The following is a 144179-nucleotide window of genomic DNA, read 5'->3' as shown; positions in this document are numbered from 1 at the left end:
TCCTTTAAGTCTCTGTGAGAGGCTATCCATTTGTATGATATCCAGTACTTTTATAGTCCATTCTTCCAGGGTTGGGATCTCTTTCCGTTTCCAGACTTTAGCGAGAAGCATTCTTGCGGCTGTACTGAGGAGGAAGCTCATCTTTTCTTGATTCTTATCTAATTTTATATTTGTGATACCTAATAAATATGTTTCTGGTGTTTGAGGAAATTTAATTTTCATGAATTTTTGGGTTGCTTTGTGTATCTCCTTCCAATATTTTTTTTAACTAGATTACAGGACCACCACTGGTGGAAAAAAGTTCCCTTTTCTTTCCCGCACTTCCAACACATGCTTGAACCGTTTTTGTTAAATTTTGCTAGTTTTACAGGGGTAAAATACCATCGAAAGAACATCTTATACCAGTTTTCGCGCAGATCGCTGGCTTCTGTGTATTTTAATTTAGTCATCCAAATTTCTTCCCATTGCTTTATTAAAACGTTGTGTCCTAAGTCTTTTGCCCATTTCACCTGGCACTCTTTTATTTGTTCTTCCTCAGTATTCCACGTGAGTAATTGTTGGTAGAGGATTTTTATATGCTTGTTTTTCTTCTTCATTACCAGTTCCCAAATCCCTTGGTCCTGACTAAAACCTAGTTTACTATCTTCCTTAAATTCTTGATGAATTTGATGATAATTAAGCCATGAGATCTTTTCATTTATCTGTTTTATTTCCTCTAGAGATTTTAACGTCAAATTTGATCATCCTCTTTTAACCTTAATGTTTCCTGTCAGTTTATCGTTTATTGCGATGTCCCAGATCTCCCCCCGAGACCACTCTTCCAATTGGCACTCCCCTCCTTCTTTCCATTTTTTAGCTATTAATAATCTTGCTGCTATTACCAGATTGGCAATTAATTCTTTCAGTTCTTTTGGTATTTTAACATTGTCAATAAATGACAGCAGTGCTATCTCCGGTGTTCCTGTTATCTCTATTTGGGTGATTCTTCTTATTTCTTGAAATACATTTTCCCCAAATTTTTGAACATATTTGCAAGACCACCACATGTGTCCATATGTGCCAGTTTCTTGACAGCCCCTCCAGCACTGCTTAGAATGTCTCTTGTCAATTTGATTTAATCTGATTGGTGTGAGGTACGATCTCCACACCACTTTGTAATAGTTCCCTTTTATTCTTATTGCCATGTTTTTTAATATACGCATATTCCACATTCCTTTCCAGTTTTGTGGGTCTATTACTTTATTACAATCTAACTCCCACATTCTTTTCAGGTGGTCCTCCTCCTGCTCTCCTTCCAGCAGCATTTTGTAGATATCCCTTGTTATACCTTTTGTTCTTTCTTTTCCTTCCTTACTCCCCCTTTGGCTAATCATTTCTTCAAATTTGGTAAATTCTCTCTCTCCTTTATATTTCTTTTTTACGTCCCTTAACCATCTTTCAAGTTGTAAAACTTTATACCATCCAAATTGGGAAGGATAGCCAATACTCCAGAGGACAGGAGCAGGATTCAAAACGATCTTGACAGATTAGAGAGATGATGGGCCAAAACTAACAAAATGAAGTTCAACAGGGACAAATGCAAGAGACTCCACTTTGGCAGAAAAAATGAAATGCAAAGATACAGAATGGGGGACAATGCCTGGCTCGAGAGCAGTACGTGTGAAAAAGATCTTGGAGTCCTCGTGGGGAGGAAGTTAAACATGAGCCAACAATGTGATGTGGCAGCAAAAAAAGCAAATGGGATTTTGGCATGCATCAAGAGGAGCATAGTGTCTAGATCTAAGGAACTAATGCTACCCCTCTATTCCGCTTTGGTTAGACCACATCTGGAATATTGTGTCCAATTCTGGGCACCACAATTCAAGAGAGATATTGACAAGCTGGAATGTGTCCAGAGGAGGGCGACTAAAATGATCAAGGGTCTGGAGAACAAGCCCTGTGAGGAGCGGCTTAAGGAGCTGGGCATGTTTAGCCTGAAGAAGAGAAGGCTGAGAGGAGACATGATGAGAGCCATGTATCAATATGCGAGAGGAAGCCACAGGGAGGAGGTGGGAGCAAGCTTGTGTTCTGCTTCCCTGGAGACTAGGACGCAATGGAACAATGGCTTCAAACTACAGGAAAGGAGATTCCACCTGAACACGAGGAAGAACTTCCTGACTGTGAGAGCCGTTCAGCAGTGGAACTCTCTGCCCCGGAGGGAGTGTGGTGGAGGCTCCTTCTTTGGAGGCTTTTAAGCAGAGGCTGGGTGGCCATCTGTCAGGGGTGATTTGAATGCAATATTCCTGCTTCTTGGCAGAATGGGGTTGGACTGGATGGCCCATGAGGTCTCTTCCAACTCTTTGATTCTATGATTCTATGAATGTTCCCTCCTGATAACTGGACCTTTATCTCATCTATATTTTTCATCTTTGATTCCCAATCTTTTAATTTCGTTATTCCTTTTTCCTTGAATTCACTTTCCAACTCCTTTTTGAGATTTATGGGGAAATTATTTGTAATCAACACCGGTGTTAATGGGGATATCGGTGGTATTAATTTTTCTTCATATTTACAATATATTCCCAATATGTTTTTTAGAAAAGGGTTCTCTATTTTGTTATACCATTTCTTGTCTAGATTCCTAGTTTTCCCTATAAAGAAAATATATTCTAGTTTCATATCTATGCCTTCACTCTCTTCTTCTAACCATTCTAAATCCTTTTGACCCATAATCCCTTCAACAATATACCTTAACTTGTTTGCTATATAGTATAGTTTTAAGTTTGGTATTCCCAGACCTCCCTTCTTTTGTAGTTTATACTATTTTGCTTTGTTAATTCTAACTCTTTTGTTCTCGTTGCAGAAGGTGTTTGTCATCTTCTGCCACTTTGTAATTTCTCCGGCTGAGATTTTAATAGGTAGCATCCTAAACAAAAAGTTTATTTTAGGTAAAATTTTCATCTTTATTAGAGCTATTCTACCAAACCATGACAATTTGAGCTTGGCAAATTTAGCCAGAGTATCCTTCACATTTTTCCTTAATTTGATTAGATTCTCCTCTTCTAGTTTATCAATTTCTTTAGAAATATTAATTCCTAGATACTTTATTGAGAGAGAGGGTTATTTTGAGCCCAACAGCATTTGATTCCCAACATGTTCATATTAATGTGCATAATGGGAATGGGGATGATGTTCCTGATGATGGGCCTGGGGCTGTGGGTTTTCCCGGGATGGAACTAGGTTCAGAAGAGAGTCCTGAGCAAGGTCACATTCCTGGGAAAGACCTTTCACCACTTTTCTCAGAGCAATTGCCTGAAAATGATGTCGAGATTGATTTGCCAGGTTGAGAGGGAGAGAAGAGTGTAACCTTGGACAGAAAGCAGTGTTTTAGTAAACAGAGGCAGAATCTCAGGCGCACCGCTTGTTTACAACCAAAGAAAGATAACAAACTGTTATCTAATGGGGAAGTGAGAAAGTTTCGGCCTTTGGAAAAGGTTTATAATGATTCATTGGAGTCTAGTGCCTCAGTCGAGTCAACATTGTTAATTCATGCTGGTTTCATTTTCAAGTGCTCTATGTTTCAAGTGCCTCAGTTGAGTCAACATTGTTAATTCATGCTGGTTTCATTTTCAAGTGCTCTATGTTTCAAGTGCCTCAGTTGAGTCAACTTTGTTAATTCATACTGGTTTCATTTTCAAGTGCTCTATGTTTCATGGAGTCTAGTCCCTCAGTCGAGTCAACATTGTTAATTCATGCTGGTTTCATTTTCAAGTGCTTTATGTTTCAAGTGCCTCAGTCGAGTCAACTTTGTTAATTCATACTGGTTTCATTTTCAAGTGCTCTGTGTTTCATGGAGTCCAGTGCCTCAATTGAGTCAACATTGTTAATTCATGCTGGTTTCATTTTCAAGTGCTTTATGTTTCAAGTGCCTCAGTTGAGTCAACTTTGTTAATTCATGCTGGTTTCATTTTCAAGTGCTCAATGTTTCATGGAGTCTAGTGCCTCAGTCGAGTCAACATTGTTAATTCATGCTGGTTTCATTTTCAAGTGCTCTATGTTTCATGGAGTCTAGTGCCTCAGTCGAGTCAACATTGTTAATTCATGCTGGTTTCATTTTCAAGTGCTCTATGTTTCAAGTGCCTCAGTCGAGTCAACATTGTTAATTTGTGCTGGTTTCATTTTCAAGTGCTCAATGTTTCAAGTGCCTCAGTCGAGTCAACATTGTTAATTCATGCTGGTTTCATTTTCAAGTGTTTCATGTATCAAGTCCTTGCCAAATTTAAGTTTTTGCCTAAGAGTTCTTGCTGTTTTGCTTCACAGTTTCAAGTGCCTTGCTTCATGGATTTCTATGTACTAATGGACCTGGTTTACTTTTCAAGTTTATGGATTATCTTGGATTTTGGACTTTTACTGTTTTAGTATTTTTTTTACTGCTTTGCCGACATATATTCTACAATAAACTGCTTGCTGATTTTACCAAGCTGGTGTGGTGTTTCAAGTCAGAGGTGCTTGTGCTCTGGAGTACAACAACACAGATAAGGTAGAGGCCTTCCCCCTTTTCCATTTCCAGCTTCCAGAGGTCATGCTCAGTTTCTGGCCACGGGAAGGTGCTGTTCTTCTATTTTTCATGCCTAAGGAGCCTGCTATCCATAGACAAGTCATGCCAGACTAATCTGGTCTCTTTTTTTGATAGAGTTACAAGCTGGGTAGATGCGGGGAATGCCGTGGATGTAGTGTGTCTGGATTTCAGGAAGGCCTTCTTTGACAAGGTCCCCCATTACCTTCTGGCAAGGAAATGAGTCCAATATGGGCGAGGCAAAACTACGGTGAGGTGGATCTGGAATTGGTTAAATGGACAAACCCAGAGGATGATTCTCCCCAAGGCTTCCTCCTCTTCATCCCGGAAAGAAGTGACAAGTGGAGTGCTATCCGCAGGGTTCCGTCCTGGGCCCGGTCCTGTTCAACATCTTTATTAATGACTTAGATGAAGGGCGAGAAGGCATGATCATCAAGTTTGCAGACGACACATTCTGCCTCCCCCGCACAACCTCAATGGTTCCCCCCAACCAGAACCCCCCCCCTCCCCCTGGGCAATAGAATTATTAAGACTGGCATCCTGGGGGTCTAATCAACTCTCCAATGAAGGGGAGCTACATTGCAATCTATTTTGGCTGGCAGTTAGAGGAGTTTCCAATGACAATGAAAAAAAGGAATCGTCAAGAGCGTTGGGAGGACTGAACAGGGGGAGCGTCCTTGGGCGAGAAAGGGTAGCAGATTGAACAGGGGCTGCAGACATGGATGGAGTCTCAAATTGGAACACTAGGAGTGGAGAAACCCTAACAGGAGAGCTGTCTATGGATTTACTGCTGGGACTCGATGGAAAAATGGGATAAGAATCTGGACCAGTAAAAAGAGGGCGGATTTGAGGATCCACTAACTCATTTCTAATGGTAATGCCCGACCTTCCAGCCAGGGCTGAAGTGCTAATAACTCTCCAAGCAGTGTGTTGTCTTCAGATGTAATGCGAAGACTTGTAGAGCGATCATATGATTGATAGTCTCTATGATGCTAAGTTATGCTCTTCACTCTGACTTCCTGCAGGCTCTTAGATAATAACATTTGAGCCAGGGATCTTTGGACTGCTCTCTTTGAGGTCCATCTGCCTCTGTTCATCATTGAATCAGCAATTTCAAGTGCCAAATTGTTCGTTTGTAAAAAGTGTTGAGAACAACAAGAGGCATCCAAGGAATGAACAACAGGAATTGGTGCCACATTTGTGGTTATCCTCTGTGCCTCCAGTGCCAACTCCCCCAACCCCACTCCCTCCCAATTCAGGCAATGGCACAAAAGCCCGCCCTCCCCGTCAGTGGTCTCAACTGTTGCTGCTGTGTTTGATTTATTGGGAAATTTCAAAGTGTGTGTTTTTAAAGCTGTGATCATGTGTTTGTAAAAGCTGCCTAGCATGTGTAGAGTTAACAGACCACAGAGGTTTGAATTTTTCCTAGAAGGATAAATTCTAGACCGACCACTTGCTCCCTCGATCCGTGTCCCTCTTGGTTGGTGAAATCCTGCTTGGAGGGATTACGCGACTGTGAGGAAGTCGTTATTAAACTGCTGCCACCAATTGTAAAGAAGACTGTATTAATGCCACCGAATGCCACCAAATGTGAAGGCGCACATGGTAAAACACCCACTGCCACCTAATCTATGAGGGAAGCTGGGCAACGATCAATATCAGCCTAGGAACTACTTTACAAAGGAACTGTTAATTACAGAAGGCTTTGTTTCAGTGATAGCGTAGCGTTTACTTTCCTGGCCTGACTTTATTATTCCAGGCTGTTCAGCTTATAAGGAACTGTATCAGGCAAGGCTTGAGGAAAAAGTAACAAGTTTATTTTAACAGGAGTATAACAATGTATAACTGTTCTTCAAAAGAGGTACAAATCTTGATGGATACATTGGAAAGGTTTCATGAGTAAACTCAGGCAAACACTTCATAAGGTTTCACAGCTGGCACAACAGGCTTAAACCCAGCCAAACCTTGATTCTTAATTCAGAATCAACAACCCCCTGTACCGGGTCCTTCTCTGCAACCACATTGGTCACCAATTGATTCCCTGAATCTCCAAGAGATTCAGTTTTTCCCTATAGCACACTGGCTACAGACACATTCCCTGAATCTCCACCAAAAGATTCAGTGTCCTCTCAGTAGCTCTCCGGCCACTGACTCATTCCATGAATCTCCACCAAAAGATTCAGTGTCCTCTCAGTAGCTCTCCGGCCACTGACTCATTCCATGAATCTCCACCAAAAGATTCAGTGTCCTCTCAGTAGCTCTCCGGCCACTGACTCATTCCATGAATCTCCACCAAAAGATTCAGTGTCCTCTCAGTAGCTCTCCGGCCACTGACTCATTCTCTGAATCTCCACCAAAAGATTCAGTGTCCTCTCAGTAGCTCTCCGGCCACTGACTCATTCCATGAATCTCCACCAAAAGATTCAGTGTCCTCTCAGTAGCTCTCCGGCCACTGACTCATTCCATGAATCTCCACCAAAAGATTCAGTGTCCTCTCAGTAGCTCTCCGGCCACTGACTCATTCCATGAATCTCCACCAAAAGATTCAGTGTCCTCTCAGTAGCTCTCCGGCCACTGACTCATTCTCTGAATCTCCACCAAAAGATTCAGTGTCCTCTCAGTAGCTCTCCGGCCACTGACTCATTCCATGAATCTCCACCAAAAGATTCAGTGTCCTCTCAGTAGCTCTCCGGCCACTGACTCATTCCATGAATCTCCACCAAAAGATTCAGTGTCCTCTCAGTAGCTCTCCGGCCACTGACTCATTCCATGAATCTCCACCAAAAGATTCAGTGTCCTCTCAGTAGCTCTCCGGCCACTGACTCATTCTCTGAATCTCCACCAAAAGATTCAGTGTCCTCTCAGTAGCTCTCCGGCCACTGACTCATTCCATGAATCTCCACCAAAAGATTCAGTGTCCTCTCAGTAGCTCTCCGGCCACTGACTCATTCCATGAATCTCCACCAAAAGATTCAGTGTCCTCTCAGCAGCTCTCCGGCCACTGACTGACTTTTTAAAACACAGCTGCCTCTGAAGAGGCGGTTGGCTCCGCCCCTGTTGCTATGGCAACTTAGCTAACATCAAGCCACTCTCTCCAACAAAACATAATCTCCCATACTTACCATCCCTAAACCATTGTCCAAACTACACATAACCAAAGGAATAAAACTTACACATCGTCACAGCGACCCTCTGTTGAAGATTATAAACAGCTCCCTTGAGCAAGGAGTTTTTCCAGAGGGTTTAAAAGAGGCGATGGTCTCTCCCCTGCTGAAGAAACCAGATTTAGATCCCTCGGTTCCCTCCAGTTACCGCCCAGTTTTGAATCTCTCGTTCCTGGGCAAGGTGATGGAGAGGGCAGCAGCGGAGCCGTTGCAGCAATTCCTAGACGACACAGCCGGACGAGATCCCTTCCAGTCCGGCTTCCGTGCGGGGCACGGGACAGAGACTGTGCTGGTCTCCATCACGGATCACCTTCGATGCCAGCTTGACCAGGGTGGGTCAGCGCTGCTTGTGTTATTGGATCTCACAGCAGCATTTCACACAGTCGACCACAACCTTTTGACCCACCGCCTCGCTGTTGCGGAGTCAGGGGGACTCTCCAAATACAAGTCAACAAGCCTTCTCTTTGACTGTCAAAGCCAAAGTACCCTGAAGCACTTGCCCTCTATTATTCCCTCCCAGTCTAATTCTAACTGACTCAGAAACTCTCTTCTCCTTGCCTGAAAATCCTAATCCTATCTCTTTTAGATCAAATCCCTCTTCTCCCTTTTAGATCAAAACCATCTCTCTCTAAGATCAAATCATTCTTCTCCCCCTCTGACAGGAAGTACAGCCTTTTTACACACTCCTTCAACTCCTCCCCTAAGGGTCTGAGCCAATCAGGAGTTAGCTGGCTCCCCCCCTTGCCTCTCTGCCTTTACCAACATGGAGGCCGACTCACTGACTCCCAGGCTGCGGCCTAGCAAGCAAACCGGCACACTGGCACAATTCAAGGTGCTGGTTTTGACCTATAAAACCCTATACGGTTCCGGCCCAGCGTATCTGTCCGAACGGATCTCCCTCTACGTCCCACCCCGGAGCCTAAGATCTTCTGGGGAGGTCCTGCTCTCGACCCCGCCTCTATCACAGGTGAGATTGGCGGGGACGAGGAGCAGGGCCTTCTCGGTGGTGGCCCCCCGCCTGTGGAATTCACTCCCCGGGGAAATCAGATCTGCAACTTCGCTCCTTTCTTTCAGGAGAAAACTAAAAACATGGATCTGGGACCAGGCATTTGGAATGCCGTGGATGTAGCGTACCTGGATTTCAGGAAGGCCTTCTTTGACAAGGTCCCCCATGACCTTCTGGCAAGGAAACTAGTCCAATGTGGGCTAGGCAAAACTACGGTGAGGTGGATCTGTAATTGGTTAAGTGGACGAACACAGAGAGTGCTCACCAATGCTTCCTCTTCATCTTGGAAAGAAGTGACGAGCGGAGTGCCACAAGCAGGGTTCCGTCCTGGGCCCGGTCCTGATCAGGATCTTTATTAATGACTTAGATGAAGGGCTAGAAGGCAGGATCATCAAGTTTGCAGACGACACCAAATTGGGAGGGATAGCCAATAGTCCAGAGGACAGGAGCAGGATTCAAAACGATCTTGACAGATTAGAGAGATGATGGGCCAAAACTAACAAAATGAAGTTCAACAGTGACAAATGCAAGATACTCCACTTTGGCAGAAAAAATGAAATGCAAAGATACAGAATGGGGGACAATGCCTGGCTCGAGAGCAGTACGTGTGAAAAAGATCTTGGAGTCCTCGTGGACAACAAGTTGAACATGAGCCAGGAATGTGATGTGGCGGCAAAAAAAGCCAATGGGATTTTGACCTGCATCAATAGGAGCATAGTGTCTAGATCTAAGGAAGTGATGCTACCCCTCTATTCCGCTTTGGTTAGTCCACACCTGGAATATTGTGTCCAATTCTGGGCACCACAATTCAAGAGAGATATTGACTCTAAGCTGGAATACTGTGTCCAGAGGAGGGCGACTAAAATGATCAAGGGTCTGGAGAACAAGCCCTATGAGGAGCGGCTTAGGGAACTGGGCATGTTTAGCCTGAAGAAGAGAAGGCTGAGAGGAGATATGATAGCCATGTATAAATATGTGAGAGGAAGCCACAGGGAGGAGGAGGGAGCAAGCTTCCCTTCTGCTTCCCTGGAGACTAGGACGCAATGGAACAATGGCTTCAAACTACAAGAGAGGAGATTCCATCTGAACATGAGGAAGAACTTCCTGACTGTGAGAGCCGTTCAGCAGTGGAACTCTCTGCCCCGGAGTGTGGTGGAGGCTCCTTCTTTGGAAGCTTTGAAACAGAGGCTGGATGGCCATCTGTCAGGGGTGCTTTGAATGCAATATTCCTGCTTCTTGGCAGAATGGGGTTGGACTGGATGATGGCCCATGAGGTCTCTTCCAACTCTAGGATTCTATGATTCTATGATTCTATGATTTTATGAAGTGGGCAAATAAAGAAAGAACTCCATTGATGGCTAGGAAATGACTAACGGATTGGACATGTGGAACTCTGGAAACGAAACGCTGATTATAAGAATGACTTTTATTTGATGTTTTTATATGATGTTTTATATAATGTCTTATGTACCGGTTGCTGATGTTTTAATTGTGATAATCGTTTTAATTACATTTTTGTATATTTGTTCTTTTGTATATTTTTGTATATTATGTGTAAATTTGTATAGGCATCGAATTCTGCCTTTTTTGTAAGCCGCCCTGAGTCCCCCTCCGGGGGTTGAGAAGGGCGGGGCAAAAGTACCAGAAATAAATAAATAAATAAATAAATAAAAGGTATGAGTTCATTACACACACACTCCAATCATTGAACCCCTTTCCTATGAATCCTGTCTCCACCAGATAGACAAGTCAATAACACACACACTTTCCTCCATATACCCACACAAGGAAGAAAAAAACCCACCACCCCCCACAAAAATAAAATAAAATAAACACGCACACTCATTCTCTCATATACCCACACAAAATAATAATAATAATAATGATAATAATAATAATAATAATAATTTTGGAAAGGGTGGCCATCTTGAATGTTGAGAGAGAATCCCCATGTGGTGGACCTGCCCTGCCTCAGCTAATAATAATAATAATGATAATAATAATAATAATAATAATAATTTTGGAAAGGGTGGCCATCTTGAATGTTGAGAGAGAATCCACATGTGGTGGACCTGCCCTGCCTCAGCTAATAATAATAATAATGATAATAATAATAATAATAATAATAATTTTGGAAAGGGTGGCCATCTTGAATGTTGAGAGAGAATCCACATGTGGTGGACCTGCCCTGCCTCAGCTAATAATAATAATAATGATAATAATAATAATAATAATTTTGGAAAGGGTGGCCATCTTGAATGTTGAGAGAGAATCCCCATGTGGTGGACCTGCCCTGCCTCAGCTAATAATAATAATAATGATAATAATAATAATAATAATTTTGGAAAGGGTGGCCATCTTGAATGTTGAGAGAGAATCCACATGTGGTGGACCTGCCCTGCCTCAGCTAATAATAATAATAATGATAATAATAATAATAATAATAATAATTTTGGAAAGGGTGGCCATCTTGAATGTTGAGAGAGAATCCACATGTGGTGGACCTGCCCTGCCTCAGCTAATAATAATAATAATGATAATAATAATAATAATAATTTTGGAAAGGGTGGCCATCTTGAATGTTGAGAGAGAATCCCCATGTGGTGGACCTGCCCTGCCTCAGCTAATAATAATAATAATGATAATAATAATAATAATAATTTTGGAAAGGGTGGCCATCTTGAATGTTGAGAGAGAATCCACATGTGGTGGACCTGCCCTGCCTCAGCTAATAATAATAATAATGATAATAATAATAATAATAATTTTGGAAAGGGTGGCCATCTTGAATGTTGAGAGAGAATCCACATGTGGTGGACCTGCCCTGCCTCAGCTAATAATAATAATAATGATAATAATAATAATAATAATTTTGGAAAGGGTGGCCATCTTGAATGTTGAGAGAGAATCCACATGTGGTGGACCTGCCCTGCCTCAGCTAATAATAATAATAATGATAATAATAATAATAATAATTTTGGAAAGGGTGGCCATCTTGAATGTTGAGAGAGAATCCACATGTGGTGGACCTGCCCTGCCTCAGCTAATAATAATAATAATGATAATAATAATAATAATAATTTTGGAAAGGGTGGCCATCTTGAATGTTGAGAGAGAATCCACATGTGGTGGACCTGCCCTGCCTCAGCTAATAATAATAATAATGATAATAATAATAATAATAATTTTGGAAAGGGTGGCCATCTTGAATGTTGAGAGAGAATCCACATGTGGTGGACCTGCCCTGCCTCAGCTATATTTTGGAAAGAGATAAAAGAAGAAACTCAAAAAATCTTAAAGAAAAAGGTCCCCCTTAAGCCAGAAATTTTCCTGCTAGGATTAACAGAAGAAGATCTACACCCGGAGTTTCGGAGTGCGATGTCATCTGTACGCGGATGATGTCCAACTCTGTCACTCCTTCCCACCTGCTACTAAGGAGGCTGTCGAGGTCCTGAACCGGTGCTTGGTCGCTGTGACGGTCTGGATGGGGGCGAACAAATTGAAATTGAATCCAGACAAGACAGAGGTCCTCCTGGTCAGTCGCAAGGCCGAACAGGGCATAGGGTCACAGCCCGTGTTAGACGGGGTCACACTCCCCCTGAAGACGCAGGTTCGCAGTTTGCGTGTGATCCTGGACTCATCGCTGAGCCTGGAACCCCAGGTTTCAGCGGTGACCAGGGGAGCATTCGCACAGTTAAAACTCGTGCGCCAACTGCGCCCGTACCTTGGGAAGTCTGACTTGGCCACGGTAGTCCACGCTCTGGTTACATCCCGTTTAGACTACTGCAACGCTCTCTACGTGGGGTTGCCTTTGAAGACAGCTCGGAAGCTCCAACTAGTCCAACGCTCGGCAGCCATGATTCTAACAGGAGCGGAGCGCAGGGAGCATACAACCCCCCTGTTGCGCCAACTCCACTGGCTACAGATCTGCTACCGGGCTCAATTCAAAGTGCTGGCGTTGGCCTTTAAAGCCCTAAACGGTTCTGGCCCAAGCTACCTATCCGAACGTATCTCTGCCTATCAGCCCACCAGTGTTATGAACCCAAAGAGGTTCCTGTTCTTTTGTGCAGAGTGTATAAGGAATGGTAAGGTAGCTTAGATCAATGAGACACCTTGGAGACCAAATTTGGTTTTGCCACTATTCATGTAACATTTATTGAAGTACCAGCATTACATAATCACATCAGAATCACATCAAGGAGAGCTCTCTTGCACACACACACTCGTTCATACTCACGCACACACAGGCCTCTTCCGGCGAAGGTGATCAGTCTTTCCGAAGAGGAATGGACGGTCCCGGTGCCGCGGATCAGGAGACGTGCAGATCGTTAGAAGCCCCCTACATTTATAGGCCAAAATCCATTTTTCTTCATCTCAAAAGTCAAGTTGTCCCGTTCTCCTTCAAGTCCTCTCAAATCTTTGTTCTGTCCAAAGTTCGGGACATTAAGACTCCTGGCCTCATGATTTATGGGGTACCTCCTGTATGATCATGGTCTCCTTACATGCTCGGTCGCACACCTTATTGTCCATTGTCCTCCAGTTATGCCTTGCTGCGTCCTCGCTTCAGCTGCCAAAGCCGTCCCACATAATGCTTTGCGGGGACTCCATGTTGGTCAGGCCTGCTTCTTCTGCTCTTCTACATACATACAGACATTCATTCCTTACACCAGGACCCTAAGATCTTCTGGGGAGGCCTTGCTCTCTATCCCACCTGCTTCACAGGTGCGGCTGGCGGGGACGAGAGACAGGGCCTTTTCTGTGGTGGCCCCTCGGCTTTGGAACGCCCTTCCCATGGAGGTAAGATCAGCCCCCTCGCTGATGGTGTTTCGAAAAAGATTGAAGACCTGGATGTTCGAACAGGCATTCGGTTAATTCGGTACAATGAAGTGATGACTAAAGGATTGGTAATACGGACGATGAAATTGGATTATGATTTTAGTTAAGAGATGCATTGGATTATTATTGACGGGCCAATATTGTGTATTGTGTATGTTGTTTTTTATGGTTTTAAACTGAATATTGTTGTTTGTTGTACTGTTGTAAACCGCGTTGAGTCGCCAATTTAGGCTGAGAAACGGCGGTATACAAGCACAGTAATAAATAAATAAATAAATAAACTGGAGAGAAATGGGGATATCATAATTACATACATAACCACGGCGGCGAGAATCACGTTTGCAAAATTTTGGAAAGAGGACCAGACGCCCACAATCGAGCAATGGCTCGATAAGCTGATAGACATTAAGGACATGGACAAGCTTACGTTTTACTTGAGGGAACCCAATGAGACAAACAGATTGGAAACTGGTGGAGGAATATGTGGAAAGGAGTGTGGAAGAAAGAACTGCTTAAGGATGTTAATGGAGAAGACTAAAAGAAACGGTATTAAAGTCAAAGGTCAAAAGGTCGTTATGACCCCAACCTCAAACAAAGAGTTGATGGGTTATAACGATAAAGAACAAGTAATATATCCGACAGGATGCAAAATGGAAGTCCTTTTTAACTTGTAGGATGTTAGGTGTATAGTATGTATCGGTGGTACTTTCTATGTCAATTACTGTGGTGTCTTAGCATGTCTGCATATTTGTGTCTTTTAACTATTTGAAAAACAATAAAGATTAATTTTTAAAAAAGAGAAAGAAAAAGGGATCGATTAATACAGTTCCTCATGTTGTGGTGACCCCCAACCATAACATTATTTTCGTTGCTACTTCATAACTCTTATTTTGCTACTGTTATGAATTGTCAAGTAAATATCTGATATGCGAGCGGAGTGCCGCAAGGTTCCGTCCTGGGCCCGGTCCTGTTCAACATCTTTATTAATGACTTAGATGAAGGGCTAGAAGGCATGATCATCAAGTTTGCAGACGACACTAAATTGGGAGGGATAGCCAATAGTCCAGAGGACAGGAGCAGGATTCAAAACGATCTTGACAGATTAGAGAGATGATGGGCCAAAAATAACAAAATGAAGTTCAACAGGGACAAATGCAAGAGACTCCACTTTGGCAGAAAAAATGAAATGCAAAGATACAGAATGGGGGACGATAATGCCTGGCTCGAGAGCAGTACGTGTGAAAAAGATCTTGGAGTCCTCGTGGGGAGGAAGGTGAACATGAGCCAGGAATGTGATGTGGCAGCAAAAAAAGCCAATGGGATTTTGGCCTGCATCAAGAGGAGCCTAGTGTCTAGATCTAAGGAAGTCATGCTCCCCATGCTCTATTCTGCTTTGGTTAGACCACATCTGGAATATTGTGTCCAATTCTGGGCACCACAATTCAAGAGAGATATTGACAAGCTGGAATGTGTCCAGAGGAGGGCGACTAAAATGATCAAGGGTCTGGAGAACAAGCCCTATGAGGAGCGGCTTAGGGAACTGGGCATGTTTAGCCTGAAGAAGAGAAGGCTGAGAGGAGATATGATAGCCATGTATAAATATGTGAGAGGAAGCCACAGGGAGGAGGAGGGAGCAAGCTTCCTTTCTGCTTCCCTGGAGACTAGGACGCGGAACAATGGCTTCAAACTACAAGAGAGGAGATTCCATCTGAACATTAGGAAGAACTTCCTGACTGTGAGAGCCATTCAGCAGTGGAACTCTCTGCCCCGGAGTGTGGTGGAGGCTCCTTCTTTGGAAGCTTTTAAGCAGAGGCTGGATGGCCATTTGTCAGGGGTGATTTGAATGCAATATTCCTGCTTCTTGGCAGAATGGGGTTGGACTGGATGGCCCAGGAGGTCTCCTCCAAGTCTTTGATTTTATGATTCTATGATTCTACTGAATAGGAAGGAGATTCTATCTGAACATGAGGAAGAACTTCCTGACTGTGAGAGCTGTTCAGCAGTGGAACTCTCTGCCCTGGAGTGTGGTGGAGGCTCCTTCTTTGGAAGCTTTTAAGCAGAGGCTGGATGGCCATTTGTCAGGAGTGATTTGAATGCAATATTCCTGCTTCTTGGCAGAATGGGGTTGGACTGGATGATGGCCCATGAGGTCTCTTCCAACTCTTTGATTCTATGATTCTATGCAGGATGTGTTTTCATTCACTGGACCAAAATTGGCACAAATACCCAATATGCCCAAATTTGAATACTGGTGAGGTTGGGAGGAAATTGATTTTGTCATTTGGGAGTTATAGTAGATGAGATTTATAGTTAACCTACAATCAAAGAGCATTCTGAACCCCACCAATGATGGAATTGAACCAAACTTGGTACACAATAGTCCCATGACCAACAGAAAATACTAGAAGGGTGTGGTGAGCATTGACCTTGAGTTTTGGAGTTGTAGTTCACCTTCATCCAGAGAGCACTGTGGATTCAAGCGATGATAGATTTGGACTCAGATGGAATCTCCAGTCCTCAAATACTTTGGAGTATTCCACCTGAACATGAGGAAGAACTTCCTGACTGTGAGAGCCGTTCAGCAGTGGAACTCTCTGCCCCGGAGTGTGGTGGAGGCTCCTTCTTTGGAAGCTTTTAAACAGAGGCTGGATGGCCATCTGTCAGGGGTGATTTGGATGCAATATTCCTGCTTCTTGGCAGAATGGGGTTGGACTGGATGATGGCCCAGGAGGCCTCTTCCAATTCTAGGATTCTAGGATTCTATGATTCTATGATAATTAGTCTGTTTTTCTTCTCATTTGTCTGACAGGTTACCTCTGTGAGAGCTTTGCCCTACCGATGCCTTAGGACTGAAATGAAGGCTCACTGCACTGGCACAAACAAGGAATAAGTAGAAGAAAAACCTATTTCAAGTGACATTTTTGTTGGAAAGGGAGGATTGTGCTGTTAAAAGAAAGGCACCAGAAGGCTACAGCAGTACAAAGATCGAGGAGAGGAACTCCTGTGATGTTTGGGAGTTCATATCTGTGAATTTCTGGAATAAAATTTAATCGTAAATTTAAAACAATGGAAAATCTTCATGCCGGTTTCACATCACATACGAGGGAAAAGCTACATAAGTGTATGGACTGTGGGGAATGTTTCATGGAGAGAAGTAGTCTTACTAAACATCAACAAACTCACACAAGAAAAAAGCCATATACATGTATGGAATGTGGAAAGAGCTTCAGTCAGAATGGAAATCTGCGTTCCCATCAAAGGACCCACACAGGAGAGAAGCCACATCAATGCATGGAATGTGGAAAGAGCTTCAGCCAGAGTGGAGCTCTGCATTCCCATCAAAGGACCCACTCAGGAGAGAAGCCATTCCAATGCATGGAATGTGGAAAGAGCTTCAGTCATCGTGGAACTTTGCATCACCATCAGAGGACCCACACAGGGGAGAAGCCACATCAATGCATAGAATGTGGAAAGAGCTTCAGTCGGAGTGAACATCTGCATTCCCATCAAAGGACTCACACAGACGAGAAGCCACATCAGTGCATGGAATGCGGAAAGAGCTTCAGTCAGAGTGGACAACTGCGTTCCCATCAAAGGACCCACACAGGAGAGAAGGCATATAAATGCATGGAATGTGGGAAGAGCTTTAGCCAGAGTGGAACTCTGCATTCTCATCAAAGGACCCACATGGGGGAGAAGCCACATCAATGCGTAGAATGTGAAAAGAGTTTCAGTCGGATTCGAGCTCTGCATTCCCATCAAAGGACTCACATAGACCAGAAGCCACATCAATGCATGGAATGTGGAAAGAGCTTCAGTCAGCATGGACAACTGTGTTCCCATCAAAAGACCCACACAGGGGAGAAGCCACATCAATGCATGGAATGTGGAAAAAGTTTCAGTCGGAGTGAACATCTGCGTTTCCATCAAAGGACCCACACAGGGGAGAAGCCATATAAATGCATGACATGTGAAAAGAGCTTCAGTCATAGTGGAGCTCTGCGTTCCCATCAAAGGACCCACACAGGAGAGAAGCCGTATAAATGCATGTTATGTGGAAAGAGCTTCAGTATGAGTGGACATCTGCATTCCCATCAGAGGACCCACACAGGGGAGAAGCCTTATAAATGCATGGAATGTGGAAAGAGCTTTAGTCTGAATGGGCATTTGCATACCCATCAAAGGATCCACACAGGAGAGAAGCCATATAAATGCATGGACTGTGGAAAAAGCTTCAGACATAGTGGAGCTCTGTGTTCCCATCAAAAGACCCACACAGGAGAGAAGCCATATAAATGTATGGAATGTGGAAAGAGCTTCAGTCTGAGTGGACATCTGCATTCCCATCAGAGGACCCACACAGGGGAGAAGCCTTATAAATGCATAGAATGTGGAAAGAGCTTCTGCCAGATTGGACAACTGCGTACCCATCAAAGGACCCACACAGGGAGAAGCCACATCAGTGCTTGGAATGTGGAAAGAGCTTCAGTCTGAGTGATCATCTGCATTCCCATCAGAGGACCCACACAGGAGAAAAGCCATATAAATGCATGGAATGTGGCAACAGCTTCAGTCAGAGTGGACATCTGCGTTCCCATGAAAGAATCCACACAGGAGAAAAGCTACATCAATGCATTGAATGTGGAAAGAGCTTCAGTCAGAGTGGAGCTCTGCTTTCCCATCAAAGGACCAAAACAGAAGAGAAGCCATATCTATGCATGAAATGTGGAAAGAGCTTCAGTCTGAATGGACTTCTGCATTTCCATCAAAGGATCCACACAGGAGAGAAGCATATAAATGCATGGAATGTGGAAAGAGCTTCATTCGGAGTGGAGATCTGCGTTCCCATCAAAGGACCCACACAGGAGAGAAGCCACACCAATGCATAGAATGTGGAAAGAGCTTCAGCCAGAGTGGACAACTGCGTTCCCATCAAAGGACCCACACAGGAGAGAAGCCACACCAATGCATAAAATGTGAAAAGAGCTTCACTCAGAGTGGACATCTGCATTCCCATCAAAGGACCCACACACGGCAAGAGGAAGATTCCTGCCTTTGAGTTTCCTAGTTCTGCGAAAGAAAATCCCCCAGACAAGGGTCACATCCCTCCGCAGGCAGGCAAATAATGGGATAATTGAAGCAAAGAGGAGGGCCACCACCTTGGGTTTTTGTGTGTGTGTTTTGCTCATTTTTTAATTATAATTTGTATTCTGAAGGAAAAAAATCTGTAGTGATACAATAAAAGAGGGGGGACATTTTGTGAGTATAGAAAAGTGGGAAATAAAGTGAGAAATAAAGAAATAAAACTAATTTCTAAAAGTAGAAAAAAGAAAAGAAAAAAATTCCTAAAATAGAGCAAGTGTGGAACAGAAATTTGGTATTTCCCTATTTTCGCCTCGAAGAATTAATATCTAAGGTAAAGGTTTAAAACAACAAAGCCTGGAGAAGACAATTATGCTGGGGAAAGTAGAAGGCAAAAGGAAGAGGGGCCGACCAAGGGCAAGATGGATGGATGGCATCCTTGAAGCGACTGGACTGACCTAGAAGGAGCTGGGGGTGGTGACGGCCGACAGGGAGCTCTGGCGTGGACTGGTCCATGAGGTCACGAAGAGTCGGAGATGACTGAACGAATGAACAACAACAAAGGTTTAAAAGAGTTATTTATATAGTGCTAGTCCTTTTAAAGTTTGAATTCAATCATTCAGTGTATTTCATATAATAGCTTCTTCATTATTTCCAGATTTTCATTTTTCAAAAAACATTTCAGGGGTGTCCAGACTGTTTTCTTTTTGGGATTTGGGGAGTGACATGAGATTCGTTATGTCAATATGTCCATATTCATTATATCTAATAGTCTTTGTACCCATAGTGTTCTGGTTGGAGTGATTTCTTGTTTCCATAGTCTTGCATACGTTAATCTTGCTGTATCATCATGTAGGTCAAAAGATTGTCTTGGTTTTGATCTAAAACAATGTCAAACACACCTAATAAAAAGTATTCTGATTTATACTTAAATCTTATTTTCAAAACTTGTTGTATTGTTTTATGAGTCTCCTTCCAGAAATCTCTAGCTTTTACACAGTTCCACCACATATGTAGAAAGGAACCAGTGTGTGCTTTGCATTTCCAGCATCTGCTGTCACTGTTTTTTGGAATTTATGCCATTTTTGTGGGGTTAAATTCCACTGGTAAAACATGTTTATCAGTTTTAGCTGCTTTTGTAATAAGCAGCGGTAAAGCCATCTGGTCCTGGTGCCTTTCCGGTTTTTAATTTCTTAATTGCTAGTTTTATGTCATTTTTCTGATGACATCAATTACCTGGACCAGTCACAGTCTGGCTTCAGGCCTGGCCACGGCACAGAGACGGCTTTGGTCGCCTTGGTGGATGACCTCTGCAGGGAGCTGGATAGGGGGATTGTGACCCAGTTGGTTCTATTGGACATCTCAACGGCTTTCGATACCATCGATCATGGTATCCTTCTGGGATGACCCTCTGGGATGGGCCTTGGAGGCACGGCCTTGTTGTGGCTCCAGTCCTTCCTGGAGGGTCAATCCCAGATGGTGAAGCTGGGAGACACCTGCTCGGACCCCTGGCCTTTGACCTGTGGGGTCCCGCAAGGTTCCAATCTGTCTCCCATGCTTTTCAACATCTACATGAAACCGCTGGGAGAGGTCATCCGGAGTTTTGGAGTTGGGTGCCATCTCTACGCAGATGACACACAACTCTACTACTCTTTTCCACCTAACTCCAAGGAAGCCCCTCGGGTGCTGGACGAGTGCCTGGCCGCTGTGGCTGCCTGGATGAGGACGAACAAGCTGAAGATCAATCCCGACAAGACAGAGGTCCTCCTGGGACCCTCCTACCTGTGTGACCACATTTCTATGTACGAACCCACACGATCCCTTCGATCATCTGGGGAGGCCCTGCTCACACTCCCACCTCTATTGGTCGCCTTAGTGGATGATCTGCGTCGGGAGCTCAACAGGGGGAGTGTGTCCCTGTTGGTGCTGCTCGACCTCTCAGCGGCCTTCGATACCGTCGACCACGGTATCCTTCTGGGACGCCTCACGGGGATGGGTCTCGGAGGGACTGTTCTGCAGTGGCTCCGCTCATTCCTCAAGGGTCGGTCTCAGAAGGTGTTATTGGGAGACTCCTGCTCAACCCCACAGCCTTTGTTTTGTGGGGTTCCTCAGGGTTCAATATTGTCTCCCATGTTGTTCAACATCTACATGAAGCCGCTGGGCGAGATCATCCGGAGTTTCGGGGTGCGGTGTCATCTGTACGCAGATGATGTCCAGCTCTGTCACTCCTTCCCACCTTCTTCTAAGGAGGCTGTCCAGGTCCTGAACCGGTGCCTGGCCGCTGTGACGGTCTGGATGAGGGCGAACAAATTGAAACTGAATCCAGACAAGACAGAGGTCCTCCTGGTCAGTCGCAAGGCCGAGCAGGGTATAGGGTTACAGCCTGTGTTAGACGGGGTCGCACTCCCCCTGAAGACGCAGGTTCGCAGTTTGGGTGTGACCCTGGACTCATCGCTGAGCCTGGAACCCCAGGTTTCAGCGGTGACCAGGGGAGCATTCGCACAGTTAAAACTCGTGCGCCAACTGCGACCGTACCTTGGGAAGTCTGACTTGGCCACGGTAGTCCACGCTCTGGTTACATCCCGTCTTGACTACTGCAACGCTCTCTACGTGGGGTTGCCTTTGAAGACGGCTCGGAAGCTCCAATTAGTCCAACGGGCGGCAGCCATGTTACTAACAGGAGCGGGGTGCAGGGAGCATACAACTCCTCTGCTGCACCAGCTCCACTGGCTGCCGATCTGCTACCGGGCCCAATTCAAAGTGCTGGCGTTGGCCTTTAAAGCCCTAAACGGTTCTGGCCCAACTTATCTATCCGAACGTATCTCGGCCTATCAGCCCACCAGGACCCTAAGATCTTCTGGGGAGGCCCTGCTCTCTATCCCTCCTGCTTCACAGGTGCGGCTGGGGGGACGAGAGACAGGGCCTTTTCCGTGGTGGCCCCTCGGCTTTGGAACGCCCTCCCCATAGAGGTAAGATCAGCCCCCTCGCTGATGGTGTTTCGAAAAAGACTGAAGACATGGATGTTCGAACAAGCCTTCGGTTAACTCGGTGCAATGAATCTGATGATCAAGGACTGGTAATCACAGACGATGAAATTGGACTGCGTTTTTAGTTAAGAGATGCACTGGTTCGATATTGGTGGCCCAATATTGTATATTATGTATGTGTTTTTATGCTTTTTATATTGAATATTGTTGATTATTGTAGTGTTGTAAACCGCGTTGAGTCGCCAATGTAGGCTGAGAAACAGCGGTATACAAGCGCAGTAATAAACAAATAAATAAATAAATAAATATTGCAGGCGTGATTGGTTTGGACGAGGGAGAGGGTTTTCTTGGTGGTGGCCCCTTGACTCTGGAACTCACTCCTCAAGGACATCAGGCATGCCCCAACCCTGGCAGTCATAGAATCATAGAATCATAGAATCAAAGAGTTGGAAGAGACCTCCTGGGCCATCCAGTCCACCCCCATTCTGCCAAGAAGCAGGAATATTGCATTCAAATAACCCCTGACAAATGGCCATCCAGCTTCTGCTTAAAAGCTTCCAAAGAAGGAGCCTCCACCACACTCCCTCCGGGGCAGAGAGTTCCACTGCTGAACGGCTCTCACAGTCAGGAAGTCTTTAGGAGGAGCCTGAAAATGTGGTTGTTCCAGTGTGCCTTCCCAGAATAAGGAATCTCCCAGCAATATGTCCTCTAAATGCACTTTATTATTGATCTAGGAATGTCTGCACGCCCCACCCCTCTCTGAAAACTCTATCCTAGTCATATTTCACCTGTTCATGCTCAGCATTATTATTCAATTTTAATTATTACATTTGGCCCAGCCATAGGTTTTTAATTGTCGTTGCGTTATTGTTAATGTTAATTGCTTATTTTTTGTTATGAGTTTTATTTTATTGCTTGTATTATTGTTGTTATTGTTTGTATTACTGATGTATTGTGGGCTCGGCCTCATGTAAGCCGCACCGAGTCCCTTGGAGAGATGGTAGCGGGGTATAAATAAAGTTTCCCTGCGTGGTCACTGCAATTTACACATATATGGTAATATCCGGCGCTCGCGCCGGCAGCAACGGAAAGTTCACGAGACTAAAATATCAGTTGGAGCAGCCCCTCCCGCCCCCCTCTCCTCTATAAATAGCCCTCCTGAGAGGCTGCGGTCAGTTCTTTAAATCCGCGCTAAAAAGGCAGCATCAAGGAAAGCGAGGAGACTTTCATAATGACTACAACCTCTTTCAAAAAGTGTGTTTCATGTCCGAATAAATATCCTGACAATGATGCACACACACAGTGTCTTGTCTGCTTGGGAGAGGAACATCTCTCCCAAGCTTGTGATGTTTGCAGAGCCTTTACGCCACAAACAAGGAAAAATAGAGAATTGCGTTTAAAGGCGGCGCTTTATGAGCAGGCTCTGCTCCCTCCGATGGAGGATACAACGGATAAGGCAGATCCTATCCTTAAGAAAAAGAAAGTAATAAAATTACATAAGATTAAAGCCAGCAAGCCCTCCGAAAGAGGTGAAGTGGCTCAAAATTCTCAAACAAAGAAGCCTCAAAACCCCTCTAAGGAGGGAGAGATGGCCATGCTTAACCAACAGCCGAATAAAATGGCGACTGTGCCGCACAGTGAAGAGAAAAATGAAGGGGCGACCCTTCAATTACCTTCCGAAGCATGTCCAAAGCTCCTGACGCCTTCGGGTGCTTCGGCATCGGCACCAGCTTTAGCCCAAGGCCCCAGCGATACCGTGGCTTCGGTATCGGAAGCCCTCTCTTCACCAGCCAGAAGGCTGCAGACACCTCCTCGACGCGCTCGGGACCGAGCGCCATCGCGCAGTGTAGCGAAAAGCGGAGGACGCCAGCGTCGAAGCCACTCGGCGCCGAGAGAAGCAAGCTCCTCCTCTGACTCCTCCTCTGGCTCCTCCCCTTTAAGGAAGCAAAGCAAGAGAGGGAGGACTCAGGAAGGCCCAGGAAGTAACTCCCATTCATCCAGATGGGTGGATGGGTATTGTCAGCCTTCGTCCTCTGCTGTAAACCAAGGCAGCCAAGGCTGGAAGGATAGTATTAATAATAGCCAATGCCAGCCAATACCTCCATTTATGCCTTATGGAGGTTTTAACCAAGGGGGTCAATCACAGCCTCTTCTTCCCTTTATGAGTCAAGGAGGCATGATTCAGGGAAATCAGTGCCAGCCCTCCCAAATGTTTATACAAGGAGGGCAGTTTCAACCCCCACCTCCCTTTATGAATCAAGGAGGTTTTTGGCAGATGGCGCCTAATGGACAAATGTTTTATTGTGGGGCACCTATGCTCACGCAATGGCCCTCATCAAATACCAATGTGACTACTGTGTCCTCTATTGATCAGACTCAAAAGAGAAAGACACATTCTACTAGGGCTAAGAAGACTCATGCTTTAGCCTCTGAACCAGTAGTTCTGCAGGACCATATGTCACCTCTTGCACATGTTCAGGAACCACAAGTGGATGAATGTCCTTCCTCTGAGGAAGATGTTACCATTCAAGATAATTATGGTGAAATAGAGCAGGATGTTCCCAATGAAGAATTCACGAAATTCACTTCATTAATAAATAGAATGGTCCGTGCACTCGATCTTCCAACTCCAAAACAACCGGAGTCAGTGGAAGACCCAATGTTCCCTGCTGAGCAACAGGAGTCTGTGACTACGACCGCTCTTCCAGCACTACCTTATTTATTGAAACTTACTAAAACAACTGAAGGTTCTCCTTCATTGACCCCTGCAATCCCAAGGAAGGTGGACAACCTTTATAGGATTGATTTACCCTCATCAAGTTGGATAGCTAGACCGCCTATCCCTAATACGGTTATAGCCGAGGTAGTGAATGGTCAAAAGGGCAAGAAGTTAAATCCTACCCCTTCTGATAAGGAAGGAAGAAAGGTGGATGCTATGGGTAAAAAGGCCCACATGGCCGCTGGACTCTTCACTAGGATGGCTCATTATGCCACTTATATGAGCGCTTATCAGACTCATTTATGGAATAAGGTGATCCCATACATAGACCTCATTCCAGAAAACGAACAACGTTTCCCACGAGCATTCCACTCAGAAGCTCTACTTTTAGCAAAGTACCAAAAGGACTTCGCCAAACATATGGCTGAAACTGCTGGGAAGATTTTCAGTAACGCTACTTCAATAAGAAGGCATGCTTGGCTGCGTGCGTCAGCTTTGTCGGAGGAAGGACGTACTCTGGCAGAACACTTACCTCTACATGAAGACGGCCTCTTTCATCCTACAACAGATGAAAAATTGAAGCATAATCAGGAAATGAAAAAGACAATGCAGATATATGGCTTTCCAAGACAAGGATACTTCCAACAAAAACCTCGTTGGCAGTCGTCTACATCATACTTTAGAAGAAATTCTGGTAATTTTTATGGAGGCCAGCAGCGACAACGTGCGCCTCTGAATACTAAGCCTTACGTTCCGCGAAAGCAAACCTACGGGCAAAGAAACAGGTTCCAGCCTTACCAGAATAAGCCCAACCGCCAAGGGGGAAACAAGCAGCGTTTTTGACATTCTCTCCATAGGCAATGGGAAATCCAGTTTGCCCACTTTGAATCCTTCTGTTTTAATGCAGAGTTGTAACTTTACTGTTTGTAAGAATCTGAACACTGTTAGTTCAGAGTTACCTTATTTTGGGGCACGTTTAGCCCCTTTTTATGATGCATGGTCAAGTATCACTACTGACTCTTGGGTGCTTCAAATTGTTAAAATTGGCTATTTGATTGAGTTTGAGAGTTTACCGCCTGTCGGTCTAGTTAAAACCACGCCTCCTTCTCCAGCACTTTTAGAGGAGATTAAGATCTTACTATCTAAGGGAGCAATAAGTCCAATATCACCATCAGCGTATGGACAGTGTTTTTTCTCCCGTTATTTTTTAATATCTACGAAAGGAGGTGGCTTACGCCCCATATTGGATTTACGAGGGGTGAATAATTTTATAAATTCTAGAAAGTTTCGTATGGTTTCACTTAAGACGATTCTTCCTTTATTAAATAAAGATGTTTGGTTTGCATCAATAGACTTAAAAGATGCTTATTTTCATGTTTCCATTAATCAGCAACACCGTAGATACCTACCTAGCCTTTAAAGTCGGTAATCAGGCCTTCCATTTTAACGTTTTGCCTTTCGGATTGGCTACTGCACCAAGGGTGTTTACAAAATGTATGGCCACAGTGGCGGCGTACCTCCGCACGTCTGGAATAACGATTTTTCCATACATTGATGATTGGCTGATTGTATCGAATTCGAGAGAGAGACTCCTATCACATATCGACAAAACGTTGTTTCTCCTCCAGTCCTTAGGTCTAATAGTGAACTGGGAGAAATCCAACCTCGTCCCGTCAAGACGAATGCAGTTCATCGGAGCACTCTTGGATTCGGAGACTCAGAAGGCGTACTTACCCGACGACCGCTTCAAAAAACTGCAGGGTCTTATATATCAAATTGTGAAAAGAAACGGGTGGGATAGCCAATACTCCAGAGGACAGGAGCAGCATTCAAAACCATCTCCACAGATTAGAGAGATGATGGGCCAAAACTAACAAAATGAAGTTCAACAGTGACAAATGCAAGATACTCCACTTTGGCAGAAAAAATGAAATGCAAAGATACAGAATGGGGGACGATGATGCCTGGCTCGAGAGCAGTACGTGTGAAAAAGATCTTGGAGTCCTCGTGGACAACAAGTTAAACATGAGCCAGGAATGTGATGTGGCGGCAAAAAAAGCCAATGGGATTTTGGCCTCAGGCATCAATAGGAGCATAGTGTCTAGATCTAAGGAAGTCATGCTCCCCATGCTCTATTCTGCTTTGGTTAGACCACATCTGGAATATTGTGTCCAATTCTGGGCACCACAGTTCAAGAGAGATATTGACAAACTGGAATCTGTCCAGAGGAGGGCAACTAAAATGATCAAGGGTCTGGAGAACAAGCCCTATGAGGAGCGGCTTAAGGAGCTGGGCATGTTTAGCCTGAAGAAGAGAAGGCTGAGAGGAGACATGATAGCCGTGTATAAATATGTGAGAGGAAGCCACAGGGAGGAGGAGGGAGCAAGCTTGTTCTCTGCTTCCCTGGAGACTAGGACACAATGGTACGATGGCTCCAAACTACAAGAGAGGAGATTCCATCTGAACATGAGGAAGAACTTCCTGACTGTGAGAGCCGTTCAGCAGTGGAACTCTCTGCCCCGGAGTGTGGTGGAGGCTCCTTCTTTGGGGGCTTTTAAACAGAGGCTGGATGGCCATCTGTCAGGGGTGATTTGAATGCAATATTCCTGCTTCTTGGCAGAATGGGGTTGGACTGGATGATGGCCCAGGAGGTCTCTTCCAACTCTTTGATTCTATGATTCTATGATAAATAAGTACATTTTAGTTTTTTGCTCCATATTTCTTCCCACTTGTCGAGTTGTATAGTCTGGCCTACGTCAGCTGCCCCATTCACCATGCAGGCTTTGATGCTTTCCTCTTCAGTTTCCCCTTCGAGTATTTTTTGGTATAAGATTTTGATAATTTGCCTGTCCTTTTTTCGTTATTTTGTCCCAGATTGTTTCTTTGACTTCAAAACCACGTAGTTTGTCTTCTTTGTCACTTTCTTTTACTTGCCAATATTGGAACCAGGTGAACTATACATCCCAATACCTACTACAATTCCTATAAATGATGGTGAGTTCTAGGTTTATTTCCTAGATAATTAAATAAATACTTTATTCTATGGCTGATTGAATCCATGGATACAGAAAGTCGGCAGTAATGGGAAAGGCTTAAAATAACCACGCTGTGCAAGCCAGTTAATGCTTGGGTGAACTGGGCTTTTAATAATAATAGCAGCCAACATGGCGCTGACATTCCATGGTGGTGAGATTTTATTTATTTATTTGTCGTGTCAGGGCAACCAGTCAAATATATTACATTTCTAACAGAACAAAGCAAACAAACAGACAGAATACAAAATTTGTGAGTTTGGTAGTTGGTTAAATGTCCTTTGGCCAGTAGCTGGCCACTTGGGGTGCCTCTGGTGTTGCCACAAGGAGGTTCTCCCTTGTGCATCATGTGGCAGGGCTCAGGGTGCATTGCAGCAGGTGGTCAGTGGTTTGCTCTTCTCCACATTCGCATGTCGTGGACTATTCCACTTTGTGGCCCCATTTCTGAAGGTTGGCTCTGCATCTCGTGGGGCCAGAGCGCAGTCTGTTCAGTGCCTTCCAAGTCGCCCAGTCTTCTGTGTGCCCAGGAGGGATTCTCCCATTTGGTATCAGCCATAGATTGAGGTTCTGGGTTTGAGCCTGCCACTTTTGGACTCTCGCTTGCTGAGGTGTTCCAGCGAGTGTCTCTGTAGATCTTAGGAAACTATGTCTTGATTTAAGTCGTTGACGTGCTGGCTGAGACCCAAACAGGGGATGAGCTGGAGATGTCTCTGCCTTGGTCCTTTCACTATTGGCTGCTACTTCTAGAGGCATTCTCTCCTGACATTTCGCCTGCATCTATGGCAAGCATCCTCAGAGGTAGTGAGGTCTGTTGGAAGTAGGATAATGGGTTTATATATTCTGTTCTGGGTTTGAAAGTGTTATTTCCTGTGTCATTGAAGACTTTTGTGGGCGGAATCACACAACCACCCTGTTGTTTCCTGCTTGGTTGTGCAGTCCTGACTTTGAAAGCCGTTGTTCTGCTCCAGATACTTCATTATTTTTCTGCCGCAAACTATGTTCAGTGGTTGAGACGCATTGATTGAAATGTGCTGCCGGAGGGTGTCCCTCTCTCCTTCCCGCAAAGAGAAAGTTTGTGCAATTTAACAAACCTTTTCCCCATGTTTTGATGAGAGAACCAATTAGGATTTTATTTTATTTATCGTGTCATCAGCAACCATTGTGTTACAATTCTAACAGAGCAAAACAAACACACAGATTAAAAAGAAAAAGGAAAAAAAAAACACACAGATTTTGCAAATTTGGTAGTTGGTTAAATGTCCTTTGACCAGTCTCTGTCCCCTTGGAGTGCCTCTGGTGTGGCCGCAAGAAGGTCCTCCATTGTGCATCATGTGGAAGAAGGGCTCAGGTTGCATTGCAGCAGGTGGTCAGTGCTTTGCTCCTCTCCACACTCGCATGCCGAGGATTCCACCCTGTAGCCCCATTTCTTAAGATTGGCTCTGCATCTCGTGGTGCCGGAGCGCAGTCTGTTCAGCGCCTTCCAAGTCACCCAGTCTTCTGAGTGCCCAGGGGGGAGTCTCTCATCTGGTATCACCCATGAATTGAGGTTCTGGGTTTGGGCCTGCCACTTTTGGACTCTCGCTTGCTGGGGTGTTCCAGCGAGTGTCTCTGTAGATCTTAAAAAACTATGTCTTGCTTTAAGTCGTTGACGTGCTGGCTGATACCCAAACAGGGGATGAGCTGGAGATGTCTCTTCCTTGGTCCTTTCACTATTGGCTGCTACTTCCTGGCAGATGTCAGGTGGTGCAAGGTCATTTCCCTCCCACACAAATCTTCTGCTGTGTTTTTCAGTGTTTTGATAAGTGATGGTCACTCCTTGGGTTAGTTGGTGTCTTGTGGCCAAATTTGGCAGCAATTTGTCCAGTGGTTTTTGAGTTCTGTTAATCCCACAAATGAACATCACATTTTTATTTATATAGATCAGTGGTTCTCCACCTTCCTAATACCGTGACCCCTGAATCTAGCCCCCCATGTGGTGGTGACCCCCAACCATCATATTGTTTTCGTTGCTACTTCATAATAGTCATTTTACTACTGTTCTAAATCATAATGTAAATATCTGATATGCAGGATGCATTTTCATTCATTAGACCAAACTGGGCACAAATACTCAATACACCCAAATGTGAATGGTAGTGGAGTTGGGGAGGACTGATTTTGTAATTTGGGAGTTGTAGTTGCTGGGATTTATAGTTCACCTACAATCACAGAGCATCCTGAACTCCACCAGCGATGGATTTGAACCAAACTTGGCTCCCATGACCAATGGAAAACACTGGAAGGGTTTGATGGGCATTGACCTTGACATTTGGGAGTTGTAGTTTACCTATATCCAGAGAGCACCGTGGACTCATGCAATGATGGATCTGGACCAAACTTGGCATGAATACTCAATATGCACAAATGTGAACACTGGTGGAGTCTGGGGAAAATAGATCTTGACATTTGGGAGTTGTAGTTGCTGGGATTTATAGTTCACCTACAATCACAGAGCATCCTGAACTCCACCAGCGATGGATTTGAACCAAACTTGGCTCCCATGACCAATGGAAAACACTGGAAGGGTTTGATGGGCATTGACCTTGACATTTGGGAGTTATAGTTTACCTATATCCAGAGAGCACCGTGGACTCATGCCATGGTGGATCTGGACCAAACTTGGCACAAATACACAATATGCCCAAATGTGAACACTGGTGGAGTCTGGGGAAAATAGATCTTGACATTTGGGAGTTGTAGTTGCTGGGATTTATAGTTCATTACAATCACAGAGCATCCTGAACTCCACCAGCGATGGATTTGAACCAAACTTGGCTCCCATGACCAATGGAAAACACTGGAAGGGTTTTGTGGGCATTGACCTTGAGTTTGGGAGTTGTAGTTCACCAATATCCAGAGAGCACCGTGGACTCATGCCATGATGGATCTGGACCAAACTTGGCACAAATACTCAGTATGTGCAAATGTGAACACTGGTGGAGTCTGGGGAAAATAGATCTTGACATTTGGGAGTTGTAGTTGCTGGGATTTATAGTTCATTACAATCACAGAGCATCCTGAACTCCACCAGCGATGGATTTGAACCAAACTTGGCTCCCATGACCAATGGAAAACACTGGAAGGGTTTTGTGGGCATTGACCTTGAGTTTGGGAGTTGTAGTTCACCAATATCCAGAGAGCACCGTGGACTCATGCCATGATGGATCTGGACCAAACTTGGCACAAATACTCAGTATGTGCAAATGTGAACACTGGTGGAGTCTGGGGAAAATAGATCTTGACATTTGGGAGTTGTAGTTGCTGGGATTTATAGTTCATTACAATCACAGAGCATCCTGAACTCCACCAGCGATGGATTTGAACCAAACTTGGCTCCCATGACCAATGGAAAACACTGGAAGGGTTTTGTGGGCATTGACCTTGAGTTTGGGAGTTGTAGTTCACCAATATCCAGAGAGCACCGTGGACTCATGCCATGATGGATCTGGACCAAACTTGGCACAAATACTCAGTATGTGCAAATGTGAACACTGGTGGAGTCTGGGGAAAATAGATCTTGACATTTGGGAGTTGTAGTTGCTGGGATTTATAGTTCATTACAATCACAGAGCATCCTGAACTCCACCAGCGATGGATTTGAACCAAACTTGGCTCCCATGACCAATGGAAAACACTGGAAGGGTGTGATGGGCATTGACTTTGACATTTGGGAGTTGTAGTTTACCTATATCCAGAGAGCACCGTGGACTCATGCAATGATGGATCTGGACCAAACTTGGCACAAATACTCAGTATGTGCAAATGTGAACACTGGTGGAGTCTGGGGAAAATAGATCTTGACATTTGGGAGTTGTAGTTGCTGGGATTTATAGTTCACCTACAATCACAGAGCATCCTGAACTCCACCAGCGATGGATTTGAACCAAACTTGGCTCCCATGACCAATGGAAAACAATAGAAGGGTTTGATGGGCATTGACCTTGACATTTGGGAGTTGTAGTTCACCTATATCCAGAGAGCACCGTGGACTCAATCAATGGTGGATCTGGACCAAACTTGGCACAAATACTCAATATGCACAAATGTGAACACTGGTGGAGTCTGGGGAAAATAGATCTTGACATTTGGGAGTTGTAGTTGCTGGGATTTATAGTTCATTACAATCAAAGAACATTCTGAACTCCACCAACAATAGAATTGGCTCAAACTTCCGACATGGAATCCTCTTGACCATCAGAAAATACTGTGTTTTCTTATGGTCTTTGGCGACCCCTCTGACACCCCTTCCCAACCCCCAGGTTGAGAAACACTGATATAGATAGATCCATAAACATTTCTTGGGGCTCCACAGCTTGAAACCTTGGCTTGAAAGGGTTTGAGAAGCCCGGCTACTCCAGGCTGAGACTTCTGTTTTGGACTTCTGAAAATACTCTCCTGCTTTGGGGGGATTTCCCGGCTGACCCAGGCAGGGCTTTGGTGGCTGCCTGCTCAGGTGAGCCCCGAAGTTCCCAGGAAGGTGTATTGTCGAAGGCTTTCATGGCCGGAATCACTGGGTTGTTGTGGGTTTTTTCGGGCTATATGGCCATGTTCTGGAGGCATTCTCTCCTGACGTTTTGCCTGCATGTATGGCAAGCATCCTCAGAGATAGTGAGGTCTGTTGAAACTGGGAAAAGGGGTTTATATATATGTGGAATGACCAGGGTGGGACAAAGGACTCTTGTCTGCTGGAGCTAGGTGTGAATGTTTCAACTGACCACCTTGATTAGCATTTGATGGCCTGGCAGTGCCGGGGGCAATCTTTTGTTATGAGGTGATTAGATGTCCTTGTTTGTTTCTTTCCTGATGTTTCACCTGCATCTATGGCAAGCATCCTCAGAGGTAGTGAGGTCTGTTGGAAGTAGGAAAAAGGGTTTATATATCTGTGGAATGACCAGGGTGGGACAAAAGACTCTTGTCTGTTGGAACTAGGTGTGAATGTGAGAGGAAGCCACAGGGAGGAGGAGGGAGCAAGCTTGTTTTCTGCTTCCTTGGAGACTAGGACGCGGAACAATGGCTGCAAACTACAAGAGAGGAGATTCCATCTGAACATGAGGAAGAACTTCCTGACCGTGAGAGCCGTTCAGCAGTGGAACTCTCTGCCCCGGAGTGTGGTGGAGGCTCCTTCTTTGGAAGCTTTTAAGCAGAGGCTGGATGGCCATCTGTCAGGGGTGATTGGAATGCAATATTCCTGCTTCTTGGCAGAATGAGGTTGGACTGGATGGCCCATGAGGTCTCTTCCAACTCTTTGATTCTATGATTCTATGATTCTATGAATGTAGGTTTTTTCGGGCTATATGGCCATGGTCTGGAGGCACTCTCTCCTGACGTTTCGCCTGCATGTATGGCAAGCATCCTCAGAGGTTGTGAGGTCTGTTGAAACTGGGGAAAGGGGTTTATATATCTGTGGAATGACCAGGGTGGGACAAAGGACTCTTGTCTGTTGGAACTAGGTGTGAATGGGTTGTTGTAGGTTTTTTCGGGCTATATGGCCATGGTCTGGAGGCATTCTCTCCTGACGTTTTGCCTGCATGTATGGCAAGCATCCTCAGAGGTTGTGAGGTCTGTTGAAACTGGGAAAATGGGTTTATATATCTGTGGAATGACCAGGGTGGGACAAAGGACTCTTGTCTGCTGGAGCTAGGGGTGAATGTTTCAACTGACCACCTTGATTAGCATTTGACGGCCAGGCAGTGCCTGGGGGAATCTTTTGTTGAGAGGTGATTAGATGTCCTTGTTTGTTTCCTCTCTGTTGTTGTGCTGTTGTAATTTTAGAGTTTTTAAATACTGGTAGCCAGATTTTGTTCCCCCTTAGGGGGTGAGAAAGGAGGGGTAGAAATGACCGAAATAAATAAATAAATAAATAAATTTGTTCATTTTCATGGTTTCCTCCTTTCTGTTGAAATTGTCCACATGCTTCTTGTGGAGTTCAATGGCTTCTCTGTGTAGTCTGACATGGTGGTTGTGAGAGTGGTGAGGAAACACAACATACAAACCACCTACAGACCCACCAAGAAAATCCAACCCATGCTCCATTCAGCAAAGGACAAGAGGGATCTTCTCACCTCTGCAGGAGTCTACCATTGTATACCATGCAGCTGTGGACAAGAAGTCTACAAAGGGACCACCAAACGCAGCCGCATTGCCCAGACACGAATCCAGGAACATGGAAGGCACTGCAGACTCCTTCAACCAGAGAAATCAACCATAGCAGAGCACCTGATGAACCAGCCTGGACACAGCAGATTATTATTGGAGAAGACAGAAATGCTGGACCATTCTCACAACCACCATGTCAGGCTACACAGAGAAGCCATTGAAATCCACAAGAAGCAGGTGGACAATCTCAACAGAAAGGAGGAAACCAGGAAAATGAACAAAATCTGGCTACCAGTATTAAAAAACTCTAAAATTGCAACAGCAACACAACAGAGAGGAAACAAACAAGGACGACTAGAGGAGGGCGACTAAAATGATCAAGGGTCTGGAGAACAAGCCCTATGAGGAGCGGCTTAGGGAACTGGGCATGTTTAGCCTGAAGAAGAGAAGGCTGAGAGGATATATGATGATAGCCATGTATAAATCTGTGAGAGGAAGCCACAGGGAGGAGGAGGGAGCAAGCTTGTTTTCTGCTTCCCTGGAGACTAGGACGCAATGGAACAATGGCTTCAAACTACAAGAGAGGAGATTCCATCTGAACATGAGGAAGAACTTCCTGACTGTGAGAGCCGTTCAGCAGTGGAACTCCCTGCCCCGGAGTGTGGTGGAGGCTCCTTCTTTGGAAGCTTTTAAGCAGAGGCTGGATGGCCATCTGTCAGGGGTGATTTGAATGCAATATTCCTGCTTCTTGGCAGAATGGGGTTGGACTGGATGATGGCCCACCAGGTCTCTTCCCACTCTTGGATTCTAGGATTCTATGAAAAGGGATCTCACTACCTCTGAGGATGCTTGCCATAGATGCAGGCGAAACGTCCAAGGCACTCTCAGAACTTTACTCCAACACTGATGCTGAGGGCGCCCCAGGCCCCTGCTTTCAAGCTGATCTGACCAGCCGCAGGGAGTTCCGCAGTTCCTTGATGTCGGTTGGACCATAACTGATGAAATGTGCCCCAGCAGCAGCCTCAACCGAGGACTCTCTCCTTTCACTTCTTTCCCCAGCCCAAACTATGTAACAAATCCCTATATCCCTAGAGCCGTTCAGCAGTGGAACTCTCTGCCTCGGAGGGAGTGTGGTGGAGGCTCCTTCTTTGGAAGCTTTTAAGCAGAGGCTGGATGGCCATCTGTCAGGGGTGCTTTGAATGCAATATTCCTGCTTCTTGGCAGAATGGGGTTGGACTGGAGGATGGACCAGGAGGTCTCTTCCAACTCTTTGATGCTATGATTCTATGACTGTGAGAGCCGTTCAGCAGTGGAACTCTCTGCCCCAGAGTGTGGTGGAGGCTCCTTCTTTGGAAGCTTTTAAGCAGAGGCTGGATGGCCATCTGTCAGGGGTGATTTGAATGCAATATTCCTGCTTCTTGGCAGAATGGGGTTGGGCTGGATGATGGCCCAGGAGGTCTCTTCCAACTGTTGGATTCTAGGATTCTATGACATCTAATCACCTCTCAACGAAAGATTGCTCCAGGCACTGCCAGGCCATTATATGCTAATCAAGGTGGCCAGTTGAAATATTCACACCTAGCTCCAGCAGGCAAGAGTCCTTTGTCCCACCCTGGTCATTATTCCACAGATATATAAACCCAATTTTCCTAGTTCCAACAGACCTCACTACCTCTGAGGATGCTTGCCATAGATGCAGGCGAAACGTCAGGAGAGAATGCCTCTAGAACATGGCCATATAGCCCGAAAAAACCTACAACAAACCAGTTCCCAGGAAGGCTTGCTTGCCCCGTGAGGGCCCGGCACGTTGGCTTCCTCTCTCTCTCTCTTTTGGGCCAAAGCCTCTGACTCAGTCCCGGTCTGTCTCTGAAAAGGGAAATGTGCCGGGCGTTTCCGACCTCAAGTCAGAAAAAGTTCACTGAACCGGCGGCGCTCAATTCCAACAACTCCAAAACCGGTTCCGATGCCAAGCCGTGGGGTTTGTTTCCCCTTCTGCATTACAGAAAGGAATGTTCTGTGGGCAAATCAGAGCCAAAAAGCACCTTCTCTCCTCCCTTCATCTGTTTTGCATTCCAGAGCATCACCCTCCGTTTGCAAATTGCAAAACGCTTTCAGCCAAGACCGAAGGGTCCTAGAATAGAATCCTAGAATCCTAGAGTTGGAAGAGACCTCCTGGGCCATCATCCAGTCCAGCCCCATTCTGCCAAGAAGCAGGAATATTGCATTCAAAGCACCCCTGACAGATGGCCACCCAGCCTCTGTTTCAAAGCTTCCAAAAAAGGAGCTTCTACCACATTCCGGGGCAGAGAGTTCCACTGCTGAACGGCTCTCCCGATCAGGAAGTTCTTAGAATCATAGAATCATAGAATCAAAGAGTTGGAAGAGACCTCCTGGGCCATCATCCAGTCCAGCCCCATTCTGCCAAGAAGCAGGAAAATTGCATTCAAAGCACCCCAGACAGATGGCCATCCAGCCTCTGCTTCAAAACCTCCACAGAAGGAGCCTCCACCACACTCCGGGGCAGAGAGTTCCACTGCTGAACATAGAATCATAGAATTCTAGAGTTGGGAGAGACCTCCTGGGCCATCCAGTCCAACCCTATTCTGCCAAGAAGCAGGAATATTGCATTCAAAGCACCCCTGACAGATGGCCATCCAGCCCCTGTTCCAAAGCTTCTGGAGGGCTTCCCAGGCTTTTGAACAGAGGCAGGTGAACATCTGTCGGGGGCGCTTTTCCTGCATAATGGCAGAAATAAGGGAGGTTGGACTGGATGGCCTTTGGGGGCTCCTTCTAACTTTGGGTTGTTGTAGGTTTTTTCAGGCTATATGGCCATGGTCTAGAGGCATTCTCTCCTGACGTTTCGCCTGCATCTATGGCAAGCATCCTCAGAGGTAGTGAGGTCTGTTGAAACTGGGAAAAGGGGTTTATATATCTGTGGAATAATGTCCAGGGAGGGACAAAGGACTCTTGTCTGCTGGAGCTAGGGGTGAATGTTTCAACTGACCACTTTGATTAGCATATAATGGCCTGACAGTGCCTGGAGCAATCTTTTGTTGAGAGGTGATTAGATGTCCTTGTTGTAGGTTTTTTCGGGCTATATGGCCATGTTCTAGAAGCATTCTCTCCTGACGTTTTGCCTGCATCTATGGCAAGCATCCTCAGAGGTAGTGAGGTCTGTTGGAACTGGGAAAAGGGGTTTATATATCTGTGGAATGACCACAGTGGGGCAAAGGACTCATGTCTGCTGGAGCCAGGTGTGACTGTCTCAACTGACCACCTTGATTAGCATTTGATGGCCTGGCAGTGCCTGGAGCAATCTTTTGTTGAGTGGTGATTAGATGTCCTTGTTGTAGGTTTTTTCGGGCTATATGGCCGTGTTCCAGAGGCATTCTCTCCTGACATTTCGCCTGCATCTATGGCAAGCATCCTCAGAGGGAGTGAGATCTGTTGGAACTAGGAAAAATGGGTTTATATATCTGTGGAATGACCAGGGTGGGACAAAGGACTCTTGTCTGCTGGAGCTAGGTGGGAATGTTTCAACCGACCACCTTGATTAGCATTTAATGGCCTGGCAGTGCCTGGGGGAATCTTTTGTTGAGAGGTGATTAGATGTCCTTGTTTGTTTCCTCTCTGTTGTTGTGCTGTTGTAATTTCAGAGTGTTTTGATACTGACAGCCAGATTTTGTTCATTTTCATGGTTTCCTCTTTTCTGTTGAAATTGCCCATTTGCTTCTTGTGGATTTTAATGGCTTCTGTGTGTAGTCTGGCGTGGTGGTTGTAAGAATGGTCCAGCATTTCTGTGTTCTCAAATCATATGCTGTGTCCAGGTTGGTCAAGGTGGTCAATTGAAACATTCACACCTAGCTCCAACAGACAAGAGTTCTTTGTCCCACCCTGGACATACCCGGCAGCCTTTCTCACCCCTGCAAAGAGGAGGACTCAAGGCGGCTGACAACTCCAGCAAGATTCAACGCCACTTAACATAGTTGGAAAACATCTCCCATAAAGTAAAACCAGGGTGAACTACAACTCCCATGTTCCAAGGTCAATCACCCCCCCCCCCCCGCCACACCCACCTCTATTCACAGTTGGCCATGTTGGGTCTGTGCTCCCAAGTTTAGTCCAGATCCAGCATCAGCTGGGTTCAGTGCTCTCTGGATGCGGGTAAACTACAACTCCCAAAAATCAAGTTCAATCAACCCCCCCCCCCAAAAAAACCCCCACTGCAATATGTTCAGTTGGTCTTTATGCCTAGTTTGGTCTCAGTCTATTCTTGGTGGGGGTCACCGTATATCTAGATGCAAGTAAACTACAACGCCCAAAAAATCAAGGTCAGTTTCCCTCCACCCCACCCACCCCCCAAATCCCTGCAGTATGTTCAGTTGATCATGGTGGTTCTCCGTGCCTAGTTTGGTCCTGGTCTATTGTTGAGCGACACAGTACCTCTGGATGTAGGTGAACTACAACTCCCAAAAATCAAGGTCAACTCCCTCCCAAACCCCTCCGGTATATTCAAGTCATCATGGGGCTTCTTTGTGCCCAGTTTGGTCCCAGTTTATTCTTGGTGGGGGTCACACTATCTTTGGATGCAGGTGAACTACAACTCCCAAAAATCAAGGTCATTTCCCTCCCATCCAAATCCCTGCAATATGTTCAGTTGATCATGGGGGTTCCCTGTGCTTAGTTTGGTCCCAGTCTGTTGTCGGTGGGGGTCACAGTATCTCTAGTTGCAGGTGAACTATAACTCCCCAAAATCAAGGTCAATCAATTCCCCCTAAATCCCTGCAGTATGTTCAGTTGGTCATGGGGCTTCTCTGTGCCAAGTCTGGTCCTCGTCTAATGTTGGTGGGGGTCACAGTATCTTTGGATGCAAGTAAACTACAACTCCCAAAAATCAAGGTCAGTTCCCTCCCAAACCTCTGCAGTATGTTCAATTGGTCATGGGGCTTCTCTGTGCCAAGTCTGGTCCCGGTCTAATGTTGGTGGGGGTCACAGTACCTCTGGATCTAGGTGAACTACAACTCCCAAAATCAAGGTCATTTCCCTCCCACCCAAATAATCCCTGCAGTATGTTCTCTTGATCATGGGGCTTCTCTGTGCCAAGTCTGGTCCTAGTCTATTGTCAGTGGGGGTCACAGTATCTCTAGATGCAAGTAAACTACAACTCCCAAAATCAAGATCAATTCCCTCCCAAACCCCTGCAATATGTTCAGTTGATCATGGGAGTTCTCTGTGCCAAGTCTGGTCCTGGTCTAATGTTGGTGGGGGTCACTGTATCTCTGGATGCAAGTGAACTACAACTCCCAAAAATCAAGGTCAACCCCCCCCCCCCCACACACACACACACACACACACAAAACCCTGCAATATGTTCAGTTGATCATGGAGGTTCTCTGTGCCAAGTCTGGCCCCAGACTATTCTTGGTGGGTGGCACAGTACCTCTGAATGCAGGTGAACTGCAACTCCCCAAAATCAAGGACAACTCCCTCCCAAACCTCTCCAGTATATTCAAATAGTCACAGGGCTTCTTTGTGCCTAGTTTGGTCCCAATCTATTCTTGGTGGGGATCACAGTATCTTTGGATGCAGGTGAACTACAACTCCCAAAAAAATCAAGGTCAGTCCCCCCCCCCCCCCCCAAATCCCTGCAGTATGTTCATTTGACATGGTGCTTATTTGTTCCAAGTCTGGTCCTAGTCTAGTGTCGGTGGGGGTCACAGTATCTCTAGTTGCAGGTGAACTATAACTCCCCAAAATCAACGTCAATCAATTCCCCCCAAATCCCTGCAGTATGTTCAGTTGGTCATGGGGCTTCTCTGTGCCAAGTCTGGTCCCGGTCTAATGTTGGTGGGGGTCACAGTACCTCTAGATGTAGGTGAACTACAACTCCCAAAAATCAAGGTCAACTCCCTCCCAAACCCCTCTGGTATATTCAAGTCGTCATGGGGCTTCTTTGTGCCTAGTTTGGTCCCAGACTATTCTTGGTGAGGGTCACAGTATCTTTTGATGCAGGTGAACTACAACTCCCAAAAATCAAGGTCAGTTCCCCCCCCCCCCCCCAAATCCCTGCAGTATGTTCAGTTGATCAAGGGGCTTCTCTGTGCCAAGTCTGGCCCTGGTCTAATGTTGGTGGGGGTCACAGTACCTCTGGATGTAGGTGAACTACAACTCCCAAAATCAAGGTCATTTCCCTACCACCCAAATCCCTGCAGTATGTTCAGTTGGTCATGGTGCTTATTTGTTCCAAGTCTGGTCCTAGTCTATTGTCGGTGGGGGTCACAGTATCTCTAGTTGCAGGTGAACTATAATTCCCCAAAATCAAGGTCAATCAATTCCCCCCAAATCCCTACAGTATGTTCAGTTGGTCATGGGGCTTCTCTGTGCCAAGTCTGGTCCTGGTCTAATGTTGGTGGGGGAGTCACAGTATCTCTAGTTGCAGGTGAACTATAACTCCCCAAAATCAAGGTCAATCAATTCCCCCCAAATCCCTGCAGTATGTTCAATTGGTCATGGGGCTTCTCTGTGCCAAGTCTGGTCCCGGTCTAATGTTGATGGGGGTCACAGTACCTCTAGATGCAGGTGAACTACAACTCCCAAATATCAAGGTCAACCCCCCCCCCCCCACACACACACACATTAAAAAAAAACCCTGCAATATGTTCAGTTGATCATGGAGGTTCTCTGTGCCAAGTCTGGCCCCAGACTATTCTTGGTGGGTGGCACAGTACCTCTGAATGCAGGTGAACTGCAACTCCCCAAAATCAAGGACAACTCCCTCCCAAACCTCTCCAGTATATTCAAATAGTCACAGGGCTTCTTTGTGCCTAGTTTGGTCCCAATCTATTCTTGGTGGGGGTCACAGTATCTTTGGATGCAGGTGAACTACAACTCCCAAAAAAATCAAGGTCAGTCCCCCCCCCCCCCCCAAATCCCTGCAGTATGTTCATTTGACATGGTGCTTATTTGTTCCAAGTCTGGTCCTAGTCTAGTGTCGGTGGGGGTCACAGTATCTCTAGTTGCAGGTGAACTATAACTCCCCAAAATCAAGGTCAACCCCCCCCCCCCCAAATTATAAAAAACCCTGCAATATGTTCAGTTGAACATGGAGGTTCTCTGTGCCTTGTTTGGTCCCAGTCTTTTGTTGATAGGGGTCACAGTATCTCTGGATGGAAGTGAACTACAACTCCCAAAATCAAGGTCATTTCTCTCCCACCCAAATTGCTGCAGTATGTTCAGATGGTCATGGGGCTTCTCAATACGAAGACATTCTGAAAGTGGCTGAGAATTGCAGGGTGCAGGATTAATGGGGGCTCATCTCTGCCAAATTGGGGCATTTGGGGGGGTTCGTGTTCTTGTTCCAAAGCAGGAAAACTACAGAGCCAGGGTCTCTTGCTCAGCAGGAAGCCGCAATGGTTGAGTGTGGAGGAGAGAGCCTTTGCAGGCCAGGAAAGCTCAGGAAAGCAGGGCGGTGGGCCAAGTGTGGTGGTTTCCAGATGGGGAGGCCGCCCAGGAGTCACGTTCCCTCCCCACGTGAGCCAGGGATTGGCCCTGGAGAAACGTGGCTTCCACGCCAGAGACACACGTGTTGCGGTGGCGGGGTTTCCTCCAGGCTCGGGAGCCAAACAGTGGAAATGTGCCGCTGCCCCGGAGGCCTCTTTCCTGGAAGGAAACTCTGGCTGTGGTTTGAAAAGTTGGAGCTGAATCTGCAGCAACTGCAGCCCGGAACCTGGAAAGAGAACCCACAACACACTCTCGCCTGCATTTAAACGCTTGCTTGCAGACACTTGGGGACTGCGGTGGCCATGTTTTGCAAATCTGGTTCTATGGATTTAACTGAATTGTTTATAATGCTAACAACGTTCTTAATAGGTTCTTGTGGGTTTTTTTGGGGCTATAGGGCCAAGCTCTAGAGGCATTCTCTCCTGACGTTTCGCCTGCATCTATGGCAAGCATTCTCAGAGGTAGTGAGGTCTCTTGGAACTAGGAAAAAGGGTTTATATATCTGTGGAATGACCAGGGTGGGACAAAGAACTCTTGTCTGCTGGAGCATTTGAAGGCCTGCCTGAGCCTGGGAAAAATCTCCTGCTGAGAGGTGTTAAGCTGTGCCTGGTTGTTTCCTCTCTGCTGTTTTTGCTGTTGTAAAACAACAGAGAGGAAAAAACCAGGCACAGATTAACACCTCCCAGCAAGAGATTTTCCCAGGCTCAGGCAGGCCTTCAAATGCTAATGAAGGTGATCAGCTGAAACATTCCCACCCAGCTCCAGCAGACAAGAGTCTTTTGCCCCACCCCAGCCATTCCACAGATATATAAACCCATATTCCTATTTCCAACAGACCTCACTACCTCTGAGGATGCTTGCCATAGATGCAGGCGAAACGTCAGGAGAGAATGCCTCTAGAACATGGCCATATAGCAAAAAAAACCTCAAAAAACCCTACAACAACCCAGTGATTCCAGCCATGAAAGCCTTCGACAATACATATTCCCACCTAGCTCCAGCAGACAAGAGTCCTTTGTCCCTCCCTGGTCATTCCACAGATATATAAACCCATTTTTCCTACTTCCAACAGACCTCACTACCCCTGAGGATGCTTGCCATAGATGCAGGCGAAACGTCAGGAGAGAATGCCTCTAGAACATGGCCATAGAGCCCCAAAAAACCTGCAACAATTCACTAATTAAGGTGGTCAGTTGAAACATTCCCACCTAGCTCCAGCAGACAAGAGTCCTTTGTCCCACCCTGGTCTTTCCACAGATATATAAACCCCTTTTTCCTAGTGACAACAGACCTCACTACCTCTGAGGATGCGTGCCATAGATGCAGGCGAAACGTCAGGAGAGAATGCCTCTAGAACATGGCCATATAGCAAAAAAACCCCCAAAAAACCCTACAACAACCCAGTGATTCCAGCCATGAAAGCCTTCGACAATACATATTCCCACCCAGCTCCAGCAGACAAGAGTCCTTTGTCCCACCCTGGTCATTATTCCACAGATATATAAACCCTTGTTCCTAGTTCCAACAGACCTCACTACCTCTGAGGATGCTTGCCATAGATGCAGGCGAAACGTCAGGAGAAAATGCCTCTAGAACATGGCCATATAGCAAAAAAACCCCCAAAAAACCCTATAACAACCCAGTGATTCCAGCCATGAAAGCCTTCGACAATACATATTCCCACCTAGCTCCAGCAGACAAGAGTCCTTTGTCCCACCCTGGTCATTCCACAGATATATAAACCCTTTTTCCTAGTTCCAACAGACCTCACAACCTCTGAGGATGCGTGCCATAGATGCAGGCGAAACGTCAGGAGAGAATGCCTCTAGAACATGGCCAGATAGCCCCAAAAAACCTGCAACAATTCACTAATTAAGGTGGTCAGTTGAAACATTCCCACCTAGCTCCAGCAGACAAGAGTCCTTTGTCCCACCCTGGTCATCATTCCACAGATATATAAACCCCTTTTCCTACTTCCAACAGACCTCACTACCTCTGAGGATGCGTGCCATAGATGCAGGCGAAACGTCAGGAGAAAATGCCTCTAGAACATGGCCATATAGCTAAAAAAAAACTACAACAACCCAATACCCAATATACCCAAAATTGGATTGGGGGGGGGGGGTTGATTGATTTTGTCATTTGGGATTTATAGTTCAGCTACAATCAAATTGCATTCTGAACTCCAGCAACGACGGAATTGAACCAAATTTGACACATAAAACTACCTTGGCCAACAGAAAACACGGGAACGGTTTGGTGGGCATTGACCTTTAGTTTGGAGTTGTAGTTCGCCTACATCCAGAGAGCACTGTGGACTCAAATAATGATGGATCTGGACTAAACTTGACATGAAGACTCAATGTGCCCAAATATGAACACTGGTGGACTTTGGGGAAAATAGACCTTGACATTTGGGAGTTGTAGTTGCTGGGATTTATAGTTCACCTACAATCCAAGAGCATTCTGAACTCCACCAACGTTGGAATTGAACCAAACATGGCAAACAGAACTCTCACGACCAACAGAAAATACTGGAAGGGTTTGGTGAGTATTGACCTTGAGTTGTACTTCACCTACCTCCACAGAACACTGTGTCCACAGTGGTTTTGGGCTGTGACCTTGAGTTTTGGAATTGTAGTTCACCAACACCCAGAGAGCACTGTGAACTCAAACAATGATGGATCTGGACCAAACCTGGCACAAATGCTCAATATGCCCAAATGTGAATACTGGTGGAATTTGGGCAAAATAGACTTTGACATTTGGGAGTTGTAGTTGCTGGGATTTATAGTTCACCTACAATCAAAGAGCATTCTGAACCTCACTAACGATGGAATTGAACCAAACTTGGCACACAGAACTCCCATGACCAACAGACAATACTGGAAGGGTTTGATGGGCATTGAGCTTGAGTTTTGGAGTTGTAGCTCACCTACCTCCACATAACGTTGTGTCCACAGTGGTTTTGGGCTGTGACCTTGAGTTTTGGAATTGTAGTTCGCCAACACCCAGAGAGCACTGTGAACTCAAATAATGATGGATCCGGACCAAATTTGGCACGGATACTCAATATGCCCAAATGGGAAAACTGGTGGAGTTGGGGAAAATAGACCTTGACATTTGGGGGTTGTGGTTGCTGGGATTTATAGTTCACCTACAATCAAAGATCATTCTGAATCTTACCAATGATAGAATTGGGCCAAACTTCCGACACAGAACCCCCATGACAACAGAAAATACAGTGTTGTCTGATAGTCTTTGGCGACCCCTCTGACACCCCCTCTTAACCCCCCCCCCCCCCAGGGGTCCTGACCCCCAGGTTGAGAAACACTGCTCTATCTGGAAATAATAATAATAATAATAACAATAATAATAACAATAATAATAATAATAGTAACAATAATAAATGTTATTTCTGACCGGCCTTTTCTTGTGGCTCACTCAAGGCAGGTTCCTACATCACTAAAAACACACAACACTATGTAAAAACATTCGGGAAATATTCTGTTCTGGTTCTTGTGGGTTTTTTGGGGCTATATGGCCATGTTCTAGAGGCATTCTCTCCTGACGTTTCGCCTGCATCTATGACAAGCATCCTCAGAGGTAGTGAGGTCTGTTGGAATTAGAACAATGGGTTTATATATCTGTGGAATGACCAGGGTGGGACAAAACACTCTTGTCTGCTGGAGCTAGGTGGGAATGGGTTGTTGTAGGTTTTTTCGGGCCATGTTCTAGAGGCATTCTCTCCTGACATTTTGCCTGCATCTATGGCAAGCATCCTCAGAGATAGTGAGGTCTGCTGGAAGTAGGAAAACGAGGTTTATATATCTGTGGAATGACCAGGGTGGGACAAAGGACTCTAGTCTGTTGGAGCTAGGTGTGTCTGGGTTGTTGTAGGTTTTTTTGGGCTATATGGCCATGTTCTAGAGGCATTCTCTCCTGACGTTTCGCCTGCATCTATGGCAAGCATCCTCAGAGGTAGTTGGGTCTGTTGGAATTAGGACAATGGGTTTATATATCTCTGGAATGACCAGGGTGGGACAAAAGACTCTTGTCTGCTGGAGCTAGGTGGGAATGGGTTGTTGTAGGTTTTTTTGGGGCTATATGGCCATGTTCTAGAGGTATTTCTCCTGACGTTTCGGCTGCATCTATGGCAAGCATCCTCAGAGGTAGTGAGGTCTGTTGGAAGTAGGAAAAAGGGTTTATATATTCTGTTCTGGGTTTGAAAGTGTTATTTCCTGTGTCATTGAAGACTTTTGTGGGCGGAATCACACAACCACCCTGTTGTTTCCTGCTTGGTTGTGCGGTCCTGACTTTGAAAGCCGTTGTTCTGCTCCAGAAACTTCATTATTTTTCTGCCGCAAACTATGTTCAGTTGTTGAGACGCATTGATTGAAATGTGCTGCCGGAGGGTGTCCCTCTCTCCTTCCCGCAAAGAGAAAGTTTGTGCAATTTAACAAACCTTTTCCCCATGTTTTGATGAGAGAACCAATTAGGATTTTATTTTATTTATCGTGTCATCAGCAATCATTGTGTTACAATTCTAACAGAGCAAAACAAACACAAAGATTAAAAAGAAAAAGAAAAAGAAAGAAAGAAAGAAAGAAAGAAAGAAAGAAAAAAACACACAGATTTTGCAAATTTAGTATTTAGTTAAATGTCCTTTGACCAGTATCTGGCCACTTGGGGTGCCTCTGGTGTTGCTGCAAGAAGGTCCTCCATGGTGCATCATGTGGCAGGGCTCAGGGTGCAACACAGCAGGTGGTCAGTGGTCTGCTCTTCTCCACACTCGCATGCCGAGGATTCCACCCTGTAGCCCCATTTCTTAAGATTGGCTCTGCATCTCGTGGTGTCAGAGCGCAATCTGTTCAGCGCCTTCCAAGTCGCCCAGTCTTCTGAGTGCCCAGGGGGAGTCTCTCATCTGGTATCACCCATGGATTGAGGTGCTGGGTTTGGGCCTGCCACTTTTGGACTCTCGCTTGCTGAGGTGTTCCAGCGAGTGTCTCTGTAGATCTTAGAAAACTATGCCTTGATTTAAGTTGTTGACGTGCTGGCTGATACCCAAACAGGGGATGATCTGGAGATGTCTCTGCCTTGGTCCTTTCACTATTGGCTGCTACTTCCTGGCGGATGTCAGGTGGTGCAATACCGGCTAAGCAGTGTAGTTTCTCCAGTGGTGTAGGGCGCAGGCACCCCGTGATAATGCGGCATGTCTCATTCAGAGCCATATCCACTGTTTGAGCGTGGTGAGATGTGTTCCACACTGGGCATGCGTACTCAGCAGCAGAGTAGCACAGCGCAAGGGCAGATGTCTTCACTGTGTCTGGTTCTGATCCCCAGGTTGTGCCAGTCAGCTTTCGTATGATATTGTTTCTAGCGCCCACTTTTTGCTTGATGTTCAGGCAGTGCTTCTTGTAGGTAAGAGCACGGTCCAGAGTGACTCCTCCCAGGTACTTGGTTGCGCTGCAATGCTCCAGTGGGATTCCTTCCCAGGTAATCCTCAGAGCTCGGGATGCTTCTCTGTTCTTGAGATGAAAGGCACATGTCTGTGTTTTGGATGGGTTGGGGATCAGCTGGTTTTCCCTGTCATAGGCAGTAAGGGCACCTAGAGCTTCGGAGAGCTTCTGTTCTACCATCTCAAATCTCCCTGCTTGAGCAGTAATGGCCATTACCAATTAGGAAATAAATAATGACATTGATAATCCGGGAACAAAAACGATGTTGCCGCGTGCGATAAGGGGCTGCAACTAGCACAGCGGGTTAAACCGCCAGCTGCAGAAAAACTTGCTGAACGGAAGGTTGGCAGTGCAAAGTCGTGGGTTGGGGTGAGCTCCTGCTGTCAGCCCTAGCTTCCGCCTACCTAGCAGTTCAACAACATGCAATGTGAGTAGATCTATAGGCACCACCTTGGTAGGAAAGTATAAGGTGCTCTGGGTTGTTGTAGGTTTTTTCGGGCTATATTATTTATTTATTTCGAGGTTTTATATCCCGACCCTCTCACTTTCAAAGAGGGATTCGGACCGGTTTACAACATGTGTTAACATACAAAGAATATATATATATGGCCATGTTCTAGAGGCATTTTCTCCTGACGTTTCGCCTGCATCTCTGTCAAGCATCCTCAGAGGTAGTGAGGTCTGTTGGAACTAGGAAAAAGGGGTTTATATATCTGTGGAATGGCCGGGGTGGGACAAAGGACTCTTGTCTGCTGGAGCTAGGTGTGTTCGGGCTATATGGCCATGTTCTAGAGGCATTCTCTCCTGACGTTTCGCCTGCATCTATAGCAAGCATCCTCAGAGGTAGTGAGGTCTGTTGGAACTAGGAAAAAGGGTTTATATATCTGTGGAATGGCCGGGTTGGGACAAAGGACTCTTGTCTGCTGGAGCTAGGTGTGAATGTTTCAATTGGCCACCTTGATTAGCATTTGATGGCCTCTTTCCCCAAAAGCCCTTGTGGTCTTGGCCAATGGCCAGGAACCCTGCAGCCGACATCTAGAAGACTGGGAGAGCCAGTTCCACTAAGGTACATGGCTATGTTCCCGTGGGATCACTATCGTGTGTGTGTGTATTAAGAGAAAAATTACTTTAATTACAATTAATTACACTCCACAGGCAGAGTAATTGGAGTAATTGAGTTCAACAAGTTCTGGGCTGCTCCCGAAGGGGTGTCACTGACGAGGGTTTGTTTTGGGCTGTTTTCTCCTGAGCTTACTCTGTGTAAGCTGCCTTGCAGACTATTTGGCGTTGGCAAGTTAATAGAATCCTAGAATCCTAGAGTTGGAAGGGACCCCATAGGCCATCCAGTCCAACCCCATTCTGCCAAGAAGCAGGAATATTGCATTCAAAGCACACCGTACAAGTTGGTCTCCCATGTTCGTCTCCATGAAGAAGATTGGGAGAAGGCATATGTTCTGATGGAAAGCATTGCATGAACAAAATGAAGTTCAACAGTGACAAATGCAAGATACTCCACTTTGGCAGAAAAAATGAAATGCAAAGATACAGAATGGGGGACAATGCCTGGCTCGAGAGCAGTACGTGTGAAAAAGATCTTGGAGTCCTCGTGGGGAGGAAGGTGAACATGAGCCAGGAATGTGATGTGGCAGCAAAAAAAAAGCCAATGGGATTTTGGCCTGCATCAAGAGGAGCATAGTGTCTAGATCTAAGGAAGTCGTGCTCCCCATGCTCTGTTCTGCTTTGGTTAGACCACATCTGGAATATTGTGTCCAATTCTGGGCACCACAATTCAAGAGAGATGTTGACAAGCTGGAATGTGTCCAGAGGAAGAGGGCGACTATAATGATCAAGGGTCTGGAGAACAAGCCCTATGAGGAGCGGCTTAGGGAACTGGGCATGTTTAGCCTGAAGAAGAGAAGGCTGAGAGGGGATATGATAGCCATGTATAAATATGTGAGAGGAAGCCACAGGGAGGAGGAGGGAGCAAGCTTGTTTTCTGCTGCCCTGGAGACTAGGACGCAAGGGAACAATGGCTTCAAACTACAAGAGAGGAGATTCCATCTGAACATTAGGAATAACTTCCTGACTGTGAGAGCCGTTCAGCAGTGGAACTCTCTGCCCCGGTGTGAGTGTGGTGGAGGCTCCTTCTTTGGAAGCTTTTAAGCAGAGGCTGGATGGCCATCTGTCAGGGGTGCTTTGAATGCAATATTCCTGCTTCTTGGCAGAATGGGGTTGGACTGGATGGCCCATGAGGTCTCTTCCAACTCTAGGATTCTAGGATTCTATGAACTAAATGCAAAGACCACACATGAGTTTGAGACTCCAGAGGAACTGTGACTGTGTTATTGCTGGAAAGTGTGTGTTGCTGTTTTTCATGAACTCTGCTGCACAAGGGCAGCATTTCAGCTTTGCATTTTCTTCTACCTGTGCTGCTCCTTTTTGAATACACAAAGGACAAGCCTTCTGCTGGTCTGCACACATCAACAAACAACTTTGAGTTCTCCATTAGCAGTCCAAAAGGATCTCCATGAGTGGTCCAGGGGCCTTGACCCAGCAGGAAGTGCCAAGGGACCCCCACCCTGGACAATATTCCACAGATGTATAAACCCCACTTGCCTCGTTTCCAACAGGCCCCACAACTTCTGAGGATGCCTGCTGTAGATGTGGGTGAAACGCCAGGAGATAATGCTTCTGGAACATGGCCAGGCAGCCTAGAAAACTCACAGCAACCCAAACCTCACAATCCTGCCATAGTTGTGGGTGAAACATTAGGAGAGAATGCTTCTGGAACATGGACAGACAGGTTGTAAAACTCACGGCAACCCAAACCTCACAACCTCTGAGAATGCCTGCCATAGATGTGGGAGAAACGTCAGGAGAGAATGTTTCACAGCAACCCATTACACTGTGCTTGCTCTCTCAGTCATTAGCACCGGGATTGTGGCGCAGCTGGCTGAGTGTCAGCTGCATTAAAGATCACTCTGACCAAAAGGTCATGAGTTCGAAGCCAGCCCGGTTTGGAGTGGGTTTCCAACCATTGTGTAGCCCGTTGTCGACCTTTGCAACCCGAAAGACAGTTGCATCTATCAAGTAGGAAAATTAGGTACCACCTTAAAGTGTGGGGAGGCTAAATTAACTGATTTATGAGGCCACAAAGAAGAAGACTCCAGCAGGCATTCCAGCAGGGAAGCATGCGGGGAATGTGGAAGTGCTTCACCAGCGTCGCAGATGGACAATCATAGAATCCTAGAATCCTAGAGTTGGAAGAGACCTTGTGGGCTATCATCCAGTCCAACCCATTCTGCCAAGAAGCAGGAATATTGCATTCAAAGCACCCCTGACAGATGGCCATCCAGCCTCTGTTTAAAAGCCTCCAAAGAAGGAGCCTCCACCACACTCCGGGGCAAAGAGTTCCACTGCTGAACATAGAATCAAGAGTTGGAAGAGACCTCGTGGGCCATCATCCAGTCCAACCCCATTCTGCCAAGAAGCAGGAATATTGCATTCAAATCACCCCTGACAGGTGGCCATCCAGCCTCTGCTTCAAAGCTTCCAAAGAAGGAGCCTCCACCACACTCCCTCCGGGGCAGAGAGTTCCACTGCTGAACGGCTCTCACAGTCAGGAAGTTCTTCCTCATGTTCAGGTGGAATCTCCTCTCTTGTAGTTTGAAGCCATTCTTCCCTTGCGTCCTAGTCTCCAGGGAAGCAGAAAACAAGCTTGCTCCCTCCTCCCTGTGGCTTCCTCTCACATATTTATACATGGCTATCATATCTCCTCTCAGCCTTCTCTTCTTCAGGCTAAACATGCTCAGCTCTTGAAGCTGCTCCTCATAGGGCTTGTTCTCCAGACCCTTGATCTGCACCCTCCTCCCTGTGGCTTCCTCTCACATATTTATACATGGCTGTCATATCTCCTCTCATCCTTCTCTTCTTCAGGCTAAACATGCCCAACTCCTTAAGCCGCTCCTCATAGGGCTTGTTCTCCAGACCCTTGATCATTTTAGTCGCCCTCCTCTGGACACTTTCCAGCTTAGAGTCAACATCTCTCTTGAATTGTGGTGCCCAGAATTGGACACAATATTCCAGGTCAAGTGGTCTAACCAAAGCGGAATAGAGCATGGGGAGCAGGACTTCCCTAGATCTCGACACTAGGCTCCTCTTGATGCCTGAGGCCAAAATCCCATGAATAGGAGCAAAGTGTCTAGGTCTAGGGAAATCATGCTACCCCTCTATTCCGCTTTGGCCTTGACCCAGCAGGAAGCACCAAGGGACCCCCATCCCTCCCCTTCCGCACAAAACCTGCCTGAGTTTCAGGCTCCTTGTCCTGTTCCTGGGCTCCAGATTCAACCAGTCTCATTCCAATGCAACCCTTCCTTATGGAGGCAAAAACAGAGCTTCTCAAGACCTTTGGAGTCGGCAACCCGCTCTGGGCCAAAATGCAATGTGGAGACTGCCCTTCGATCCTGGGGAGATATCAAATGTTCTGCAGTTGATAGTGCTTGGTGATGGAAGGATTAATGCAAGTCTGAGTTCTAAAGGGTTGAGTAATCTGTAAGTAAGAGTTTGTGGGTGAAAGCAATTAAGGGTGGGGTCATGCAAGAGATAGGCTACAGCTGGGTGTTTCTTGGTCTCAAAGCCAACCTTAAGAACTCTGGCATAGACACTGAGAACTGGGAAGCCCTGGCCATTGACTGCTCCAGCTGGAGGTCAGCTGTGACCAGCAGTGCTGCAGAATTTGAAAAGGCACGAATGGAGGGTGAAAGAGAGAAATGTGCCAAGAGGAAGGCACGTCAAGCTAACCCCGACCGAGACCGCCTTCCACTTGGAAACCGATGCCCTCACTGTGGGAGAAGATGCAGGACAAGAAGAGGGCTCCACAGCCACCTACAAACCCACCCCCAGGACACTGAACTTGGAGGACCATCATCCTCAGACTATGAGGGATTGCCTAAGTAAGTAAGTAAGTAAGTAAGTAAGTAAGTAAGTAAGGGTGTTTCTGGATATAAGGAGCGAGCCTTGGAAATGATCTTCAGGAGAAAAGTACAGTATTGTCATATTTTGGTGGTGGACGCTGCTGGTTTTCCCCCCGGTTGGTGGATTTTTGGTGTCCTGATCTGTCTCCTGAACCTTTTGAAACCTGGAACCTTGAATCTTGGACTGGCTTTGGACTACGGAATAGACTCTTGATCCCTGAACTCTCTGCATTTGACCACTGGACTGGACCCTTCAACTACGGTGTAACTTTTGCTATCAGTTTTTGTTTATTCTGTGGCTGAGTGCTAACTTTATGTATTGTTGAAGGCTTTTGTGGCCAGAATCACTGAGTTGTTGTAGGTTTTTTCGGGCTGTATGGCCATGTTCTAGAGGCATTTTCTCCTGACGTTTCGCCTGCATCTATGGCAAGCATCCTCAGAGGTTGTGAAGTCTGTTGGAACTAAGAAAAAGGGTTTATATACCTGTGGAATAATGTCCAGGGTGGGACAAAGGACTCTTGTCTGCTGGAGCTAGGTGTGAATGTTTCAACCGACCACCTTGATTAGCATATAATGGCCTGACAGTGCCTGGGGCAATCTTTTGTTGAGAGGTGATTAGATGTCCTTGTTTGTTTCCTCTCTGCTGTTTTGCTGTTGTAATTTTTGAGTTTTTTTTAATACTGGTAGCCAGGTTTTGTTCATTTTCATGGTCTCTTCCTTTCTGTTGAAATTGTCCACATGCTTCTTGTGGATTTCAATGGCTTCTCTGTGTAGCCTGACATGGTGGATGTTGGTGTGGTCCAGCATTTCTGTCTTCTCCAATAATAATCTGCTGTGTCCAGGTTGGTTCATCAGGTGCTCTGCTATGGCTGACTTCTCTGGTTGAAGGAGTCTGCCGTGCCTTTCATGTTCCTTGAAATGATCTTCGGGAGAAAAGTATTGTCATATTTTGGTGGTGGATGCTGCTGGTTTTCCCCCCGGTTGGTGGATTTTTGGTGTCCTGATCTGTCTCCTGAACCTTTTGAAACTTGGAACCTTGAATCTTGGACTGGCTTTGGACTACGGAATAGATTCTTGATCCCTGAACTCTCTGCATTTGACCACTGGACCCTTCAACTACGGTGTAACTTTTGCTATCAGTTTTTGTTTATTCTGTGGCTGAGTGCTAACTTTATGTATTGTTGAAGGCTTTTGTGGCCAGAATCACTGAGTTGTTGCAGGTTTTTTCGGGCTATATGGCCATGTTCTAGAGGCATTTTCTCCTGACGTTTCGCCTACATCTATGCCAAGCATCCTGAGGTTGTGAGGTGTGTTGGAAGTAGGAAAAATTGGTGTATATATCTGTGGAATGACCAGGGTGGGACAAAGGACTCTTGTCTGCTGGAGCTAGGTGGGAATGTTTATTCTGTGGCTGAGTGCTATCTTTATGTTTTATATTTTGGTCTATTAAAACAGCCAGAAAGTAAGTGCTGTTTTAATTAAAACAGTTTTATATCAAACTGGGTTTTTTTGATTCACCTCTGCTGGAAATAACAACAGAGCCGCGGCAACGTGACAGGAGAGCCATTCCCCGCAAGCCTGTTCTGCTCCCAACGCAAGAGTCACGACTCAAGGCTTTCTTTTTCCACAACCTGGCAGTTTTATTTGCTCCCCGATTGCACAGGAAGCCCACGTTTTCACCAAGAGCATTTACACCGGCATTCACTCATACCACAAAAGCGCACGGGATGAACACAAATGAGTAGGTGGACGCATCCCAAAAGGCACACTGGACTCCCTCCTGAGATCCAGAACCAGGGTGCAAAACAGAAGAGGCTGGCTTGCCTTTGACATTGGCTCCCACATGTATGTATGCATCCACCCACCCACTCACCCACCCGTGGGTCCAGGAGGGGCTGGCTCAGAGAACGCAGGGGTCTCGGGCCAAGTGTCGTCGGGTCCACGCAACCTCTCCCTCAAAGTCCGAGGCAGGAAGGAGAGCAATGGGCCCAGGCTCAGGGCAGCATCACAGCAGCAAAGAGAAGCGGCCACAGTGGTCATGCGCTCAGTCCAAAGAAAGGAAGAAGGAAAACACATCTTCTGTGATTAGTCCTTTGACAATATGCACTGGAACTGACGAAGCCATATCTGAATATTAGAAAAGTGGCACATTCACACTTCTTTGCCTGCAAAGTGGCTGCAGCACACATCTTGCTCGATGCATCCATGTACACAAGCATAAATGAGAGGCAGTTGATGCACTGAAGTTCCACATCACCAAACCACACTCCCCCCAATCCCTCTCTCTCACACGTAGCAAAACAAAGACACAACTGGCACATAAACATTTCTTGGCATCCTTCCTACAAAGTGGCTGCAGCACACATCTTGCTCGATGCATCCATGTACACAAGCATAAATGAGAGGCAGTTGACGCACTGAGGTTTCATATCACCAAACCACACTCCCCCCAATCCCTCTCTCACACACGCAGCACAACAAAGACACAACTGGCACATATATATATATATCCTTCCTTCGTCCTAGAGCTTCCCAGGTTGTCTCCCTTTTGCAAGGATGGCTGCTCACTCTCCAACCCCTTGCGCTTCCCTGCCAGGCTCCATGCGCTGCTCCATGCGCAAGGCACTTCTTCTGTGGCTCCTTCTTCCCAGGCGCATGCATGCACACACGCCTCCAGGAAGGGCATTGCATTGCTCTGCTTCTTAAATAATAATGCAACTTTTAAAATTGTACTAGCTATTTTCTAAAAACAAACCCTATCACACCTTCACACGTCGGATGCGAACGATGCTTCCTTCTTTTTTTTCGTCTTAAACATCAAACGTGTCGTCTTTCTAAAATGACCGTCCTCCTCAGTCTGATCTGCTGCCGGTGGGAGCTCTCCATGAAGGAGCAAGGCAGGGGCTCTCAAGCCAACTGCCGACCAAAGGTGTGCCAATGCACCAGCATTCCCACTCCTCCCAGTAAAGAAAAGGTGCTAGGAAGCAGAACCCGCTAGATCTGGCACATGAGAGGCAATGTTCATCCCACAAGTGGGATGTGGTTGTGCAATTTCCGGGCTGTACGGCCAATGTCTTCCAGCATTTTCTCCTAGCGCCTTGTCTGCAGATGTTGCAAGAACACATTACGTTGGACGTACAACCCAGACACCACACAGCAGCACCCTAGTGATTCCGGCACACAATACTAAGCACACAAGTCCTTTCCGTGCAAATAATTCAAGTTGGGCTTCTAAGTTCTCTCTGCCCCAAATGCACTGCTGGAAAAGTTTTGCACGGAGACGGAGAGCCAGCTGGATTGGGTGTGTGAGAAGCAGCGCCCATCACATAAAATACACACTGGGGTGTTGTGCGATATACGGGCTGTACAGACAGTGTCTTCTAGCCACATTTTCTCCTAGCACCTTGCCTGCGGATGCTGCTGCAACACATAACATTGGTTGTACAGCCCGGAAACCACACGACAACACCACAGTGATTCCGGCAGAGAGCCAGCTGGGTTTGCTGCATGAGAGGCAGCATTCATCACACAAGTGGGGTGTGGTTGTGTTATTTCCGCGCTGTACAGCCAATGTCTTCTAGCTGCATTTCTTCCTGACGTCTGGCCTGCAGGTGCTGCTTGAACACATTACGCATTGGCTATACAACCTCGAAACCACACAACACTCTAGTGATTCTGGCACGCAATACAAAGCACACAATCCTTTCCATGCATTTAATATTTGTGTTGGGCTTCTAAGTGTCCTCCACTCCAAACGCACTGCTGGAAGAGGCTTGCACGGAGGCAGAGAGCCAGCTTTGGGTTTGGTGCACGAGAGGCAGTGTTCATCACACAAGTGGGGTGTGGTTGTGCAATTTCCAGGTTGTACAGCCAATGTCTTCTAGCTGCATTTTTCTCCCGACGTCTGGCCTGCAGGTGCTGCTTGGAACACATTACACATTGGCTATACAACCTCGAAACCACACAACAACCTAATGATGCCAGTACACAATATTTTCCGTGCAAATTATTTACGTTGGACTTCTAAGTGCCCTCTGCTCCAAATGCACTGCTGGAAGAGGTTTGCACGGAGGCAGAGAGCCAGCTTTGGGTTTGGTGCGTGACAGGCAGTGTTCATCACGCAAGTGGGGTGTGGTTGTGCAATTCCCAGGCTGTACAACCAATGTCTTCCAGCTTGCACGGAGGCAGAGAGCCAGCTGGGTTTGCCACACGAGATGCAACGTTCATCACACAAGTGGGGTGTTGTTGTGCAATTTCCGAGCTGTACAGCCAATGTCTTCTAGCTGCATTTCTTCCTGACGTCTCGCCAGCAGATGCTGCTACAACACATTACGTTGGTCATACAGCTCAGACACCACAAAGCAGCACCCTAGTGATTCCAGCACACAATACAAAGCACACAAGTCCTTTCCGTGCAAATAAATCAAGTTGGGTTTCTAAGTTCTCTCTGCCCCAAATGCACTGCTGGAAAAGGTTTGCATGAAGACGGAGAGCCAGCCGGATTGGGTGTGCAAGAGGCAGTGTCCATCGCACAAAGCACACAGTGGGGTGTTGTTGTGCGACTTCCAGGCTGTACAGCCAATGTGTTCTAGCCACATTTTCTCCTAGCGCCTCGCCTGCGGATGCTGCTGCAACACATTACATTGGTTGTACAGCCCGGAAACCACATGACAACATCCTAGTGATTCCGGCAGAGAGCCAGCTGGGTTTGCCACATGAGAGGCAGCATTCATCACACAAGTGGGGTGTGGTTGTGTTATTTCCGCGCTGTACAGCCAATGTCTTCTAGCTGCATTTCTTCCTGACGTCTGGCCTGCAGGTGCTGCTTGAACACATTACGCATTGGCTATACAACCTCGAAACCACACAACACTCTAGTGATTCTGGCACGCAATACAAAGCACACAATCCTTTCCGTGCATTTAATATTTGTGTTGGGCTTCTAAGTGTCCTCCACTCCAAACGCACTGCTGGAAGAGGCTTGCACGGAGGCAGAGAGCCAGCTTTGGGTTTGGTGCGTAACAGGCAGTGTTCATCACGCAAGTGGGGTGTGGTTGTGCAATTCCCAGGCTGTACAGCCAATGTCTTCTAGCTGCATTTTCTCCCAACATGGTCTAGCCTGCAGGTGCTGCCTGAACACATTATACATTGGCTATACAACCTCAAAACCACACAACAACCTAATGATGCCAGCACACAATATTTTCCGTACAAATTGTTTACGTTGGGCTTCTAAGTGCCCTCCGCCCCAAATGCACTGCTGGAAGAGGCTTGCACGGAGGCAGAGAGCCAGCTTTGGGTTTGGTGCACAAGAGGCAGTGTTCATCACACAAGTCGGGTGTGGTTGTGCAATTCCCGGGCTGTACAACCAATGTCTTCCAGCTTGCACGGAGGCAGAGAGCCAGCTGGGTTTGCCACACGAGATGCAACGTTCATCACACAAGTGGGGTGTTGTTGTGCGATTTCCGCGCTGTACAACCAATGTCTTCTAGCTGCATTTCTTCCTGACGTCTCGCCAGCAGATGCTGCTACAACACATTACATTGGTCATACAGCTCAGACACCACAAAGCAGCACCCTAGTGATTCCAGCACACAATACAAAGCACACAAGTCCTTTCTGTGCAAATAAATCAAGTTGGGTTTCTAAGTTCTCTCTGCCCCAAATGCACTGCTGGAAAAGTTTTGCACGGAGACGGAGAGCCAGCTGGATTGGGTGTGTGAGAAGCAGCGCCCATCACATAAAATACACAGTGGGGTGTTGTGCGATATACGGGCTGTACAGACAGTGTCTTCTAGCCACATTTTCTCCTAGCGCCTCGCCTGCAGATGCTGCTGCAACACATAACATTGGTTGTACAGCCCGGAAACCACACGACAACACCACAGTGATTCCGGCAGAGATCCAGCTGGGTTTGCCACATGAGAGGCAGCATTCATCACACAAGTGGGGTGTGGTTGTGTTATTTCCGCGCTGTACAGCCAATGTCTTCTAGCTGCATTTCTTCCTGACGTCTAGCCTGCAGGTGCTGCTTGAACACATTACACATTGGCTATACAACCTCGAAACCACACAACACTCTAGCGATTCTGGCACGCAATACAAAGCACACAATCCTTTCCGTGCATTTAATATTTGTGTTGGGCTTCTAAGTGTCCTCTGCTCCAAACACACTGCTGGAAGAGGCTTGCACGGAGGCAGAGAGACAGCTTTGGGTTTGGTGCACGAGAGGCAGTGTTCATCACGCAAGTGGGGTGTGGTTGTGCAATTCCCAGGCTGTACAACCAATGTCTCCCGGCCACATTTTCTCCTAGCACCTCGCCTGCAGATGTTGCAAGAACACATTACGTTGGCTGTACATCCCACACAGCAGCACACTAATGATTCCAACACACACTACAAGGCACCCAACCCTTTTTCCACCACAAATGCACTGCTGGAAGGCGGCTTGCATCGCAGGCAGCGCTATGCATTGTTTTGCACCTGCTTCGCGGAGAACTCACCCCCTTCGAGGCAGGGCTTGGGAAGGCAGAGAGACAGCTTTGGGTTGTGCTATGTCCCGTGTTGTGCTATGTCCCGTGTTGGGACATAGCATCGGAGCACAACACGGGACATAGCACAACTTGTGCAACTTATCAACTGCTGCCCATCTCTACCTAGATTTACGGCAGTCTCTGCAACATCTGCTGTCTTCATGAAGCTCTCCATGAAGAAGGCAAGAGCGGGCTGTAAAGCAAAGTGCTGGCCAAACCCATTGTTCCCACTGCTCCCAGTAAAGTATCGACACTGGGAAGTGGAGAGCCAGCCAGGTTTGGCACGTGAGAGGCAGCATTCATCACACAAGTAGGGTGTTGTTGTGCGATTTCCGGGCTGTACAGCCAATGTCTTCTAGTTGCATTTCTTCCTGACGTCTCGCCAGCAGATGCTGCTACAACACATTACGTTGGGCATACAGCTTGGACACCACACAGCAGCACCCTAGTGATTCCGGCACACAATACAAAGCACACAAGTCCTTTCTGTGCAAATAATTCAAGTTGGGCTTCTAAGTTCTCTCTGCCCCAAATGCACTGCTGGAAAAGTTTTGCACGGAGACGGAGAGCCAGCCGGATTGGGTGTGCGAGAGGCAGCGTCCATCACACAAAGCACATAGTAGGATGATGTTGTGCGACTTCCGAGCTGTACAGCCAGTGTCTTCTAGGAACATTTTCTCCTTGCACCTCGCCTGCGGGTGCTGCTGCAACACATTACATTGGTTGTACAGCCCGGAAACCACACGACAACACCACAGCAATTCCGGCACACAATATAAAGCAGACAATCCTTTCTGTGCAAATAATTTACGTTGGGCTTCCAAGTGCTCTCCGCTCCAAATGCACCACTGGAAGAGGCTTGCACGGAGACGGAGAGCCCGCTGCATTCGGCATACGAGAGGCAGCATTCATCACACTAGTGGGGTGTTGTTGTGTGATTGGAATCACAATTGTGTTGTCGTGTGGTGTCCAGGCTGTACAGTGTTCTTGCAGCAGCCACACAACACCCACTAGTGTGATGAACGTTGCCTCTCGTGCGCCAAACCCAGCAGGCTCTCCGTCTCCGTGCAAGCCTCTTCCAATGGTGCATTTGGAGCGGAGTGCACTTTGAAGCCCAACGTAAATTATTTGCACGGAAAGGATTGTCTGCTTTATATTGTGTGCCGGAATTGCTGTGGTGTTGTCGTGTGGTTTCCGGGCTGTACCACCAATGTAATGTGTTGCAGCAGCATCCGCAGGCGAGGTGCATTTTCTCTAGCTGCATTTTCTCCCGACGCCTCGCCTACGGATGCTGCAAGAGCACTGTACAGCCCAGACACCACACGACAACACAATTGCGATTCCAGCATGCAATACAAAGCAGACAAGTCCTTTCCTTGCAAAACATTACAGTTGGGCTTCTAAGTGCTCTCCGCCCCAAATGCACTGCTGGAATAGGGCTTGCGTCGCAGGCAATGTTGTGTATTGTTTTGTGGCTGCCTCGCGCAGAAATCTCCCTTCGAGACAGAACAGGAGCAGGGCAGAACACAATTTGTGTGGCTTGCCAACCACTGCCCATCTTCACTGAGTATTACGGTAGCTGTCGACTCCAAAACAGGCATGGACCTCCCTTGGGATGTTTTGGACTTCAACTCCCACCATTCCTGGCCTCAGGCCCTTTCCTTTTCCCCCTCAGCCGCTTAAGCGGCTGAGGGGGAAAAGGAAGGGGCCTGAGGCCAGGAATGGTGGGAGTTGAAGTCCAAAACACATGGAAGGAGGTCCAAAGTTGGCCCACGCTGGAGCTAAAGCCATTCTTTCATATCACCTTTGAGATAAACTTTTAGAGTTCCAGAACGGCAGCTGACATCCTCTCCCAACGGCAACGCATAACCTCCGCACATCCGCTCCAGTTTAGGAGTATGGTTTCAAGTGAAAAGGTTCCTCTACATGATCTCAGGTTAAAATAAGTAAAAAACCGACGTCACACTAAACATACAAAGGCCTCGATCTCCGGAAAGGAAGATTCCCCTGAAAGCAGGGCCAGAGGGAAGAAGGGTTCGTTTGGCTCAGCTGGTAGCTTCCCTTTCGCTCTCGAGGAGGCGGGTTTCCTTTCTTTCTTTCTTTCTTTCTTGCCAGGTAATATCCCCACTATTATGATTATTATTCCTCGCCTCCCCAAAGGGATGATTCCCTGAGACATCAGTGTCTTGTACGCAGGTTAAAAAAAATACTAAAAGTCTCCCCAACGGAACGTTCCCGTTCTTTTCTACGGCCGACGCTCGGTTTGTTTACGTTTGCAAAAGGCGAACGGTTGCAGCGCGGAGACGAGGAAGCGGCTGCAAAAGTGTTCCAAGAAGAGGCCCGGATCCGTTGCATCACGAAACTCAGGAGGAAGTTCACAGTGTTGCCCGAGATGGAGACAGAGACGTCCTCACAAGTCGTTGTGTCCCTTTCCTCCTCGGTGTCGAATTCCTCTCGCAAGCACGGTCGTCTCTTCCCTTGGTTTTTCTGCTGGTTCGCCACAAACCGAGGTGACTTCCTTCTCGACCATCTTGTTCTTCCCCACAAATCCCCAACCCCAACCCCCCCCCCCCAAGTGCCTCTTCTCCTGTCCCCCCCCCCCCCGGCATTGCGCTCAGAAGTTCTTGAGGCGGCTGTAGAGCTCCCTCTTGCTCCGCTCCCCGGCCCACGTGCGGCTCTTCAGGCGGAAGCGGCGCAGGTCCTCCTTGAAGTCCTCGTGGTGCATCGGCCGGTACGAGGGTGGCTCGCAGTGCGACTGCAGGAAGAGAGGGCAGAGGAAGCCATGTTAGGACGTGTGAGAGGTGTCTTGCGGCCAAATTTGGTGTCCATTCACCCAGTGGTTTTTGAGTTATGTTAATCCCACAAATCAACATTACATTTTTTATTGATATCAATGTTTTTGTGCATTGGCATATCTTTGTGCCTAGGTACATCAGTCTAACAGCTGAGAACCCTAACGGCCTTGCATGAATCCTAGTGGGGTAATAATAATAATCTGCCGATTCAGTTCTGAGCACAATTCAAAGTGTTGGTTTTGACCTACAAAACCCTATACGGTTCCGGCCCAGCGTATCTGTCCGAACGGATCTCCCTCTACGTCCCACCTCGAAGTTTAAGATCTTCTGGGGAGGCCCTGCTCTCAGTCCCGCCTCTAGCACAAGTGAGGCTGGCGGGGACGAGGAGCAGGGCCTTCTCGGTGGTGGCCCCTCACCTATGGAATTCACTTCCCGGGGAAATTAGATCGGCGACATCCCTCCTTTCCTTTAGGAGGAAATTAAAAACATGGATTTGGGACCAGGCGTTTGGGCAATCTGGCAGATAAATAAAGGACTACGACGACTGATAAAAATGGACAAAGGGAGGAGGGAGCAAGCTTCCTTTCTGCTTCCCTGGGGACTAGGACGCAAGGGAACAATGGCTTCAAACTACAAGAGAGGAGATTCCATCTGAACATGAGGAAGAACTTCCTGACTGTGAGAGCCGTTCAGCAGTGGAACTCTCTGCCCCGGAGGGAGTGTGGTGGAGGCTCCTTCTTTGGAAGCTTTTAAGCAGAGGCTGGATGGCCATCTGCCAGGGTGATTTGAATGCAATACTCCTGCTTCTTGGCAGAATGGGGTTGGACTGGATGATGGCCCAGGAGGTCTCTTCCAATTCTAGGATTCTAGGATTCTATGTATACAGAATATATTATATTAGCTTATCACAGTATTAGTATTAAATATGCCACTATGCTGAGATATTAGTAATATTATATATATTATATATTATTACATTGCACTATATTATTGTGAAGTCTCGGCCTGTTTATTTCCCAGTTGGTCTGCTCTATTTTGCCAAGTTTGAGTGGCGAACGCTGAGCATGAGATTGGTTATTGATTGTGATACATATTGATTGTTTTAATTGTTATAATTGTTTAATTGCTGTTTATATATGTTTATCTGTATTATTGTGTAGGCATCGAATTGTGCCTTTTGTAAGACGCCCTGAGTCCCCCCTGGGGGGTTGAGAAGGGCGGGGTAGAAATATGCAAAATAAATAAATAATAATCCTTTATTTATACCCCGCTACCATCTCCCGAAGGACTCAGTGCGGCTTACAAGAGGCCGAGCCCAAACAGATCAGTAAAAACAGCAACAACAACAATACAAACAATAAATAAACTCATAAACAAAGCATTAAACAGTAACAGTAACACCACGGCGCATTAAAAACCTATGGCAGGGCCAAATGTAATAATTAAAATTTTAAAAGTGCTAGGCATGACCAGGTGACATATAACTAGGATAGGTATTTGGAGAGAGAGATGGAGCGAGCAGACAATCCTAGATCATTAGTAAAGTGCGATTAGGGAAATGTTGCTTAGGGTTTCCTTGTTCTGGGAAGGCACGCTGGATAAGTGAGGCTGGTGGGGACGAGGAGCAGGGCTTTCTCAGTGGTAGCCCCTCGCCTGTGGAACTCACTCCTGGGGGAAATCAGGACATCATCATCCCTCCTCTCCTTCAGGAGGAGGGTGAAGACGTGGTTATGGGACCAGGCCTTTGGACAACCAGGCAATTAAATAACACAATCAGGTAAACAAGAACAACAGGGTTGAGGAAGTGGAATGGAAAATGAGAACTATGAGTTAGTGATCGCTGACCTTGTAAGAGAGGAATTGGGTTTGTATTGGTTTTTTATTGATTTTATTGATATAATGCATGAATTGTATAATTGTGTAATTGTGTAACTGTGTAATTTTCTGTCTTGATTGTTTTGCACTACAGGCATCGAATTGTGCCTTGTTTCTGTAAGCCGCCCTGAGTTCCCTTCGGGGTGAGAAGGGCGGGGTAAAAGAACCCCAAATAAATAAATAAATAAATATTGACCGCTAAGGAGCTCCCGGTGGCGCAGTGGGTTAAAGCCCTGTGCTGGCAGGACTGAAGACCGACAGGTCGTAGGTTTGAATCTGGATGAGCTCCCTCTATCAGCTCCAGCTCCTCATGCAAAGGGGACATGAGAGAAGCCTCCCACAAGGATGATAGAAACAACAAATCATCCAGGCAATGTCCCCTGGGCAACGTCCTTGCAGACGGCCAATTCTCTCACACCAGAAGCGACTTGCAGTTTCTCAAGTCACTCCTGACATGACAAAATAATAATATATGGATGCCATTTCCCAAATGGTGATGGCATCGTTCCCCCCCCCCCCCCCCCAAACCCTTTACTCACTTGATATTGTGGGAAGAACTCCTTGTAGCCTCCTTTCAGGACGTACAGCTCCGGGTAGTGCAGGGAAGGGTACTCGTTGCAGGCTCGGTCTTTCTCCCGCACAAAGCGGCACCTGCGAGGAAGCGGACACGGAACCACAACACATCAGGCCGCGTTCCCCGCGCAGACAAAGCAGTGTGCACCCTTTGGCCTGTTTGTGTGGCAGGGATCAAGGAGGGTGCAGCGTCTGCACTGCGGGACAAATGCGGATCAACGCCACCTGAGCCCCCCAATGGCTCAGATGGATCCGTAGCACCCGCAGCCTAACCGCAAAGACCCACGGGCGCAAGGCAAACTCGTCCCTGTGGGGATCGGCGCACTTGAAGTGGGGACTCAGAGCGGCTTACAAGGTATATTTTCATACAAAATATTGTATTATTAGCACAGAACAATATCAGTACTATATATTACTATATTGCACTATACAATTATATTGTAATGTTATTAGTAATATTACATGTAATGTAAATATATCATTATAATATTGTATTATTATATTATTATTGCTGGTATTATATTGTACTAGCCGTCCCCTGCCACACGTTGCTGTGGTTCACATGGGGGATTCTGTGTGGGAGGTTTGGCCCAATTCTGTCGTTGGTGGGGTTCAGAATGCTCTGTGATTGTAGGTGAACTATAAATCCCAGCAACTACAACTCCCAAATGTCAAGATTCTATTTTCCCCAAACTCCACCAGTGTTCACATTTGGGCATATATGAGTATTTGTGTAGAGTTTGGGCCAGATCCATCATTGTTTGAGTCCACAGTGATCTCTGGATGGAGGTGAACTACAACTCCAAAACCAAAGGACACTGCCCACCAAACCCATCCAGTATTTTCTATTGGTCATGGGAGAACTGTGTGCCAAGTTTGGTTCAATTCCATCATTGGTGGAGTTCAAAATTTTCTTTGATTGTAGGTGAACTACAAATCCCAGCAACTACAACTCCCAAATGACAAAATCAATTTTTTTGAGTGAAGGACGTACATTGGGTTGTTAGGTGTCTTGTGTCCAAATTTGGTGTCAATTCGTCCAATGGTTTTTGAGTTCTGTTAATCCCACAAATGAACATGACATTTTTATTTATATAGATTGCACTATACAATTATATTAGTAATAATACATGTAATGTAAATATATAATTATAATATTGTATTATTATTATTATTACTAGTATATTGGATTACACTATAATATAATAAATATTATATGTATATACAATATACTAAATTATATTATTAGTAAAGACAAGATGGTTAAAACTTATGTGCCAGCTGCACCCGTATCCTGGGAGGTCAGACTTGGCCATGGAGGTCCACACTCTGGTTGCATCCTGAATAGACTACTGCAATGCACTCTACGTGGGGCTGCCCCTGAAGACTGTTCGGAAGCTCCAGGTAGTCCAACACTCTGTATCCAGATTGCACACAGGAGTGGGGTACAGGGATCTCACAACTCCTTTCTTGCACCAGCTCCACTGGCTGCCTATTAGCTTCCGAGCACAATTCAAGGTGCCATTCGGACAGGTAAACGACTCTGGCCCAGCTTACCTGTCCGAACGTATCTCCCTCTACAAACTCCCGAGGACCTTAAGATCATCTGGAGAGGCCCTATTCTCGGTCCCACCGCCATCACAATCACGTTTGAGGGCCTTCCTTTTCGGTGGTGGCCCCTCCCTTGGCCGTGGAATACCCTCCCTAATGAGATTAGATCTGCCCCCCCCCCCCCCGGCATGACCTCCCAGGAAAAGCTAAACAATCTTAACAACAATAAAAAAAATAGAAATGCTCTTAATAATAATAATAATAATAATAATAATTAATAAATAAGTCCTTGTTGGAAAGGGGGACTCACATGCGGGGGCCCCTCTCGGAGGAGAACTCGCAGTGGAAGACCACGATCACGCGCTTCGAGGAGTCCGACGGCACCATCGGCTTCTGGAGGAGGAACTCCTCCACGTCCTTTTCCAGGGGGAGGTTCACGGCGCCCTGGAGAATCACAGAATCCGGGAGTTGGAGGAGATCTGGTGGGTCATCATCCAGCCCAACCCCAACAGAGGGGGCCCCCAGGCAACAACAGCCAAGCCACCTGTGCAAATACCACCACAAATTGACTTAGAATCACAGAATCCTTGAGTTGGAGGAGACCTGGTGGGCCACCATCTAGCCCAACCACAACAGAAGGTGCCTCCAGGCAGCAACAGCCAAGCCACCTATGCAAATACCATCACGAATTGACCTAGAATCATAGAACCCTAGAGTTGGGAGAGACCTGGTGGGCCACCATCCAGCCCAACCCCAACAGAGGGGGCCCCCAGGCAACAACTGTCAGGCCACCTATGCAAATACCATCACTGACTGACTTAGAATCACAGAATCCTCAAGTTGGGAGAGACCTGGTGGGCCATCCTCCAGTCCAGCCCCATTCTGCCAAGAAGCAGGATAATCGCCTCCAAAGCACTCCCCACAGATGGCCATCCAGCCTCTGCTTAAAAGCCCCCAAGGAAGGAGCTTCCACTGGACTCCGAGGCAGGGAGTTCCACAGCTGAACATAGAATCCTAGAGTTGGAGGAGACCTGGTGGGCCATCCAGTCCAACCCCAACAGAGGGTGCCTCCAGGCAACAACAGCCAGGTCATCTATGCACTCATTGACTTGGAATCACAGAATCTTAAGAGTTGGGAGAGACCTGATGGACCATCATCCAGCCCAACCCCATTCTTTCAAGAAGCAGGACAATCATGTTCAAAGCACTCCCAACAGATGGCCATCCAGCCTCTGCTTAAAAGCCTCCAAGGAAGTAACTTCAACTGGACCCCGAGGCAGAGAGTTCCACAGCTAAACATAGAATCCTAGACTTTGGAGAGACCTGGTGGGCCAACATCCAGTCCAACCCCATTCTGCCGAGAAGCAGGACAATCGCGTTCAAATCACTCCCAACAGATGGCCATCCAGCCCTGTTTAAAAGCCTCCAAGGAAAGAACTTCCACTGGACTCCGAGGCAGAGAGTTCCACAGCTGAACATAGAATCCTAGAGTTGTAAGAGGCCTGGTGGACTATCCAGCCCAACCCCATTCTGCCAAGAAGTAGGAGAATCGCGTTCAAATCACTCTCAACAGATGGCCATCCAGCCTCTGCTTCAAAGCCTCCAAGGAAGGAACTTCCACTCGACTCCGAGGCAGAGAGTTCCACCACTGAACACAGAATCCTATGTCCATCATTCAGTCCAACTTAAAAGCCTTCAAGGAAGGAAATTCCACCACACTCCAGGGCAGAGAGTTCCACCACTGAACAGCTCTCACTGTTAGGAAGACACACACACTCAGAGGCCAGCCATTACATGAGTCTGTCCAGACTCTTCCATTTGGAGGGAGACACTGCAGGATACTGGGAAGTCCAGTTGAGAAAGGAACCTAGCCCCCCCCCCCCCGACACGGTCACGCCCAGGACCCACCTTGATGTGTCCTCCTTCGTATTCGTACGGGTATCTGCAGTCCACGACCACACAGCTTTCGATGAGGCTGCTGAACTGGCCCGTCAGGACGGCCACCATCTGTGGGCAGAGAAAGGGCCCCACGGTCAAGACCCGGCCTCCGCCAGGAAGGAGGAAAAGTGCCTGGTCGGACCACCGTTCCCCGGAGCTGAGCCCATCACTGAGGGCCATTCAAGGACCAAACTTAAGAGTCATAGAATCATGGTGGAAGGAATTGTGGGGGTTGAAGTCCAAAACAGCTGGAGGGAGGGCCCAAGTTGGCCCATGACTGTCCTCGAGAGTCTATATATTCCCTGGAAGTGGGTAAAGGAAGCTGAGGGAATGGGCTCCGCGGATATGGGGTGCAAAAGGAAGCCTATGGGAATTGTGTCCATGGATATGGGGTGCAAAAGGAAGCCTATGGGAATTGTGTCCATGGATATGGGGTGCAAAAGGAAGCCTATGGGAATTGTGTCCGCGGATATGGGGTGCAAAAGGAAGCCTACATGAATTGTGTCCGCGGATATGGGGTGCAAAAGGAAGCCTATGGGAATTGTGTCCGCGGATATGGGGTGCAAAAGGAAGCCTATGGGAATTGTGTCCACAGATATGGGGTGCAAAAAGAAGCCTACGGGATTTGTGTCCGCGGATATGGGGTGCAAAAGGAAGCCTATGGGAATTGTGTCCACAGATATGGGGTGCAAAAGGAAGCCTATGGGAATTGTGTCCGCGGATATGGGGTGCAAAAGGAAGCCTATGGGAATTGTGTCCACAGATATGAGGTGCAAAAGGAAGCCTATGGGAATTGTGTCCACAGATATGGGGTGCAAAAGGAAGCCTATGGGAATTGTGTCCGCGGATATGGGGTGCAAAAAGAAGCCTATGGGAATTGTGTCCACAGATATGGGGTGCAAAAGGAAGCCTATGGGAATTGTGTCCGCGGATATGGGGTGCAAAAGGAAGCCTATGGGAATTGTGTCCACAGATATGGGGTGCAAAAGGAAGCCTATGGGAATTGTGTCCGCGGATATGGGGTGCAAAAGGAAGCCTATGGGAATTGTGTCCACAGATATGAGGTGCAAAAGGAAGCCTATGGGAATTGTGTCCACAGATATGAGGTGCAAAAGGAAGCCTATGGGAATTGTGTCCGCGGATATGGGGTGCAAAAAGAAGCCTATGGGAATTGTGTCCGCGGATATGGGGTGCGAAAGGAAACCCACGGGAAACAGACCTCGTGGGACATCTAGTCTAAACCCTTCTTCCATACAGGGAAAATACAATCAAAGCAGCCCAACAGATGGCCATCCAGCATCTGTTTGAAAGCATCCAAGGAAGGGGTTTCCACCAGTCTCTGGGGCAGAGAGTTCCACTGGTGAACAGCTCATGCAATCAGGAAGTTTTATTCTATTTGTCCAGACTGCCCACGCCTGTCCTAGAGAGACTATATATTCCCCGGGAGCGGGTAAAGGAAGATGAGGGAAAGGTCTCCGCAGATATGGGGTGCGAAAGGAAACCCACGGGAATGAAGTCTACGGATATGGTTTTCCAGAGTGGAAAAAAAAACCTGAGACTAAAACTGATATAAATGTAATTTCTGTAGTTTATTGTAAAGATTGTTTGTCCAGGGTGGAGTGGAGTAAACAATAAAAATAAATAAATATAATATCAACAACAAAGCAAAATCCTGATTTTTTCCACAATGGGTTTGATGCCTGGAGGGAGGGCCCAAGTTGGCCCATGACAGCTGCAGGGAGGGCCCAAGTTGGCCCATGACTGTCCTAGAGAGACTATATATTCCCTGGGAGTGGGTAAAGGAAGCTGAGGGAATGGGCTCCGCGGATATGGGATGCAAAAGGAAACCCACGGGAATGAGGTCCGTGGATATGGGGTGCAAAAGGAAACCCACAGGAATGTGGTCCGTGGATATGGAGTGGAAAAGGAAACCCATGGGAATAGGGTCTGTGGATATGGGGTGCAAAAGGAAACCCACGGGAATGAGGTCAGCAGATATGGGGTGCAAAAGGAAACCCATGGGAATGAAGTCCACGGATATGGGGTACAACAGGAAACCCACAGGTATGAGGTCTGCAAATATGGGGTGCAAAAGGAAACTCACGGGAATAGGGTCTGTGGATATGGGGTGCAAAAGGAAGCCCATGGGAATGGGGTCCGCGGATATGGGGTGCTAAAGGAAACCCATGGGAATGAAGTCCATGGATATAGGGTGCAAAAGGAAACCCACAGGAATGTGGTCCGCGGATATGGGGTACTAAAGGAAACCCATGGGAATAGGGTCTGTGGATATGGGGTGCAAAAGGAAGCCCATGGGAATGGGGTCTGCGGATATGGGGTGCAAAAGGAAACCCACGGGAATGGTGTCCGCGGATATGGGGTACAAAAGGAAATCCATGGGAATGAGGTCCACGCATATAGGATGCAAAAGGAAATCCACAGGAATGGTGTCTGTGGATATGGAGCACACAAGGAAACCCACGAAGCCGGTTTTCTTACCATTTCGGCAGAGATGTACTTGAGATCTTGGTGCTTCCCTTCCACCGTCTGCAGAATGTACGCCTAGCATTGGGAAGAGGGGCGAGAGAGGAAGGAGTGTGAAGAATCGGCCACAAAGCCGCGCATCGGCCCCACAGAATGCTTCTTGCTTCCGTTTAGGGTGCCGAGCCTGCTTCCAAGGGGAGGTCCCTTTCCCATTTCCCTCCCTCCCTTCTCTTACCTTTGAGAAGTCTCCAATCAGCTCCCGCTGGTCGTTGTCCAAGATGCTGGCGATCTCGCTCGGGCAGCAGGAGCGGGAGCGCACCATGCGCGGCTTCTGCAGAGAATGGGTGGAAGGAGCGTGAGCAGCGCAGGCTGACAGATGGGAGCTCACCCCACTCCTCCTGCTTCCAAGTGCATGGGGGGCACCAACAGCGAGGGGGTCCCTTGCCTGCCCCGCGGCCCCCAGAGCTCGCATTCTCTAAGCATCATGGGACAAATGTGCAGTAATCGCATTTATTTTTGTGTCAGGAGCAACTTGAGAAACTGCAAGTCGCGTCTGGGGTGAGAGAACTGGCTGTCTGCAAAGATGTTGCCTGGATGTTTTACCATCCTGTGGGAGGCTTCTCTCATGTCCCCACATGAGAAGCTGGAGCTGACAGGCAGGAGCTCACCCCACTCCCTGGAATCAAACCATCAACTTTTCAGTCAGCAGTCCTGCCAGCACAAGGGTTTAACCCATTGCGCCACCGGGCAATCACATCCCTGGATGTTTTACCATCCTGTGGGAAGCTTCTCTCAAGTCCCCACATGAGAAGCTGGAGCTGACAGACAGGAGCTCACCCCACTCCCTGGAATCAAACCATCAACTTTTCAGTCAGCAGTCCTGCCAGCACAAGGGTTTAACCCATTGCGCCACCGGGCAATCACATCCCTGGATGTTTTACCATCCTGTGGGAGGCTTCTCTTATGTCTCACCACATGAGAAGCTGGAGCTGACAGGCAGGAGCTCACCCCACTCCCCGGAATCAAACCACCCACCTTTCGGTCAGCAGTCCTGCCAGCACAAGGGTTTAACCCATTGCGCCACTGGGCAATCACACCCCTGGAGCTGGAGCTGACAAACAGGAGCTCACCCCTCCCAGGAATCAAACCACCGACCTTTCGGTCAGCAGTCCTGCCAGATCAAGGGTTTAACCCATTGCGCCACCAGGCAATCACGTCCCTGGAGCTGGAACTGACAGGCAGGAGCTCACCCCACTCCCAGGAATCAAACCACCCACCTTTCGATCAGCAGTCCTGCCAGCACAAGGGTTTAACCCATTGCGCCACTGGGCAATCACACCCCTGGAGTTGGAGCTGACATACAGGAGCTCACCCCACTCCCTGGAATCAAACCATCAACTTTTTGGTCAGCAGTCCTGCCAGCACAAGGGTTTAACCCATTGTGCCACTGGGCAATCACACCCCTGGAGCTGGAGCTGAAAACAGGAGCTCACCCCTCCCAGGAATCAAAGCACCGACCTTTCGGTCAGCAGTCCTGCCAGCACAAGGGTTTAACCCATTGCGCCACCGGGCAATCACATCCCTGGAGCTGGAGCTGACAAACAGGAGCTCACCCCTCCCTGGAATCAAACCACTGACCTTTCGGTCAGCAGTCCTGCCAGCACAAGGGTTTAACCCATTGCGCCACCGGGCAATCACATCCCTGGAGCTGGAACTGACAGACAGGAGCTCACCCCACTCCCCAGGTTCAAACCAAACACCGGCCCCTTTTCTGGAGGGGAACGATCACCTCCAAAACCCACAATGCCCCCCCCCCCAAATGCATCCCCCTGCGGAGACTGTACCGGCTCCTCCGGCTTCTTCTCCTCTTCGTCGGCAGCGTCCGAAGGGCGGGCGTTGCTGTCGGCCAGGCTCCTCCGCCGCTTGCTCTTGACCGGCGGGGCGTCCCTGTCCTGAGGCCGGTCCAGGCGCTTGAGGACGGGCCGGATGACGCTGCTGGGCATCGAGGGCGAGCGGAAGAGGCGGCGGCACTTGCCCGCGTTCACGGGGGTCTGGTGGATCCAGGGTCAAGAGGAAAGAGGAAGGAGACAGAGGGGCCGTTGGCCGTGAGACTCCCATCCACTGAGGGGGTTTGGCACAAGGGACTCGCCCACAAAGGCTTCAGGGCAAGACAGGCCTGTCTCTAGTCAATAATAATAATAATAATAGATCCCCATCGTCAGCTGCTGCAAGAAGATCGGCAGACAGACTACAAGCAGAGGCACAACACCTTCCATCTCCTTAGAAGTGGCTGGGGGGTCTCCCAAGGCATTCCCTTCCATTCCAGGAAAGTTTAGCCCACCAGAAACCCAGTATCAGGAAGGAGAGGGGACCCCCACTCACCAGCTCAGAGTCGGCTTCTTCTTTCCGGACCAAGGGAGCCATCAGCAGGTTCTCCATCCCGTGAGGGACCTCTGTGTCACCCTGGAAGGAGGGAGGAACCAAGGAATGGGGGTCAGGAGTAACTCTGGTTCAAGGGACTCGCCTACAAAGGCCTCTGGGCAAAACAGGCCGCCAGGGGAGCTATCATTTTCATCATCCATCCACATTCCCCGCATGCTTTGCTGGAGTGCTTTGCTAGAGTCTTGTTTATGGCCTCCTAAATTAGCTAAATTAGCCTCCCCACACATAGGTTAACCTGTGTGGTGAAGCAATGCAAGGTAAGAGTTAAATGCATAGAGCTGTGCTTGATTCCTAGAGCATAATTTTGGAGTGTTCCGGTAACGTGTTTACATTCTGACAGCCATGTGGTTCCAGCTTCCAGCAATGTACAGCTAAGTGAATGGACGTATTTTATCCTGCTCCTGTAAATAGTGTAAATAAAAGGTCTCTAGTCAATAATAATAGTAATAATAGATCCCATCCTCAGCTGCTGCAAGATCGCGCAGATAGTAATATAGGTGATAGTAATATGTGATGATGAATGGAATGAAGAAGGATGGTGAGTATGAACGAGTGAATGAATGGATTATAAGTGAATGTTACAGCATATGAATGGAACAAAGAAGGACAGCAAATCTATGTGATGTTTCCCCTGTCTCTGTGTAACCAATATAACTATTATAAAACCCAGTACTGGGCCTCTGTGTTTACTTCTGTCTCTGAAAGTGACTGAGATCAATCTCTTCCACTGAAAACATCAAAAACATGATAACATCAGATGAAAGACAGCTGTCACAAAAATAATCTGAAACGCAGAAGATGCGCGCAAACGCACAGTAGGGCTGGGCAGTTTCGTTTGTTAATTTCGTAATTCGTTATTAATTCGTATTTAAATTAGCTTACGATCCGATATTGAGCCATGCAGGAATAGTGTGAGGAGTAAATTAGATTCGAAACAATTTTTTCAATGTATTTCGTAATTATTTTGTTATTATTTCGAAATTAATTTCGTAATTTTTTCGTAATTATTTCGTACTTATTTCCGCATGCCTGGTGCAAGTTTTATAGTTGTTGTTAGTTTTATCACACCAACAGTCAACAACAGAGGGAGAGGGAAGCTTCAGAAGTTCCCCCTGTCCCATTGGGAGGTTTTTTTAGCATATTGCGCAATCGCGTCCACCATTAACGAATCGATTCAAAATTAACGAAATTTCGTAAATAACGAAACTTTGAAATCTCAAATTTCGGAAGTCTTTAGAATTTAGAAACGCTAGTGCCCCCTGGAAACGAATCGAGTTTAGAAACATTTTTTTCCGTGGATACCCAGCCCTAACGCACAGGTGTGCAGTGCCCCCTCCCCACTGTCCCACCCAGGCCGCCACAGGTTTCGAGGCCTGCATAGAGACCCCCCCCCCCCTCACCTTCATCTGCTCCTCGTCCAGGATTTCCATGAAGCCGTCATCTTCGTCGGAGAGGAAGGAGGCCAAGGAGGAGCGGCGGAGGAAGGCCGGGCTTTGGGGTCCGGGCCCCGCGTTCTCCTTCTCTGGGCTGCAGAACTGAAAGAACATGGTGATTTAAATGTAATGAATTGTTGTAATAGTTTAAACTGTGTGGCAAAGCAATGCTTGATTCCTAGAGCGTAATTTTGGAGTGTTCCAGTAACGTGTTGACATTCTGAAGAAATCAGATAGCCATGTGGTTCCAGCTTCCAGTGATGTACAGCTAAGTAGAATGGATGTATTTTATCCTGCTCCTGTAAACAGTGTAAACTGCAATAAAAGGTAAGAGCCGCTCTGGGCTTTGGAGCTTCATTATCTGTTTTTGTGCCTTTGAGCAGATGCTCAGAGGTGAATAAATCAACAAGAGGCACAGGCAGAGCATACAATCATAGAGTTGGAAGAGATGGGCTATCATCCAGTCCAACCCCATTCTGCCAAGAAGCAGGAATATTGCATTCAAAGCACCCGACAGATGGCCATCCAGCCTCTGTTTAAAAGCTTCCACAGAAGGAGCCTCCACCACACTCTGGAGCAGGGAGTTCCACTGCTGAACGGCTCTCACAGTCATGTTCAGGTGGAATCTCCTTTCTTGTAGTTTCCATTGCGTCCTAGTCTCCAGGGAAGCAGAAAACAAGCTCCCTCCCTCCTCCTCCTCCCTGTGGCTTCCTCTCACATATTTCTACATGGCTATCATGTCTCCTCTCAGCCTTCTCTTCTTCAGGCTAAACATGCCCAGCTCTTTAAGCCGCTCCTCACAGGGCTTGTTCTCCAGACCCTTGAATTGTGGCTGGAAGCAGTCCAGCTGCACTTCCTCCCACTGCACCCAGTTTGATACTCTAGGAACCATGACTGTATTAGGACTAGAAAGTTTGTGTTGAAGTTGCTGGTTTTTTTTTTACGAACTCTGTTGCACAAGTGCCGCATTTTTTTTACTTTTTGTGCTGCTCTTTTCTGAATGTACAAAAGACTCATCTTCTGCTGGTCTGCACACACCGTCAAGCCGTAACACAGGACACACTCCACGTACGCATGCACACGCATCCAACTCCCCTTTGCCCCTCACTCACTCACCATGAGGTCCGGGGCCGAACTAGGCCGGTGTGCAAAGGGGTCCCGCTCCACCGCACCGCGCAGAGATCCGAACCGGCCGCTCGGGCGCAGGGGCTTCTTGAAGAGGGAGCCCTCCTGGATTGAAATGGCAGGAAAGAGAGGGAAAGAGATGCTCAGTAAGCAGAATCTGCAGCTTTCCCAGCGCCTGATGGAGTCTCCTTCTCTGGAGACTGGAAGGACATCTGTCAGGAGAGCTTTGGTTGTGCCCTCCTGTCAGGCAGAAAAGGGTTGAACTGCATGGCTCTTCCAACTCTGAGGGACTGGGGTGTCCCTTTTCTCTCCCTTGAATTTAATTTTGTGACGATGTTTACAGCACCGTGAAAAAGGGGGACATAATAATATTAATAATAACAACAACAACAACAATAACAATAATAATTTATTTGCATCCTGCCACATGTCCAATTAATTAAGACAAACAACCAAATTAACTTAAGTCAACAAAAAGCAATGCAAAATAAAATAAAAACATATTAAATTGACACAGCATAATAATAATAACAACAACAACTTTATTTATACCCCGCCACCATCTTCCCGAAGGGACTTGGGGTGGCTAACATCAGGCCAAACCCAAGAATGGACCTTGATTTTGGGAATTGTAGTTCACCTGCATTCAGTGATAATGTGACCCCCCACCAACAATGGACTGGGACCAAATCTTGATTTTGGGAGTTGTACTTCTGGTTTGGGGGTGGATGTCCTTGGACCTGGGAGTTGTAGTTCACCCTTATCCCAAGAGCACTGAAGCCAGCCAATGATGGATCTGGACCACACTTGGCACGCAGACCCAACCTGGCCTGGCCTGGCTTGGGGGTGACTGTCCTTGGCATTTGGGAGTTGCAGTTCACCTGCATCAAGAGAGCTTTGAACGCAGCCAGCGTCCGATCTGGACCAAAATTGGCGCATAGACTCAACATGGCCTGGCTTGGGGGTGATTGTCCTTGGCATCTGCGAGTTGTAGTTCACCCTTATCCAGAGAGCATTGAAGCCAACTGATGATGAATCTGGATCAAACTTGGCACAGACCCAAGTTGGTCAACTGCGCTTACAGACAGGGTTTGGGGGTGACTGACCTTGGACTTGCGAGTTGTAGTTCACCCTTGTCCAGAGAGCACTGAACCCAGCTGCCTATGGATGTGGACCACACTTGGCATACATACCCAACATGGCCCACTCTGCATACAGCCAAGGTTTGGGGGTGATTGTCCTTGGCATCTGGGAGTTGCAGTTCACCTGCATCAAGAGAGCTCTGAACGCAGCCAACGTCCGATCTGGACCAAACTTGGCGCATAGACTCAACACGGCCAACTTTGAATACTAGTGGGGTTTGGGTGAATGATCCATAATTTTGGGAATTGCAGTTCACCCACATCCGTATGCATTTTCTAATGGGAGCATCCATTAAAAAAACAACAACAGGGAAGACTGGCTTTTTTTCTGAGAGAAAGAGTTACAAATTGCCAAACTGATATGATCACCTTTTTCAAGTAACCTGGGCACTGCTGGGTCCCCAAGCTCGTAAAATTATGGAGATGACATAGTGTTAAAAGGGCATAACAGCAGAATCGTGCCATGCTCAAACCAAGTTGCGATCCACTAGAATCCACAGTTCTGGGCACCACAATTCAAGAGAGATATTGACTCTAAGCTGGAATGTGTCCAAAGGAGAGCGACTAAAATGATAAAAGGTCTGGAGAACAAGCCCTATGAGGAGCGGCTTAAGGAGCTGGGCATGTTTAGCCTGAAGAAGAGAAGGCTGAGAGGAGATATGATGATAGCCATGTATAAATATGTGAGAGGAAGCCACAGGGAGGAGGAGGGAGCAAGCTTGTTTTCTGCTTCCCTGGAGACTAGGGCGCAATGGAACAATGGCTTCAAACTACAAGAGAGGAGATTCCACCTGAACATGAGGAAGAACTTCCTGACTGTGAGAGCCGTTCAGCAGTGGAACTCTCTGCCCCGGAGTGTGGTGGAGGCTCCTTCTTTGGAAGCTTTTAAGCAGAGGCTGGATGGCCATCTGTCAGGGGTGATTTGAATGCAATATTCCTGCTTCTTGGCAGAATGGGGTTGGACTGGATGGCCCATGAGGTCTCTTCCAACTCTTTGATTCTATGAATCATAAACTAATTTGAGTCCAAAAGGCAGAATGTGACTTACCTTCTCGGCATTGCTGCCAAGCGGCGAGTCCCGCTCGAGAGCGGCCGGGCTGTTGAACTCCTTGGAGTTGGAGATGTTCCTCAGGGCGGGGCTGGCCCCCAGGAGCCTCACCTGTTGAGAAAGCCAGCCGGAGTCAATGGTCAGTGGCCACACTCCTCCGGCCACAAAAGGCAGACACAGAAGTGCCCGTGACAGGTGTCGGGGTTTTATCAATGTTTTTATTCCATTTGAAGATGACACATACACACATCTGACACTTCCCACCACCACCATCACCACCACGAGGGTTGTTTCCTTTTACATGTTGATCCTTTTTGAGATGATCTTTATATATTTATATATTATATAACCCTTATATCTTATTTCTTAGGGCTTGATCTCTAGAATGATTCACCCTATAATTCTTGACCCAGTTCCATCTTTCATCAATTTCTCACATTCCATTTTCATTACCTTTTGACTCATTTAATTTTGCAACCACACTCTCATTACATCCAGACTACTGCAATGCACTCTACGTGGGACTGCCTTTGAAGACTGTTCAGAAGCTTCAACTAGTCTGGGGCTGCCATGTTAATAACTGGGGCGGCATACAGTTATTAACATGGCAGCCCCATATTACGCCAGCTCTCCCATATTACGCCAGCTCCACTGGCTGCCAGTTTGCTACTGGGCACAATTCAAAGTGCTGGCTTTAGCCTATCAAGCCCTAAATGGCTCCAGCCCAGTTTACCTGTCCCAACACACCTCCCCCTATGAACCATCACGGAGATTAAGATCCTTCGGGTAGGCCCTGCTTTCCATCCTGCCATTGTCACAGGCGCGATTGGTGGGGACAAGAGACAGGGCCTTCTCGGTGATGGCTCCCTGGCTATGGAACCCCCTTCCTGGTGAGATCAGGCTGGCCCCCTCCCTCCTGTCCTTTGGAAGGATGGCCAAAACTTGGCTGTGGGACCAAGCCTTTGGGGCCGGGCAAGAATTCTGTCGAAGGCTTTCATGGCCGGAATCACTGGGTTGTTGTAGGTTTTTCCGGGTTATATGGCCACGTTCTAGAGGCGCAGGATTTCTTCTGCCCATTCATGCTTTGCCTGTGCCTCTTGATGATTTATTGGCCTCTGAGCATGTCCTCAAAGGCACAAAAACAAAGAATGAAGCTCCAAAGCCCAGAGCGGCTCTGATCTTTTATTGCAATTTACACTATTTACAGGAGCAGGATAAAATACGCCCATTCATGCCTCTAGAACAGTGATGGGCAACCTTTTGAGTTTGGTGTGTCAAAATTTGCCAAAAGCCTGAGCATAACTTGGGTGGGGTGATAGGTTCACCATCACGGAACTAAGTAATGGATAACCAAACATTGCTACATAAGGAGACCCTTTTCCTTTTCAACAGTGTGCCAGATCTGTGAGGGATGCAGCCTGTCCGTCCACCCTTCACCACCTTCCAAGACGTCCTAGAATCCTAGAATCCAAGAGTTGGAAGAGACCTCATGGGCCATCCAGTCCAACCCCATTCTGCCAAGAAGCAGGAATATTGCATTCAAAGCACCCCTGGCAGATGGCCATCCAGCCTCATAGAATCCAAGAGTTGGAAGAGACCTCATGGGCCATCCAGTCCAACCCCATTCTGCCAAGAAGCAGGAATATTGCATTCAAAGCACCCCTGACAGATGGCCATCCAGCCTCTGCTTAAAAGCTTCCAAAGAAGGAGCCTCCACCACACTCCGGGGCAGAGAGTTCCACTGCTGAACAGCTCTGACAGTCAGGAAGTTCTTCCTCATGTTCAGATGGAATCTCCTCTCTTGTAGTTTGAAGCCATTGTTCCATTGCGTCCTAGTCTCCAGGGAAGCAGAAAACAAGCTTGCTCCCTCCTCCTCCCTGTGGCTTCCTCTCACATATTTGTACATAGCTATCATATCTCCTCTCAGCCTTCTCTTCTTCAGGCTAAACATGCCCAGCTCCTTGAGCCGCTCCTCATAGGGCTTGTTCTCCAGACCCTTGATGATTTGAGTCGCCCTCCTCTGGACACATTCCAGCTTGTCAATATCTCTCTTGAATTGTGGTGCCAAAGCCCAGAGCGGCTCTTATCTTTTATTGCAATTTACACTATTTACAGGAGCAGGATAAAATACGCCCATTCATGCCTCTAGAACAGTGATGGGCAACCTTTTGAGCTTGGTGTGTCAAAATTCCCCAAAAACCTGAGTATAACTTGGGTGGGGTGTCAACTATGAGAAAAAATAGACATAATTTTGCAATAGTTATAGTTTAAATAAGAAAAATATATAATCCATGCTGAGTTATGGAGTGAACAATGCTCAAATGTGCAGATGTTAAATTTGTAGAGCCTTTTACACATTTAAGGATGGAATTAGATTGGCTCTTATAAGGTGCACTTCTCTGTATGCAGCTGCATGTGTCTGCGTGTCAGTGCTGACACACATGTCATAGGTTCACCATCACGGCTCTAGAACATGGCCATATAACCCAGAAAAACCTACAACAACCCGATCTTGAATTCCATTTGATCCACTGTATACTGATCCCATTTTTAAAACTAATTTGTATTAGTTATGCTAAATTATTTACAAAATGGTAAAATCTTGGGGGCACAAAGACACCTGGAGGGAAGGCCCAAGTTGGCCCATTGTCTCTAAGGGAAATGACTCAAAGGGACCCGCCTCTGCATCCCAATTCTTCCAAGGAAACACTCTGCAGACGTCTCTTTAACACCAGTGATGCTTCACTTGAGTATCAAACGTGGTGTGGTCACTTACCGGCAAGGACTGGATCCGTCGGATGGGAAAGGAATCCCTAGGAAGGAAAAGAGACACCATCAGGCCACCCCCTTTTGTGTGTGTATGTATATTATTTATTTATTTATTTATTTATTTACTTTACTTGTATACCGCAGTTTCTCAGCCCAACAGGCGACTCAACGCGGTTTACAACAAGGATAAGAATCAATCAACGATATACAGTTTAAAACCATAAAAGCATAATATACAATATTGACACAACAATAGACAACACAATGCATCTCATAACTAGAGTCGTGATCCAATCTGTCGTCCAAATTTCCATTCCTGTAATCATCACATTCATTGCACTGTTTAACCGAATGCCCGTTCAAACATCCAAGTTTTTAGTCTTTTCCGGAAAACCATCAATGAGGGGGCTGATCTTACCTCCATGGGAAGGGCGTTCCATAGTCGAGGGGCTACCACAGAAAAGGCCCTGTCTCTCGTCCCCGCCAGCCGCACCTGTGAAGCAGGCGGGATAGAGAGCAGGGCCCCCCCAGAAGATCTTAGGGTCCTGGTGGGCTGATAGGCCGAGATACGTTTGGATAGGTAGGTTGGGCGAGAACCGTTTAGGGCTTTAAAGGCCAACGCCAACACTTTGAATTCAGCCCGGTAGCAGATCGGCAGCCAGTGGAGCTGGTGCAGCAAAGGAGTTGTATGCTCCCTGCGCTCCGCTCCTGTTAGTATCATGGCTGCCGAGCGTTGGACTAGCTGGAGCTTCCGAGCCGTCTTCAAAGGCAACCCCACGTAGAGAGCGTTGCAGTAGTCTAGACGGGATGTAACCAGAGCGTGGACTACCGTGGCCAAGTCAGACTTCCCAAGGTACGGGCGCAGCTGGCGCACGAGTTTTAACTGTGCGAATGCTCCCCTGGTCACCGCCAAAACCTGAGCTTCCAGGCTCAGCGATGAGTCCAGGGTCACACCCAAACTGCGAACCTGCGTCTATATATATACATGCATCTGTATGTATATATAAGGTAAAGATAAAGGTTTTCCCCAGCATTAAGTCCAGTCGTGTCCAACTCTGGGGGGTGGTGCTCATCTCCATTTCTAGCCGAAGAGCCGGCATTGCCCATAGACACCTCCAAGATCATGTGGCTGGCATGAATGCATGGAGCGACATTACCTCCCTGCAGAAGTGGTACGCACTGTATTCATCAGCAAATACTATTTTGTTTGCAGGGTTTTGAAAATTGAGGGGTGCATTAGATGGTGCATGAGAAGCGAATCAAGACAGTAATGCTCTTTTGGGGCAAACAAGGAAAGGGAACGGACACAAAACAAGCCTCTTGCACCAGCAGGAGTGGCTTCTCTATTCCAGGCACAACAATGCAACCACAACGCACAACAGCAGAGCCACGGGCTTACCTTTGGGGGCCTTTCCAGGACTCCAAGGCCGTCCTCTCAAACCTGTTGGAGGGAAAGAAAGAGAGTGTGATTCTGGCACCCAGGAAAGAGAGATTTTTTTTTTGGTCGTGTCAGGAGCAAGTCGCTTCTGGTGTGAGAGAATTGGCCGTCTGCAAGGACGTTGCCCAGGGGACGCCTGGATGATTTGATGTTTTTATCATCCTTGTGGGAGGCTTCTCTCCTGTCCCCTTTGCATGAGGAGCTGGAGCTGATAGAAGGAGCTCATCCGCCTCTCGCCGGATTCGAACCTGTGACCTGTCGGTCTTCAGTCCTGCCGGCACAGGGGTTGAACCCACTGCGCCACTGGCGAAAGAGAGATGCAACCTAGGATTTGCAGGTCAACCAATAGAATTACCCTGTTCTAGAGCTGGAAGGGACCCCCAGGGGCCACCCAGCCCAACCTAGTTTCTGCCAGGCAAGAGAAATACAAACCAAGCCTTCCCAACAGATGGCCCTCCAGCCTCCAGAGAAGGAAGGCGGCCCCACCAGACATAAACATTAGGCCTGGGTAACAACGGAAAAATTTGTTTGTAAAATCGATTCGTTTTTTGGGTTTTTTGCGTTTTGATATTTAAAAGAATTCCGAAATTTTCCTTAAAAAAAGTTTGATATTTATGAAATTTCGTAAATGGTAAAAAAATTACAAAACAATAACGAAACAATAACGAATCGATTCGTTAATGGCGGCCGCAATCGCGCAATACGCTAAAAAAACTTCTGAAGCTTCCCTCTCCCTCTGTTGTTGACTGTTGGTGTGATATTATAATTTGTTTTCACTAATTAAACAAAAAACAACTATAAAACTTGCCCCAGACACGCGGAAATAATAACGAAACGACCTCAAACCAATAACGAAACGAATACATAACGAAATACGAAGCATTTACGAAACGAATTGAAAAATTCGTTTCGTTTTTAAGTTGCTCCAGAATGGTTCGTTATCGCTTCGTTAACAAAAAAAACCAAAAAAAAAAACAAACGAATTTTTAACAAATTACGAATTAACGAAACGAAACCGCCCAGCCCTAACAAACATCATCATCATAATGATTCAAGAGGCTCTCCAAGGCGCTGGTCCTGATCCCTGAAACATTGCCATCCCCATCCTAACCCAAAAGTAGGACTTGCAAAATCTGCTCCGCTTTTGCATGACCATCCTGGCTTCACAAATTAAACTTTGTAAAAGGTCTTTTTTCTCAATGGCAGAAACTGACCACCTTGGGACTGACCACCTTGGAGCAGGAACTGGAAACCCAAAATATGTGCCTGCACCATCCCAGGATGGCAAACCGGGCTCAGCTCTGCCCATCGTGTTTTGCAGAGTTAGCATTATAGGAAATAGGAGGCCTGTCAATTGTGCTCAGAGGCACTCTTGGGGATGCATCTAATCTAAATGATGATGATGATGATATAGGCTGCAATCTGAAACTCAAGCACCACATGCTTTGTGCTGGGACACAAGACACAAGAACAAGCAAAACAAGGCTGGCGGCCAAGAATCATAGAATCATAGAATCCTAGAATCCAGTCCAACCCCATTCTGCCAAGAAGCAGGAATATTGCATTCAAATCACCCCTGACAGATGGCCATCCAGCCTCTGCTTAAAAGCTTCCAAAGAAGGAGCCTCCACCACACTCCCTCCGGGGCAGAGAGTTCCACTGCTGAACGGCTCTCACAGTCAGGAAGTTCTTCCTCATGTTCAGATGGAATCTCCTCTCTTGTAGTTTGAAGCCATTGTTCCATTGCATCCTAGTTTCCAAGGAAGCAGAAAAGAAGCTTGCTCCCTCCTCCTCCCTGTGGCTTCCTCTCACATATTTATACATGGCTATCATGTCTCCTCTCAGCCTTCTCTTCTTCAGGCTAAACAAGAGAAAACTCCACTTCCACACTTTGAAAAGTGAATTTGTCAAAGTGCTAACACAATGAAGAAACCTAAAAGAATTCTCCACCTTGTGCGACTGTGGAGCAGAACAGACAACTCCGCACCTGTATGCTTGTCTGCAATGCCCTGCCTCACGCACAGAGGAGGAATTGTTGGAGGCTACAGACAATGCTGTCGCTGTTGCACGTTTCTGGCCAAATCATATTTAGCTACTTGTTTGGTCAAAAGATATTTAGCCACTTGTGCTCCTTCTAGGTTATTGCAAGTGTGTTTATTGTAATCTTATATTGCTACGCTGTCATTTGTTTTATGTAATTGCTTTATTATTGTAACCTGTTTGTGAGTTGTCCATTTTGGCTAGGAGGTCTGGAGTTATGTAGCATCTGTAGAACATTTTGTATACATTATCTCTAATTGAAGCTGCCACTGTAAATTTAAATCCGTTGTTCCACAGGTTTTCCCAGGTGTCCAAATCTATGCTTCTCCCTAACTCTTTTGCCCATGAGATCATGGGGGTTTTAACACGGTTATCTTCCAAATTATAGTGTAGAATATATTTGTATAATCTGGCTATTAAGCCTTTCCCCCCTTTATCTAATATAGTTTCCAGATCTGATTTTTTTTTTGAAGCAAATCCCCTCTTCTCGTCTTTTTTGAATCTATCGTATAATTGATGATATCGGAACCAATCTTTAATACCCAATTCGTCTTTTCCCCTCAGTGCCCATTGGCCCTGATTATTATTATTATTATTTTACCAGTTTTGTACTCATTTACGCAATGCGTTTGATGATACGAAATAAATTTGTAGGCTTGCAAAGCGCCTACAAATGCAACAGACCACCACATGGCCCAGTTTTGTACTCTTTTTTTTGCAATGCGTTTGATGATACGAAATAAATAAAAAGTGCAGGAGTGCCCGCAAAGCGCCTACAAATGCAACAGACCACCAATGGCCCTGTGATTTATGGATTGCAAATCACAAGACATTCAGCCACTTGTGCTCCTTCTATTTTTACCAGTTTTATACTCTTTTTTTGCAATGCATTTGATGATACGAAATAAACAAAAAGTGCATGAGTGCCCTGTAAAGCGCCTACAAATGCAACAGACCACCAATGGCCCTGCGATTTCTGGAGTGCAAATCAAAAGGTATTTACCCACTTGTGCTCCTTCTGTTTTTACCAATTTTGTACTCATTTATGCAATGTTTTTGATGATATAAAATAAACAAAAAGTGCAAGAGTGCCTGCAAAGCGCCTACAAATGCAACAGGCCACCAATGGCCCTGTGATTTATGGAGCGCAAATAACAAGACATTCAGCCACTTGTGCTCCTTCTATTTTTACCAGTGTTTTTCTTTTGCAATGCATTTGATGATACGAACTAAACAAAAAGTGCAGGAGTGCCTGCAAAGTGCCTACAAATGCAACAACCCACCAATAGCCCTGTGATTTCTGGAGTGCAAAAGGGCCCCCGTTATCATGTGCATCCAAAACTGTGCACAGTGGTGCCTGGTCTCTTCCCCCAAAGAATGGAGAGAAGAGGGGGTGTCCTGAGGGGCCCCCACAGAAGTACAAAGGGGAGGGGGTGAAAGGAAGCCCATCAAGAGGACAACACGAGGTGGTGGCGGTGGAGCTTGCTTGTTGTGAGGCTCCCAAGGAAGCAACGCCTGCCTTTCCAGGGGCCTCTCCTCTGCAAAGGGAAGAATGGAATGCAGGCGGCAGATGTTTGCGGTTACAAAGAAAGAAAGAAAGAAAGAAAGGAAGGAAGGAAGGAAGGAAAGCCTGCCCCTCCCTTTCTCCCTCGGCTGCCATCTGCCTCATTTGCACATTTGCAGCAGCAGCTGCGGCCAAGAAAAAAAACGGCTGGGGATCTTTCTTTCTTGGCGTGTGGGGCAGGAAGTAGGCCCACAACCAGACATGTCGTGGTTTAAAGCCTCAGCCAAATGCCGCCTTAAAGAGAAACATTGGCTTTTTTAAAAAGGGAGGCCCCCAACGAACCCAGAGCAAAACGTGCAGGGTGTGCTTTCCCAATGCCACCGTTTTCACGGCCACTTTTCAAGAATTGCAGCAGACACACATGCCTCGCTCGTCTCCCCAAAACCAAGCCACTCAAGGCGTGCAGCAGCCAATTTATTTACTACTAGCTGTACCCTGCCATGCGTTGCTGTGGCCCAGTCTGTGTATATGTGCTTTGTGTGTGTATATATGTGTATATGCGTGTATATATTTGTGTGTATATGTGTGTTTGTGTACAGATGTGGTTTTGTGTACATATGTGGCCCAGTCTGTGTAAGTGTGGTTTGTGTGCATATATATGTGTGCTTTGTGTGTATATGTGCATATATGTGTTTGTGTATATATGTGGTTTTGCACATGCATGCTGTGGCCCAGTCTGTGTATATGTTTTGTGTGTGTATATTTTTGTGTATATATGTGTATGTATATACGTGGTTTTGTGCATGTGTGCTGTGGCCCAGTCTGTGTAAGTGTGCTTTGTGTGCATATACATGTGTATACGTGTGTATATATTTATGTATATGTGTATATATGTGTGTTTGTGTATATATGTGGTTTTGCACATACGTGCTGTGGCCCAGTCTGTGTATGTTTTGTGTGTGTATATATGCGCATATATGTGTGTGTGTGTGTATACTTTTGTGTATATATGTGTATGTATATATGTGGTTTTTGTGCATGTGTGCTGTGGCCCAGTCTGTGTAAGTGTGCTTTGTGTGCATATATATATGTGTATATATATTTATGTATATGAGTATATATGTGGTTTTGCGAATGCATGCTATGGCCCAATCTATGTATATGTTTTGTGTGTGTATATATATGTATATATACGTGTGTATATACTTTTGTGTATATATGTGTGTTTTTGTATATATGTGGTTTTGCACATGTGTTGTAATGCAATTTTTTTGGCTTTTTACATCTCTTTTGTTGCGTTTTTCAGTGTGTTTATGGCTGATGGTCACTCGTTGGCCTGAGAGGGGTCTTGTGTCCAAATTTGGTCCCAATTCGTCCAGTGGCTTTTGAGTTATGCTAATCCCACAAATGAACATGACGTTTTTATTTATATAGATACTAGCTGTCCCCTGCCACGCGTTGCTGTGGCCCAGTCTGTGTATATGTGTTTTGTGTGTATATATATTTGTGTATATGTGTGCTTGTGTGCTTATGTACATGCATTGTAATATATTTTTGGGTTTTTTTGCTTTTTAAGTCCCTTACGCTATGTTTTTCAACATTTTTATGCGTGATGGTCACTCATTGGCCTGAGAGGTGTCTTGTGTCCAAATTTGGTGTCAATTTGCTCAGTGGTTTTTGAGTTCTGTTCATCCCACAAACAAACATTACATTTTTATTTATTTACGATATTTGTATACAGTCCTTCTCAGCCCGCCCCCTCTCCCTAGGGAAACATCCACTCCGAGCTCCTCTCTCCCCTTTTGGTGCGCACAGAATTTACTCTACGGATCGTAAAACCCGCTTGGAAGGATCAGAGCTCCAACTTACACGTCTTCGAAGCTCCCCAGGTCCGACTCCCGCGGAGAATCCGGGCCGGCGGCTGTGGAGACACACAAAGCGCTTGAGTTGAAAACTGCATTGTCGAAGGCACATATACACACATATATACACACAAATGCCTTGTATACAGTGAACACTGACATACAACACACAAGCAAAGGCAAAGGCTTCCCTTTCCATCTCTGGCGCCTGGAGGCGAGGCTCAACTCTGGTCATGGGGAGGGGCTCTTCTTCCATTTTCCATAGACCTCCCCCCAGTCATGTTGCATGGGTACCTCTTCCACTAAGGCAGTACCTATTCATCTACTCACACTCCATGTTTTCGAACTGCTAGGTTGGCAGGAGCTAGGGTTAACAGCAGGAGCTCACCCCAGTCATGTTGCATGGGCGCCTTTTACCTTTCCACTAAAGCAGTACCTATTCATCTACTCACACTCCGTGTTTACAAAGTGCTACATTGGGAGGAGCTAGGGCTAACAGCGGGAGCTCACCAGAACCCATGGCTTCGAACTGCCAACCCTCCAGTCGTCAAGTTTTTCTGCAGCTACCGTGGCCCTTTATAATCCCTCCCTATAACTTACTTAGGCGATCCCTGAGTAGAGTGAGTAGGCCGAAGCCTGTTAGTCTTAGTTTGCCTCAGTGAGGGAACTCCTCAGTCTGTGTGCAGCCAACCTCAGTGTGAGAGAAGCCTCGTGTGAGGGAGCTCCAGAGTCAGTGGGGCAAAGTTAGCATCACCCTGAGGAGAGTGAGTAGACCAAAGCCTGTTAGCATTACTTTGCCTCAGTGAGGGAACCCATCAGTTTGTGTGAGGTCAACCTCAGTGTGAGAGAAGCCTCATGTGAGGGAGCTCCAGAGTCAGTGGGCCAAATCTCGCATCAACCTGAGGAGAGTGAGTAGGCCGAAGCCTGTTAGCATTACTTTGCCTCAGTGAGGGAACCCGTCAGTCTGTGTGAGATCAACCTCAGTGTGAGAGAAGCCTCTGTGAGGGAGCTCCAGAGTCAGTGGGGCAAAGTTAGCATCACCCTGAGGAGAGTGAGTAGACCAAAGCCTATTAGCATTACTTTGCCTCAGTGAGGGAACCCGTCAGTCTGTGTGAGATCAACCTCAGTGTGAGAGAAGCCTCATGTGAGGGAGCTCCAGAGTCAGTGGGCCAAATCTAGCATCACCCTGAGGAGAGTGAATAGGCCGAAGCCTATTAGCATTAGTTTGCTTAAGTGGGGAACCCGTCAGTTTGTGTGAGGTCAACCTCAGCGTGAGAGAAGCCTGTGAGGGAGCTCCAGGGTCAGTGGGCCAAAGCTAGCATCAACCTGAGAAGAGTGAGTAGACTGAAGCCTGTTAGCGTTATTTTACCTCGGTGAGGGAGCTCCAGAGTCAGTGGGCCAAATCTAGCATCATCCTGAGGAGAGTGAATAGGCCAAAGCCTTTTAACATTAGTTTGCCTCAGTGAGGGAACCCGTCAGTCTGTGTGAGATCAACCTCAGTGTGAGAGAAGCCTCATGTGAGGGAGCACTACAGTGAGTGGGCCAAAGCTAGCATCACCCTGAGGAGAGTGAGTAGATCAAAGTCTGTCAGCGTTAGTTTGCCTCAGTGAGGGAACCTGTCAGTTTGTGTGAGGTCAACCTCAGTGTGAGAGAAGCCTTATGTGAGGAAGCTCCAGGGTATAAAGCTATTGTGTGTTTGTTTATTTGTGTTGTGGAAACCTTGTTTTTGTAAATAGTGCAGCTATACTATTTTACTAGAAAGAAAAGCCTCCACTAAGGCAGTACCTATTCATCTCCTCACATTCCATGTTTTCAAACTGCTAGGTTGGCAGGAGCTAGGGCTAACAGCAGGAGCTCACCCTGGCCTGCAGCTTCAAACTTCTGGTCAGCAGGTTTTCTGCAGCTAGCGGTTTAACCCGCTGTGCTATGGTGTCCCCTTATAATCCCTCCCTATAATGAGCAGCCAGGTTTCAAGGCTTTCTCACCCGGTCATCTTGAGATCAAAGCTACGCTGATAGGAAGGGAAACCTCTCCAAGCCCTGGCTTATCTGCCTCGATAAGAAGGCCCGGGAGAAAAGGAAATCTAGTTTCTCCCCGTGATCGAGAGAGCGGCACTTCCCATTTAATTCTGGCCCTTGGCCTTTGACCGTTTGTGTCCATCCTTTGACCACTCTGCTACTTTGAGTCTCCTCTGGGAGAGAAGAAGCAGGATATCAACACCTAAAACGATAACGATGGCTGCAGTCCAGGCAGGGGCCAACTTCAGCCCTCCAGGGGTTGTGGACTACAACTCCCACAATTCCTAACAGCCTCAGGCCCCTTCCTTTTCCCCCTCAGCCGCTTAAGCAGAAACACCTCAGCAAGCAAGAGTCCAAAAGTGGCAGGCAAACACAATCACAGACTGAACTGCAACAGCTCCAGGGCAGACGAAAACTTTTGGACTCCAACTCCCACCATTCCTAACAGCCTCAGGCCCCTTCCTTTTGCCCCTCAGCCGCTTAAGCAGAAACACCTCAGCAAGCAAGAGTCCAAAAGTGGCAGGCAAACACAATCACAGACTGAACTGCAACAGCTCCAGGGCAGACGAAAACTTTTGGACTCCAACTCCCACAATTCCTAACAGCCTCAGGCCCCTTCCTTTTGCCCCTCAGCCGCTTAAGCAGAAACACCTCAGCAAGCAAGAGTCCAAAAGTGGTAGGCAAACACAATCACAGGCTGAACTGCAACAGCTCCAGGGCAGACGAAAACTTTTGGACTCCAACTCCCACCATTCCTAACAGCCTCAGGCCCCTTCCTTTTCCCCCTCAGCCGCTTAAGCAGAAACACCTCAGCAAGCAAGAGTCCAAAAGTGGCAGGCAAAAGGAAGGGGCCTGAGGCTGTTAGGAATTGTGGGAGTTGTAGTCCACAACTCCTGGAGGGCTGAAGTTGGCCCCTGCCCGTGGTAGGATGAATCAGGCTGAATTGCCTTGATTCCCAGGACCTGTAGTTTTGCAAGGCGTGGAGTCTTCTCTGCTAAAGGATGCTGATGCCTCACCAAACTACAAATCCCAGGATCTCATCGCATTGAGCCAGGTGACGTCCCTTGAATAAGAAGCTCCAGGCTCAGCTCCTCCTTTTGTTTTGGCTCAGCACTACGATTACCATATTACCATATATATATATATATGGATGATGGAACTTCCAGTACCTTAACTCACATTCTGAGACCTCTGCAAACCTCATCCAATGACGGATCAAGACCAAACTTGGCACATAGACCTCTCATGACCCACTTTACGTCCTGGTGTTGTTTGGAAAAATTTGGAGATGGATGATGGGACTTGCAGTACCTTTGCTCACTTCCTGAGACCACTGAGACCCTCGCCAATGACTCATCAAGACTAAACTTGCCACATGGAGCTCCAATGACCCACTCTACATCCTGCTGCAGTTTGGAGGAGGACAGACCATGGATGATGGGACTTCAAGTACCTCCACTCCCTTCCAAAGATTGCTGCAACCCTCTTCTAATGACCAATCAAGACCACACTTGGCACACAGAGCCCCCATGATCCACTCTACATCCTGCTGCAGTTTGAAAGGGGATGGACTTTGCATGATGGGACTTGCAGTACCTTCACTCACTTACTGACACCACTGCCACCCTCATCTAATGACTGATAAAGACCAAACTTGGCACACAGAGCCCCCATGACCCACTCTATATCCTGCTGCTGTTTGTAGGAGGAGGGGCCATGGATGATGGGACTTCAAGTACCTTCACTCACTTCCTGAAAATAATGCAGCCGTTATCCAAAGACCAATAAAGACCAAACTTGGCATACAGAACCGCCATTACCCACTTTCTCTAATAACCCGGGCAACGCCGGGTCCCCAAGCTAGTATATATATATATGTGTGTGTGTGTGTGTGTGTGTGTGTGTGTGCGTGTGTGCGTGCATTGGCACCAGATGGGGTCCTCTTCCTACTGGAGGTTGGTGCTATGACTCTCTTTTGCCATTAGTGAAAAGATAAAACTAAGGAATGATATAATTTTCTGAAATGGTAACTTACTTGTCCAAACGCATCTACCCCTACGTCCCATCTCGCAATTTAAGATCATCCGGGGAGGCCCTGCTCTCGCTCCCGTTGGACCCCCGAAAATGGTCCAACGACCCCCCTGGGGGTTGCGACCCTCAGGTTGAGAACCGCTGCACCAACGCAAATGCAGCTAGTAGGGACAAGGAGCAGGGCCTTCTTGACTGTGGCCCCCCGCCTATGGAATACACTCCCAAAGGAGATAAGATCTGCTCCCACGATCCTGAACTTTAGAAAAAATTAAAATCATGGTTCTGGGACCAGGCCTTCGGATAATAGATCAGTGGTTCTCAACCTTTCTAATGCCGTGACCCCTAAATAAAGTTCCTCATGTTGTGGTGACCCCCAACCATATTTTCGTTGCTATTTCATAACGGTAATTTTGCTACTCTTATGAATCATAATGGAAACATGCGAGTTTGGAAAGGTGTGTGGGCCCGGCTGAAAGGCAGCCATTTTGGAAGGGACGGGGCCAACCAAGGCAGCTTCGCGACCCCCCGAAAATGGTCCAACGACCCCCCTGGGGGTTACGACCCCCAGGTTGAGAACCGCTGCAATAGATGTATGCAGCTTTTTAGAGGGACAAGAATGGGAATCTCGACTGATGAGATTCTTTTATGGTTTTAATGATTGTTTTGATGCTTGGTGATGTACTGTTTAATATGTCCTTTGTCCCACCCTGGTCATTATTCCACAGATATATGAACCCATTGTCCTAGTTCCAACAGACCTCACTACCTCTGAGGATGCTTGCCATAGATGCAGGCGAAATGTCAGGAGAGAATGCCTCTAGAACATGGCCATAGAGCCCGGAAAAACCTACAACAACCCAAGGACATCACCACTCAACAACAGTTTGCTCCAGGCTCAGCCAGGCCTTCAAATGCTAATGAAGGTGGTCAGTTGAAACATTCACACCTGGCTCCAGCAGACAAGAGTCCTTTGCCCCACCTTGGTCATTATTCCACAGATATATGAACCCATTTTCCTAGTTCCAACAGACCTCACTACCTCTGAGGATGCTTGCCATAGATGTAGGCGAAACGTCAGGAGAAAATGCCTCTAGAACATGGCCATAGAGCCCGGAAAAACCTACAACAACCCAAGGACATCACCACTCAACAACAGTTTGCTCCAGGCTCAGCCAGGCCTTCAAATGCTAATGAAGGTGGTCAGTTGAAACATTCACACCTGGCTCCAGCAGACAAGAGTCCTTTGCCCCACCTTGGTCATTATTCCACAGATATATGAACCCATTTTCCTAGTTCCAACAGACCTCACTACCTCTGAGGATGCTTGCCATAGATGTAGGCGAAACGTCAGGAGAAAATGCCTCTAGAACATGGCCATAGAGCCCGGAAAAACCTACAACAACCCAAGGACATCACCACTCAACAAAAGTTTGCTCCAGGCTCAGCCAGGCCTTCAAATGCTAATGAAGGTGGTCAGTTGAAACATTCACACCTGGCTCCAGCAGACAAGAGTCCTTTGCCCCACCCTGGTCATTATTCCACAGATATATAAACCCATTGTCCTAGTTCCAACAGACCTCACTACCTCTGAGGATGCTTGCCATGGATGTAGGCGAAACGTCAGGAGAAAATGCCTCTAGAACATGGCCATAGAGCCCGGAAAAACCTACAACAACCCTACTGTTTAATATGATTTATGTGTAATGTGTGGTCTTACAATTGTAGTTGTAAGGCACTGAATTTTGCCATTAACTATGTGTAAACCACTTAGAGTCCCCCTAGGAGTGAGAAAAGCGGTATAGAAATACTGTAAATAAATAATAATAATATACTGAAGGTCTGTAACAGGAATTTCTGTTTGCTCTGCGAGGCAAGTCGAGGCATCCAACATGGAAAGCACCCAAAGAACCACGCTCAATTTAGCTTTGCAAAATACAATAAAATCTCACAGGCGAGTGGATCACAGGGAGAGTTTTTCGTGGGACAAACGACTCACCCGAATCGGCGGACTCCGAGTAGGCCGAATCCTGGGAAGACTCCGAGGACACCGAATCCAGGGAGGACCACTCCGCCTTGAGGTCCGTCCCCAGCCGCTTCTTCCGCTTTGGAGTCTCACATTGGCTGGAAAGGCAAGAAAAGGAACATGAGACTTACAACAATGATACTCAACCTTCCTAATGACGTGGTCCCTTAATATAGTTCCGCGTGTTGGGGTGACTCCCAACCGTAAAATTAAAGAGCATTCTGAACTCCACCAACAATGGAATTGAACCAAACTTGGCACACAGAATTCCCACGACGAACAGAAAACAGGGTTTGGTGGGCATTGACCATGAGTTTTGGAGTTGTAGTTCACCTAGGTCCAGGTAGAGCACCGTGGACTCAAACAGAGATGGATCTGGACCAAACTTGGCACAAATATTCCATATGCCCAAATATGAACACAAATTGAGATTGGGGGAAATAGACCTTGACATTTGGGAGTTGCAGTTGCTGGGATTTATAGTTCACCTACCATCCAAGCCCATTCTGAACTCCACCAACAATGGAATTGAACCAAACTTGGCACACAGAATTCCCATGGCGAATTGGAAGGGTTTGGTGGGTATTGACCATGAGTTTTGGAGTTGTAGTTCACCTACATCCAGGTAGAGCACCATGGACTCAAACGGAGGTGGATCTGGACCAAACTTGGCACAAATATTCCACATACCCAAATATGAACACAAATTGAGATTGGGGGAAATAGACCTTGACATTTGGGAGTTGCAGTTGCTGGGATTTATAGTTCATCTACCATCAAAGCCCATTCTGAACTCCACCAACAATGGAATTGAACCAAACTTGGCACACAGAACTCCCATGAACAACACACAATACTGGAAGGTTTTCATGGGCATTGAACTTGAGTTTGGGAGTTGTAGTTCACCTCCATCCAGAGAGCACTGTGGACTCCAAAACAATGATGGATTTGGACCAAACTTGGCACGGATACTCAATATGCACAAATGTGAACATTGGTGGAGTGTGAGGGAAATAGACCTTGACATTTGGGAGTTGCAGTTGCTGGGATTTATAGTTCACATAAAACCAAATAGTATTCTGAACCCCACCAATGTGAAAATTGGGCCAAACTTCCCACACAGAATCCCAACGACCAACAGAAAATCCTGGAAGCGTTTGGTGGGTATTGACCTTGCGTTTGGGAGTTGTAGTTCACCTCCATCTAGAAAGCACTGTGGACCCAAACAGTGATGGATTTGGACCAAACCTGGCATGAATACCCAATATGCCCAAATATGAAAATAGATGGAGATTTGGGGGGAAATAGACATTGACATTTGGGAGTTGTAGTTGCTGGGATTTACAGTTCACCTACAATCAAAGAACATCCCGAACTCCACTAACGATAGAATTGGGCCAAACTTGGCACACAGAACTCCCATGAACAACACACAATACTGGAAGGTTTTCATGGGCACTGACCTTGAGTTTGGGAGTTGTAGTTCACCTATATCCAGAGAGCACTGTGGACTCAAACAATGATGGATCTGGACCAAACTTGGCACACAGAACTCCCATGACCAACAGAAAATACTGGAAGGGTTTGGTGGGTTTTGAGTTTGGGAGTTGTAGTTCACCTCCATCTAGAAAGCACTGTGGACTCAAACAATGAAGAACTCCCATGACCAACAGAAAATACTGGAAGGGTTTGGTGGGTTTTGAGTTTGGGAGTTGTAGTTCACCTCCATCTAGAAAGCACTGTGGACTCAAACAATGATGAATCTGGACCAAACTTGGCATGAATACTCAATATGCCCAAATGTGAACACTTGCGGAGTTTGGGAAATTAGACCTTGACATTTGGGAGTTGTAGTTGAAGAATTTATAGTTCACCTCCAATCAAAGAGCTTTCTGAAGTTCAGCAATGATAGAATTGGGCCAAACTTCCCACAAAGGACCACCAGAAAAGACTGTGTTGTCTGATGGTCTTTGGTGAACCCTCACAACCCCCCCCCCCCCCCACCTGAGGTTCTGACCTCCAGGTTGAGAAACACTGCTCTACAAACACAATGGTGCAAGTGACCAATGGGCAAGGCGTAGGCATTTGTGTGAAATGGGGAACGGCTTGAAGACCTGCACAACCACACTATTTGAAGCCAGGCCTGGGCCCACTTTGGCCCTCCCTCCAGGTGTTTTGGACTGCAACTCCCTTCCAGCTGTTAGAAATTGTGGGAGGGGAAATCCAAAACACCTGGAGGGAGGGCCAAAGTGGGGCCAGGCCTGTTCTGTACCTAGGAGGAGAAACAAAGGCTCTTTGCAGCCAAGCCACTATTATTTGCATTATTTATTCATTTGCATTATTTCTACCCTGCTCATATCAGCCCGGAGGTGACTTTTGCACTAATTCTGTGCAAGGGAGCACCCACCTGGTCACCAGGTGGAGAGGGAGCCAGGAGAGAAAGGCTTGATGATTAACTGTGGATATTCAGGGCGTGGGCCATTTGAAAAATGGAGGGAAGAAATGCAGCCCAGATTAAAACAACAAAACCTGGCCACCTCGCGGCACGCATTTCCGCTGCTCTGCACAACTGCACAAATTGTTCTTCCTCCAAGAGGAAGTTGGGTTGGGTGACATTCAAGCCCAAGATGGAGGGAATGGAAAGGAAAGGTCCCAAGGAAAGGAAGAACAGCCTCAGCCTCACTCTTGTCCATTAAACGAGATGGGATTGAACCCGGACTCTTTTGCAGCCTGGGAAGGAGTTGCAATCACAAGCGGCAATTAATCAGGACACCTTTCGACCTATTATTATTATTATTATTATTATTAACTTTATTTGTACCCCGCTAGCATCTCCCGCAGGACTCGATGCGGCTTACACAGGCCAGGAGCCTCAAAACACAATACAACAGAACATAACACAATAGTAAACAAGCAAATCAAAACAATTAAGCAAAATAACAACAATAACTACATCAAGACATAATTAAAACTGGTTCGGCCGGCGCAATGGGGTACATGGCAGGAGGAACATGGATTAAAAGGTGCGGTGTGCAGAAACCTCGGTTGTGCTAAAGTGCTTCTAGGACTTGGGATGGGGATTCCTAATCTGAGAAGGCACATCGGAACAGCCAGGTTTTTAGGTTCCTTCTGAAAACTGCTAAAGTAGGGGCCTGTCAGAGATCTTTTGGAAGGGCATTCCAAAGTTGGGGGGCCGCCACAGAGAAGGCCCTGTCCCGTGTCCCCACAAAGCGCGCTTGTGACGTGGGTGGGATCACGAGCAGGGCCTCCCCAGATGATCGGAGCGAGCGTGTGGGTTCGTAGATGGTGATGCGGTCACGCAGGTAGGGTGGTCCCAAACCGTTCAGGGCTTTGTAGGTGAGCACCTGCACCTTGAATTGGGCTCGGAAAATAAATGGCAGCCAGTGGAGCTCCCTAAACAGAGGGGTAGACCTCTCTTGATAATGGGCCCCGGTTAACATCCTGGCTGCTGCCCGCTGGACCAATTGAAGTTTCCGAGCCGTCTTCAAGGGCAGCCCCACGTAGAGCGCATTGCAGTAATCCATTCTAGAGGTGACCAAGGCGTGGACCACCCCGGCCAGATCAGCCTTCACGAGGTACGGTCGCAGCTGGCGCACAAGTCTCAGTTGTGCAAAGGCCCTCCCGGATACCGCCGACACCTGAGCCTCAAGTGTAAGCGAAGAATCCAAGAGGACACCCAGACTGCGGACCTGTGGCTTCAGGGGGAGTGTAACCCCGTCCAACACAGGTTGCCACCCTATACCCCGATCCGGTTTACAATCGACCAGGAGGACCTCGGTCTTGTCGGGATTGATCATCAGCTTGTTCTTCCTCATCCAGATCGACACAGCGGCCAGGCACTCGTCCAGCACCCGAGAAGCCTCCTTGGAATTAATACAGGCAGTCCCCAAGTTATGGACTTTGTTCTTAAGTCAATTCGTACACAAGTTGGAACAGGTACATTTCAAAGTGTAACTTCAGCCATATATATATATATATATACACACACACACAAACACACACACACATGAGGGGTATTTTTTAAGTAAGGTCCGTTTCATTGTAGACACCAGTAGTTTGCGTGCATACTACAACAAGCGCATGTGTGGTGTACCAGCATGCCTTGGGAACAATTGTGCTCAGTTTCCACTCTGTAGTTAACCTGTACGATTCTGTTCTGCGCTTTAAAAATGTTTAAGACTATCAACTCACCCAATGCATGTGATGTTCCCATTGGGGAGATGGTGGCAGGGTATAAATAAAGATTTATTTATTTATTTATTTATTTATTGCATTTATTAACCGCCGCTCTCAGCCCTAGGGCGACTCGTGGCGGTGTACAGTACATAAAAGACAATTTACAAAGAAATCAAGACAACAAAACTAACATGTCACTAATACACAACATCTAACTACACTAAAATAATCCGCTCCGTCTTATCGTGGAATCATAATCAGTCTCGTAGTCGTAATCCATTCCGGTTGTCATTTCCAGTAACATAGCACTCAGTTGAATGCCATCTCGAAGAGCCATGTCTTTAGTCTCTTGCGGAATGTCATAAGGGAGGGCGCCTGTCTGATGTCAGCAGGGAGGGAGTTCCACAGCCGGGGGGCCACCACCGAGAAGACCCTTTCTCTCGTCCCCGCCAGACGTGCCTGTGAGGCAGACGGGACCGAGAGAAGGGCCTCCCCGGATGATCTCAAGGTCCTCGTGGGCTCATAGGCCGAGATGCGGTCTGCAAGGTATTTTGGGCCGGAACCGTTTAGGGCTTTGTAGGATAGTACCAGCACCTTAAATTGAGCAAATCGGCAGCCAGTGGAGCTGGAACAACAAGGGCGTTGTATGCTCCCTGCGTCCTGCTCCTGTTAACAACATGGCTGCCGCGCGCTGGACTAGCTGAAGCTTCCGGGCCGTCTTTAAGGGCAGCCCCACGTAGAGAGCGTTGCAGTAGTCAAGGCGGGATGTGACCAGAGCGTGTACCACCGTGGCCAAGTCAGACTTCCCAAGGTACGGGCGCAGCTGGCGCACGAGCCTGAGCTGTGCAAATGCTCCCCTGGACACCGCCGAAACCTGGGGATCCAGGCTCAACGATGAATCCAGGATCACACCCAAGCTGCGAACCTGCGCCTTCAAGGGGAGTGCGACCCCATCCAGCACAGGCTGTAACCCTATGCCCTGCTTGGCCTTGCGACTGACCAGGAGTACCTCTGTCTTGTCTGGATTTAATTTCAGTTTGTTCGCCTTATTATTATTATTATTATTATTATTATTATTATTATTATTATATGCTGTTGGGCTTGGCCTCATGTAAGCCGCCCCGAGTCCCCATTGGGGAGATGGTGGGGGGTATAAATAAAGATTATTATTATTATTATTATTATTATTATTATTATTATTATATGCTGTTGGGCTTGGCCTCATGTACTCATGTAAGCCGCCCCGGGGTATTAAATAAAGTTTATTATGATGATTAATTTGCAAAGACTTGAACAGAGCTGTGGATGAGAAAGATGTGGAAAGCAAGATGGCACAACGCACGGCCCAGAAGCTACAAAGAAGGAAGGAAGGAAGCGTGCAGTTGCTGCCTGTTTAAAAAGGCACTCCACTCAACGGCCAGGGATGGGCACCCCGTCATTATTTTTAAAAAGCCGGTTCCTTCTACCAAGCCTTGCTTCTCCTTCCTGGGAAAAGGGCAGAGCGCTCCTCCCTCCAGCCAGCCGCACGCAAGGAATGCCAACCCCTCTTTGGCTTTGGCAACGAGCTTTTCCGTGCCGGTTCTGCAAGCCTTCAAGCTGCCGGATCACGTTGTGGGAAAGCAGCGGCATCAGCCCCCAAAGAGGCCTCTTCTCCTGAAAGAGAGGCTCAAACAGGAGCAGAGAACAAAGAAGGAAGGAAGCAAGCAAGCTGAGGCCCAGAAGGCCCCGAAAAGGCAAAAGTGGGAGCTTGCTTCGAGGAAACCCAAGTTTTCTGTTTGCAGAGTTCGTGCCCTGCCATACCGCGGCTCTGATAGAGCTTTCGTGGGCCAGGAATGCAGAGGAGGCTTTGCCACCCACTTGCTAGGAAATATGGCCTGCAGCATGTGCTAACAGAGGCAGGTTGGCCATCTGCTGAGGGAGTTTTGAATGAGATTTTCCTGCTCCTTAGCAGGGGGTTGGGCTGGATGGCCCACCAGGTCTCTTCCAACTCTAGGATTCTAATCCTCTGCCTTTGCACCTCCAAATATTTGTCTATATAAATAAAAATGTAATGTTTGTTTGTGGGATTAACATAATTCAAAAACCACGGGACGAATTGACACCAAATTTGGACACAAGATGCCTATCAGGCCAACGAGTGACCATCACTGAAAAACACAGAAAAGACTTAAAAAGCCAAAAAATGAAAAACACATTACAACACATATGCAAAACCACATATATAAACACAAATGCACATATATACACATATACAGAAATACACACACACACACATATATACAGACTGGGCCATAGCAACACATGGCAAGGGATGGCTGGTATATAAATAAAAATGCAATGTCCGTTTGTGGGATTAAAGTAACTTAAAAACCACTGGACGAATTGATACAAAATTTAGACACAAGACACCTAACAGTCCAACAAGTGTCCATCACTCCTAAAAAACTCCAGCAGACCAGACAAATACCCGAAAAATACACCATTTATACAAATACACATACACTCATATACATATACACATGCACACATTCATGTATATATATGCATAAATATACACACATACAGATACAGATACATACACATGCACACATACGTATATACATATAAACATACATACATACACAGATATATACAATATGTATGTACACATATAAATACACAAATATATGCACGCACATATATATACACCCATATATATATACATACACACACACACATATACACACACAAAACACATATACAGAGACTGGGCCACAGCAACGTATGGTAGGGGACGGCTAGTTTATAAATAAAAAAGTAATGTTCACTCGTGGGATTAACATAATTCAAAAACCACTGTGCGAATTAACAACAAATTTGGACACAACACAGCTAACAGGCCAACGAGTGACCATAACTCATAAAAACACCGGAAAACACAGCAGAAGAGACTTAAAAAGCCAAAAAACACATTGCAACACATGCACAAAACCACACACACACACATATATATGCAAACACACATGTATACACAAATGTATACACACTGAGAAAACACATATACACAGACTGGGCCACAACAATGCATGGCAGGGGACGGCTAGTATATAATAATAATAATATTAATAGTAAGACTTTATTTGTACTCCGCCCTATCTCCCTTAAGGGACTCAGGAGGGATTCCAACCCATAATAAACACAAAAAATTCAAGACAGGTACAAACATGACTACGTGAGCAACCCACCCATTCCCCAAAGCAAACCAACATCAAACAACTAATTATAACATCAACTCAGAATTGCACAAGCACTTAAACAGTAAAATTACCCCTAACCATTATAACATGAGCTCTACTTAGCCAATCTCCTGGAGGTTCACTAAAAAGAAATTGAAATTAACTAAACTGCAATGATGTCCATGGCACTGCTTGCAAGTCAAGGCAAGCAAGGATCAGGGACCCGGGCCTGGATCTTGAAGGCGCCGGCCTTCTTTGGCTGTGGCTTTCTCTAATGCAAGCTTAACACAGTGCTACGGAGCCCCGGGAGTTGTAGTTCGGCCCTCTAAGGCAGGCTTAATACAGCACTACGGAGCCCTGGGACTTGCAGTTCGGTACTCTAATGCAAGCTCAACATGGTGTTACAGAGCCCTGGGAGTTGTAGTTCTGCACTTTAACGCAAGCTTAACATGATGCTACGGAGTCCCGGGACCTGTAGTTTGGCCCTCTAATGCAAGCTTAACAGAGTGCTACGGAGCCCCGGGAGTTGTAGTTCAGCACTCAAAATGCAAGCTCAACACGGCGCTACGGAGCCCTGGGAGTTGTAGTTCAGCCCTCTAATGCAAGCTCAACACGGCGCTACAGAGCCCTGGGAGTTGTACTTTGGCCCTCTAATGCAAGCTCAACACGGCGCTACAGAGCCCTGGGAGTTGTACTTTGGCCCTCTAATGCAAGCTCAACACGGCGCTACAGAGCCCTGGGAGTTGTACTTTGGCCCTCTAATGCAAGCTTAACACAGCGCTATGGAGATCCGGGACCCCTCTGGCAGAGAAGGCTTCAGACCTTGCAAAACTGCAACTCCTGAAGGTTCAAGCGTCCAGAACAGATGGATGAAGGGTTTTGCTACGGAGCCCTGGGAGTTGTAGTTCAGCCCTCTAATGCAAGCTCAACACGGCGCTACGGAGCCCCGGGAGTTGTAGTTCAGCCCTCTAATGCAAGCTCAACACGGCGCTACGGAGCCCTGGGAGTTGTAGTTCAGCCCTCTAATGCAAGCTCAACATGGCGCTACGGAGCCCCGGGAGTTGTAGTTCAGCCCTCAAAATGCAAGCTCAACATGGCGCTACGGAGCCCTGGGAGTTGTAGTTCAGCCCTCTAATGCAAGCTCAACATGGCGCTACGGAGCCCTGGGAGTTGTAGTTCAGCCCTCTAATGCAAGCTCAACACGGCGCTACGGAGCCCTGGGAGTTGTAGTTCAGCCCTCTAATGCAAGCTCAACACGGCGCTACGGAGCCCTGGGAGTTGTACTTTGGCCCTCTAATGCAAGCTCAACACGGCGCTATGGAGATCCGGGACCCCTCTGGCAGAGAAGGCTTCAGACCTTGCAAAACTGCAACTCCTGAAGGTTCAAGCGTCCAGAACAGATGGATGAAGGGTTTTGCTACGGAGCCCTGGGAGTTGTAGTTCAGCCCTCTAATGCAAGCTCAACACGGCGCTACGGAGCCCCGGGAGTTGTAGTTCAGCCCTCTAATGCAAGCTCAACACGGCGCTACGGAGCCCTGGGAGTTGTAGTTCAGCCCTCTAATGCAAGCTCAACACGGCGCTACAGAGCCCTGGGAGTTGTAGTTCAGCCCTCTAATGCAAGCTCAACACGGCGCTACGGAGCCCCGGGAGTTGTAGTTCAGCCCTCAAAATGCAAGCTCAACACGGTGCTACAAAGCCCTGGGAGTTGTAGTTCAGCCCTCTAATGCAAGCTCAACACGGCGCTACGGAGCCCTGGGAGTTGTAGTTCAGCCCTCTAATGCAAGCTCAACACGGCGCTACGGAGCCCTGGGAGTTGTACTTTGGCCCTCTAATGCAAGCTCAACACGGCGCTATGGAGATCCGGGACCCCTCTGGCAGAGAAGGCTTCAGACCTTGCAAAACTGCAACTCCTGAAGGTTCAAGCGTCCAGAACAGATGGATGAAGGGTTTTGCTACGGAGCCCTGGGAGTTGTAGTTCAGCCCTCTAATGCAAGCTCAACACGGCGCTACGGAGCCCCGGGAGTTGTAGTTCAGCCCTCAAAATGCAAGCTCAACACGGTGCTACAAAGCCCTGGGAGTTGTAGTTCAGCCCTCTAATGCAAGCTCAACACGGCGCTACGGAGCCCTGGGAGTTGTAGTTCAGCCCTCTAATGCAAGCTCAACACGGCGCTACAGAGCCCTGGGAGTTGTAGTTCAGCCCTCTAATGCAACCTCAACACGGCGCTACGGAGCCCCGGGAGTTGTAGTTCAGCCCTCAAAATGCAAGCTCAACACGGTGCTACAAAGCCCTGGGAGTTGTAGTTCAGCCCTCTAATGCAAGCTCAACACGGCGCTACAGAGCCCTGGGAGTTGTAGTTCAGCCCTCTAATGCAAGCTCAACACGGCGCTACGGAGCCCCGGGAGTTGTAGTTCAGCCCTCAAAATGCAAGCTCAACATGGTGCTACAAAGCCCTGGGAGTTGTAGTTCAGCCCTCTAATGCAAGCTCAACACGGCGCTACGGAGCCCTGGGAGTTGTAGTTCAGCCCTCTAATGCAAGCTCAACACGGCGCTATGGAGATCCGGGACCCCTCTGGCAGAGAAGGCTTCAGACCTTGCAAAACTGCAACTCCTGAAGGTTCAAGCGTCCAGAACAGATGGATGAAGGGTTTTGCTACGGAGCCCTGGGAGTTGTAGTTCAGCCCTCTAATGCAAGCTCAACACGGCGCTACGGAGCCCCGGGAGTTGTAGTTCAGCCCTCAAAATGCAAGCTCAACACGGCGCTACAAAGCCCTGGGAGTTGTAGTTCAGCCCTCTAATGCAAGCTCAACACGGCGCTACGGAGCCCTGGGAGTTGTAGTTCAGCCCTCTAATGCAAGCTCAACACGGCGCTACAGAGCCCTGGGAGTTGTAGTTCAGCCCTCTAATGCAAGCTCAACACGGCGCTACGGAGCCCCGGGAGTTGTAGTTCAGCCCTCAAAATGCAAGCTCAACACGGTGCTACAAAGCCCTGGGAGTTGTAGTTCAGCCCTCTAATGCAAGCTCAACACGGCGCTACGGAGCCCTGGGAGTTGTAGTTCAGCCCTCTAATGCAAGCTCAACACGGCGCTACGGAGCCCTGGGAGTTGTACTTTGGCCCTCTAATGCAAGCTCAACACGGCGCTATGGAGATCCGGGACCCCTCTGGCAGAGAAGGCTTCAGACCTTGCAAAACTGCAACTCCTGAAGGTTCAAGCGTCCAGAACAGATGGATGAAGGGTTTTGCTACGGAGCCCTGGGAGTTGTAGTTCAGCCCTCTAATGCAAGCTCAACACGGCGCTACGGAGCCCCGGGAGTTGTAGTTCAGCCCTCAAAATGCAAGCTCAACACGGTGCTACAAAGCCCTGGGAGTTGTAGTTCAGCCCTCTAATGCAAGCTCAACACGGCGCTACGGAGCCCTGGGAGTTGTAGTTCAGCCCTCTAATGCAAGCTCAACACGGCGCTACAGAGCCCTGGGAGTTGTAGTTCAGCCCTCTAATGCAAGCTCAACACGGCGCTACGGAGCCCCGGGAGTTGTAGTTCAGCCCTCAAAATGCAAGCTCAACACGGTGCTACAAAGCCCTGGGAGTTGTAGTTCAGCCCTCTAATGCAAGCTCAACACGGCGCTACAGAGCCCTGGGAGTTGTAGTTCAGCCCTCTAATGCAAGCTCAACACGGCGCTACGGAGCCCCGGGAGTTGTAGTTCAGCCCTCAAAATGCAAGCTCAACACGGTGCTACAAAGCCCTGGGAGTTGTAGTTCAGCCCTCTAATGCAAGCTCAACACGGCGCTACGGAGCCCTGGGAGTTGTAGTTCAGCCCTCTAATGCAAGCTCAACACGGCGCTACGGAGCCCTGGGAGTTGTACTTTGGCCCTCTAATGCAAGCTCAACACGGCGCTATGGAGATCCGGGACCCCTCTGGCAGAGAAGGCTTCAGACCTTGCAAAACTGCAACTCCTGAAGGTTCAAGCGTCCAGAACAGATGGATGAAGGGTTTTGCTACGGAGCCCTGGGAGTTGTAGTTCAGCCCTCTAATGCAAGCTCAACACGGCGCTACAGAGCCCTGGGAGTTGTAGTTCAGCCCTCTAATGCAAGCTCAACACGGCGCTACGGAGCCCCGGGAGTTGTAGTTCAGCCCTCAAAATGCAAGCTCAACACGGTGCTACAAAGCCCTGGGAGTTGTAGTTCAGCCCTCTAATGCAAGCTCAACACGGCGCTACAGAGCCCTGGGAGTTGTAGTTCAGCCCTCTAATGCAAGCTCAACACGGCGCTACGGAGCCCCGGGAGTTGTAGTTCAGCCCTCAAAATGCAAGCTCAACACGGTGCTACAAAGCCCTGGGAGTTGTAGTTCAGCCCTCTAATGCAAGCTCAACACGGCGCTACGGAGCCCTGGGAGTTGTAGTTCAGCCCTCTAATGCAAGCTCAACACGGCGCTACGGAGCCCTGGGAGTTGTACTTTGGCCCTCTAATGCAAGCTCAACACGGCGCTATGGAGATCCGGGACCCCTCTGGCAGAGAAGGCTTCAGACCTTGCAAAACTGCAACTCCTGAAGGTTCAAGCGTCCAGAACAGATGGATGAAGGGTTTTGCTACGGAGCCCTGGGAGTTGTAGTTCAGCCCTCTAATGCAAGCTCAACACGGCGCTACGGAGCCCCGGGAGTTGTAGTTCAGCCCTCTAATGCAAGCTCAACACGGCGCTACGGAGCCCTGGGAGTTGTAGTTCAGCCCTCTAATGCAAGCTCAACACGGCGCTACAGAGCCCTGGGAGTTGTAGTTCAGCCCTCTAATGCAAGCTCAACACGGCGCTACGGAGCCCCGGGAGTTGTAGTTCAGCCCTCAAAATGCAAGCTCAACACGGTGCTACAAAGCCCTGGGAGTTGTAGTTCAGCCCTCTAATGCAAGCTCAACACGGCGCTACGGAGCCCTGGGAGTTGTAGTTCAGCCCTCTAATGCAAGCTCAACACGGCGCTACGGAGCCCTGGGAGTTGTACTTTGGCCCTCTAATGCAAGCTCAACACGGCGCTATGGAGATCCGGGACCCCTCTGGCAGAGAAGGCTTCAGACCTTGCAAAACTGCAACTCCTGAAGGTTCAAGCGTCCAGAACAGATGGATGAAGGGTTTTGCTACGGAGCCCTGGGAGTTGTAGTTCAGCCCTCTAATGCAAGCTCAACACGGCGCTACGGAGCCCCGGGAGTTGTAGTTCAGCCCTCTAATGCAAGCTCAACACGGCGCTACGGAGCCCTGGGAGTTGTAGTTCAGCCCTCTAATGCAAGCTCAACACGGCGCTACGGAGCCCCGGGAGTTGTAGTTCAGCCCTCAAAATGCAAGCTCAACACGGCGCTACAGAGCCCTGGGAGTTGTAGTTCAGCCCTCTAATGCAAGCTCAACACGGCGCTACAGAGCCCTGGGAGTTGTAGTTCAGCCCTCTAATGCAAGCTCAACACGGCGCTACAGAGCCCTGGGAGTTGTAGTTCAGCCCTCTAATGCAAGCTCAACACGGCGCTACGGAGCCCCGGGAGTTGTAGTTCAGCCCTCAAAATGCAAGCTCAACACGGTGCTACAAAGCCCTGGGAGTTGTAGTTCAGCCCTCTAATGCAAGCTCAACACGGCGCTACGGAGCCCTGGGAGTTGTAGTTCAGCCCTCTAATGCAAGCTCAACACGGCGCTACGGAGCCCTGGGAGTTGTACTTTGGCCCTCTAATGCAAGCTCAACACGGCGCTATGGAGATCCGGGACCCCTCTGGCAGAGAAGGCTTCAGACCTTGCAAAACTGCAACTCCTGAAGGTTCAAGCGTCCAGAACAGATGGATGAAGGGTTTTGCTACGGAGCCCTGGGAGTTGTAGTTCAGCCCTCTAATGCAAGCTCAACACGGCGCTACGGAGCCCCGGGAGTTGTAGTTCAGCCCTCTAATGCAAGCTCAACACGGCGCTACGGAGCCCTGGGAGTTGTAGTTCAGCCCTCTAATGCAAGCTCAACACGGCGCTACAGAGCCCTGGGAGTTGTAGTTCAGCCCTCTAATGCAAGCTCAACACGGCGCTACGGAGCCCCGGGAGTTGTAGTTCAGCCCTCAAAATGCAAGCTCAACACGGTGCTACAAAGCCCTGGGAGTTGTAGTTCAGCCCTCTAATGCAAGCTCAACACGGCGCTACGGAGCCCTGGGAGTTGTAGTTCAGCCCTCTAATGCAAGCTCAACACGGCGCTACGGAGCCCTGGGAGTTGTACTTTGGCCCTCTAATGCAAGCTCAACACGGCGCTATGGAGATCCGGGACCCCTCTGGCAGAGAAGGCTTCAGACCTTGCAAAACTGCAACTCCTGAAGGTTCAAGCGTCCAGAACAGATGGATGAAGGGTTTTGCTACGGAGCCCTGGGAGTTGTAGTTCAGCCCTCTAATGCAAGCTCAACACGGCGCTACGGAGCCCCGGGAGTTGTAGTTCAGCCCTCTAATGCAAGCTCAACACGGCGCTACGGAGCCCTGGGAGTTGTAGTTCAGCCCTCTAATGCAAGCTCAACACGGCGCTACGGAGCCCCGGGAGTTGTAGTTCAGCCCTCAAAATGCAAGCTCAACACGGCGCTACAGAGCCCTGGGAGTTGTAGTTCAGCCCTCTAATGCAAGCTCAACACGGCGCTACAGAGCCCTGGGAGTTGTAGTTCAGCCCTCTAATGCAAGCTCAACACGGCGCTACAGAGCCCTGGGAGTTGTAGTTCAGCCCTCTAATGCAAGCTCAACACGGCGCTACGGAGCCCCGGGAGTTGTAGTTCAGCCCTCAAAATGCAAGCTCAACACGGTGCTACAAAGCCCTGGGAGTTGTAGTTCAGCCCTCTAATGCAAGCTCAACACGGCGCTACGGAGCCCTGGGAGTTGTAGTTCAGCCCTCTAATGCAAGCTCAACACGGCGCTACGGAGCCCTGGGAGTTGTACTTTGGCCCTCTAATGCAAGCTCAACACGGCGCTATGGAGATCCGGGACCCCTCTGGCAGAGAAGGCTTCAGACCTTGCAAAACTGCAACTCCTGAAGGTTCAAGCGTCCAGAACAGATGGATGAAGGGTTTTGCTACGGAGCCCTGGGAGTTGTAGTTCAGCCCTCTAATGCAAGCTCAACACGGCGCTACGGAGCCCCGGGAGTTGTAGTTCAGCCCTCTAATGCAAGCTCAACACGGCGCTACGGAGCCCTGGGAGTTGTAGTTCAGCCCTCTAATGCAAGCTCAACACGGCGCTACAGAGCCCTGGGAGTTGTAGTTCAGCCCTCTAATGCAAGCTCAACACGGCGCTACGGAGCCCCGGGAGTTGTAGTTCAGCCCTCAAAATGCAAGCTCAACACGGTGCTACAAAGCCCTGGGAGTTGTAGTTCAGCCCTCTAATGCAAGCTCAACACGGCGCTACGGAGCCCTGGGAGTTGTAGTTCAGCCCTCTAATGCAAGCTCAACACGGCGCTACGGAGCCCTGGGAGTTGTACTTTGGCCCTCTAATGCAAGCTCAACACGGCGCTATGGAGATCCGGGACCCCTCTGGCAGAGAAGGCTTCAGACCTTGCAAAACTGCAACTCCTGAAGGTTCAAGCGTCCAGAACAGATGGATGAAGGGTTTTGCTACGGAGCCCTGGGAGTTGTAGTTCAGCCCTCTAATGCAAGCTCAACACGGCGCTACGGAGCCCCGGGAGTTGTAGTTCAGCCCTCAAAATGCAAGCTCAACACGGTGCTACAAAGCCCTGGGAGTTGTAGTTCAGCCCTCTAATGCAAGCTCAACACGGCGCTACGGAGCCCTGGGAGTTGTAGTTCAGCCCTCTAATGCAAGCTCAACACGGCGCTACAGAGCCCTGGGAGTTGTACTTTGGCCCTCTAATGCAAGCTCAACACAGCGCTATGGAGATCCGGGACCCCTCTGGCAGAGAAGGCTTCAGACCTTGCAAAACTGCAACTCCTAAAGGTTCAAGTGTCCCCAAACAGATGGATGAAGGGTTTTGCAGGCCTTCAGGGAGCATGACAGGACTGCCTATTTAATGCCAGAGGGCTCAAAATATGGAGCAAGGCGCGATGCCTCCATTCGGGCCTATGCGCCGTCCTAAAGGCAGGCTGCGCAGAGCAGCGGTTGCATCCCTGGCAGATGGTCCTTTTGTTCTGATTCTCCTGAATAAGGGAGATCAGGGTCATCAGGGTCATCATGAGTCCCTGACTTTTTTGGTGGGAACTCAACAATTCTATGATTCTAATGCAAGCTCAACATAATGCTATGGAGCCCTGGGAGTTGAAATTTGGTGCTCTCTCGCAGAGAAGGCTTCGGACCTTGCAAAACCGCAACTTCTGAAGGTTCAAGTGACCCCAAAGGGGTTGAGGAAGGCTTTGGCCTATTTCCAATTTCAATTTTACATTTGGCCTTCCCATAGTTTTAATTGTATGCTGTCTTATTGATAATGTTTATGTTTTATTTTAATTGCTTGTATTGTTGCGATTATTGCTTGTATTGCTTGTATTTATTGTATTTATTGATTATTGCTTATACTGCATCTCCCTTTATTTATTTATTTATTTATTTCGTGTGCTTCTACCCCGCCCTTCTCAACCCCCGAGGGGGGACTCAGGGCGGCTTACAAAAGGCACATCTAGGTGCCTACACAAATACAATAACATATAAAACCAGCAATTAAATGGTCAGCAATTAAAAACACTTAAAAACAATATATCACACAATCGATAGCCAATCTCAGACACAGCGTTCACCAACTCAGAGTTCATATTTCGTTCCACCTTGTCCAATTCCTATCCATCGTCACAGTCCCTTACTCATCTGCCAGAATGCCCAAACGCCTGGTCCCACATCCACGTCTTTAATTTCTTTCTGAATGAAAGGAGGGATGTTGCTGATCTGATCTCCCCGGGGAGTGAATTCCATAGGTGAGGGGCCACCACCGAGAAGGCCCTGCTCCTCGTCCCCGCCAACTCAGGCTTAAGTTCAAACAAATACAAGAAAGGTTTATTGAGTAGAAGTTACAGAATAAAGCGAATGTAGTTGAATAGGCTTGGCTGTTACAATTAAAGTGTTCTTGTTCTTAAAAGCGTAACGGTTGCATGAGAGAATGGTTCTTTCTTGGTTACAGTTCCTATTACAAAACCCAGCTATTTCTTCTCCAAAATAGCTGTAACTAGTTTGCCACAGCTTATTCACTGTGCAAACTTCAGGCAAACTGCCTATTCTAATCAGGAACTCCTACAAGCTTCTCTGATCCCACTCTGACTCTAACACTAACCAGAACTGAACTGAACTGACTAAAAGCAGCTTCTCACTTTCCCCCCAACAGTCTGGGCAGGGGGGCACACAATCCCACCATCTACCCCTAATCATAAAGGCAGCCTTTATGGCCAAACAATATAACTGGACAGGGGGCAAACAGATCCCACCAACTGTCCCTCCTTTAATAAGGAATTCACACCACTTTGGCACTTAGATAACACTTGAGGGGATGTTTCTTTATTTAAACTCTTCGCTGCCACCATAAACCAAATAATCCGGAACCCTCTAGCTATTTAAAATATTAAAAGGCTTTTTAGACCACCATGTACTGTGACTTTTAGAAGGGCTTCTTTATAAGAAAACAAATGAGGTTGATTCAAAAAGAAAAGGGACTCAATCCACAAATGGCACTTGACTCAGGCTTAAGTTTTAAAAAATAACAAGGAAAGTTTATTGAAGTAAAAGTTACAGAATGAAGAGAATGCAGTTTCCTAAGCTTGGCTGTTACAATTAAAGTGTTCTTGTTCTTAAAAGCGTAACGGTTGCATGAGAGAATGGTTCTTTCTTGGTTACAGTTCCTATTACAAAACCCAGCTATTTCTTTCTTAAATAGCTGTAACTAGTTTGCCACAGCCTACTTCGCTGTGCAAACTTCAGGCAAACTGCCCATTCTAATCAGGAACTCCTACAAACTTCTCTGATCCCACTCTGACTCTAACACTAACCAGAACTGAACTGCGGTCCTTGGGGAGATGGTAGCGGGGTACAAATAAAGTGTTATTATTATTATTATTATTTGCAGGCATTCAGGAAACGTGAGAGGACTGTTTATTTAATGCCAGAGGGCTCAAAACATGGAGCAAGGTCAGATGCCTCCATTCCGGCCTAAGTGTTGTCCTAAAGGCAGGCAGCGTGGAGCAGCAGTTGCATCCCTGGCAGATGTTCCTTTTGTTCTCTGATCCTCCTAAACAGGGAATAAGGGAGATCAGGGTCTTTTCAGTGGGATAAAACACCAAGGCAAGGCTATGCCAAGAAGACCTAAATCGATGGCAAACCCCAAAAAGTCCTGCCAGAACTTCCAAGGCAAGCAAAGCCTTTTAGCTTCTGAGACATGTGCTTCCAGCTGCAGGGAATCCCCCAAAATAGGCCTCCGACCTTCCAGGGCTCATCCACACTGGGACCTTAATGCAGTTTGGCACCATTTCCATGCTATGGAACTCTATCATCATCAGAAGCAGAAGGTTAGCCGCTGCCAGAAGGGACAGAGAGTTTCATCTATGCTGATGATCGTGCCATCACTGCTCAAGCAGGGAGTTTTGAGATGGTTGAACAGAAGCTCTCCAAAGCTCTAGGTGCTCTTACTGCCTCTTACAGGGAAAACCAGCTGATCCCTAATCCATCTAAAACACAGATAAGTGCCTTTCATCTCAAGAACCTTAAGAACAGACAAGCATCCTGAGCTCTGAGGATGATTACCTAGGAAGGAATCCCACTGGAGCATTGCAGCGCACCCAAATCCCTGGGAGGAGTCACTCTGGACCGTGCTCTGACCTACAAGAAGCACTGCCTGAACATCAAGCAAAAAGTGGGTGCTAGAAACAATATCATACGAAAGCTGACTGGCACAACCTGGGGATCACAACCAGACACAGTGAAGACATCTGCCCTTGCGCTATGCCACTCTGCTGCTGAGTATGCATGCCCAGTGTGGAACACATCTCACCACGCTAAAACAGTGGATGTGGCTCTGAATGAGACATGCCGCATTATCACGGGGTGTCTGCGCCCTACACCACTGGAGAAATTGCACTGCTTAGCCGGTATTGCACCACCTGACATCCGCCGGGAAGTAGCAGCCAAGAGTGAAAGGACCAAGGCAGAGACATCTCCAGCTCATCCCCTGTTTGGGTATCAGCCAGCACGTCAATGACTTAAACCAAGAAATAGTTTTCTAAGATCTACAGAGACACTCGTTGGAACACCTCAGCAAGCCAGAGTCCAAAAGTGGCAGACTCAAACCCAGAACTGATACGAAATGAGAGACTCCCCCCTGGGCACACAGAAGAAAACTGGGCGACTTGGAAGGCGCTGAACAGACTGCGCTCGGGCACCACGAGATGCAGAGCCAACCTCAAGAAATGGGGCCACAAAGTGGAATCCTCGACATGCGAGTGCGGAGAAGAGCAAACCACTGACCACCTGCTGCAATGCAACCTGAGCCCAGCCACATGCACAAGGGAGGATCTTCTTGCAGCAACACCAGAAGCACTTCAGGTGGCCAGATACTGGTCAAAGGACATTTAATCCACTACCAAGCTTGCAAAATTTGTGTGTTTTTTTAATCTGTTTGTTTTGTTCTGTTAGAAATGTAATCCAATGGTATGGTTGCGGATGACACGATAAATAAAATCAGAAGCAGTGGTTCAATTAGGTGTTCAATTAAGTAGTGCAATCAATTGACTGAGTTTGGAACTTGGAATTTGGAACTTGGAATAATGGACGAGGAGATCGGATTATGACTTTACTGATGAGACGTGTTGGATGAGTTATATGGATGTATTGATATCATGTTGATTTACTGATGTATTGTTGTATTGTTTTAGTTGCTTCAGTTATTGTTTAAATGTTAATGCCAATGCTGTGCACTTTGTATATTGACCTGTTGTAAACCGCACTGAGTCGCCTGCGGGCTGAGATAGTGCGGTATACAAATAAAGTAAATAAATAAATAAATATTTGAGGAGACTCAAAGCAACGAGGAGTCAGAACCACAACGTTACAGATACCCATCCTAGTCCCAGGAAAAACCTCTTAGCATTCCTGCCTTTGTTTTGTTTTGAACATCCTATGCACTAAATATTTGCAGGCAGAACAACACGGGAAGCACCACCACGCTTTGCTCCCCGGGGAGGAACCAGGAATCCAGGTCCCAGGAGCACGTGGCTGGCATTCCTTTCCTTCAAAGGAAGGAAAGAAAGACGGGAAGAAGGAAGGAAAGGAAATGGGGAAGAAAAAGTTGTCCCTTTGTTAGCTAGGCCGGACCATGAGGTCCCTCCTCTCCCAGAAGCCTCTCTTCCCTTCCCAAACCCAATGAGGACAGGCCCAGACCAGAGGGAGGACTTCTCAGAATTTCAAAGCAGATTGCAATAGAATATTAGTATGTGAACACATGTCTGCATCTATGAATTGCATACATATACTGCATGCATGCATACATATATTTACAACATTTATATGCCACCTTTCTCACTCCAAAGGGGACTCAGAGCGGCTTACAGGTAATATATAAATACAATATATTATATTATTACCATAGCACAATATTGGGATTATATATTACATATACAATTCAAATATACACAGATAGAATCATAGATTCCTAGAGTTGGAAGAGACCTGGTGGGCCATCTAGTCCAAACCCATTCTGCCAAGAAGCAGGGAAATTGCATTCAAAGCACCCCCGACAGATGGCCATCCAGACTCTGCTGCAAAGCCTCCAAGGAAGGAACTTCCACTGGACTCCGAGGCAGAGAGTTCCACCTCTGAACATAGAATCCTAAAGTTGGAAGAGACCTGGAAGGGGGGGGGCATCATCCAGTCCAACCCCATTCTGCCAAGAAGCAGGGAAATTGCATTCAAAATACCCCTGACAGATGGCCATCCAGCCTCTGTTTCAAAGCTTCCAAAAAAGGAGCCCCCACCACACTCCGGGGCAGAGAGTTCCACTGCTCAACGGCTCTCACAGTCAGAATGTTCTTTCTAATGTTCAAATAGAATCAGTATATGTGTGTATACATGTATACACACACATACTATTATATTCCAATATGCATGCAATGTATGTCTAAATTGTACTGTATATATGCAATATATGTATACAATTTATATGGTATGTGCTACGCCCACACACCCCGACATTATATTCCTATGTAATGTCGAGATATGTGATTTTAATGCTTTTGTATGTGTATGGTCTAATATGTTTCGGCATTGAATGTTTGCCATTTATATGTTGTGCTCCACCGAGTCCCCTTCGGAGTGAGAATGGCGGAATATAATGCTTCAAACAAATAAATAAATATGTGCATGTCATATATGCATACAGTTCATAGCGTATATTCTGCACACACAAACACATACTGATATTATATTCCAATATGGATGCAATGTAGCTATAAAATGCATTGTATATGCAATATATGCATACAATTCATATTGTATATGCTATACACACACACACACATATACACATACTAATATTATATTCCTATATGCATACAATTCATACCGTATATGGTACACACACACACATACACACACACTGATTATATCCTAATATACATACAATGCATGTATAAAATGCATTATTATATATGCAATATATATTTATGCTATACACACACATATATATACACACAGAGACATACTAATACATGCAATATACACATACAATTCATACCATATATGCTATACACACAAACACACACATAGTGTATATATCTCCTAATATTATATTCAAATATGCATGCAATATATGCATACAATTCATACTGTATATGCTGTATGTACACACACACCTCTATAAATAAACATGTAATGTTTGTGGGATTGACATAACTCAAAAACCACTGGACGAATGGACACCAAATTTGGACACAAGACACTTAACAACCCAATGTATGTCCTTCACTCATAAAACACTGAAAAACACAGCAGAAGAGACTTAAAAAGCCAAAATACAAAAAATACATTACAACACATGCACAAAACTACATATATACACATATACAGAAATATGAGTCTGGAGAACAAGCCCTATGAGGAGCGGCTTAAGGAGCTGGGCATGTTTAGCCTGAAGAAGAGAAGGCTGAGAGGAGATGTGATAGCCATGTATAAATATGTGAGAGGAAGCCACAGGGAGGAGGAGGGAGCAAGCTTGTGTTCTGCTTCCCTGGAGACTAGGACGCAATGGAACAATGGCTTCAAACTACAAGAGAGGAGATTCCATCTGAACATGAGGAAGAACTTCCTGACTGTGAGAGCCGTTCAGCAGTGGAACTCTCTGCTTTCCCCGGAGGGAGTGTGGTGGAGGCTCCTTCTTTGGAAGCTTTTTAAGCAGAGGCTGGATGGCCCTCTGTCAGGGGCGATTTGAATGCAATATTCCTGCTTCTTGGCAGAATGGGGTTGGACTGGATAGCCCAGGAGGTCTCTTCCAACTCTTGGATTCCATGATTCTATGATTCTATGCATATATATATACACACAATACACATATACACAGACTAGGCCACAACAATGTGTGGCAGGGGACGGCTAGAATATATATATATATTGCTTCAAGATGCCCTTTGTGACTGATAATACCCTTGCAACCTTCCTTCCTTCCTCGACATGCATGCCTTCCCTTGGCCTTCCAATCAGCCTGCAATTACTTAAAAGTTGCACACAGTTTTGGTGGGGGATCTTCACCCGAAATTCCCACCAGATCTGCTTTGCACTGGGTCATCTGAGTCCACACTGCCACAGAATCCAGTTCCAAGCAGGCAACGTGGGATTTTGTCCAGCGGTGTGGAAGGGGCCTCCGGTCACCCAGTTCCAAGCAGATCTCGTGGGATGACCTGACTCGACATCCTGGGTTAGAGGAACACGTGGAAGGAAGGAAGGAAGTGAAGGAGACTCATTGCAAAACGAGGGCCAAATGTGCTTGCGATGGGTGAGCGAGGTCCCTCCTGCAAAAGCAAAGCTTGGGCCACTTTCCCCACGTGTTTGAGGAGACAGAGAATTGGGGAAAGGACACGGATGACCACGGAAGACAAATGGAGTCAGAACAAGGCCAAACAATAACACCACTAACCTATTAACATTAATAACAACAGTATATTGACAGAAATATATAATCATTATTGTTGTTATTAACATACTATTAGGATTAATATGAATGATACCAATATATTTATTGTTATTATTAGTCATAATACTCCTTTGGGGGGGGGCAAGGGGTCTCTTGGAGTGGCCCCCGTTGAGGCCTGCAAAACAGGGGAGCCCCCCCTCCCAGCACCCCACTCACACAACTATTGATACAGATATATATATTTATAGAGATATATTTATATAGAGAGAGACTGAAATAAAAGTAGATATACATAGTCAGAGATAAATATATTTATAGTGATACAGATTTTATAGCTATATAACGAAAAAGAGAGCAATATAGAAAGGTATTTATAGAGGGATAGATATATTTATATTTATATAGAGAGAGATTTATAGAGAAATACAGATATATATATATAGAGAGAGAGAGAGAAGCAGAGATATATTTAAGATATATATATTTATAGAGAGATATTTATAGAGAGATATTTATACAGAAAGATATATATATATATATATATATATATATATATATATATGGAGATATATAGATATATGTAAATGTAGATATATATAGCGATATATATATATATATAGTTTTATATAGAGAGAGAGATTAATAGACATATAGAGAAATAAATATTTATAGAGATATATTTATAGAGAGAGAAAGATATATTTACATATATATATATATATAGGAAGAGAGATATATATTTAAATGTAGATATATAGAGAGAGAGCCATAGAGAGATAGAGAAATACAGATATATATATAGTTAAGATATATATTTATTGAGAGATTAATAGACATTAAGAGAAATAGATATTTATAGAAAGATATATTTATATAAAGAGATATTTATACAGAAAGATATATTTACAGACATATATTGAAAGAGATATAGATATAAATATAGATATGTATTTATAGAGAGACCCAGAGAGATAGAGAAATATAGATACATATATTTATAGTTAGATATATATTTATTGAGAGGTTAATAGATATAATCTATAGATTATAGAGAGGTATATTGAGATATATAGAGATTGATATATATATATAGATTTTTATACAGAAGATATATTTACAGAGATAAAGATATATTTATTTATTTATTTATATAGAGAGAGATATTTAAATATAGATAAATATAGATTTAGAGACACAAAGAGACATAGAGAGTGAGAAATACAGATATATATATATATATTTATAGTTAGATGTATATCTATTGAGAGATTAATAGATATATAGAAATATATATATATATTTATAGAGACAGATTTAACAGATATATATATAGAGAAAGAAATTGATATATAGAGGTATTTGTACAGAAAGATATATACACAGAGAGAGAGAGAGAGAGAAAGAGATATATTTATAGATATATAGAGATATTTAAATATAGATAAATAGATATTTAGAGAGAGAAATACAGAGATGGATATATAGATAGATATCTAGAGAGAGAGACAGAGAGATTTAAGCGATATGTATATAGAGAGGGATTGATATATAGAGATATTTCTAGAGATGAAGAGATATATTTATAGATAGATATAGAGATATTTAAATATAAATATGTATTTACAGAGACAGAGAGAGTGAGAAATACAGAGATATATCTATTTATAATTAGATGTCTATCTATTGAGAAATGAATATATATAGAGAGAGGCACAGAGATATATTTAGTTAGATCTATTTTTATTGAGAGATTGATAGATATATAGAGAAATAGGTATTTATTTATAGGTAAATATATAGATATATTTAAATATATATAGAGATGCACAGAGAGATAAATGCGGAGAGAGATATTTATAGTTAGATATATATTTATTGAGAGATTAATAGATATATATAGAGAGATAGATATTTAGTTATAGATAGGCAGATATATATATATATTTAAATATATATATTTATAGAGATGCACAGAGATATATTTATAGTTAGATTTATTTTTATTGAGAGATTGATAGATATATAGAGAAATAGCTATTTAAAGAGAGAGATATATATACTTATAGAGACAGATATATTTAACAGATATATATAGAGAGAGAAATTGATATTTAGAGGTATTTCTACAGAAAGAGAGATATATACAGAGATAGAGAGAGATATATTTATAGATATAGAGAGATATTTAAACAGAGAGAAATATATATTTACATATGGAGAGAGAGAAATGCAGAGATGGATATATAGATATATAAATAGAGAGATATAGAGATATTTAAATATAGATAAAGAGATATTTAGAGAGAGAGAAATACAGATATATATATATATATATTTATTTATATATATTTATATATATTTATAATTAGATGTCTATCTATTGAGAGATTAATAGAGAGAGAGGCACAGAGATATATTTATAGTTAGATTTATTTTTATTTTTATTGAGAGATTGACGGATATATAGAGAAATAGATATTTAAAGAGAGATATATATTTATAGAGATATATTTAACAGATATATATATAAATTGATATATACAGAAATTTCTACAGAAAGATATATATATATATATACACACACACACACATACAGAGATAAAGAGATATATTTATAGATATTTAGAGATATTTAAACAGAGAGAAAGATATATTTACATATGGAGAGAGAGGGAGATAAATACAGAGATGGATATAGATATATAAATATATAGAGAGAAATAAATATATATTTATGGAGAGATATATTTATAGACAGAGATATATTTACAGAGATATATTTACAGAGATATATTTATAGATATATAGAGATATTTAAACAGAGATATTTAATAGATATAGATATTTAAATATAGATAAATAGATATTAGAGAGAGAAATACAGAGAGATATATATTTATAATTAGATGTCTATCTATTGAGAGATTAATAGATATAGAGAGAGGCACAGAGAGATATTTATAGTTAGATTTATTTTTATTGAGAGATTGATAGAGATATATATAGAGAAATAGGTATTTATTTATAGATAGGTAGATATATTTAAATATATAGAGAGATGCACAGAGAGATATTTATAGTTAGATTTTTATTGAGAGATAGATAGATAGAGACAGAGAAATATTTAACAGAGAGAGAAATTGATATTTAGAGGTATTTCTACAGAAAGATAAATATCTACAGAGATAAAGAGATATATTTATAGATATAGAGAGATATATTTAAACAGAGAGAAATATATATTTACATATAGAGAGAGAGAAGGGGGGAGAGAGAAATACAGAGATGGATATAGATATATAAATATATAGAGATATATTTATAGATATATAGAGATATATTTAAGCAGAGAGATATTTAACAGAGAGAGAGGAATACAGAGAGATATCTATTTATAATTAGATGTCTATCTATTGAGAGATTAATAGATATAGAGAGAGGCACAGAGAGATATTTATAGTTAGATTTATTTTTATTGAGAGATTGATAGAGATATAGAGAAATAGATATTTAAAGAGAGAGATATATTTATAGAGACAGAGATATATTCAATATAGAGAGAAATTGATATTTAGAGGTATTTCTACAGAAAGATATATATCTACAGAGATATAGAGAGAGATATTTAAACAGAGATTAATAGATATTTAGAGAGAGAGAGACACACACAGAGGGAAATACAGAGATGGATATAGATAGATATCTAGATATGTAAATAGAGAGACTGACCTTCCTAGGCCGGCCAGTCTGTCCATGTTGAGGGCCAGGCTGGCCACCGGGGAGAGGCCCCAACCCAAGCTGCTGGTGGGCCGGCGGGGATCCATGCTTTCTCTCGCCTTGCCTTGCCTTGCCTGCCTGCCTGCCTGCCTGCCTTCCTTCCTATACAACACACAGGCCAGGAGTAGGAAGGCGGCAGCGGCAGCAGTCCCACCGACTCCTCAGGAAGTCCAGGCCGAATGGAGCCAGCGCGGGAAGGAGGACCCGCTTTTATACCCAAGGGGCGGGGCCTCAGCCCAAGCCACGCCCCCGACACGCCCCCTCTATTGATATTCGAAAAATAACAGCGCCAAAGAGAGCAGCAGGCGGCAGCCAATCCGCGCGCAGGAAGGAGGGCAGGCACCCGGAAGTCAGGGAGGAAGGAAAGGCAAGCAGAAAGGAAAGAAGGAAGGAGCGGGTTTAAACCGCATCATTTATTATTATTTATTTATGTATTGCAGTTACTTCTACCCCGCCCTTCTCACCCCCGAGGGGGGACTCAGGGCGGCTTACAAACAAAGGCCCAAATTCGATGCCTGTCAAAATATACAGCATATATAAAACAGTATAAACATTTAGCAGCATTAAAACACATCACTACATAATATAATAAAAACAATTTCATGCACAGTGAGATTCAGAGTTCCGAAATGTCCATTCATTCCAACAATTCCTGCTCATCAATGAGTCCTTATTTTAGCTGCCAGAATGTCCAAAAGCTTGGTCCCAGATCCAGGCCTTCAGTTTTTTTCTGAACGACAGAAGGGAGGTCGCTGATCTGATCTCCCCGGGGAGTGAGTTCCACAGGTGAGGGGCCACCACCGAGAAGGCCCTGCTCCTCGTCCCCGCCAGCCTCGCTTGAGATAGAGGCGGGGTCGAGAGCAGGGCCTCCCCAGAAGATCTTAGACTCCGAGGTGGGATGTAGATGGAGATCCGTTCGGACAGATACACTGGGCCGGAACCGTATAGGGTTTTGTAGGTTAAAACCAGCACTTTGAATTGTGCTCGGAATTGGATCGGCAGCCAGTGGAGCTGATGTAGCAGGGGGGTGGTGTGCTCCCTGTACGCCGCTCCAGTGAGCAATCTGGCTGCTTCTCGCTGGACTAATTGTATAGACTACGAGATTGGTTATGATTCTATGATAAGACGAAGCGGATTATTTTAGTGTAATTAGATGATAGTGTATTAGTGATATGTTGTTTTTTTTGTCGTTGTAGTTATTGTAAAATGTGTTTTTTATATGTTGTACACCGCCGCGAGTCGCCCTAGGGCTGAGAGCGGCAGTTAACAAATGCAGCAAATAAATAAATAAAATAATAGTTTCCGAGCAGTCTTCAAAGGCAACCCCACGTAGAGTGCATTGCAGTAATCCAACCGGGATGTGACAAGAGCGTGGACCACCGTGGCCAGATCTGGCTTCTCAAGGTACGGGCGCAGCTGGCGCACAAGTTTTAATTGTGCGAAAGCTCTCCCGGCCACCGCTGAGACCTGGGGTTCCAGGCTCAGCGATGAGTCCAGGATCACTCCCATCAGCTCTACTGTGTAGACCAGGGGTCCTCAAACTTTTTAAGCAGAGGGCCAGGTCACAGTCCCTCAAACTGTTGGAGGGCCGGATTATAATTTGAAAAACAAAACAATAATAATAATAACTTTATTTTTTATTATTGTTATTGCTATTGTGGTTGTTCTTATAAGTGAGGGGCTAGGTGTGAAAAAGTAAGTGCCTGCCACCCCTGTCTTCGGGAGCGTCCACACAGTAGGGCTGATGCGGTTTAAACCCGCTCCTTCCTTCCTTCCTTCTTTCATGCTTGCCTTTGCTTCCTTCCCGACTTCCGGGTGCCTGCCCTCCTTCCTGCGCGCGGATTGGCTGCCGGCTGCTGGTCTCTTATTTGTAGTGTAAAAAACACTTAAAAACAATACAATAATTAAAATGTTAACAAATATAAACTTATTAGTATTCCAATGGGAAGTGTGGGCCTGCTTTTGGCTGATGAGATAGGGTTGTTGTTGTTGTTGTTGTGTGCTTTCAAGTCGTTTCAGACTTAGGTTGACCCTGAGCGAGGGCCGGGTTAATGACCTTGGAGGGCCACATCCGGCCCCCGGGCCATAGTTTGAGAGCCCCTGGTGTAGACGCAACCAAAAACACCGGTGGCAGGCACTTACTTTTTGACCCCTGTTGTTGTTCATTCGTTCAGTCGTCTCCGACTCTTCGTGACCTCATGGACCAGCCCACGCCAGAGCTCACTGTCAGCCGTCACCACCCCCAGTGTCTCCTTCAAGGTCAGTCCAGTCACTTCAAGGATGCCGTCCATCCATCTTGCCCTTGGTCGGCCCCTCTTCCTTTTGCCTTCCACCTTCCCCAGCATCATTGTCTTCTCTAGGTGACCCCACGCCAAAGCTCCCTGTCGGCCGTCACCACCCCCAACTCCTTCAAGGTCAGTCCAGTCCCTTCAAGGATGCCATCCATCCACCTTGCCCTTGGTCGGCCCCTCTTCCTTTTGCCTTCCACTTTCCCCAGCATCATTGTCTTCTCTAGGTGACCTCATGGACCAGCCCACGCCAAAGCTCCCTGTCGGCCGTCACCACCCCCAACTCCTTCAAGGTCAGTCCAGTCCCTTCAAGGATGCCATCCATCCACCTTGCCCTTGGTCGGCCCCTCTTCCTTTTGCCTTCCACTTTCCCCAGCATCATTGTCTTCTCTAGGTGACCTCATGGACCAGCCCACGCCAAAGCTCCCTGTCGGCCGTCACCACCCCCAACTCCTTCAAGGTCAGTCCAGTCCCTTCAAGGATGCCATCCATCCACCTTGCCCTTGGTCAGCCCCTCTTCCTTTTGCCTTCCACCTTCCCCAGCATCATTGTCTTCTCTAGGTGACCTCATGGACCAGCCCACGCCAAAGCTCCCTGTCGGCCGTCACCACCCCCAACTCCTTCAAGGTCAGTCCAGTCCCTTCAAGGATGCCATCCATCCACCTTGCCCTTGGTCGGCCCCTCTTCCTTTTGCCTTCCACTTTCCCCAGCATCATTGTCTTCTCTAGGTGACCTCATGGACCAGCCCACGCCAAAGCTCCCTGTCGGCCGTCACCACCCCCAACTCCTTCAAGGTCAGTCCAGTCCCTTCAAGGATGCCATCCATCCACCTTGCCCTTGGTCGGCCCCTCTTCCTTTTGCCTTCCACTTTCCCCAGCATCATTGTCTTCTCTAGGTGACCTCCTGGACCAGCCCACGCCAAAGCTCCTTGTCGGCTGTCACCACCCCCAGCTCCTTCAAGGTCAGTCCAGTCACTTCAAGGATGCCATCCCTCCACCTTGCCCTTGGTCGGCCCCTCTTCCTTTTGCCTTCCACTTTCCCCAGCATCATTGTCTTCTCTAGGTGACCTCATGGACCAGCCCACGCCAAAGCTCCCTGTCGGCCGTCACCACCCCCAACTCCTTCAAGGTCAGTCCAGTCCCTTCAAGGATGCCATCCATCCACCTTGCCCTTGGTCGGCCCCTCTTCCTTTTGCCTTCCACTTTCCCCAGCATCATTGTCTTCTCTAGGTGACCTCATGGACCAGCCCACGCCAAAGCTCCCTGTCGGCCGTCACCACCCCCAACTCCTTCAAGGTCAGTCCAGTCCCTTCAAGGATGCCATCCATCCACCTTGCCCTTGGTCGGCCCCTCTTCCTTTTGCCTTCCACTTTCCCCAGCATCATTGTCTTCTCTAGGTGACCTCCTGGACCAGCCCACGCCAAAGCTCCTTGTCGGCTGTCACCACCCCCAGCTCCTTCAAGGTCAGTCCAGTCACTTCAAGGATGCCATCCCTCCACCTTGCCCTTGGTCGGCCCCTCTTCCTTTTACCTTCCACTTTCCCCAGCATCATTGTCTTCTCTAGGTGATCTCCTGGACCAGCCCACACCAAAGCTCCCTGTCGGCCGTGGCCACCCCCAGCTCCTTCAAGGTCAGTCCAGTCACTTCAAGGATGCCATCCATCCACCTTGCCCTTGGTCGGCCCCTCTTCCTTTTGCCTTCCACTTTCCCCAGCATCATTGTCTTCTCTAGGTGACCTCCTGGACCAGCCCACGCCAGAGCTCCCTGTCGGCCGTCACCACCCCCAGGGTCTCCTTCAAGGTCAGTCCAGTCCCTCCAAGGATGCCATCCATCCATCTTGCCCTTGGTCGGCCCCTCTTCCTTTTGCCTTCCACTTTCCCCAGCATCATTGTCTTCTCTAGGTGACCTCCTGGACCAGCCCACGCCAGAGCTCCCTGTCGGCCGTCACCACCCCCAGGGTCTCCTTCAAGGTCAGTCCAGTCACCTCAAGGATGCCATCCATCCACCTTGCCCTTGGTCGGCCCCTCTTCCTTTTGCCTTCCACTTTCCCCAGCATCATTCCCTTCTCCAGGCTTTGCTGTCTCCTCATGATGTGGCATTCAAAGGACTTCAACTTTGTCTCTCATCTCCTTCCCTCCAGTGAGCAGCCGGGCTTTATTTCCTGGAGGATGGACTGGTTGGATCTTCTCGCAGCCCAAGGCACTCTCAGAACTTTCCTCCAACACCACAGCTCAAAAGCATCTCTCTTCCTTTGCTCAGCCTTCCCGAAGGTCTAGCTCTCACATCCGTAGGTGACTCCAGGGAAGACCATGGCTTGGACTAGGCAATGGATCTTGGTTGCCAGTCTGATGTCTCTGCTCTTGACTCTTTTATCGAGACTGGACATTGCTCTCCTCCCAAGAAGGAAGCGTCTCCTGATTTCCTGGCCACAGTCTGCGTCCACACTCATCTTTGCGCCTAGAAATACAAAGTCTGTCACGGCCTCCACATTTTCTCCCTCTATTTTCCAGTTGTCAATCATTCTTGTTGCCATAATCTTGGTTTTTTTGACGTTTAGCTGCAACCCGGCTTTTTTTTTTGACCCCTAGCCCATCAATAATAACAACAACAATAGTAACAATAATAATAATAATAAATACTATTTAATAAATAATAATAATAATAATAGTATAATAATAATAATAATAAGTAAAACATAAATAAAATAACAATAATATAAAATTAAAAATAATTAATAATAATATTTAATAAAATTATTATTATTAATAGTAATAAAAATTACTATTTAAAATAAATAAAATAATAAAATAAAATTAAAATAATTACTACAAATAATAATAACAATAATAATTAATAAAAATAATAATAAAACAATAAATGCAAAGACTCTGGCACAAACCAGTCAAGATGGTCCCAGTGGTGATGGGCACACCGGGTGCAGTGCCTCAAGACCTTGGTCTGCACTTAAAAACAATCGGCACCAACAAGATTACCATCTGCCATCTGCCAACAGGTGGCCATCCAGCCTTTGTAATATTAGTATTAAGAAGAAGAAGAAGAAGAAGTAAAAAATAAATTAAATGAAAAAAATTAATATAAATAATAATAATAAATTGAGGATTTAAAGATCGAACTGCAAAGACTCTGGCACAAGACAGTCAAGGGGGTCCCAGTGGTGATCGGCACACCAGGTGCAGTGGCTGAAGACCTTGGCCTGCACTTAAACACAATTGGCGCTGACAAGATTACCATCTGCCATTTGCAAAAGGCCACCTTACTGGGATCTGCACGCATTATTTGCCAATACATCACACAGTCCAAGATACTTGGGAAGGGTCCGACATGGGATCCAATACAACAGCCAGCAGAGTGATCTTGTCTGCTGTGGACTCATCTTTTTGTGTCTCAAATAATAATAATAATAACAACAACGACAACAACAGCCAGCAGAGTGACCTTGTCTGCTGTGTACCAATCTTGTTGTGTTTCAAATAATAATAAAATATTTAACGATTATGATGATGATGGTGATGGTTATTACTTTTTGCATCTGGAAAATCCTGCAAATCTCTTGGGAAGACAAGACAACAAATGTCAGCGTGTTGGAAGAAGAAGCAAAGACCACCAGCATTGAAGCGATGGTCCTCCGTCATCAACTCCGTTGGACCAGCCACATTGTCCGGATGCCAAAGGTCACCATCTCCCAAAGCAGTTGCTCTACTCCGAACTCAAGAACGGAAAACGGAATGTTGGTGGACAGGAAAAGAGATTGAAAGATGGGCTCAAAGCCAACCTTGAAAACTCTGCCATAGACACTGAGAACTGGGAAGCCCTGGCCCTTGAGCGCTCCAGCTGGAGGACAGCTGTGACCAGCAGTGCTGCAGAATTCGAAGAGGCACGAATGGAGGGTGAAAGAGAGAAACGTGCCGAGAGGAAGGCTCCTCAAGCTAACTCTGACTGAGACCGCCTTCCACCTGGAAACCGATGACCTCACTGCGGGAGATGATGCAGATCAAGAATAGGGCTCCACAGCCACCTATGGACCTACCCTGGGAGACTATCCTACTTGGCCAACGAGGAATCACCTAACTAACTGGCTTTTGTTCTGCAGATAAGACCCCAAGGGAGCTTTCTCTATCATCTTGCGGCCGTTATCTGGGTTCCGGCCTGGCCCATGTTTGCGCATATTTGTGTAATGGAAAGGGCTTTGGCTTCCGATAGGCGAAGGAGCCATAACAAAAGGGGAGCTCACCATGTGGAAATCGCCATGGAGCCAGAACCCTGAAGCCATAAGAAAGAGGCACATCAAGGACATACACATACGTGGCAACAAAGGTTTGGGATGGAACCATACAACCTATGAGAGCAGCAACCCAAGCAATGGAAGCTTTTGGGTGGAAAGGGCAAAGGAAACGGGAAACTGAAAAATATTGTCGTAATATTTACTATTTATTTATTTACCATTGAAAGGGTCTTTGAGCGAAATTTGCAAATGCTAGGCTTTGAATGAAATTAACAGCAAAAGAGAAATATACGTTTTCTCTGTAGAAAAAGAGCAACACGGAAGAAAATGTTTGTGAGAGAAAAGAAGCGACATGTAGAGGTCATACAAAGTTCAAACTCACATAGTTGTGTTGTGGTTAAGCCAAAGGTTGTGGTTAAGTGCAGAGTCTGCAGGTACAAGAAGGTACTTTCCATCAAAAGGTCAAGGGAGAGAGGCTAGAAAGAGAATACTTTCCATGACAAAAAAATGTTCTTGTTTACTTGAAAATATATAATGGTGTACAAAAGCCAAGGTGGCGCGGCAGTCACTTGAAGGGTCGCATCTTACGTATGCTGCCAGGCTGTCCATTTTCTTCATGAAGAAACTAAAATAAACCTTTTTTAAATCTTTTTTTGGGACTGTCTCCTTCCTTACGTGCTCCCTTGATGTGGACCTAAGAAGACCCAATTTAGGGTCTCTAACATAATATTTCTCAGGCTCAAGATTATACGCTGCAAGATTTCCTTTAATGTGGTGGAGGCCCCTTCTTTGGAAGCTTTTAAGCAGAGGCTGTATGGCCATCTGTCAGGGGTGCTTTAAATGCAATATTCCTGCTTCTTGGCAGAATGGGGTTGGACTGGAGGATGGCCCAGGAGGTCTTTTCCAACTCTAGGATTCTATCTTCAGGAAGCAATTGGAAGCATGGCTTTGGAAGCAATAATAATAATAATAATAATAATAATAATAATAATAATAATCTTTATTTATACCCCACCACCATCTCCCTGATGGGGACTCAGAGCGTGTTACATGGGGCCAAGCCCGGACAACATATTACAGAAATAAAATCAAAGCATAAACAACAACAACAACATCAAAATTACATAAGAAAAAAGGCCTTTGAAAATGGTTCATTGTCAACGAAGAATGCACGTTTTTAATACGATCAGATCCTAATGTGGTTTTCCTGTTTTTATCAGTAAGAGCAAATCTTCTGTTGGTCATGGTGGTTCTGTGTGGAAAGTTTGCCCCAATTCCATCATTGGTGGGGTTCCGAATGCTCTTTGATTGTAGGTGAACTATAAATCGCAGTAATTACAAATGCCAAATGTCAAGGTCTATTTTCCCCAAACTCCACCAGAGTTCACATTTGGATATATTGAGTATTCATGCCAAGTTTGGTCCAGCTCCATCATTGTTTGAATCCACAGTGCTGTCTGGATAGAGGTGAACTACAACTCCTAAACTAAAGGTCAATGCCCACCAAACCCTTCCAGTATTTTCTGTTGGTCGTGGGAGTTGTGTATGCCAAGTTTGGTTCAATTCTATTGTTAGTAGGGTCCAAAATGCTCTTTGATTGTAGGTGGACTATAAATCCCAGTAACTACAAATCCCAAATGTCAAGGTCTATTTTCCCCAAATTCCACCAGTGTTCATATTTGGGTATATGGACTATTTGTGCCAAGTTTGGTCCAGATCCATCATTGTTTGAGTTCACAGTGTTCTCTGGATATAGGAAATCTACAACTCCTAAACTCCAGATCAATGCCAACCAAACCCTTTCCCTTTTTTCTGTTGGTCATGGGGGTTCTGTGTGCCAAGTTTGGTTCAATTCCATTGTTGGTAAGGTCCAAAATACTCTTTGATTGTAGGTGAACTATACATCCCAGTAACTACAAATGCCAAATGTCAAGGTCTATTTTCCCCAAACTCCAACTATTTTCACATTTGGGCATTTTGAATATCCATGCCAAATTTGGTCCAGATCCATCATTGTTTGAGTCCCCAATGCTGTCTGGATGTAGGTGAACTACAACTCCCAAACTCAAGGTTAATGCCCACAACACCCTTCCAGCATTTTCTGTTGGGCATGGGAGTTCTGTGTGTCAAGTTTGGTTCAATCTCATCATTGGTGGAGTTCAAAATGCTTTTCGATTGTAGGTGAACTATAAATCCCAACAACGACAACTCCCAAATGTTGACGTATTTCATATGTTCTTATGGCACCATTAGGTGCTGTTTTGTAAGCTGCCCTGAGTCCCTTTTGGGAGATGGTGGCGGGATATAAACAAAGATATTATTATTATTACTATTATTAGTATTGGGTTGTTGTAGGTTTTTTGGGGCTGTATGGCCATGTTCTAGAGGCATTTTCTCCTGACGTTTCGCCTGCATCTATGGCAAGCAGACCTCAGAGGTAGTGAGGTCTGTTGGAACTAGGAAAAGGGGTTCATATATCTGTGGAATGATGACCAGGGTGGGACAAAGGACTCTTGTCTGCTGGAGCTAGGTGTGAATTATTATTATTATTATTATTATTATTATTAGGAGGAGGAGGAGTGGGATCCCCAGGTGGTGCAGTGGGTTAATTCATTGAGTTCCTGCGACTGAAAGGTCGCAGGTTTGAATGCAGGGAGTGGGGTGAGCTCCCACTGTTAGCCCCAGCTTCTGCCAACCTAGCAGTTTAAAAACATGCAAATGTGAGTAGATCAATAGGTACCGCTCCTGTAGCAAGGTAACAGCGCGTCATGCAGTCATGCTGGCCACATGACCTTGGAGGTGTCTAAGGACAACGCCGGCTCTTTGGCTTAGAAATGGAGAGGAGCCCCAGAGTCCCAGAGTCGGACACGACCGGACTTAATGTCAGAGGACAACCTTTACCTTTACCTAATAATAATAGTAGTAGTAGTAATGCCAGTGCAATAACATCCTAAACAAGTAGGTGTAGTGAATGGGGGGGTGCCTCTGAGCCACACCTGGGGTCCGCTTATCTCTTTGCCGAGATCTCTTCCTTTTCAAGCAAGGTAGAAAGGGAAGCTAACGATACTCCTCGGCCTTAACGAGGAAGAGGCCGGCCTGGCTCCAGCAAAGGATGCTCCTGATCTAATCACGGGTTCGGTCATGCAAAGGGAAGGAGGGGCCCCCAATGTGTCACCGTCTGGCCACTCAATGGAAAAACACACATTGACCTGACCTTTGGAGAGATGGGCCCAGCCATCCTGCTCCTCGCTGGACATTGCAGGCAAGCCTGTCGCCAAGGGGGTGCTTTAGGGGTTCAAACCACCCCCAATAGTGCCTATATCCAGGGAAGTCCTGCTCCCCATGCTCTATTCTGCCTTGGTTAGACCACACTTGGAATACTGTGTCCAATTCTGGGCACCACAATTCAAGAGAGATGTTGACAAGAGGAGAGCGACTAAAATGATCAAGGGTCTGGAGAACAAGCCCTATGAGGAGCGGCTTAAGGAGCTGGGCATGTTTAGCCTGCAGAAGAGAAGGCTGGGAGGAGACATGATGAGAGCCATGTATAAATATGTGAGAGGAAGCCACAGGGAGGAGGGAGCAGATCAAGGGTCTGGAGAACAAGCCCTATGAGGAGCGGCTTAAGGAGCTGGACATGTTTAGCCTGCAGAAGAGAAGGCTGGGAGGAGACATGATGAGAGCCATGTATAAATATGTGAGAGGAAGCCACAGGGAGGAGGGAGCAGATCAAGGGTCTGGAGAACAAGCCCTATGAGGAGCGGCTTAAGGAGCTGGGAAGGTTTACCCTGAAGAAGAGAAGGATGAGAGGAGATATGATAGCCATGGATAAATATGTGAGAGGAAGTCATGATGGAGCAAGCATGTTTTCTGCTTCCCTGGAGACCAGGACGCAAGGGAACAATGGCTTCAAAGTACAAGAGAGGAGGTTCCACCTGAACACGAGGAAGAACTTCCTGACTGTGAGAGCCGTTCAGCAGTGGAACTCTCTGCCCCGGAGGGAGTGTGGTGGAGGCTCCTTCTTTGGAAGCTTTTAACAGAGGCTGGATGGCCATCTGTCGGGGGTGATTTGAATGCAATATTCCTGCTTCTTGGCAGAATAGGGTTGGATTGGATGGCCCAGGAGGTCTCTTCCAACTCTTTGAGTCTAGGATTCTATGTTCAGCAGTGGAACTCTCTGCCCCGGAGTGTGGTGGAGGCTCCTTCTGTGGAGGCTTTGAAGCAGAGGCTGGATGGCCATCTGTCAGGGGTGCTTTGAATGCAATTTTCCTGCTTCTTGGCAGAATAGGGTTGGACTGGATGGCCCAGGAGGTTTCTTCAAACTCTTTGATTCTATGAGAGAGCTGTTCAGCAGTGGAACTCTCTGCCCCGGAGTGTGGTGGAGGTTCCTTCTTTGGAGGCTTTTAAACAGAGGCTGGATGGCCATCTGTCAGGGGTGCTTTGAATGCAATTTTCCTGCTTCTTGGCAGAATAGGGTTGGACTGGATGGCCCAGGAGGTTTCTTCAAACTCTTTGATTCTATGAGAGAGCTGTTCAGCAGTGGAACTCTCTGCCCCGGAGTGTGGTGGAGGCTCCTTCTGTGGAGGCTTTGAAGCAGAGGCTGGATGGCCATCTGTCAGGGGTGCTTTGAATGCAATTTTCCTGCTTCTTGGCAGAATAGGGTTGGACTCGATGGCCCAGGAGTTCTCTTCCAACTCTAGGATTCTATGCAGTAAATAAATAAATAAATAAAAGTAAATGCATTTAAAAATAATAATAATAATCTTTATTGAAGATATTTCTTGGCCGAACAGGGTTAGACTGGATGGTCACCAGGTCTCTTCCAACCCCATGACTCTATGACTCTATGATTGCAGCCGACAGGAGGGAGCAATGATTCAGGACCAATGACCTGTGAAGAACCTCTGCACACGGATGGTCATTTCCGGGCCTTGGTGGATCTCCTTCCAGATTTGGAGACACTGGCCTCCAAAGTCTTATCGGGAGAAAAAAGTTTCAACCCCTCCTGAGTGTTTCTTTCAGGCTATGCGCCTGATTGCAGGAGCACACGGGCCGCATTCCCCATCCCAAAGAATTGCATGACCCGATCCTTGCAGTGCCTGCAAAGCGATGCTGCAAGTTGCCAAGGGTCCCTTGGGCACTCCCTTTAAAATTCGGAACGAAAGCCCAAGCAAAGCCACAGCCTTTCTGCCCTAGAAGCCAGGTTGAGCATGGCTTCCCTGGGACCATCCCAAATCCAACATTGTCCCCATGCGTGGCTGAGGCAACCTATCATATGGATTGGGCATGGGCCAACTTTGGCCCTCCCTCCCTCCAGGTGTTTTGGACTTCAGCTCCCACTGTGCTTGCACGCACTGGACCTGTGAAAGAGTCTGTAGACAGGACATGTTTTCTGAATGCCCAATGGGATGCCGGGGGTGCCTCGGCTGAGAGGCCTTTCGATTTCCCCACACAAAGTTCTTTTAAAGACTTAGAAAGTTCAACAGAGTTTTTATTGTTGCTTAAATCTTCAATAAATCAAACAAATACTTCAAGACTTTGAATCAACTGCTGGCTTGCCTAAATCTTGTCCACAAGGGACAGGCAACTTTCTTCATAAACTGTTTCTTCCTCATACAAGGGAAATCCTTGACCCCTCCCTGAGCAATCTATATTTAGGCTTTGCTGGCGTGGGGCCCCTACACCCGGTTCCAATTTGCGTTATGGGTGCCGCAAGTGGTCCTTACCAAACAGAGTCTTTTAGTAGATTTCCAAGAGGAAAGAAGGCTTTCAATTCCCAGCGAAGGCTGGCTGTAGAGTTGTGGGACTGAATTCCCCAACAAAGGCTCTGCTGTAGTTCTCTGTAGAGCTGTGGGACCGGATCCCCCCAGGAAAGCTGTACAAGGCGAAGCTTTCTACAGGTGGAACTGATTAACGTCCTGTACGAAAGGCTTCTCTGTGTGAACTGGAAATCCCCTTTTTCCCTCCTTAACCCAAAAAAAGGGGCGGAAATAAGGAACATAATGATAATAGATGGGTCATTGGCCCTATGATTGCAAACCAAAGGAAGCCACCTTATTGCAAAATGCATGGAACTTTGGAATACATGCAAACACTCAATAGAAAGGAAAAGATGTTGGAGCTCCTGGTACAGCTGTACCAGCACACCCACAATTCCTCACAGCCTGTTTGCAGGGTCCCAGGTGTTATGTCATTCCTACTGGGATGATGCTTTGCCCTTATCAGAAGGTATGAGGCAAGGAGGAAACCAAGGATAGGTCCCAATCTGGAGGAATTGGGTCAACGCCTACTAAGCAAACAAGGCGGCCGGCCAGGAGGCAAAGCACCTTCACTTATCAGGGACGTAAAACCACCCCTGGCTGTGCAGGCTTCTCTGGATCGGACCTTTTCTTTCCATGGGTACTTCGAGGGGGGCAAAGCGGACATGGCCTGACCTGACACTCCCTGAAGTTTGAGTTCTCCATGCGTGAGAAAGTCAAGAGAAGTGGCAGGTCCAGCATCCCTTACTTACTTACTTACTTAGGCGATCCCTCGTAGTCCGAGGATACTGGTCCTCCAAGGTCAGTATTCTGTTGGTGGGTCCGTAGGTGGCTGTGGAGCCCTCTTCTTGACCTGCATCTTCTCCCTTCTGCAGTGAGGACATTGGTTTCCAGGTGGAAGGCGGTCCCGGTTGGGGTTGGCTTAATGCGCCTTCCTCTTGGCACGTTTCTCTCTTTCACCCTCCATTCATGCCTCTTAAAATTCTGCAGCACTGCTGGTCACAGCTGACCTCCATTTGGAGCCCTCAAGGACCAGGGCTTCCCAGTTCTCAGTGTCTATGGCAGAGTTTTTAAGGTTGGCTTTGAGCCCATCTTTCAATCTCTTTTCCTGCCCTCCAACATTCCGTTTTCTGTTCTTGAGTTCGGAGTAGAGCAACTGCTTTGGGAGACGGTGGTTGGGCATTTGGACAACGTGACCGGTCCAGCGGAGTAGATGGCAGAGGACCATCACTTCAATGCTGGTGGTCTTTGCTTCTTCCAGCACGTTAAGATCTGTCTACTTGTCTTCCCAAGAGATTTGCAGGATTTTCTGGAGCCAGTGCTGCTGGAATCATTTCCAGGAGTTGTGTATGAGGTCTGCAGAGAGGTTCTCTCACAAATCCCACAACAACAAACCAGGGATGAGCTTGCAGCACTGCCTAGTTTGGAAGAAGTCAGCAATGCCATCAGCCAACAAAAAAAATAACAAAGCCAGCGGACCTCCTCTCAGAAGACCCCCTCCCAGAATCCCAGAACGGCTTCCGCCCCTCCAGAGGAACCGTGGACATGATCTTCACTGCACGACAGCTCCAAGAAAAAGGCAGGGAACAAAACCAACCTCTGTCCATGGCATTCATCGACCTTGCCAAGGCATTCGACACAGTGAATCGCAGCGCTCTCTGGACCATCCTCCACAAAATCAGAGATAGTGAGACACATCACTACCTCTGAGGATGCTTGCCATAGATGCAGGCGAAACATCAGGAGAAAATGCCTCTAGAACATGGCCATATAGCCCAGAAAAACCTACAACAACCCATAAATAAAAATAATTAATGATCAAAATAATAATGTAATAAATAATAATAATTGTAAATATAATAATAATAATAGTAATCATTCCACAGCTGAGAAGGCACTTCAAACCCTATCAGTAACTGGATTGACAAGTCATGTACCTATATGCTGAATACACGAAGGTTGTGAGTAAACCAGATATGTTACTTTTAGCGAAGTCTACTTTATTTTTGTCTCTTGAGAGCATGATATAGAAACAAGATTTTTATGGGAGAGGAGATGTGTTTTGGGGCAACTGAAAGGAAACACTTCTGGAGGACTGCTATATTTTGTGAATTGGCATAATCTCTGTTCCTAACAGATTAGAGACAACTGGGTTATCAGTCTAACAACTGATCGCCTTGCATAAGTACATATGGATATATATGGGCAACTGAGAGGAAACACTTCTGAAGGACTGCTATATTTTGTGCACTGGCTTACTCTCTGTTCCTAACAGATTAGAGACAATTGGGTTATCAGTCTAACAACTGGAAACCACATCGTCTTGCATAAGTACATGTGGATATATATCACGGAAGAGAAGATAATAATAATAATAATATCTTTAAAGTATCACTGGGCCTAACTTCCATACTCGGTTTTCAATTTGATTTGGAACCCTAGTTTTGGTGTGACACCTCAGGGCGATTAAATCTATGTGGCAAGGGATGAACCGGTTCCAAGCTAATTTAATCATCCCTATTCCACAAACCAGAACATCTGAGTTGGTTGCTATGATTTTAGGTGTCAAATGCCATTGGAGCCTCGCGGCACTGTGTTGTTGATCCCCGGCGCATAAATGCTTATCTCGCCTTGGTCCAAAACAAAAGAATCCAATGGGCATGACCTTGTTACGTCTGGAGGTCTTGCTTTGGCAGGAATGCACCTGGTGAATTTGTGCACATTGCAGAGCACTTAAGAGACAGGGTTGTTGTAGGTTTGTTTCGGGCTATATGGACATATTCCAGAGGCATTCTCTCCTGATGTTTCGCCTGCATCTATGGCAAGCATCCTCAGAGGTTGGGAGGTGAGGATGCTCTGAAGATGCTTGCCATAGATGCAGGTGAAATGTCAGGAGAGAATGCCTCCGGAACATGGCCATATAGCCCCAAAAAAACTATAACAACCCAGTGATTCTGGCCATGAAAGCCTTCGACAATACTTAAAGAGACAATTTGCAAGCTGAACCATCAGTATGATAGCACCAATTTGCAAAGACTGATGCTTCTCCCTTCCTGCCCCAATTAATACCAGGCACTGTTGGCGTGACCCTGGGCTATAGTTTTTTTTGGGCTATATGGCCATGTTCCGGAGGCATTCTCTCCTGACATTTCACCTGCATCTATGGCAAGCATCTTCAGAGCATCCTCACCTCCCAACCTCTGAGGATGTCAGGTGGATTCTGGGACTGGCAGTAGTCGCCATATGGGAATGGGAGAGTGGAAGGCACATACACACACCTGAGGCATATGTCTTCATTAGGAATAATGCACCTTTAGGGAACCAGGTCCATTCTGACCCTGTAAGCTAAACCGCACCAGAGCCAAATAGATCAGAATTAGATTCTGGAGTTAGTGATCCAAAAAGGAAGAACAAGGGAGTTACGGATGGATGGGAATTTCTCAAGAGTGAAATACTCAAGGCGCAATCGCAAACCGTGCCAACAAAGAGAAAAAATAGGACAAGTGCAAAGAAGCCAGAATGGATGTCCAAAGAACTTCTAACTGTGCTAAGACACAAAAGAGACATGCACAAGAAGTGGAAAAAGGGAGAAATCACCAAAGAAGAATTCAAACAAACAGCCAACACCTGTAGGGAAAAGGTCCGCAAGGCTAAAGCACAAAGCGAGCTCAGGCTTGCCAGGGACATTAAAAACAATAAAAAGGGCTTCTTTTCTTATGTCAGTAAAAAAAGGAAAAACAAGGAGGCGATAGGACCTCTTCGAGGAGAAGATGGGGCAATGCTGACAGGGGATAGGGAAAAGGCAGAACTACTTAATGCCTTATTTGCCTCAGTCTTCTCACAAAAAGAAAGTCATCTTCAACCTCAGCAAGATGGAGTGGATGAGGGATTAGAGGACATCCAACCCCAAATTGAGAAACAAGTCGTCCAGGAATACCTGGCCGCTCTTAATGAGTTCTAGTCCCCTTTCAGGGCCAGATCAACTCCACCCAAGAGTATCAAAGAAACTAGCGGAAGTCATCTCGGAACCATTGGCAACCATTTGAGAGTTCTTGGAGAACAGGAGAAGTTCCAGCAGATTGGAGGAGGGCCAATGTGGTCCCAATCTTCAAGAAGGGAAAAAAGGATGACCCGAACAATGACCAATGTCCGGTCAGCCTCACGTCGATACCAAGCAAGATTCTGGAAAAGATTATTAAGGAAGTGGTCTGCAAACACTTAGAAACAAATGCGGTCATTGCAAATAGTCAACATGGATTTATCAAAAACAAGTCATGCCAGACTCATCTGATCTCTTTCTTCGATAGAGCTACAAGCTGGGTAGATGCACACGGGGAATGATGCCGTGGATGGAGCGTGTCTGGATTTCAGGAAGGCCTTCTTCGACAAGGTCCCCCATGACCTTCTGGCAAGGAAACTAGTCCAATGTGGGCAAGGCAAAACTATGGGGAATGAAAGAGGAAAAGAAGGAGGGAAAGAGGGGGGGGGAAGAAGGAAAGGGAGAAAGGAGGATGGAAGCAAAAAGCAAAGGAAGGAAGGAAAGAGGTAGAGAAGGAAGAAAGGAGAGAAAGGAAGAAAAAAGGGAGTGAAGGAAAGAGGAAAAGAAGGAAAGAGAGAGGGAAGGATGGAAGCAAAAAGCAAAGGAAGGAAGGAAAGAGGTAGAGAAGGAAGAAAGAAGAGAAAGAAAGAAAGAAAGAAAGAAAGAGAGAAGGAGGGATGGAAGCAAAGACCAAAGGAAGGAAGGAAGGAAGGAAGGAGGGAAGGAAGGAAGGAAGGAAGGAAGGAAGGAAAGAAGGACGGACAGAAGAAAGAAAGAAAGATGGGGGGGGGGGAGAGAAGGAAGGATGGAAGCAAAGAGCAAAGGAAGGAAGGAGGTAGAGAAAGAAGAAATGAGAGAAAGAAAGGAGAGAAAGAAAGAAAGAAAGAAAGAGGAAAGAAAGAAGGAAAGAGAGAGAAAAGGAAGGATGGAAGCAAAGAGCAAAGGAAGGAAAGAGGTAGAGAAGGAAGAAAGGAGAGAAAGGAAGAAAAAGGGAGGGAAGGAAAGAGGGAGTGAAGGAAAGAGGAAAAGGAGAAAAAGAGGGAGGGAAGAAAAGAAGGAAAGAGAGAAGGAAGGATGGAAGCAAAAAGCAAAGGAAGGAAGGAAAGAGGTAGAGAAGGAAGAAAGAATAGAAAGGAAGAAAAAAGGGAGTGAAGGAAAGAGGAAAAGAAGGAAAGAGAGAGGGAAGGATGGAAGCAAAAAGCAAAGGAAGGAAGGAAAGAGGTAGAGAAGGAAGAAAGAAGAGAAAGAAAGAAAGAAAGAAAGAAAGAAAGAAGGAAAGAGAGAAGGAGGGATGGAAGCAAAGACCAAAGGAAGGAAGGAAGGAAGGAAGGAAGGAAGGAAGGAAGGAAAGAGGTAGGGAAGGAAGGAAGGAAGGAAGGAAGGAAGGAAGGACGGACAGAAGAAAGAAAGAAAGATGGGGGGGGGGAGAAGGAAGGATGGAAGCAAAGAGCAAAGGAAGGAAGGAGGTAGAGAAAGAAGAAATGAGAGAAAGAAAGGAGAGAAAGAAAGAAAGAAAGAAAGAGGAAAGAAAGAAGGAAAGAGAGAGAAAAGGAAGGATGGAAGCAAAGAGCAAAGGAAGGAAAGAGGTAGAGAAGGAAGAAATGAGAGAAAGGAAGAAAAAAGGGAGGGAAGGAAAGAGGGAGTGGAGGAAAGAGGAAAAGAAGGAGAGAAAGAGGGAGGGAAGAAAAGAAGGAAAGAGAGAAGGAAGGATATAAGCAAAAAGCAAAGGAAGGAAGGAAAGCGGTAGAGAAGGAAGAAAGGAGAGAAAAGGAAGGAAAAGAAAAAGGGGGCAAGGAAGGAAAGAGGTAGAGAATGAAGGAAGGAGAGAAAGAAGGAAGGAAGGAAGGAAGGAAGGAAGGAAAGAGGGAGCAAAGGAAGGAGGGAAAGAAGGAGAGAAAGAGGGAGGGGAAGTTGGCCACAGAAACGCGTGGCGGGTACAGCTAGTAGTAGTAGTAGTAGTAATAGTAATAATAATATTAATAATAATAATAATAATAATAATAATAATAATAATGTGCTCTAGCAGGATGTCCCTCCTGCAAACACAGAACTTTTGCAGTTTAATAAATTATCCCAATGTTTTTGTGATGGAAACAATTAGGAAGCGGCATTGATAACCCAGGCACAGAAATCATAGTGTGACATGGTGTGATATTTGAGAGCAGACCGGAGTGCCACCTGGCGGTCCCTGCTGGAGGGATTGAAACCGAGTTGGTTTGCAGGATTTTCACCCAACTTCTGTGGCCCCTTCCACTCAGGGCCCTTCCACACAGCTGAATAAAACCCCACATTACCTGCTTTGAACTGGATTATATGGCAGTGTGGATTCGGATAACTGAGGGCCCTTCCACACAGCCCTCTATCCCAGAATATCAAGGCTCAAAATCCCATATGATCTGAGTGTGGACTCAGGTAACCCATTTCTAAGCAGATATTGTGGGATTTTCTGCCTTGATATGCTGTGTGGAAGGGGCGTGAGTAGAGGAGAGGAAGGGCGTGAAGTAAACCAAGGGAAGAAGAAAAGAAAGAAAGAAATCAAACAGAAAGAGAGAAGGTATAAGAGGTATAAGGGTATGGGGAGACCAAGCCCCCCTTGCCTGTCTCCTGAGGAATCTGTATAACAATCAAGTGGAATCATAGAATCCTAGTTGGAAGAGACCTCATGGGCCACCCAGTCCATTCTGCCAAGAAGCAGGAAAATTGCATTCAAAGCACCCCCGACAGATGGCCATCCAGGCTCTGTTTAAATTTTTCCACAAAGAAGGAGCCTCCACCACACTTGGGGCAGAGAGTTCCACTGCTGAACAGCTTTCACAGTCAGGAAGTTCTTCCTCAAGTTCAGGTGGAATCTCCTTCCTCTCCTGTAGTTTGAAGCCATTGCTCCATTGTGTCCTAGTCTCCAGGGCAGCAGAAAGGAAGCCTCCCCCCTAGGACTTCCTCTCACTTCTTGATCCCTCGCCCTCATTATGCCTCCTCTCAGCCTTCTCTTCTGCAGGATAAACATGCCCAGCTCTTTAAGCCGCTCCTCATAGGGCTTGTTCTCCAGACCCTTCATCCTTTGAGTCGCCGTCTTCCTCTGGGCACAGCATTCCAGCTGAGAGTCAACATCTCCCTTCAATGGTGATGACCAGTTCAAAGGTGATTCTGTGGGATTTTATTCAGCTGTGTGGAAGGGGAATAAGACTCTAAGATCTTGGTACATCAGGTCACAAAGCGTCAGTTGGAAGTGATGGAACGAATACACAACAACAACATGGCCATATAGCCCAAAAAAAAACCTACAAGAATGCACACCTCACTACCTCTGAGGATGCTTGCTGTAAAGGGAGCTAAGGGACGAGGGGTCCCTTATCGCACGTGACAGCGGGGGAGAACTTTCCTTTCCAATCCCACCGCTGCCACCACTGTAAAGGGAGTTAAGAGATCAGGGTCTCTTATTGCTCCTGTGTGACAGGAATATGCGAGGGTGTTACAAGTGATGAGAGAGAAAGGTGTGTATATAGTAGGTTTGCGGCCACCACCTCAAACTTCTGATTGAGGAATTAACTAGATGATATATTTGAGGTAAAATGTCCCAATACACCGGTTCTTCTTTTTGGCTCCCTTTCGTGTGACTGGACTGCAGAGATGTAGAGGCTGACTGGAACGAGCTTTATATGACAAAACAAGGCTGAGGCAGATGAAAAGTAAACTAGGGAACAGGTTTATTGAAATATTTGAAACAGACTGTGAAGATCCCTTACCTTGCCAGCCGAGGGTGGCAGGGCCTAGGAGAGACAGGCTAGGTAGTTTCAGCTTAGAAGGCCTGGCAGGGAGCGGCAGGAGCCATTTTGGTTTAGGGAAAAGCTCCAGTTCAGAGAGGGGGAGTGGCCTAGGCCTGGGCCAGCCCTGAAACAGCCAGGATTGGTTTGTTAAAGGGGGGCGGAGTTAGACTGTTGGAGGGAAAGTAAGAAGCTGCTTTTAGTCAGTTCAGTTCAGTTCTGGTTGATGTTAGAGTCAGAGTGGGATCAGAGAAGCTTATAGGAGTTCCTGATTAGAATAGGCAGTTTGCCTGAAGTTTGCACAGCGAAGTAGGCTGTGGCAAACTAGTTACAGCTATTTAAGAAAGAAATAGCTGGGTTTTGTAATAGGAACTGTAACCAAGAAAGAACCATTCTCTCATGCAACCGTTACGCTTTTAAGAACAAGAACACTTTAATTGTAACAGCCAAGCCTATTCAACTGCATTCGCTTTATTCTGTAACTTCTATTTAATAAACCTTTCTTGTATTTGTTTGAACTTAAGCCTGAGTCAAGTGCCATTTGTGGATTTAGTCCCTTTTCTTTTTACTTCAACCTCATCTGTTTTCTTATAAAGAAGCCCTTCTAAAAGACACAGTACTTGGTGGAATAAAAAAGCCTTTTCTTAGTTTAAATAGCTAGAGGGTTCCTGATTCTTTTAGTTTATGGTGGCAGCGAAGGTTTTAATAGAGAGACATCCCCTCAAGTGTTATCTAGGGGCCTAAGTATTCCTTATTAAAGGAGTGAATTCCTTATTAAAGGAGGGACAGTTGTGGGATCTGTTTGCCCCTGTCCAGTCATATTGTTTAGCCATAAAGCCTGCCTTTATAATTGGGGTTAGATGGTGGGATTGATTGTATTACCATCTGCCCAGTTATTATAATTGGTGGGGCAGCGGTGGATTTGCTTTACCCCCTGCCCAAATAGCATAAAGGAGCCTTTATACAGACAACTCATTACTGAGTGGTACATATGCGTGGTTGGTTTCTGAGGCACAGACTTATAAAACAAATGGTTGCTTAAGAAGGAGTAACTTTTCTTGGATGTAAGTTACTTTCCTCACACTATCCCTATAGCAAGTAACAGTGTGTCTCTTAGACCAGCCGCCCTGGCTGCCTGCGAGAGTAACTAGGTTCTTTCCAGACTACTCTGCACTGTAGGGAAATAAACCCACTTGTGTCCTCTCTCAATACAAGTCAACAAGCCTTCACTTTGACTACCCAAGCCAAAGTATCCTGAAGCACTTGCCCTCTATTATTCCCTATCAGTCTAATTCTTAACTCACTCAGCAACTCTCTTCTCCCTGCCTGAAAATCCTAATCCTATCTCTTTCAGATCAAATCCCTCTTCTCTCTTTTAGACCAAAATCATCTCTCTCTAAGATCAAAGCATTCTCCCCTCTCTGACAGAAAGTACAGCCTTTTTACACACTCCTTCAACTCCTCCCCTAGGGGTTTGAGCCAATCAGGAGTTAGCTGACTCCTCCCTTGCCTCTCTGCCTTACCAAAATGTCAGCTATCCTGAGCTGCCCTCCCAACATGAAGGCCTGCTCACTGACTCCCAGGCTGCGGCCTATGAAGCAAAGGTATGAGTTCACTACACTTGCCATAGATGCAGGCGAAACGTCAGGAGAGAATGCCTCTACAACATGGCCATACAGCCCGAAAAAACTTACAACAACCCAGTGATTCCGGCCATGAAAGCCTTCGACAATACTACTACGACGACAACAACAACAACAAGACTCCTAGATCTTGGTCCAAGAGTCAGTTGGAAGCGACTGAACGAATACACAACAACAACAACAACAACAACAACAACAACAACAAGAGGGCCCTTCCTTCCAGGCAGCCCTCGAAGCCAGCATATCAAGGCAGAAAATCCCAGAATGCCTGCTTTGAGCTGGGATAGCTGAGTCCACACGGCCAGATAATCCAGTTCAGAGTAGGCCATGTGGGGCTTCACTCAGGGCCCTGAGGGAAACTGAGGAAGGAAAGACAGCGCGGTAGGCACCTTTCCCACACAGCCGAGGGAAACCCCACATTGTATTGTCGAAGGCTTTCATGGCTGGAATCACTCGGTTCTTGTGGGGTTTTTTGGGCTATATGGCCATTGTCGAAGGCTTTCATGGCCGGAATCACTGGGTTGTTGTAGGTTCTTTGATGTAGGCATCAAATTGTGCCTTTGTTTTTGTAAGCCGCCCTGAGTCCCCTTCGGGGTGAGAAGGGCGGGGTAAAAGAACTCCGAAATAAATAAATAAATAAATAAATGTTCTAGAGGCATTCTCTCCTGACGTTTCGCCTGCATCTATGGCAAGCATCCTCGGAGGTAGTGAGGTCTGTTGGAACTAGGAAAATTGTGTTTACATATCTCTGGAATGACCAGGGTGGGACAAAGGACTCTTATCTGCTGGAGCTAGGTGTGAATGTGTCAGCTGACCACCTTGATTAGCATTTGAAGGCCTGGCTGAGCCTGGGGGAAAATTTTGTTGAGAGGTGTTAAGATGTGCCTGGTTGTTTCCTCTCTGCTGTTCTGCTGTTGTAATTTTAGAGTTTTTTTTAATACTGGTAGCCAGATTTTGTTCATTTTCAAAATTACAACAGCACAACAACAGAGAGGAAACAACCAGGCACATCTAATCACTAGGGCTGGGCGGTTTCGTTTCGTTAATTTGTAATTCGTTAAAAATTCGTTATTTTTTTTATAACGAAGCGATAACGAACCATTCTGGAGCAACTTAAAAACGAAATGAATTTTTAAATCCGTTTCGTAAATGCTTCGGATTTGTTATGTATTCATTTCGTTATCGGTTTGAGGTCGTTTCGTTATTATTTCCGCATGTCTGGGGCAAGTTTTATAGTTGTTTTTTGTTTAATTAGTGAAAAAAATTTTTAATATCACACCAACAGTCAACAACAGAGGGAGAGGGAAACTTCAGAAGTTCCCCCTGTCCCATTTCGAGGTTTTTTTGCGTATTGCGCGGTCGCGTCCGCCATTAACGAATCGATTCGTTATTGTTTCGTATTTGTTTCGTTAATGTTTCGTAATTTTTTTTACATTTACGAAATTTCGTAAATATTGAACTTTTTAAAAGAAAAAATTCGGAATTATTTTAAATATCGAAACGCAAAAACCCCCAAAAAACGAATCGATTTTAGAAACAAATTTTTCCGTTGTTACCCAGGCCTACTAATCACCTCTCAACAAAAGTTTGCTCCAGGCACTGCCAGGCCATCAAATGCTAATCAGGGTGGTCAGTTGAAACATTCCCACCTAGCTCCAGCAGACAAGAGTCCTTTGTCTCACCCTGGTCATTCCACAGATATATAAACCCACTTTCCTAGTTCCAACAGACCTCACTACCTCTGAGGATGCTTGTCATAGATGCAGGCGAAACGTCAGGAGAAATGCCCCTAGAACATGGCCATATAGCCCGAAAAAACCCACAAGAACCTAGTGATTCCAGCCATGAAAGCCTTCGACAATACATTATATCCCAGAATGCGTGCTTTGAGCTGGGATAGCTGAGTCCACACTGCTAGATAATCCAGTTCAGAGTAGGCCATGTAGGGCTTCTTCACTCAGGGCCCTGAGGGAAACTGAGGAAAGAAAGGCAGCACAGCAGGCCCCTTTCCCACACAGCCGAGGGAAACCTCACATTGCATGCTTTGAACCGGATGCCAGGGCCCTTCCCTACTCCCCTATAATCCAGATTCGCAAAGCGGATTATCCACGTTCCTGGCGGATAATCCAGGCCAAAGCACAGACTCGAAGAGGCCTCGAAACAGAGAATGGGAACTAGGCCTCCGTCGCCAGGCAACGGAGAGGAGGGGGCGGGGCATAGCGGCGCCGCGGTGTCTGCCGGGAGAAGGAGGCCTCCGTCGCCCGGCAACGTGCCGGCTTGTGGGCGGGGCGTAGCAGCACCGCGGTGTCTCTCGGAAGGCCTCCGTCGCCAGGCAACGGAGAGGAGGGGGCGGTGCCTAGCTGTGCCGAGGTGTCTGCCGGGAGAAGGAGGCTTCCGTCGCCCGGCAACGCAGAGGCTTGTGGGCGGGGCGTAGCGTCGCCGCGGTGTCTCTCGGGAGGGCGCGGTTGCCATGGCGGCGGAAGGGAAACAAACATGGCGGCGGCAGCGGTGTCTTGTTGTTCCTGAGAGAGGGAAGCGGCGGCGCTCGGGTGGGGATGTCGGCGGAGGAGCCCGACGAGGAAGGCGTGCTGGAGCTGTACCGCTGGGTGGACGCCATCCCGCTCTCCCGGCCCAAGAGGAACCTCGCCCGGGATTTCAGCGACGGAGGTACGGCCTTCCTTCCTTCATTATAATTACAATTTATACATTACTAGCTTGGGGCTGCCCGGGTTATTTGAGAAAGGCATTGTTTGTTTTGTGAAGTTTGGTAATATCAGTTTGGTGATGTGTAATGCTATTTCTTGGGGGAAAACAGTCTTACTTTTTTGGGTTTTTAAAAAAACGAATGGTCCCATTAGAAAATGCATAAGGTTGTGGGTGAACTACAATTTCCAGAATCGTGGGTCAGTCCTTCCCAAACCCTGCCATTACTTACAGTAGGCCATGTTGGGTCTGTGTGTCAAGTTTAGTCCAGATCTGACAGCAGCTGGGTTCAGTGATATCTAGATAAGGGTGAACTACAACTCCCAGATCCCCAGGGCAATCACCCCCAAGCCCAGCCAGTATGCACAATTGGCCATGTTGGTTCTGTGTGGCAAGTTTGGCCCAGATCCATTGTTGGCTGGGTTCACTGTTCTTTGGATAAGAGTGAACTACAACTCCCAGGGTAATCACCCCTAAACTCTGCAAGTATGGCCAATTGCCCATGGTGGGTCTGTGTGCCAAGTGAGTTCCAGGTCTATTGTTGGTGCAGTTCAGAGTGCTTTTAGATTGCAGGTGAACTATGCATCCCAGTCCCTACAACTATAAATCATGGTGATTTCTCTCCAAACGTCTCCAGTATGATCAGTTGCAGATCAATGCCTCTGTTAGCTGTGTGCCATAGGAAAGGGTTGGAAAGGGATAAGGGAGAAGCAGTGGGTGGGGTCATGCAAATGAAGACAGAAAGGAACACTGGGATGTGCTCGCTATAACCTGCAATGTCCTTCGACAGAGTGGCTTGCTGTCTTCTCAGCACTGGGAACAATAGCCTATTTGGAGAGTCTGGAGGCTGTCTGTGTGAACAGACACCTATGCCACATATACACATACAGATTTTCACTTTTATTATGTGTATAGATAATTTATTATAATTTATATATTATAATTTATTATAATTTATATATTATAATATATTATAATTTATATAGTATACTTTATTTTTATATATAATTTATTTATTTATATATAATGCATTTATATAATATATAAATTATATATTATAATATATGTTATGATACATATATGATATATAATATAATATACTAGTAATATATAAATTATATATTATATATTATGATTTATAAAGGGAGTCCCTGGTGGTGCAGTGGGTTAAAGCACTGAGCTGCTGAGCTTGTTGATCAAAAGGTCGCAGGTTCAATTCCAGGGAGCTGCGTGAGCTTCTGCCAACCTAGCAGTTCGTTGTTGTTCATTCGTTCAGTCGTCTCCGACTCTTCGTGACCTCATGGACCAGCCCACGCCAGAGCTCCCTGTCGGCCGTTACCACCCCCAGCTCCCTCAAGGTCAGTCCGGTCACTTCAAGGATGCCATCCATCCATCTTGCCCTTGGTCG

At 46.5% G+C, this 144179-nt stretch overlaps 2 protein-coding genes and 1 long non-coding RNA gene across 4 annotated transcripts in view; 2 read left to right on the top strand and 1 right to left on the bottom strand.

Moving 5' to 3' along the window:
- The first annotated feature begins 18619 nt into the window (after positions 1–18619).
- On the top strand, positions 18620–19576 carry LOC137097114 (uncharacterized). Its single transcript, XR_010909984.1, has 2 exons — positions 18620–18983; positions 19208–19576. It is a non-coding gene; the product is annotated as an uncharacterized lncRNA (long non-coding RNA).
- A 41005-nt stretch (positions 19577–60581) lies between these two features.
- Positions 60582–118505, bottom strand: CDC25B (cell division cycle 25B). The gene is made up of 16 exons (XM_067468427.1): positions 118289–118505; positions 92046–92170; positions 86008–86059; positions 80556–80597; positions 79164–79200; positions 76388–76498; positions 74189–74302; positions 73040–73174; positions 71580–71660; positions 71042–71248; positions 69433–69528; positions 69213–69275; positions 66684–66782; positions 65086–65219; positions 63191–63302; positions 60582–60736 (listed from the first exon to the last, which is right to left on the bottom strand). Exons 1-16 carry the CDS (start codon positions 118381–118383, stop codon positions 60596–60598), a joined length of 1644 nt encoding a protein of 547 aa, XP_067324528.1. The 5' UTR covers positions 118384–118505; the 3' UTR covers positions 60582–60595.
- Positions 118506–142558: 24053 nt separating this feature from the next.
- Positions 142559–144179, top strand: part of SPEF1 (sperm flagellar 1) — a 21362-nt gene continuing 19741 nt past the window's right edge. For both annotated transcript variants that reach the window (XM_067468426.1, XM_067468425.1), the window contains exon 1: positions 142559–142735. In XM_067468426.1, coding sequence (XP_067324527.1) covers positions 142624–142735 — 112 coding nt within the window. In that variant the 5' untranslated portion in view covers positions 142559–142623. The remainder of the gene's footprint in view (positions 142736–144179) is intronic.

Source organism: Anolis sagrei, chromosome 5 (genome assembly GCF_037176765.1).
Source record: "Anolis sagrei isolate rAnoSag1 chromosome 5, rAnoSag1.mat, whole genome shotgun sequence".
Lineage (NCBI taxonomy): Eukaryota > Metazoa > Chordata > Lepidosauria > Squamata > Dactyloidae > Anolis > Anolis sagrei.
Note: the sequence above shows the minus strand (reverse complement) of the source record. Positions and strands in the feature narration are given on the sequence as shown.

Excerpts from the sequence above, each read along its gene's own strand:
- CDC25B (XM_067468427.1), bottom strand. The coding sequence starts at position 118,383 with ATGGATCCCCGCCGGCCCACCAGCAGCTTGGGTTGGGGCCTCTCCCCG. Across the intron at positions 86,060-92,045 it reads CTCGGAGTCCGCCGATTCGG|CCGCCGGCCCGGATTCTCCG; the intron begins GTGAGTCGTTTG and ends GTGTCTCCACAG. Across the intron at positions 74,303-76,387 it reads TTGGCAGCAATGCCGAGAAG|GAGGGCTCCCTCTTCAAGAA; the intron begins GTAAGTCACATT and ends ATTTCAATCCAG.